The sequence below is a fragment of the Phyllobates terribilis genome, unplaced genomic scaffold, assembly GCF_046119375.1.
Source record: "Phyllobates terribilis strain yellow unplaced genomic scaffold, ASM4611937v1 Scaffold_9__5_contigs__length_417890890, whole genome shotgun sequence".
In the NCBI taxonomy this organism is placed as follows: Eukaryota; Metazoa; Chordata; class Amphibia; order Anura; family Dendrobatidae; genus Phyllobates; species Phyllobates terribilis.
In genome coordinates this window covers 333745902-333866141 of record NW_027362769.1, presented here as the reverse complement: position 1 = coordinate 333866141, position 120240 = coordinate 333745902, and the positions used below count along the sequence as shown (strand labels likewise).

General features: G+C 44.9%; 2 protein-coding genes across 3 annotated transcripts; one reads left to right on the top strand and one right to left on the bottom strand.

Moving 5' to 3' along the window:
* The first annotated feature begins 35788 nt into the window (after positions 1–35788).
* LOC141160985 (uromodulin-like) lies at positions 35789–70744 on the top strand. The gene is made up of 15 exons (XM_073645783.1): positions 35789–35936; positions 37505–37743; positions 39469–39591; positions 40946–41123; positions 44948–45079; positions 55199–55213; positions 56413–57219; positions 58074–58172; positions 60008–60216; positions 63186–63343; positions 65090–65335; positions 67034–67199; positions 68725–68800; positions 69358–69381; positions 70674–70744. The coding sequence occupies exons 1-15, from the start codon at positions 35822–35824 to the stop codon at positions 70742–70744; spliced, it is 2658 nt and encodes an 885-aa protein (XP_073501884.1). The 5' UTR covers positions 35789–35821.
* Positions 70745–78937: 8193 nt separating this feature from the next.
* Positions 78938–110077, bottom strand: USP42 (ubiquitin specific peptidase 42). 2 transcript variants are annotated; one of them, XM_073648007.1, is made up of 16 exons: positions 109952–110077; positions 99007–99235; positions 95839–96048; positions 93647–93757; positions 90525–90627; positions 87841–87908; positions 87685–87755; positions 86928–87010; positions 86697–86808; positions 86447–86587; positions 84921–85021; positions 84704–84836; positions 83373–83921; positions 83049–83128; positions 81440–82252; positions 78938–80343 (listed from the first exon to the last, which is right to left on the bottom strand). In XM_073648007.1, the coding sequence occupies exons 2-16, from the start codon at positions 99224–99226 to the stop codon at positions 80328–80330; spliced, it is 2811 nt and encodes a 936-aa protein (XP_073504108.1). In that variant the 5' UTR covers positions 99227–99235; positions 109952–110077; the 3' UTR covers positions 78938–80327. The 2 variants fall into 2 exon arrangements, with proteins under 2 accessions (XP_073504108.1, XP_073504109.1); XM_073648008.1 differs by lacking the exons at positions 95839–96048; positions 99007–99235; positions 109952–110077 and adding an exon at positions 95201–95453.
* Positions 110078–120240: the final 10163 nt, after the last annotated feature.

Below are 120240 nucleotides of genomic sequence, written 5' to 3'. Positions count from 1 at the left end.
AAGAGGAACAATCCTATGGGCTTGTTTTTTCAAGCCTCGGCCACTTAGTTCCAGTGAAGGGAAATGTTAATGACATTTTGGAAGCTGTTATAGCAGCAAACGAGAAGCCAACCCCATATTATTGCCAATGGATTTAGAGAATGGGATGAAAATCGCTCCTGTAGAAGTAAAATGAACGTGTCCCAAAACTGGGGTCCATATAGTTCGTAGAAGCTTGAGTGCCTGCAGTACAGTAGCGCTTTCCCCCTGCGCGGTTTAGTCACTGGAATGTAGGAAAGTCACCCGTAATGTTCTGCCCTTGCACTAATCTGTTAGTATAAGATAGAAGGGATGTAACCTGGGGGGTCATATCATTGTTACAACCTGTGCAGCCACCCAGGAGGTAAGGGGGCCACTACTACCTCCAAAGCAGGGGGGATTTTTGCATTATGATGAGCTATTGGGCAGCAAAGGCCTTATATATTGCTCTTGCACAGGGGCCCTCTTCTGTCTGTGACTGCCAGTGGATATAATAGAGGAATGTCGCCAGTGTCGGACTGGACTGTCAAGGGCCCACCAGTAATTAAATCCAGGGCCCCACTTTTCAGCCAAATGCAAATGTGACATTATCCTCAATCACAAATTTTTATAACAATGAACTGGGCAGATCATTAAATGAATAAGATGCTGTCATTGTCTGTACATAGTGATTCACATATATAGTGCCAAGTACTGCTCATATAAGAGGGTGGTGGCCCACCGGAGGATTCTCCTGTTCTCCTGTGGGCCAGTCCAAGCCTGAATGTGGGTGACTCCATCCCTTCTCTCTGGTGTGTAGTAATATAAACCAGCCCCAAGAAGGCAGCTCAGTCAGCAGGACCAGATTAAAGGTTCCTATTGTATGAGACATTTATTGGGGAACATGCACAGTACAAATATTAATTGCCTAAGGTTGAAAAGAAGCTGTCCATGATGATTTATACCGCCTTAACCCCTCATTCAGGCCCTGATTTAATATTGCCCGGGGCTACAGTTTGTCTATATACCAGCCCTGCCCTAACATCAAGCACATTCTTCATGTCTTCTTTCCTCGTGGCTCAGAATTAGGGCGCAGTTAGACAGCAGTATTATTCGCGTGAGGATCGCATCACAATCCTCGGACTGGCTACCTGCTCTCCTGACCTGAGCCTGACAGCTGCATAGAAATACAGGCTGTTGCGCTCAGGTCAGGATAGCCGACGGGCAGTCCGAGGATTGCGATGCGATCCTCGAGAGAGCAATACGTCCATCTGACTGAACTCTTAGTTTTTTATTATACACTTTCCATGCTTACATAATGCTTCATGGCCAGAAAATTCTGTAGACACAAGTCATGTCTGGGGGAAATCTTTATTGAAACCTAGAACACATGGGAAAGTGAAAGACTGTAATCAGAGAAGACGTTGCCTGCGAGGTGCTGGAATTTACTGAAGGTTTTTGCCACTCATTTATTTCTTTTAGTTTTTGTCGTAGCTCAGCATGTGCATTTTTTTAATACATCCTTTCCGTGCTTTCACAATATTTCTTAATGGCTCTTTGGGGACATGACATCTCCCATACATTAAAACTGTGAAGGGTTTATCTAACTCAAGACCCCCTGAAAAAGTACTCCGAACTACAGGAAAAATAGACTTTTTTTAAAGGGATTTTCCAAGCTTTTCTCAAAAGTCTGCAGTCACTCTGTGTGACTGCAAACCTGTGAATCCTCGCAGCATGTGCTGTGCAGACTGTCCGGTGCCAGCAGCGAGACTAAGCGGTCATGCGACTGCGATATGCATGCCCCGGTGATGTGAGTGACTGCAGACTTTCAGGAAAAGTCTGGACAACCCCGTTAAAGGATGTTTAAGCAGATCCATCACCTAAATAAACTGCCTTGGCAGCAGCTCACTGACACTGGTTAGTTAATAAAGTTAACTTCATAGTTTACCCAAATCCCCCTTTTTTATATAGGATTTGACTATTTAAAGTGGATCTGTCATCAGATTTCACAATACAAACTGTATAGATTACTGCATAGATCGCTTAGACCTGATGAGATTGATGTACTTAATATGAATATCTGTTCAATCCTGATATTAAAGTCAGTATTTCTTTTATGAGTCCAGCTAAAGAGTGAGAGATCATGAGTCCAAGTATACTCAGTCTTTGCCCACCTACCCAACCAGGCTGACAGCTGCAGCTTGTACTGAGCTGTGTGAGATCTCAGCAGTAGGGAGGAGGAGCACTGCTGAGCTGGCCAATCAGGCTAGGTGGTGGAGGTTGAGTTCAAAGGTTAAAACAAGATTATATGTCCACTCTGATATAATTTTTCCAACTAAGTACACAAGCCTCATCAAGTCTGAGAGGTCTATTTAAAGAGAACCTGACACCTGATGCATGCTGCCCAATCCGTGGGCAACATGTATCAAGCACTGTCTCTTTAAATAGACCTCTTAGACTTGTTGAGGCTGGTGTACTTAGTTTGAAAATTCATATCAGAATGGAAGTTTGAACTCAACCTCTATCACCTCGCCTGACTGACAGCTCAGCAGTGCTCCTCCTCCCTGCTGCTGCTGAGATCTCACACTGCTTTGAAAATCCGTGCCAGAATGGCTGTATAATTCTGTTTTAAAGTTTTAAACTCAATTTCCAACCACCTAGCAGGAAACTTCCATAGGGTACTATACAGCCATGGATTTTCACAATAAGTACAACAACCTCATCAGGTATAAGAGATATTTTTACTACTGTATATAACTGTAAAATTAGTTTTCTTATACATAACTCACCATTTATCTACATTAACGTTCATGTACCTCTCCACCCAATTCTCTGGCATCTATAATCCTTCTGTAGTATTATATTATCCTATTGCGTGATGATTGCTTTACAGAGCTTAGTATTATCTGAAATTTTACTCCGTATGCCATCATTCTGACCCGATGATATTTCACTCGTAACTGTAAACCTATATTTATACATGCACTTGGTCTTTTCAGTAAAATGATCTTCTCTGGCAGTTCTTGCCACTTTACATGATACATTTGTAGTACCCTTTCTATGAATATCCACCATTGTCTACAGCTCTACCTATGGTACTGGTCACCCACAGATGGACGTCCATGGCTAAAAGTGTTCTCGGATAATATTTTGTTGTCTTCTAATAATGGGAGCCAAAATGGACTATTAGAAAAGGGGGTCAAAAATAGGGTCTGATTTAGGCTGGGGCTAGATGGCAATTTTGGCTGCAACACTGGTTGCGCGGGCACAAATAGCTCTGTACATCTCAACATCGCAGTGGCACAGAACGATCTTTGGACTTTGACTTGAGGCCAAAGTTGCTTTCTAGTCCCAGTCTTCACATACAAAGTGTTGTGAAAAAAGTTTTGTATATTTTTTTTTTGTTGGTCACCGCTGCGGCTGGTGATTGACTGCAGTGGTTTCATACCTATTTCTGCTAGAAAAGGAAGGCATAACTTCGGAGGGACGTCATGATGATGTAAGGTGATTATACACATTTATTTTATTTTTATTTTTACCCCATACTGGAGCTTAAGATCTGAAATAAATACAAATAGACAGTACTTTTTCATTTAATTTTTGAAGGAAAAAAATTATCCAACATGCACTGTCCTTGTGTGAAAGAGTAATTGCCTTTTTAATTATTTAGTCAAACAATTAATAAAATTTCTTTACTAATTGGGGTCAGTTAGGCTGGGTTTCAATTCTATAAATCCTACTCAATGATGTGAATGGACACAGATATTTAGTAAAAGTACAAATCTTTATTAATACTTAAGGATAAAATATTTGTAAGAATAAGGGACGAGAGGGAACAAGGAATCCTACACCGGGAAATCACAGGGAAACATATAGGACGAGTGTTTAGCAACAAAATGGCATATTACCCTCAATAATTGACAGTATATATAAAGTCCATATATTATTATATAGAATATATCTAATATATAAAGCTGAATGTATGTGTGTATGTATGTATGTGTGTATGTACTGTATGTATGTATGTACTGTATGTATGTGTGTATGTACTGTATGTATGTATGTATGTACTGTGTGTATGTACTGTATGTATGTACTGTATGTATGTGTGTATGTACTGTATGTATGTATGTACTGTGTGTATGTACTGTATGTATGTGTGTATGTACTGTGTGTATGTACTGTATGTACTGTATGTATGTATGTATGTACTGTATATATGTGTGTATGTACTGTGTGTATGTACTGTATGTATGTATTGTATGTATGTCTGTATGTACTGTATGTATGTGTGTATGTACTGTGTGTATGTACTGTATGTATGTGTGTATGTATGTGTGTATGTACTGTATGTATGTATATATGTACTGTGTGTATGTACTGTATGTATGTGTGTATGTACTGTATGTATGTGTGTATGTACTGTGTGTATGTACTGTATGTACTGTATGTATGTATGTACTGTATATATGTGTGTATGTACTGTGTGTATGTACTGTATGTACTGTATGTATGTATGTATGTACTGTATGTACTGTGTGTATGTACTGTATGTACTGTATGTATGTATGTACTGTATATATGTGTGTATGTACTGTGTGTATGTACTGTATGTACTGTATGTATGTATGTATGTATGTACTGTATGTACTGTGTGTATGTACTGTATGTATGTGTATATGTACTGTGTGTATGTACTGTATGTACTGTATGTATGTATGTATGTATGTACTGTATATATGTGTGTATGTACTGTGTGTATGTACTGTATGTACTGTATGTATGTATGTATGTATGTATGTACTGTATGTACTGTGTGTATGTACTGTATGTATGTGTATATGTACTGTGTGTATGTACTGTATGTACTGTATGTATGTATGTACTGTATGTATGTGTGTATGTACTGTGTGTATGTACTGTATGTATGTATGTACTGTATATATGTGTGTATGTACTGTATGTATGTATGTATGTATGTATGTACTGTATGTACTGTGTGTATGTACTGTATGTATGTGTGTATGTACTGTGTGTATGTACTGTATGTATGTGTGTATGTACTGTGTGTATGTACTGTATGTACTGTATGTATGTATGTATGTATGTATGTACTGTATGTATGTGTGTATGTACTGTGTGTATGTACTGTATGTATGTATGTACTGTATGTATGTGTGTATGTCCGGGATTGGCATCTGCACCGTCGCTGCTACAGCCACAAAATTTTGCAGTCACACGTCTGGACCCCGAGAGCGTCATAGGCTATATTATGAGGCGAAATTTTAACCCCGCGCGTTCCAATTCACCAAACAATTTTGCCCCTATCTACATAATGGGGAAAAAGTGAAAGGAAAAGTGTTGGAGGCAAATTGACAGCTGCCACATGTGAACAAGGGAGAATTAAACAATGAGAGCGATGGCGTCAAAGAGTATATACCGTACAGTTGCTAAGGTGGGGCCCCGACATGGGATACTCATACTCACCACACACGGGGATATGAACACACACACAAAATGCGCCACACACTACCACGTGCTTGAACACATATACCACCCTCAGCACACACAAAACTCATCTCACAAAGATTTATCAGGCTGCCAATAGCAACCAATCACAGCTCAGCTTATATTTTGCTACAGTTAATTAATCTGAGCTGTGATTGGTTAATATAGGCAACAAAGGACATGCTCAGTATAACAAAGCTTGTGTAAGGTAATAAGATGTCAGTTAGGGTGTGTTGGTGGAAAGGCTGATGTCAGTCACATTACTTCTATGTGAGAGGATATAGAAACTGCCAGTTACAGACTATCAAAGCAAAGGAGGAATCACGGAGTAAATTAATAGGAGATAGTCTTTATTAAATATATAAATAGAATAAATAATCAAGCTACAGCATAGAACAATAGGGAGCCTCTTGAGAAAGCCACTAAAATCCAGGCGAAACGCGCGTTGAGGCGTCTCTTTCCATGGGTCATTTCATGCAGCAGTCTTAGCTTTCCCTTCCATCTCCTGGTAAGGTTCCTTTACTTATATATCGACTATGGGCACACTATAAAATTGTGGACGGTTCAAGTCCAGGAAATGTTTATTGCCACTGACCCTTGGTCATTGTTTACTCATTCACTTACCTTGCCTGTGCTTTCCCCACCCCACAATTTACACCTTTATGGTGTGGGTGTGGGGTTCCAAGCTATTTAGTGCTGTTATCCCCTGATCCTATGTATCCCTATTGTTCTATGCTGTAACTTGATTATTTATTCTATTTATATATTTAATAAAGACTATCTCCTATTAATTTACTCTGTGATTCCTCCTTTGCTTTGATCATGTTTTTGGAGTGGAGTTCATGCTGATTCTGGCATTGGTCAGCTTATCAGCTATGTCTGCCCTTGTATTTATTCAAGGCTGCTCTATGTATGTTAATCAGTTACAGACTATGTTTACCACAATAATGCCTCATAAGAAAAGGAATTTCATGGCACGAATGTCAGCTGATGCGAAAAGAAAAGCTGCATTACGGGCCAATGAAAAATGTGAAGACCGAGAAACAAGGCTGACACACATGAGAACAGCAGCTGCTCCCTCAAGAGCCAATGAAGGACAGGGAAGCGAGGCTTGCAGACATGAAAACAAGAGCTGCTTCCTCAAGAGACAATGAACTTTCTGAGGAGAGGGAAGCGAGGCTTGCAGACATGAAAACAAGAGCTGCTTCCTCAAGAGCCAATGAACTTTCCAAGGAGAGGGAAGCGAGGCTTGCAGACATGAAAACAAGAGCTGCTTCCTTAAGGGCCAATGAACTTTCTGAGGAGAGGAAAGCGAGGCTTGCAGACAAGAGAACAGGAAATGCTTCCTCAAGAGCCAATGAACTTTCTGAGGAGAGGGAAGCGAGGCTTGCAGATAAGAGAAGAGCTGCTTCCTCAAGGGCCAATGAGTCATCTCAGCAGAGAGAAGGCCGACTTGCCACTAAGAGAATTGCTATTTCTTCCACCAGGGCACAGGAAATGGTTGGAGATTTGTTACCAGTCAGACATAAACTATCAGGATAATCCTAAAGTTCAGTTAAAATGGATGTGGTCTGCATGTACTGCAGTGCCCTGAAATGGAAAGATGAGCCGCCAGGTTTATGCTGTGCAACTGGCAAGATAAAACTTCCACCTCTCCTGTCACCACTAGATCCCCTAAAGTCTCTGATGACAGGTACCAGTACAATATCAAAGCATTTCTTGGACAACATTAGGAAGTACAAGTCCTGCTTCCAAATGACATCATTTGGTGCAGCAAAAGAAATGTTTACAACAGGATTTATGCCAACATTTAAAGTTCAAGGACAGGTTTACCACTCAATTGGCTCACAGCTTCCATTACAAGGAGAAGAACCTCAATTTCTTCAACTCTTCTTTATGGGAAATGCAGAAGCAGAGGCTCAGCGGAGATGCTCTTTAATTCCTAACACTCGCCTTGATATTGTCACTATTTTGCAGCAGTTCCTTCACTCCAACAATCTATATGTTCAACTTTTCAAGACTGCACTTGAATGCATGCCAAATAACGATTACAAGGTTGTCATTCGAGCCGACAAAACACCACAAGGTGAACATCAGCAACGTTTCAATGCTCCCACATTTGATGAGGTAGCCATCTTGATTGCAGGTAATGATTTTCAAAGCTGTGACATTGTGCTTCAGAAAAGGAACAATAGTTTGCAACGAGTACCAGAAACTCACAGGTCCTATGATGCTCTGCAATATCCAATCATCTTTTGGCAGGGACAGGATGACTATCACTTTGGAATCCCACAGACAGATCCTACAACAGGCAACCCTTCAGGAAAAAAAGTGTCTGCCATGAACTTCTATGTGAAGCGCCCCCTGGGCCAGTGCTGTAGTGCGGCGCGCGTGCGCGCGGGGAATACCCGGAGCCGGAGCCGGATCCGATGGGGGTAGTAGTGTGGCGGTGACCCGGTCCGTGCAGAGGGTGGTCAAGCTAAGTGGCAGTTATTGGTATGATGGTATTAATGTCCGACTACGCCACCCGTTGAATGCGGCTATGAAGCCGCCGCTGCAGGGCAGTCCGCTGAGGCCGGTGGTACGGATGTGCAGCGTGGATGGTATAACCCCCAACGGGAGGGGTATGGCCTCAGGGCAGAGGATGAGGTTGATGTTGGGAGTGATGGTGTGGATGTCCCAGCACTAATGGTGCGACAAGGAAGCACGGAGACGCGAGGGTACAGTTCAGGGTCTTTACTGATGGTACAAGGCAAATTCCCCCGGGAGTACTGGCTAGTAGTTGGGGCCTGGTTAGTCTGCGAGTAAGCCGGAGTTCCCCTGGCCAGGTGGAGTTGTAGGCCTTCCCGTTAGTCTGTACCCTTCCTGGCTACCCTGCTTTCGGCGGTTACAAGTAGCCCACGTCCCTGGGTATACCGTGTGGTGCTCACCCGTATGGCTGGTGACCTGGGGCCTCCTGTTAGCCTCCGCTCCGGGATGGCGGTGCTGGTCCCTTCGTTGTGACTGAGCCTCCGGGCTTTTATGGCCAGAGGACCTGGAATCCCCTGCCGGATGGATTCTGCTGCTGGGTATATCTTAGTCCCCACAGCCTCGGACTCCTGTGTCCGGTTTTAGTACCTTCTCCCAGGGCGAGCTCTGAACAGCTCCAGCCCCTGGCGCTTCTCCTTGGCTCCTACAGAGCTCCTGAGGTCTATCTGTCCCTGTTTCTGCGTGTCCAGACCAGACTCCGTCTCTGTCTGGAACTCCTCTCTCCTAACCCTGCTTCAGCCCCAGTTTATATAGGGGAAGTTCTTCCCCTCCCAGGACTGGGCAGGAGGTGTGGCATGCTTAGGATTCCTGCCCAGGAGACCTCCCACCTGCTCACAGACGTAATACTGCTATTACTGTGGAAACCAGACCCCTGGGGTGCCACATTCCCCCCTAGTGAAATTTAGTACTCCCGGACTAAACATAACAGGGTATAAACAATAACAATTAAATACATGAGATGGTCACGGCGTGTCCGTAACCGGGAAGCAATAAGGGTGTCCATTTCACCAAAGAACAGGGAGCCGTAACCAGGTAGGGGTCTGTCCTGCCCCGAGTCTTTAACAGTCTGTAGTCCATTCCTGGGTTATGCTCCAAACATATTTACAACAGAGTTCCGGTTACTCACTGTCCATAACCTGTCAGTCCATATAAAGAAATCTGTAACTGAAAAACATAATTAGCAACGGCTACAACAAAACAGGTAAACATAAAATAGTTAAAGCAACTAGCCAACTTAGATTCTCCAACGTACGGGCATCTGGCCTCTGGTAACCCTAGTGGACCTACGGAGCTCACTAACTGGTCCTGCACTACAGGGTGTAGGAGGTGTTATGGGCAGGCTGGGCAGCTTTCTGCGCACTCTTTGGCTCACTAGGGGCACGGCAGGCTCACTACTAGCAGAGGGTTGATCCTCCTGTACTGCTGGTGTGGACTCTTCTGCCTCTTGGGCCGGCTGCTCTTCCAGCTCTACTGGTTCTTCTGTAGGCACTTGCGGGGCTGGCTGGAGAAAGGTGAGGACGGGTACCACGACAGCACCGTTTACTTGTGTCCAAGACCGGGGGAAGTCTCCGAGTACAGTCCTGATCATTTCTTCCCTTTCCTCTGCGGGTCGAGGGTTTTCTTGATCTTCTTCTTCAGGGCTTTGCAGCTGCTCGGGACACTTCTTCAGGTGGTCTCTGGAGACAACGGCTGTGGTTTCTCCTCCATCCTTACTGATCACGCAAATCTTTGGGCTCTCATGGCTTGATGGCAGTACGGTGTACGGGTCCTTCTCCCACTGGTCGTCCAACTTGTGGAGCCGTCTTTTCCTCTTCAAGACCTGCTCTCCAGGTACCAGGGGAACAGCGGGAGCATACTGATTATAAGCCCTCTCTTGCCTTTCTCTAGCTTGAGACAGACTTCGCTCCACGCTCTCCTGCACTTTCCGATACTGCTGTTGCCGCCCTGTATCCCAGTCTGCCTCTGGCGAGGTGTCCTCGGGCGTCAGGACTCCCATATCCAGGTCGATAGGCAGCTTACCAGGTCTCGCTCTCATTAGGTAAGCCGGGGTACAGTTGGTAGAACCTACAGGGATGTGGTTGTATAGGTCCACCAGATCAGGCAGCTTCTCAGGCCACATACTGCGTTCTTCCAGGGGCAATGTTTTCAGGAGGTCTATCACCACCTGGTTCATCTTCTCGCAGAGTCCATTAGTTTGTGGGTGATAGGGCGTTGTTCTTATCTTCGTGCAGCCATACAGGTTGCAGAACTCCTGGAAGACTTCCGCTTCGAAGGCTGGCCCTTGGTCTTTCAGCACTTGGTCCGGGTACCCGTGTGGACGGCAGAAGTGCTGCTGGAAGGCTCTAGCTGCTGTTTGAGCCGTTAAGTCCTTGAACGGGACCACCACCAGGAACAGGGAGTAATGATCTACGATTGTGAGGGCGTAGACATACCCAGATCTGCTTGGAGCCAGTTTCACATGGTCCAGGGCTACCAGTTCCAGTGGCTGTCGGGTGATGATGGGCTGCAAGGGAGTCTTCTGGCTGGCACGGTCCTTCCTTCTTAGGTGGCACGGTCCACAGTCTCTGCACCACCTCTCGATGGCTCCTCTCATGCCTACCCAGTAGAACCGTTCACGCAACAAGAACTCCAGCTTCTTCCACCCGAAATGTCCTGCTCCGTTGTGGTACGCCTCCAGAATCATAGCCGCGTCTCGTCTGGAGACCACTACCTGCCAGGGCAACTCATGTGTTCGAGAGTTAACCATTCTCCGGCACAACTTCTCCCTGTAGAGGAACAGCCTACTTTTCTCCTTCAACAGTTGCTTAGTCTCCTCTGGGGCGTCTGGGTCCAGACTGGCATCGGCTTGGGTCAGCATTTCCTTCACCAGACGGACTGCGGGATCACTGTCTTGCGTCTCCGCCCAGTTGTAGTGGGGCAAGGGATTGAACGTCGCGGAGCGCCTGTCCTTCACACGGCTGGAATACAGGGTAATCCCATGACGGTGGAACGCAGGGAGCTCAACTTCTTCCAGATCTTCTGGATCTTCCCCTACGTCCGGTAAGTTCGGCATTCTAGACAGGGCATCCGCGTTGGCATTTGAGCGTCCTGCCCGGTATTTGATGGTGAATTCAAAGTTGGACAGGCGAGCCATCCATCTCTGTTCCAGAGCACCGAGCCTTGCAGTGTCCAGGTGTGTCAACGGGTTGTTATCCGTGTACACGATGAATTTGGAGGAGGCAAGGTAATGCTTGAAACGTTCGGTCACTGCCCACACTACTGCCAGGAACTCCAGCTTGAATGAGCTATAATTCTCAGGGTTCCTCTCGGTGGGTCGTAGCTTTCGGCTAGCGTAAGCGATTACCCGTTCTTTTCCTTGCTGGATCTGGGACAGCACGGCTCCTAGCCCGATGTTGCTTGCGTCCGTGTGGAGGATAAAGGGCTGGCTGTAGTCTGGATATGCCAGGATTTCATCCCCCTGGAGGGCCATCTTCAGCTGGCAAAAGGACTCCTCTTCCAGCTTTTCCCACCTGAAGGGCGGCTTCTGGTTTTTGGCTTTTCGAGATTGACCTATCAGGAGGTCCTGCATAGGGGCTGCCATTTTGGTGAAACCGGGAATGAATCTTCGGTAGTAGCCTACCAACCCGAGGAACTGCCGCACTTCCTTTATGCTGGAGGGTCTTGGCCAGTCCTTAATTACGGTGATCTTATCAGGGTCGGGAGCCACTCCGTCAGCACTCACCACGTGTCCCAGGTATTGCACCTTTGGTTTCAGGAGGTGACACTTGGAGGGTTTCACCTTTAGGCCGTAGTTTGCCAGAGCTTCAAACACTTCCGCCAGATGTTTCAGGTGATCCTCGTAGGTCTTGGAATAGACGATGACATCGTCCAGGTATAACAGGACCGTCTCGAAGTTCCGGTGTCCCAGACAGCATTCCATCAACCGTTGGAAGGTTCCTGGTGCGTTGCAGAGCCCGAACGGCATGCAGTTAAATTCGCTGAGACCCATCGGGGTGGTGAATGCGGTCTTCTCCCGGTCTGCCTCTGCTACAGGAACCTGCCAGTACCCGCTAGTGAGATCCAAAGTAGAGAAGAAGTTAGCAGATTTTAATGCAGCTAAGGACTCTTCTATCCTTGGTAACGGGTACGCATCTTTGTGTGTGATACGGTTGACCTTCCTGTAGTCTACACACATTCTCATAGTGTTGTCCTTCTTTTTCACTAAGACTAGTGGAGCTGCCCAGGGGCTACAGCTGTCCCTGATTACCCCAGCCTCCTTCATGTCTCTAAGCATCCCCTTGGCGTGTTGGTAGTGTGCAGGGGGTACGGGTCGGTATCTCTCCTTTATGGGAGGATGGTCTCCCGTGGGGATGTGGTGTTCTACCCCCTTTACTCGCCCGAAGTCTAACGGGTGTTTACTAAACACTCTCTCGTACTTTTGAACCACCCGATAGACTCCTTGTTTCTGGTGTGAGGGAGTGGAGTCAGTACCCAGATGTAGTTGCTGACACCAGTCCTCCACTGGTTTCTTAGAGCCGTTACCTTCCTCTGGTTGAGATGGAGGCAAGGGTTCCACGGCCTGTACAGAATTCTGGTTTACGGTGAACAATTTAGCTAGCGTGGCATACCGGGGCAGGTGTACTTCTCTCTCACCGATATTTATGATGCGAACGGGCACCCTCCCATGGCGTACATCGACCACCCCCCGTGCTGTCAAAATGGTGGGCCTACTGTCTGAGTAGACGGGTTCTACCATTGCTTGGTAGTCTCTACCTCTTAGACCAATAGCCGCCCGGCACCAAATCATCATCTCACTTTTTGGGGGCATGGCAATAGGGAACGGGTCACACATTCTCACGCTACCTATCTCACCACCAGATAGTTCCACCTGTTGCCGCTTCATCAGTGCCCGGATCTCTTTTTGGAGCACACGCTGCTGGCCGGAACTGGCGTTCTTGGCTACCTGCTGTAAAATGAGAATCACCTCTGCAAGACAATTTTCAATTACATTAGTTCCCAAGGTTATTCTAGGGTGACTCTCATGACGGTCTATGTCCACTATTATCAGTCCTTGTGCCGCCAGTTCGACTTTACCGATCTTAATGGTCACTTCTTTGAATCCCACCTGCGGCACGGGCTGACCATTGCTGGCGATGATACTCAGGTCGTCATCTGGGTAGAGGGTTATGTCCGAGTCATTCCAGTACTGCTTGAAGAGCACGTACGGGATGGTGGTGACCTGTGACCCGGTGTCTAGTAGGGCACTCATAGGAATGCTATCCAGTACCACAGGCAAGATTGGACGTCCCCCTACGTATTTATCACGCCAGTTTGATGGGCCTGATGGTCTTATGCCTGGGGGTTGGCCCTCTACTCCAGGTTGTGCCCGTTTAAATGACAGTACCTTGCCACATGTCCGGGTTGATTGCAGCGGTGGCAAATAGGTCGTCCGTCCTCGTTGTATCGATCGCTGGGTCTTCCTCTGGCCGGTGGGGTCCTCCTCAGTCGGCGCCACGGGACGTCCTCCGGTCCGGATGCCAGCTGGATCTTTCCTGGAGAAGAGACCTGTAAAGACTGCACAGTTCTGGTTAGCGCGGCAACGCTCTTAGTCAGCTCTTGGACCTGATGGTGCAGGTGTGTAGCTGGGTCATTGTTTAAAGCCTGCGCATCAGCTCCCACAGGCCCTGCAGACAAGGGCGCCGTCTCCTGGTGATAAGTGATAGCAGGGCGCCTGTGGGTCACAGCGCCACCTGGTGCCGGTTCTCGGAGCACCCGGATGGCTCTGTCCTTGAACTGTGCAAAGTCCAGGTCAGGGTCCTGTAAGGCCATTGCCCGCAACTGGGTTCGGTGGGCATTGCACAGTAGACCCTCAATGAATTGTTCAGTTAACAGCTTATCTTCATTTCCCACGCTGTCAGGGTCTGCCTGCTTAATGGCTCTCAGGGCCTCTTGTAGGTTTAGCGCATAGTCTCTTATACTCTCATGTGCCCGTTGTTTGCACCCATAAAATCTTAGTTTTATTTCGGCTGAGGTGCGGGTGTCAAATGTGTCTTTCAGCCGGGTTAGTATGTCTCTGACAGGCCTCTTCCTCCCAGGTGGCCAGGACTTTACCTCCCTTTGGGCTGCCCCGATTAATTGGGCCACCAGGATGCTCACTTTTTGCGCCTCCGTGAGGGGATACACCTGGAAGAGGCTATCCAGCCTTTCTCTGAAGTCATTTAGGGTATGTGACTCCCCTGAGTACTGGGGTAGCCAGGCTGCCCCCGGGATATAGGGCATGGTGAAAGGCATGACCGCAGCAGCGGTGGCGCTGGCGGCGGCTGTGGCGGTGAAGCTCTCCTCCGTATCCGACATCCTCCTCCCCCCTAGTGGACCGTGGCCTACCTTGCGATGATCCTCTTCCGTAGGCCGCGGCTCCGCAGTGGATCGTCAGGGTTGAGGACCTTCCGTCGCGCTCCTGTGACGTCGGCGTCTGCTGGGCTCCTTCCAGGACCTTACGCAACGTCCGGACGTGAGGCGGGGCTTCAGTTCTCGCGGGCTTTCGGAGTCCACGCCCCTCTTCTTCCCGCGCGGTGCCCTCAAGATGGCGTCCAATGGCGGGAAAACTCCACGGATGGCGGGAAGAAGGCAGAAGATGGCGTCGGATGCGGGAATCGGCTCCAGATGGCGGGAAACGACTCCGGACGGCGGGAAACTTCACCACAGGTAAGTATAAAAGTCTCTTTTTTCAGGCACGCAGTACCCGGTGGTTGCGGGCACGTAATCCTGCCGACTACGCCAAAATTGACGCGCCCCCTGGGCCACTGCTGTAGTGCGGCGCGCGTGCGCGCGGGGAATACCCGGAGCCGGATCCGATGGGGGTAGTAGTCTTCGTGTGGCGGTGACCCGGTCCGTGCCCAGGGTGGTCAAGCTAAGTGGCAGTTATTGGTATGATGGTATTAATGTCCGACTACGCCACCCGTTGAATGCGGCTATGAAGCCGCCGCTGCAGGGCAGTCCGCTGAGGCCGGTGGTACGGATGTGCAGCGTGGATGGTATAACCCCCAACGGGAGGGGTATGGCCTCAGGGCAGAGGATGAGGTTGATGTTGGGAGTGATGGTGTGGATGTCCCAGCACTAATGGTGCGACAAGGAAGCACGGAGACGCGAGGGTACAGTTCAGGGTCTTTACTGATGGTACAAGGCAAATTCCCCCGGGAGTACTGGCTAGTAGTTGGGGCCTGGTTAGTCTGCGAGTAAGCCGGAGTTCCCCTGGCCAGGTGGAGTTGTAGGCCTTCCCGTTAGTCTGTACCCTTCCTGGCTACCCTGCTTTCGGCGGTTACAAGTAGCCCACGTCCCTGGGTATACCGTGTGGTGCTCACCCGTATGGCTGGTGACCTGGGGCCTCCTGTTAGCCTCCGCTCCGGGATGGCGGTGCTGGTCCCTTCGTTGTGACTGAGCCTCCGGGCTTTTATGGCCAGAGGACCTGGAATCCCCTGCCGGATGGATTCTGCTGCTGGGTATATATCAGTCCCCACAGCCTCGGACTCCTGTGTCCGGTTTTAGTACCTTCTCCCAGGGCGAGCTCTGCACAGCTCCAGCCCCTGGCGCTTCTCCTTGGCTCCTACAGAGCTCCTGAGGTCTATCTGTCCCTGTTTCTGCGTGTCCAGACCAGACTCCGTCTCTGTCTGGAACTCCTCTCTCCTAACCCTGCTTCAGCCCCAGTTTATATAGGGGAAGTTCTTCCCCTCCCAGGACTGGGCAGGAGGTGTGGCATGCTTAGGATTCCTGCCCAGGAGACCTCCCACCTGCTCACAGACGTAATACTGCTATTACTGTGGAAACCAGACCCCTGGGGTGCCACATATGCATATAGGATCATGACAAGATTTGCAGAGGAAAATCACATCTTGAAATGCAAACACCTCTTCCACCAATTTATTGTTGACATGGATGCAAAGATTGAGAGTGAACGTCTTTTATACACCTTGTGCAGAATTATTAGGCAAATGAGTATTTTGATCACATGATATTTTTTATACATGTTGTCCTACTCCAAGCTGCATAGGCTTGAGAGCCAACTACCAATTAAGTAAATCTGGTGATGTGCATCTCTGTAATGAGGAGGGGTGTTGACTAATGACATCAACACCCTATATAAGGTGTGCTTAATTATTAGGCAACTTCCTTTCCTTTGGCAAAATGGGTCAGAAGAGAGATTTGATGGGCTCTGAAAAGTCCAAAATTGTGAGATGTCTTGAAGAGGAATGCAGCAGTCTTGAAATTTTCAAACTTTTGAAGCGTGATCACAGAACAATCAAGCGTTTCATGGCAAATAGCCAACAGGGTCGCAAGAAGCGTGTTGGCCAAAAAAGGCGCAAAATAACTGCCCATGAATTGAGGAAAATCAAGGGTGAAGCTGCCAAGATGCCATTCGCCACCAGTTTTGCCATATTTCAGAGCTGCAACGTTACTGGAGTATCAAAAAGCACAAGGTGTGCGATACTCAGGGACATGGCCAAGGTAAGGAAGGCTGAAAAACGACCACCTTTGAATAAGAAACAAAAGATAAAACGTCAAGAATGGGACAAGAAATATCTTAAGACTGATTTTTCAAAAGTTTTATGGACTGATGAAATGAGAGTGACTCTTGATGGGCCAGATGGATGGGCCAGAGGCTGGATCAGTAAAGGGCAGAGAGCTCCACTCCGACTCAGACGCCAGCAAGGTGGAGATTGGGTACTGGTATGGACTGGTATCATCAAAGATGAACTTGTGGGACCTTTTCGGGTTGAGGATGGAGTGAAGCTCAACTCCCAGACCTACTGCCAGTTTCTGGAAGACAACTTCTTCAAGCAGTGGTACAGGAAGAAGTCGGTATCGTTCAAGAAAAACATGATTTTCATGCAGGACAATGCTCCATCACATGCATCCAACTACTCCACAGCGTGGCTGGCCAGTAAAGGTCTAAAAGAAGAAAAAATAATGACATGGCCCCCTTGTTCACCTGATCTGAACCCCATAGAGAACCTGTGGTCCATCATAAAATGTGAGATCTACAGGGAGGGAAAACAGTACACCTCTCGGAATAGTGTCTGGGAGGCTGTGGTGGCTGCTGCACGCAATGTTGATCGAAAACAGATCAGCAACTGACAGAATCTATGGATGGAAGGCTGTTGAGTGTCATCGTAAAGAAAGGTGGCTATATTGATCACTAATTTTTTTTGTTTTTGTTTTTGCATGTCAGAAATGTTTATTTCTAAATTTTGTGCACTGATATTGGTTTACCTGGTGAAAATAAACAATTGAGATGGGATTATATTTGGTTTTTATTAAGTTGCCTAATAATTCTGCACAGTAATAGTTACCTGCACAAACAGATATCCTCCTAAGATAGACAAATCTAAAAAAAAAACACTCCAACTTCCAAAAATATTAAGCTTGGATATTTATGAGTCTTTTGGGTTGATTGAGAACATAGTTGTTGATCAATAATAAAAATAATCCTCTAAAATGCAACTTGCATAATAATTCTGCACACAGTGTATAGCCTACTAAATCAAAAGAAGCTCAGGGCAGAGGAATATATTCACCTTAGAGATGCTGTTGCAAATGATGCTGAGCCAAAAGAGTTGGGGAAAATGGTTATTCTTCCATCAACTGTCACTGGAAACCCACGACACATGCATGAATACACACAGGATGCAATGACTTATGTGAGAAAGTATGGCCGTCCAGATCTTTTCATCACCTTTACTTGCAATCTTGCATGGGAGGAAATTGGAGGGCACCTGTTGCCGGGCCAAAAAACAGTGAATCGCCATGACCTTATTGCTTGAGTTTTCAAACACAAACTTTCAAAAATGACTAATCTCATCACAAAATCACGTATTTATGGTGAGACGCAGTGCTGGATGTATTCAGCTGAATGGCAAAAAAGAGGCCTTCCTCACGCCCACATCTTGATTTGGCTGAAGCAAAAAATACAGCCTACCGAAATTGACAATATCATCAGTGTCGAATTGCCAGACCCTCAGATTGACCCATTGCTGTTTGACACCATCACAAAAAACATGATCCATGGTCCGTGTGGGAATCTGAACAAAAATTCTCCCTGTATGATTAATGGCAGGTGTTCAAAGAATTACCCACGAACCCTGGTCCAAGAAACCCGAACAGGACAAGATGGATATCCAGTCTACCGAAGAAGAAAGTCAGGGGATGGTGGTTTCATAGCAAAGCTCAAAATGCGTGTTGGATCATCACTTCAAGAGATAGAAATTGACAACAGGTGGGTAGTGCCTTACAACCCTTTCCTCTCAAAAATCTTCCAGGCCCACATAAATGTCGAATCTTGCCACTCTGTGAAATCAATCAAGTATATCTGCAAATATGTCCACAAAGGAAGTGATCAAGCAGTTTTTGAACTCCAGAAAAATGGACCTATTATTGATGAAGTGGAGGCATTCCAGATTGGCAGGTACATAAGCAGCAATGAAGCTGTTTGGAGAATACTAGGATTCTCCTTTCATGAGCGCTACCCACCAGTTGTGCATCCGAGTGTGCACTTGGAAAATGGACAGAGACTTTACTTTAACCCAGCAAATTTGCAGCAGCAGCTCCTAACACCACCTAAGACCACCCTCTTAGTGAATGTGAATAGCGGTATCAGAGCGCCAATAACAGGGCAAATAGTAAATTAAAATGACTGGTTTATTAACACACAACGCGTTTCGGTGAACAAGGCCACCTTCATCAGGTGTAGAAGGTGGCCTTGTCCACCGAAACGGGTTGTGTGTGTTAATAAACCAGTCATATTAATTTACTATTTGCCCTGTTATTGGCGCTCTGATACCGCTATTCACATTCACTGATTGTCTTTTCCCCCTGTTTGGAGTGCGGTAGAGCTGCCTTCATTTACCTGTTTATCCACCTGTGGGATGAAGATAATTAATTAGTTACTACCCTGGTTTTCAAGCTGCGCTACCCTAACCCCTCCGGAACGCTGCCAGGAGTGGTGGTGAAGCTGGGCATCCATCTCGGCGGTAAGCACAACTAACCTGGTCATGTGACCCACCACCGCAAGACCATGATTTGTGAACGCCGCTGAAAACAGATAACAGCCACGAACGGATCGGAGCTTGTTTAGCTTTATACTGGGGTTGTGCAGAGGTGCACAACTCCATAAGGTTAGTAGCCATTCCCACACCCCCCTTCTAATTGTATTACTGAGTCACCCATTGCGCCCTGTTCTCTCTTTTTTTTTTTTTTTTTTTATATAAGACCACCCTCTTGGCATTTTTGAGCTGTGTCAACAAGACCCTTTTGCAAAAACAATTCTCTACTGTTATTTACCAAAGTACTACACTTGGAATGCCTCCAGAAATCACTGGAACAGAGGAAACGGGGGCTTGATATTGAAGGCTATCCAGGGGTGAAAGCAACTGATACTCTTGGTCACGTCTACACTGTTCATCCGTCAAATGCAGAGTGCTTCTACCTGCGCATGTTACTTCACGTTGTCAAAGGCCCTACATCATTTTCTGACCTGAAGACCGTCGGAGGCCATGTGTGTGAAACATTCAGGGAAGCTTGCCAAAGAAAAGGACTTTTGGAAAATGATGGACACTGGGACATGACCCTCAGTGAAGCAGCAGCCACACAAACCCCAAAGCGACTAAGACTCCTCTTTGCTATTATTCTAACAACCTGTAGCATTTCAAATCCTCTTGAGATTTGGACAAAGTACAAAACTGATCTCAGTGAGGACGTCCTCATGCAGGTTGGAAGGGAAAATCCTCAGCAACTCATCAACTTCACTGAGGAAATGTTCAATGAAACTTTAATGCTCCTTGAAGATCAGTGCATAGCAATGTCAGGAAAAGCCTTACAGTTGCTTGGCTTGCCTTCTCCAATAAGAAATCCTGAAGGCATCCAAATGTGTAGGGAGATTTTCCTAGAAACAAACTACAATATTGATGAACTGACAGCATTTGTGTCTCAGAATGAGCCAATATTGGTACCAGATCAAAGGGACTCCTGTAACTACATTTTAAGTTTCAGTGAAACCAACAAAGGTGGGATTGTCTTCCTTGATGCTCCAGGTGGAACAGGAAAGACATTTGTAATCAACTTGCTCCTGGCAAAATTTCGACAACAAAAAAAGATTGCACTTGCAGTGGCATCTTCTGGAATTGCAGCTACGCTTTTAAAAGGTGGCAGGACAGCACATTCGACATTTAAACTACCACTTAACCTGTCTCATACTGACAGCCCCGTGTGTAATATTGCCAAGGGATCAGGACTGGCCAAATTGCTTCAAAAATGCAGTGCCATCATTTGGGATGAATGCACGATGTCACACAAAAGGGCTCTAGAAGCAGTGGACAGACTGCTGCAAGACCTGCGTAGCAACAAATATATCATGGGAGGAGTAGTTGTTGTTTTGGCAGGTGACTTCCGCCAAACACTACCTGTTATTCCAAGATCAACCCCTGCAGACGAACTGAATGCCTGTCTCAAAGCATCGTACCTTTAGAGAAAAGTAAAGAAAATGTCACTGAACACAAACATGAGGGTCTACATGACAGGCGATGTTTCTGCTGGACTGTTTTCAAGCCAGCTTTTGACTATTGGAGATGGCAAGGAACCAGTAAACTCAACCACTGGACAGATCACCTTCCCAAGCAACTTTTGTTGCATTGTGACTTCCATTGAGGAGTTGAAAGCAAAGGTTTTTCCAAACATTCAACTCCACTTCAAAAATTCTGGCTGGCTGTGTGAAAGGGCTATTCTAGCTCCCAAAAATGACAGTGTCAACAAGATCAATCTTCAAATTCTAAATCTCCTTCCAGGTGTGTGCACAACCTACAAGTCAGTGGATACAGTAATAGACCCTGCTCAAGCATTATTTCATCCAACTGAGTTCCTCAATTCTTTGGAGCCACAAGGACTTCCTCCTCACAACCTCTTTCTAAAACCTGGAGCACCTATTCTGCTATTGAGAAATTTGGATCCACCAAAGCTGTGTAATGGAACAAGACTCTTGATTAAGAACCTGTTTCCACATGTAATTGAGGCAACCATTTTGACAGGATGTGCCACAGGAGAAGATGTTTTCATTCCAACAATTCCTCTCATTCCATCTGATTTGCCTTTTGATTTTAAACACCTCCAGTTTCCTGTTCGACTGGCATTTGCTATGTCCATCAACAAGGCTCAGGGACAGTCCTTGAAAGTAGTTGGAATCGATCTACAATCTCCATGCTTTTCTCATGGTCAACTTTATGTGGCCTGTTCAAGAGTTGGAACAGCCAAAAATCTGTTTGTGTTTGCACCTGAAGGAAGAACTAAGAATGTCGTTTATCAAAAGGCTCTCGAATAAGGAGTAGAAGATTACTTCACATTACTTGGCCAATTTAGTTAAATCTGTGTGGAATATCTCTGATGTTGAAATATATGTTGTGAAATGCTTCTATTTGCTTAGTTTTTGCCTTTTAATAATTACATTTCTATCTATTTGTTTTGTGTATTTTGTGTGGAGAATAAATTTTTGTTAACACTTTCTATTTTGCTAACAGCAGTTATTAACCCGGGCAAAGCCGGGTAGTACAGCTAGTTGAGTAATAAATCCAAGAGGATAAAAAAAATCAATAACCATATACAGACATCATAACAAATATAAGTAGTATAGGGAAATAAATTACCAAGTCAGAACACCCAGGGACTCCCAACGTACGTTTCGCCAGGTGGCTTTCTCAAGGAGTATAAATTATAATCTGGGTACACATGAAGATGTGTGGTATAAAAGAACAGAGAAAAACTGATTGATTGTGTCGGACCCAGGAACCAGAAGATTCTGATCCTCTGGTACACTTTGGCGGGCCATCCTGACCCTGAATTCACTGGCATAAATCTAATGTGGTAGAATCTGGACCTGATTAGGAGCACACGGATATATGTATATACATTGGTGATCTGTTTTGCGAATTCAACATTTAAAGCTTGAGAACAAAAGTAAAGAAATCCATTCAGCAGTTAAAGAACAAACAAAAAGCTCAAACATAAAAATTTAGAAAATGTGAGGCTATTGCTGTTTTCCCCTCGCTAATACACATGATAATACAGAAAATAACAAAAAAAAGACAAAACAAGGAAACGAGGGTTGTAATGTGATTCCCCATCACAGATGTGTTACATGGGTAAATTTCTGAAACTCCACTTCCTCCATTTACCTCTATATATAAGTGTTCACCAAAAGCGATGTTTCTTCATCTGACCTGAAGAGAACCAGTTCACAATTGCTTGGTGGATAGCAAAAATCATGTATCAAGTCTTCTTGCTCTTCACCCTGATGCCCATGGCATCAGCTCTTATTAATTCTACAATCAGTAAGTAGATCAAGTGATATTTTATTGTTGCATATTCTAATGGATTTATTTAGTTACTGCAATGCTTATTTTAATTTTTATTTTCCATGTATTTTACCCATGTATTTGAACTACTAAATACCTACAAGAGACTGGAAATGTATTGTTCACAGCTATGATGAGGCTATCATTTTCATTGACAAAATTCAACATGAAATGATCTCCCATACCGCTAATATCATGGATCCCCCAACCTCGCCCACATCTAGTTTACTTTCTGAGTCTGACCCTGTCACAGAAGTCTCCAGGCTCCTACTACCTGCACTAGTAACCCTATTCCCTCACAAGTCCTACAGTGTCTCTCCCAGGCCATCACCACCCACCTTACTAAAATTTAACTTCTCTCTGTCATCTGGTATCGTTATTTCCTTTGTCAAACACATCATCATAACCTCATTAATAAAAGAAAAATCTCTTTACCGATCCTGCTTTGCTATCTACAGACTTGTCTCTTATTTCCCCTTCATCTTCAATCTCCTGAAACCTTGGTCTACTCTTGCCTGATCCCCCTAACTTTCTGATAACTCTCTTCTTTACCCTATACAAACTGATTTTGGAACTCTACATTTTGTAGAAAGCTCCCGTACTAATGATTCTAACGATATACTAACAGCTAAATAAAATGGTGATTTCTCCCTGCTGATTCTCCTGGACCTCTCTGCATCGTTTCACACGGTGGACCACCTCACTATGCTCCGCTCTATTGGCCTCAAGAATTCAGCTCTCTTGGTTCTGTTACTGCCTCTCTGATTCTCTTTCACTGTATCTCTTGACCCTCCTTCTCTGCTTTTCCGAAAGTTTCGAGGTTCAGTCCTAGGTCCCACATCTTTTATCTTTACACTGACCCTATTGGCCAAATCATCATCAGGTTAGGTCTTCAGTACCATCTCCATGCCGATGAACCCAACTATACACTTCTTCTGCTGACATCACCTCCCGCACTTCTTAAAAAAAAAACATACCAGTGCTTGTCTGACTGCTGTTTCTACAATCATGTTGTCTATGAAACTAAATCTTTCCAAAATTTTACTTCTTGTAGGGATCCGAGAAAATAAGGAGGGATCTGCATGGGATTATTAGTCACCAAGTTGGATCTTTTTATCTTCTTCAGACAGTAGTCTGGTAGGAAAGTTTCTCGCCCCCCCGAAAAAACATTGGTTTTCGCTTGGTTGTGGGAAGATTAGAGTAGTGACGACCAGTAATTGGGTCATGGTCTGACCTATGATGTGGCCGTCACAAGGAGAACTTAGTTCAAGAAGCAATGGGCAGTGATTGGGTCATTGTTTGACCTATACGGCTGCTGTTGCAGGGGTGAATCCAATTGTCTGAGTCAGTAAAAGTGGGTCATTTGGTTAAGTAAATCCCATGTGACACACTTTTACTGTATAACGATATGTACTGGGGATGAGGGTTCTCTCCACATACCTGTCCTATAGATTGGATCTCTGCCTCTCCTGCCTTTTTAGAGATCTGTGTTTAAATTTGTCTTCATCACACCCTCTTTGTTGAAAGGTTGGAAAGTCATTTGCATAACGCGAGTGGACAGTGAATGGCTTAACTGGTGGTCGGTTTGTGCCTTTGGCTAAACTGGTGGTTATTGTTGGTTAATATAATTTTCTACATAAAGTATTTATTAAATTTGAAAATGTTAATCTAACCTTTCCTAAAAGATTGCTCTGGACAATTTCCTCCACTGTTAATCAGTGTCCATGTGTATTTATTATCTATATTGTAAGTTTTATAGCAGAGGATTTAGTGTGCACCATATTTCCCGCTCTACAGATCTACCTAAACCCGATATTTCCATGGGTAGTTACTAGTGTTGAGCGAACATGCTCGACACTGCTCGGTACTCGCCCGAGCATCACGCTACTCGGGATGTTCGGCGAGCACCGAGCATTTCCGGGTTACTCGGGCGGGAGCTCGGGTCTCCGCCCTGCATGTTTGGCGCTCTTTACAGAGCCAATGAACATGCAGGGATTGCCAGCCAGTCACTGTAATGCTGCAGCCATGTTGGTTGTGGGCATTATAGTGATTGGCTGGCCGCACAGCGTCACCTCGAGTATTTAAAACGGGGCGCCGCCATCTTGGACACAGTCGCTCCGGATTAGACAGTGTAGGGACAGCGCTGCTGATTTAGGGAGAGATATAAACTGCGAAATAGTTAGTGTAGGGTCTGTAAAGGCTGCCAGAACAAACAAACAGTCCTTTTCAGGACTAATATCCATCCCAGATACCAGGCAGGCAGGCTGTATAGGAGACACAGTGGTTATACCAGCAAACGCTGCATTACAGTCCTGTGTGCTCCAGTTGCTGGAATTGCTGGACTTAGCACCAAGTGTCGGGGGCCAGGAAAAATCCTTTTTTTTCATCTAAATCCTCCTTTTTTTTCCTCCTTCACACTGTACAAATACGCGTCTTATTAACCTTTTGGTGTGTCCCCCCCCCCCCCCCCAAAAAAAAGCGTGTCTCTGATTTTTCAGACACAAATATAACTGTTGAAAGTAGTCTGGTGTGGGCTAGAGAAACAGAAGTGTTGTTTTGCACTTCCACGGTTCAAACCTCTGTATTATCCATTTTGGGCCATTTGTATCTAAAAAAAAAAACAGTTTGAGTGTGTTGCTCACTGTTCAGCCGCAAATATCTATATTTAAAAAAGTGTGGTATACCCCAGTAAACAACAACTGTGGTTTTGCCATCCCACGGTAAAAAATCTCTATTATTCAAGTTTTGGTAGTTTTTTCCGTAAAGAAAAACAGTAGTGTCTCCTGACTGTTGTGACACAAAAATATATCTGTTGAAAATAGTCTTGTGTAGGCCCGACATCCCAGTGTGGTTTCGCAGTTCCACGGGTCAAATCTCTGTACTATCCAGTTTTGGGCCTTTGGTATCTAAAAAAAAAAGCAGTTTGAGTGTGTCGCTCACTGTTCAGCCGCAAATATCTCTATTTAAAAAAGTGTGGTATACCCCAGTAAACAATAACTGTGGTTTTGCCATCCCACGGTAAAAAATCTCTATGATTCAGGTTTTGGTAGTTTTTTCCATAAAGAAAAACAGTAGTGTCTCCTGACTGTTGTGACACAAAAATATATCTGTTGAAAATAGTCTTGTGTAGGCCCGACATCCCAGTGTGGTTTCGCAGTTCCACGGGTCAAATCGCTGTACTATCCAGTTTTGGGCCTTTGGTATCTAAAAAAAAAGCAGTTTGAGTGTGTCGCTCACTGTTCAGCCGCAAATATCTCTATTTAAAAAAGTGTGGTATACCCCAGTAAACAATAACTGTGGTTTTGCCATCCCACGGTAAAAAGTCTCTATTATTCAGCTTTTGGTAGTTTTTTCCGTAAAGAAAAACAGTAGTGTCTCCTGACTGTTGTGACACAAAAATATATGTGTTGAAAATAGTCTTGTGTAGGCCCGACATCCCAGTGTGGTTTCGCAGTTCCACGGGTCAAATCGCTGTACTATCCAGTTTTGGGCCTTTGGTATCTAAAAAAAAAAGCAGTTTGAGTGTGTCGCTCACTGTTCAGCCGCAAATATCTCTATTTAAAAAAGTGTGGTATACCCCAGTAAACAATAACTGTGGTTTTCCTCTTCCACGGTTCTAATCTACTCTTTATTACCCTTTTTCCATTGATAGTGCAAGTGTAAGCTATTTTACTTCATTTACAATGGGCAAGGCGCGTGGCAAGGGACGTGGAAGTGGACATTCTGGTGATGGTTCGTGCAGAGGACGGGGCCGTGGCCAAGGTGAAAATGTGCCACAACCAACAGCCACATCTTCTCGCTCCCACTTCTTGACCAAATTACTAGGGAAGCACAGAACAACACCAGTATTGAGAACTGATCAGTGTGAACAGGTTATTAATTGGATAGCAGATAATACTTCCAGTTACCTGGGCACCACCACCTCCGGTCTGTCTTCCACACGGTCAACTCTTAGTAGCCGTGAGTCTCGACCGCATACTCCTCCTCACCCTGATGCTCCTTCCTCCCACCATGCCGAGTGTCGTCAGACAGCAAGTGATCCCACACTTGGACACTCTGAAGAGCTGTTCACTGGTCCATTTCCATATTTGGGCCCCTCGCCTGCTCCGCTTGAAGTGGTGGAAGAGGAGATCCCATGTTGCGATGCCCAAATATTTGAACAGCCACGGTCACAGGAAGTCGACGTTGGCAATCTGTGACAAGAGGTGGACGATGACGAGACACAATTGCCAGGAAGTGAGGAGGAGGATCGTGGTGCGCAAGTGGAAGAGGAGGAGGTGGTGGATGATCTAGTAACTGACCCAACGTGGAAGGAGGACATGCAGAGTGAGGCCAGCAGCACACAGGGGGAGGGAGGCAGAGTACCCCAACAGGCAGGAAGAAGCAGTCTGGTGGCCGCAGACAGAAGGCAGGCAACCGTTTCCCATAACACCAACACGAGGGATGTTGCCAGTACAAGCGGTAAGTCTTCCAGAGTCTGGAATTTTTTTAAAGACTCTGCTGATAACCCCAAAAAGGCCATATGTTCCACCTGCCATGCCAGCATCAGCAGGGGTGACAAAACTACCAGCCTGACCACCACCAGCATGATCAGGCACATGGCAGCAAGGCACCCGACTTTGTGGGGCGAAACCCAGGGTCCACGACCAGTGTAAGCGGGTGTCACCACTGCTTCTTCCACTGTTGTGCGTGCAATAGAACCCCCTGTTGTGTGTGCAAGGCAATAACCTGTCCATACTGCATGTAAAGATGCCCCCTCCTCTCAGTCTTCACTTGTTATGGCAGTTTCGCAAGAAACAGCATCAACGTCCACGTCCACGTCCCACCGCAGCGTTCAATTGTCCATATCCCAGACCTTTGAACGAAAGCGGAAATTCGCAGCTAACGCCCCACAGGCCACAGTCCTAAATTTGCACATTTCACGACTGCTTGCATTGGAAATGCTGCTTTTAGGCTGGTGGAGACGGAATCCTTCCGCAATCTTATGGCGGTGGCCGTCCCTCGGTACTCGGTCCCCAGCCGACACTATTTTGCCCGGTATGCCATCCCCGCACTACACAAGCACGAGTCCCAAAGCATCTGCCGTGCCCTCAACAACGCAGTTACTGGGAGAGTCCACCTGACAACGGACACGTGGACAAGTGCTTGTGGCCAGGGACGGTACATCTCTCTGACGGCACACTGGGTAAACATAGTGGAAGCCGGGACCCAGTCGGACCTTGGGACGGAACACATCCTCCCCATACCGAGGATTGCGGGCCCTATGTCAATCAGAGTTGCCCCCACAGTGTACAGCTCCTGCGCATCCTCCTCCTCCTCCTCATGTTCAGCCTCCATCTCAGATATCACCACATCAGTTACAAGCTGGAAGCATTGCAGTACTGCCTCCGCCAAGCGGCAACAGGCTGTGCTGAAACTCATAAGCTTAGGTGATAAACCTCACACTGCTTGTGAGTTGTGGACAGCTGTGAAAGAGCAGGCAGATCTGTGGATGAGACCGCTGAACCTACATCCCGGCATGGTCGTGTGTGACAATGGCCGTAACCTGGTGGCGGCTCTGAGGCGAGGTGAGATCACACACGTACCATGCCTGGCTCATGTGCTTAACCTCGTGGTTCAGCGGTTTCTTAAATCGTACCCCGAGTTGCCAGATCTGCTCGTGAAAGTACGCCACCTGTCAGCTCATTTTCGCAAGTCGGCTACAGCTTCCGCCGCCCTTGCTGTGTTGCAGCAGCGTTTGCAGCTTCCGGCACACCGACTGGTGTGTGATGTCCCCACACGTTGGAACTCTACCCTCCACATGTTGCAAAGGATTTGTGAGCAGAAGAGAGCAGTTGTGGAGTACTAGCTGCAACAAGGCTGTCGATATTCAGGTCAGACTCCACACATAAGACCTCAGGAGTGGACCTGGATGTCTGACATATGTACCATCCTGACAAACTTTGAGGAGGCCACCAAGATGGTGAGTGGCGATGACGCCATCATTAGTGTCAGCATCCCACTTGTCTGTCTTTTGCAACGCTCTCTGCAGAGAATTAAAGAGGAGGCATTGCAGCCAGAGTATGATGAGATGGATCAAGAAGCCGTAGCGGGCGATTACACACAGCCCAGCCTCATCTCATCCCAACGTGCATTGGGGGACAATGAGGGAGAGGAGGAGGAGGAGGAGGAAGAACAGGAGCTGCTATCATGCGTTGTAGACGGTAGTACCTGTATAAGTGTCATACCGTTGGTTCAGCGTGGGTGGCCTGAGGACAGGGGGGAGGAGGAAGAGGAGGAGGAGGAGGAGAGCATGGTCAGTCGTCATCTTGGTGAGGACATGGAAATCTTGCCCGTTACCAGTCTGGAACGCATGGCTGACTTTATGTTACGCTGCCTTAACCGTGACCCTCGCGTTGTCAAAATGTTGGGTGACAGTCATTACTGGTTGGTGACACTTGTAGACCCCCGCTACAAGGAGAACTTTCACTCTCTTATTCCTGAGGTGGAGAGGTCTACAAAAATGGGGCAATACCAGAAGGCCCTTGCTGCAGAACTCTTAAAAAAATTCCCATCTGAACACGCTAGCGGCAGAGGTCACAGTTCATTGCCCAACCAAGGCGTACAGGCGAGAGAGATGCAACTCCAATCCAGCAGAGGCAGGGGAACACTGTCAACGTTCTGGGACAGTTTTCTGACACCCGCCCAGCTTACAGGCCCTGAGGCGCGGGGTACTCTCACAAGGAGTGGAAAGTTTCAAAAGATGGTGAGGGAGTACCTTGCCGATCGTACCAGCATCCTCGGTGATTCCTCTGTGCCTTTTAATTATTGGGTATCCAAGATGGACACTTGGAATGCACTCGCTCTGTACGCCTTGGAGGTCCTGGCCTGCCCTGCCGCTAGCGTGTTATCGGAACGTGTTTTTAGTGCCGCTGGGGGAATTATAACTGATAAGCGCACTCGCCTGTCAACTGACAATGCTGACAAGCTGATGCTTATCAAAATGAACAAGGGCTGGATTGGGCCAGACTTCTCATCACCACCAAATGACAGCAGAGTAACATAAAGTCAAATCCACTGTGTTATTTCGGGAGGTGTATTCCCATGCACCGCTTCACACCCACACATGGGTATACGCTTCCTCGTTTCGGCTGTTTAATCTTCTTCTCCTTATCCTCAGCTTCCACCACCACTATACCACCAGGGTGCCAGCATTGCAAGTTCCTCCGTCCTTATTTTTGGCAGCTTTTGCTTGCAAGGCATAAGCAAATACTATGGGACACCCACTCCCCAATAATGGGACTTATGTTTGTAATATGCTGTACTGCATGGCTCTTGTAAGGGGCATTGCAAGTTGTTCCGTCCTAATTTTTGGCAGCTTTTGCTTGGAAAGCATAAGTAAATACTATGGGACACCCACTCCCCAATAATGGGACTTATGTTTGTAATATGCTGTACTGCATGGCTCTTGTAAGGGGCATTGCAAGTTGCTCTGTCCTAATTTTTGGCAGCTTTTGCTGGGAAAGCATAAGCAAATACTATGGGACACCCACTCCCCAATAATGGGACTTATGTTTGTAATATGCTGTACTGCATGGCTCTTGTAAGGGGCATTGCAAGTTGCTCCGTCCTAATTTTTGGCAGCTTTTGCTTGGAAAGCATAAGCAAATACTATGGGACACCCACTTCCCAATAATGGGACTTATGTTTGTAATATGCTGTACTGCATGGCTCTTGTAAGGGGCATTGCAAATTGCTCCGTCCTAATTTTTGGCAGCTTTTGCTGGGAAAGCATAAGCAAATACTATGGGACACCCACTCCCCAATAATGGGACTTATGTTTGTAATATGCTGTACTGCATGGCTCTTGTAAGGGGCATTGCAAGTTGCTCCGTCCTAATTTTTGGCAGCTTTTGCTTGGAAAGCATAAGCAAATACTATGGGACACCCACTCCCCAATAATGGGACTTATGTTTGTAATATGCTGTACTGCATGGCTCTTGTAAGGGGCATGGCAAGTTGCTCCGTCCTAATTTTTGGCAGCTTTTGCTGGGAAAGCATAAGCAAATACTATGGGACACCCACTCCCCAATAATGGGACTTATGTTTGTAATATGCTGTACTGCATGGCTCTTGTAAGGGGCATTGCAAGTTGCTCCGTCCTAATTTTTGGCAGCTTTTGCTGGGAAAGCATAAGCAAATACTATGGGACACCCACTCCCCAATAATGGGACTTATGTTTGTAATATGCTGTACTGCATGGCTCTTGTAAGGGGCATTGCAAGTTGCTCCGTCCTAATTTTTGGCAGCTTTTGCTTGGAAAGCATAAGCAAATACCATGGGACACCCACTCCCCAATAATGGGACTTATGTTTGTAATATGCTGTACTGCATGTGACGCGCCCCCTGGGCCGTGTGTACACGTGTGTGGGATACCCGGTGCCGGGTCTCTGGGGTCTGTAGTGTCCGTGGCGGTGACCCGGTCCCGTGGCTCAGGCTGGTCAAACCAGTGGCAGTCTTTCTTAGGTTTTGAGGTTAATTGTCCGACTGCGCCACCCGTGGATTGCGGTCAGGGAGTACCACCGCTGCGAGGCAGACCGCTGAGGCTGGTGTTGTGTGCGCAGCTTAGAATGGGATAACTCCCCTCGGGAGGAGTATAGCCTCAGGGCAGTGAGTGTGGATGATGGGGGTGATGGTGCACGAGCGCAGCAGTAATGACTCAGAGTCTTTGCAGTGCAGTTCAGGGTCTTTACTGATGATTATAAGGTAGACCCTCCCGGGAGTACTGGCTAGCATAAGAGGCCTCGTCAGTCTGTGAGCAAGCAGGAGTTCCCCTGGCCAGGTGGAGTTGTAGGCCTCCCCGTCTGTCTGCACTCTTCCTGGCTACCTTGCTGTAAGCGGGTAGAAGTAGCCCACGTCCCTGAGTGTACCGTGTAGTGCTCACCCGTATGGCTGGTGACTTGGGGCCTTCTGTTAGCCTCCACTCCACGACGGCGGTGCTGGTCCCTTGCTTGTGACTGAACCTCCGGGCTTCTATGGGCAGAGGACCTGAAATCCCCTGCCGGCTGGTTTCTGCTGCTGGATATATAAGTCCTCACAGCTTCGGACTCCTGTGTCCGGTTCCTATTGTCTTCTGCCAGGGCGAGCTCTGCTCAGCTTCCAGCCCCTGGTCTTTAGCTCCTAGCTCCTACAGAGCTCCTTGCTGTTACTTTTCCTTGCTCTCACTCTGACTCTGACTGTTCTCTGACTCACTCAACCCCACCCCAGATCCAGTTTATAAGGGCAGAATTCTCCCCTCCCAGGATTGGGGCAGGAGGATGTTGCATGTTTAAGGGATCCTGACCAGGAAACCTCCCACTTGATCTCCGACGTAATATCTCTATTACTGTGGTGACCAGACTCCTGGGGTGCCATACATGGCTCTTGTAAGGGGCATTGCAGTTCCTCATAATTTTAGGAAAGCCTTCCATTCACTGCTTAGGCCAACAGTGCACGGGAGACCCAGTTGCTATAAATGGAAAAAAAGGTTTAGTTAACGCCCTCTGACCTCCATGTCATTTCCAAGGGGCATTGGAGTGGCTCAAAATTTTTGGTAGGCATTGTACTCACTGTATGCCCTATAACTGTGTAGCCGAACCGCTCCTTTTGCTACAGAAACATATCCTACAAGACATATCTGGTTGACTGGCCTGATATTGATGTGAATGGTCCCTGTTCCTCCTGCTCTTTCTCCTTTGCCACTACCTCATCCATCATTTATCACCTGAAGCTTTGCTTTAACGGGAGTCATAGAACTTGGATAGTAGCAGGAAAACATCCAGCAATCCTCGGAGGAGGTAGGATATGCGCCAAAACGCTGACCACCTCAGGCCTAGCCGCTACTACATACATGCGCTTGCATTACAACAAAACAAAGCAGATGCTAACTTCTATCATCCTCATCATGCTCCTCACCTTGGCACTCTCAACTCCCCTGATGGAGAAGCCAGGGCCCACCGGAGGAGTCTGATAGTCCGGGGGGCTCGGCCAATGCTGCCCTAAAGCAGGCCAGGCTAAGAAAAGTGTGGGAAAGGTTACCGGGACAAATAGGGGTGGCTGGGGACCGAGTATGAACACCCGGCCACCCCCTGGAGGCTGAGGAGCAAGCGGGGACACCCGGCCACCAGGCGGCTGGGGACTGAGTATGGATACTAGGCCGCCGACACAGCCATGGCGTGGTGGCCAGATTCCGCCTCCACATGCCTGAAAGGCCCAATTTAAAGTGCAAGCAAGCAGTATGGTATTGCAGCCTGGGGGTGGGTGGGTGGCAGGCTGCATACTTGCGCTTGCATTGCAAAGAATGGGAGAGGTACAATTGAACACTGCCCTGGGACAAGGACTTGAATGGGGATAGTTGCAAGTCTGCAACGACAGGTGCAAGGTGGGAGGCATCTTCGCATGTACCATGAACAGGGGTTTGGCATGCACACACTACAGCGGAATAGGCTCTCCTTCCCACTAAATGCACTGGGGAGGGCACAGGTAATGTTTTGGTATACGCGCTTAATCTTATGTATAAGGCACACCAGGACAAATATGGGCGGCTGGGGACTGAGTATGGATACCTCGCTGCCGAAGCAGCCATGAGGTAGTGGCCAGCTTCGGCCTCCTCCAAACTAAAAGGCCCCATTTCAAGTGCAAGCTAGCTGTATGGAATTGCAGTCTGGGGTGGGTGGGTGGCAGGCTGCACACTTACACTTGCATTAAAAGAAAACATAGCAGATGCTAACTTTTGTCATCATCATCATGCTCCTCACCTTGGCACTCTCAACTCCACCGATGGAGAAGTCAGGGCCCACCGGAGGAGTCTGGTTCTCTGGTGGGCTCGTCCAATGCTGCCTAAAGCAGGCCGGGCTAAGAAAAGTGTGTGGGGGGATGTTCCAAGGAGAAATAGGGGCGGCTGGGGACCGTTTATGGACACCCGGCTGCCCCCAGGCGGCTGGGGACCGTGTGTGGACACCCGGCCGCCGGGCGGCTGGGGACTGAGTATGGATTCCAGGCCGCCAACACAGAAAGGACGTGGTGGCCAGATTCCGCCTCCACATGCCTAAAAGGCCCAATTTCAAGTTCAAGCAAGCAAGCAGTATGGTATTGCAGCCTGGGGGTGGGTGGCAGGCTGCATACTTGAGCTTGTATTGCAAGGAATGGGGGAGGTACAATTGAACACTGCCCTGGGACTAGAACTTGCATGGGGATAGTTGCAAGTCTGCATCTTCTGATGCGGTAAGGATCACTTATGATGGGCACACTTTTAGACAGTGACCTGGGAGTCAGAGATGCTTCCAGGGGTCTTCCCATGCTGTTCCCTTGTCTTTTCAGCACTTTATGCATGTGTCACACAGCACATGGCCAGATAAGGTTGTAAAATGTTAAAATGACATTTCACGGTGAATGCATTTGTCATAGTTGAAAGCAATACTAAAGTGCAAAAACGCATAAAAAATGCTACTTGTGAACATAGCCGAAGGTGTGGAGGAGTATTTTTGTACTTGGTCATTTATTTTAACTTATACACAAGTCTTTACCCTGGAAAGGATGTTCCTTAACATATTTCACAGGAAAAAAGTTTCACTTTCGTTTTTGAACGTTTTATTGTGAGCCTGTAAAAGTGGCTTAATACCTCTGACCACGTTGTTGACAACAGTGACCTGGGGGTCAGAAATGCTTCCTGGGGCGATCCCCATGCTGTCCCCATGTCATTTGAGCACTGTCACTATCATTTTGGGCACTTGTTAGGATTTTATAAGACTTCCGGGGGTGCCACCGCAAAAATGCTCGAGTCTCCCATAGACTAACATTGGGCTCGTTGCTCGGGTCGAGCACCCGAGTATCACGGCGAGCTCGGCCCGAGCTTCGAGCACCCGAGCATTTTAGTGCTTGCTCAACACTAGTAGTTACACCATAATGCCCAAGCAATACGCCCACTGTTTTGGGTTTATACTTGTCTTAGATCTTTCTTTCACTCCAGATATTCAATCGCTCATGTTGCCTGCGCCTTAAAAACATCTTCATAATCCGCCCCTTTCTTGACTCTGAAACAGTAAAAAATGTGACTCTTATTCATTCTCATCTGGATTAGTGCAAAGCTTTACTAATTGATCTTCCTTTCATTAAACTCTTCCCTGTCCAATCTGTCCTGTATGCAGCAGCCAAGCTCATATTTCTGTCCAGCTGCTATAACAATACTTCCACACTGTGCCAGTCATTGCACTGGTTGCCAATCCGCTACAGAATAATAAGTTACCACTCTCACATGTAAAGTTCTCCATAATTCTGCACCATCTATCATCTCCTTCCTCATCTCTATCTACCCTGCTAATGTTCTCCATTCTGCTAACGATCTAAGACTCTATATCCTCTATAATACAAACCTTCTAATCCCGTCTACAAGACTTTTCTTGTGCTGCACGAGTTCTCTGGAATGCACTACATCCAACATTTTATTAATTCCCAGTGTCGAGAGTTTTAATGGTGCCCTAAAAACACAGCTTTTTAGGGAAGGTCTAATACATCATTTCACTAATATACAGTGGGTACGGAAAGTATTCAGACCCCTTTAAATTTTTCTCTCTTTGTTTCATTGCAGCCATTTGGTAAATTCTAAAAAGTTCATTTTTTTCTCATTAAAGTACACTCTGCACCCCATCTCGACTAAAAAAAAACAGAAATGTAGAAATTTTTCCAAATTTATTAAAAAAGAAAAACTGAAATATTGCATGGTCATAAGTATTCAGACCCTTTGCTCAGTATTCAGTAGAAGCCCCCTTTTGAGCTAGTACAGCCATGAGTCTTCTTGGGAATGATGCAACAAGTTTTTCACACCTGGATTTGGGGATCCTCTGCCATTTTTCCTTTCAGATCCTGTCCAGTTCCGTCAGGTTGGATGGTGAACGTTGGTGGACAGCCATTTCAGGTCTCTCCAGACATGCTCAATTGGGTTTAGGTCAGGGCTCTGGCTGGGCCAGTCAAGAATGGTCACAGAGTTGTTCAATTCTGTGACCATTTTTTTTATAATTTACTGTCCTATATTATTGTATTTTATACTGCTGTGTAAGTAATGTAATACTTCTGTTATACTCCTATATTGCGAAGAGTATTTATTATTACAATTGACTGACATCCTTGTAGATTGTGAGCCCTCGTGGGCAGGGTCCTCTCTCCTCCTGTACCAGTCGGTGACTTCTATTGTCTAAGATTATTGTACATGTTTTTATCATGTTATACCCCTTTTCACATGTAAAGCGCCATGGAATAAATGGCGCTATAATAATTATTAATAATAATAATAATATTTGACCTTGTCTTCTACTTGTTCACTTAATGCATTCAATTGTTTTTTTTTTTTTGCTCCACTAGCTTCCTCGTCTCTGACTTACCTGGTGGACACCACTGGTTCTATGGCTGAGTACATTAACCAGTTGAAGTTGGTAAACAATTGGGTCCTTGATCGAGTGACTGCTAAATTCCCTTCTGGTGTCCGGCAATATACCATGGTGGAGTTTAATGATCCATGTAAGTCTTTATTTTGTCCCAAGATTGGTCTGCTGACATCCCCATTCAATAGCTGTTGGCAGATACTATAAAAAATGATGTGATGTGATTTCTGCAAATTCGGTTCCTGAAACCCCCAGTGATCAGATGATACCACAGAGCAGTGGGAACTCTGCCCAAGACTTTGATATGCTTTTAAAGAACATACGGAAAAGCATTATCCTTATAGGGGTATTCTCAAGTTGTCTCTTGAGCAGTTCAGAGCTATGCACTCTCCTTAATTTACTTGCTTTTTTGGTTTCTAGCAGGGTGGCCTCTACTCCTTAACTGACAGTTCTGGTGAATAGTAGAACTCTAATGCTCTGCCCAAGTTCTCCTATAACTGATTCCACCATCAGTGGTTTGTTCTTGTGTGGACACTGTTATCCCTGTATTTATACATAGAGATAACGAGGCATTCAAACAAACTCACAATTCCAGACAGCGAGAGCAGAGAGCCATAGCTGATACTAGCAGATATGTGCTGAAAGCTGTTGAGCTGGCAATTTATAACTGCATCTCTTCAGAAGATGAGAGGGATCGAAGGGGAGCAGTCAACTGCTGTATAGAAATTAATGGGCTGGAGAGAGGCGGCTGGTATGTTAGGAGCTAACTACTCTCCTGGAATGTAACTCAGGGTCGGAAGGCCAAACTCCATGGACACCAGCTGTACATTATAAAAGATAAAAGCAGATAGAAAAAGCAGGTTAATTGCAAATGTGCTTATTTTCATGCTGTGTAACTAATTAAAGCAATTTAAGAACTTGAGAATACAACTAAGTGCTAGCACACCTTCAATAGCTGTGTTTGAAGGTTAACAGCTATTATGCCCATACACATAAACACTCTGGCCTGGTGTCCTTTATGGGGAAAAGGAAGAAAGCCGAACTCCAAACACCTTAGCCAAAAGAAAAGAGGAGCTTCATAGTGTACAGTAAAAAGAAGATAAATATGTGGAGAAAATTGCTCACCTGGATGAGTTGTGCATGGACAGGCACAACACTGTGTAGAGGGTGGATGAGAGTTGGGTAAGGGTGTTGCTCCACCTGGTGAACCTAGGGATTCTGGGTTCTGAAGGGATAAGGAGAAGGCAGGGAAAAATGCAGTTTTTTTGGGTGCAGTTGATATCCAGAGGTAAGTGAACCAGGGTAGTGAAAAATTACTTTATTCTACAATGCTTTTTGGAGTTGGTTTATCTCCTTCATGTATATCGTCAGTGCTCAAAGAAATTGCATTTTTCCTTGTCTTCTTTTCATCACTTTCAAGCACCTGGAATTGCCTTTTTTCACAGAAAACAAAAGGATAAAGTCTATATATATGCTATGCCCGATTACTTTTTACCCCAGTAGAGGAGAGTCTAGAAGCCCCCAGGACCATAAGATAGCCATGGTTTCGTCTACGTTTTCTCCACCACGTATGGCGTCCTCTAATGAGTATTATCCTTGGACATTGAGGAATGTTTACATTGAACAATCAGCCACCCCTTACAAGTGATTTTGTATAATACCACCATAACCCGGTATATATGGTAATCCTTCTTTCATCTTCAGATGTTGGACCTGTGAGATTCACACAGTCAAAACAACAGTTTGGTGACTTCTTCAACAGCCTGGTAGCGACCGGAGGAGGTGATTGTCCGGAGTTAGCACTGAGAGGGCTCGAACTGGCTTTAATGAATTCTCCATCTAAATCAGTTATCTTAGTACTAACCGATGCCTCCGCTTCGGATTATGCGAATACAACCGTAGTGAACAACATCCGCTCACTAATAAACACTACAAAGTCTCAGGTACGTTTGTGATGAATGTCACACGACATATGATCGGATCCTTTTGTACTAGCTATGCTATTGCAATAGACACAGGTAGAGGGATTCACGGGGAGCAAGAAAAAAGGCCATTGGAAGGGAATATACGAACACGGTTACAATGATGAGACCAATGATTGGCTGCAGTGGTCAACTGTAAACGGGACGTCATTGATATGGTCAAGTCGGTCAGTTCATGGATCATACTGCCATCTCTTAAGACACCTGTGGCACCCCAGGGGTCTGGTTTCCACAGTAATAGCAATATTACGTCTGAGAGCAGGTGGGAAGTCTCTTGGTCAGGAATCCTATGCATGCCACACCTCCTGCCCAGTCCTGGGAGGGGAAGAACTTCCCCTACATAAAACTGGGGCTGAGGCAGGGTTAGTGAGTAGAGAAGAAGTAGAGAAGAGAAGCAGCATAGGAAGAAACAACAGGAGCTCTGTGGGAGCAGTGCTACAAGGAGTCAGGGGCTGGCAGCTGCAGAGCTCGCCCTGACTGAGAAGTTATAACCGGACCCGGAGTCCGAGGCTGTGGGGACTAACTCCTATCCAGCAGCAGAAACCGACCGGCAGGGGATTGCAGGTCCTCTGGCCCAGAAACCCGAAGGCACGGTCACACGCGTGGGACCAGCACCGCCGTCGTGGAGCGGAAGCCACTAGAAGGCCCCGAGTCACCGGCCATACGGGTGAGCACCACACGGTACACTCAGGGACGTGGGCTACTTTTACCCGCCTCTAGCAAGGTAGCCAGAAGAGTACAATTAGTTGGGGAGGCCTACAACTCCGCCTGGCCAGGGGAAATCCCATCTGCTCAAAGACTGACCAGGCCCCGATCGCTAGCCAGTACTCCGGGAGGGTCTATCTTTATCACCAGTAAAGACCCTGAACTACACCGCATCGTCTCTGAGTGGTTCCTGCTACCCCCATCATCCACGTCGGCTGCCCTGAGGCCATACCCCTCCCGTTGGGGGTTATACCATCTACGCTGCACAATCGTACCACCGGCCTCAGCGGTCTGCCCTGCAGCGGCAGCTCCATAGCTGCATTCAACGGGTGGCGTAGTCGTCCAACATCTACTGCTAATACTCAGCCACACAGTTTGACTCCCTGGGCACGGACCGGGTCACCGCCACGAGACTACTACCCCCAACAGGCCTGGCTCCGGGTAGTCCCCGCGTGCGCAACGCTACACCAAGTAGGCCCAGGGGCGCGTCACACCCATACACATTAGACTAAAGACCCAGGTGGGAAAGACCGACAGTGTATTGTGTATGGGGGCTTCACAACTCTCCTTCGACAGATGATGACGTGGGGGAGAAAGATGCAGCATGTTGAATTTTCATCTGCTGATTATTATGTTCTTGGGGGGATAAGGCGCTGCCAGAGAAGTCTGGCAGTGGCCCTTTCACAGAGAACACATGAGCATTTCTGTCTATGGGGTAGTTAGGGAAGACAGCAGTCCGCCAACCAATCGTTTGGCAGACAGCTCTCTAATATGTATGGACGGCAGTAGAAAGACATGTTGTCAACTGGTGTCCGTTCCTCTTATCGTGAGATAGGGGAGTGTTGTGGCATGAGTTATCGGTATGAGCAGGGGCACATTTTAGATTTTATGGACCCACCCCCTTGACCTGATTTTTATTTTAATTTTCCATATGTATTTTGCATTTTTCCTAATTATCCACAATGATATTTTCCCCCTCAGGTCATCTTTGTGGTCACTGGCGTTTGCAATACTCCTAATAGTCCAGATTTCCTTATTTATCGAGATATTGCTGCACTGAGTTTTGGGCATGTTTATCTAATTGGTCTCTTAGAATTAAATAAGGTGAGCAACCAACTATCAATTTGAATCAATTTAATCCCTCATGTACATGGAGATGTGGTCAAGCATGACCCCATAAGTAAGAAATATAACAAGATTGATACCTTTTCTGGATAAAAGAGAGGGTTGGTCACAGCTGTATTAAACTATTGATAACTTGTCCTCATAATTACTATAAAAGGAAGCTGTCACCTGATTCAAAACCACGGGCAGCATGAATCAGAGCCGGTTTGACATTTCAGAGAAAATATACTTTAAAGATCTGGCTGGACACCATAGCAGGGGACAAGATTAGTCTGGCTCCGCCATTGGCCGGCTGATAAAGGTAACCATAACTGGAGAGGAGAATAGTCCAACTTTTTTCATGGGATGGCCTCTACAAGCGGTGCTAAAGGTGATTGACAGGTCTCTCCCTAGCGAGAGACCTTTAAGCAACCTGGAGCTGGGAAGATCCAGCCGGGGACCATAGCCAGAGAAGAGACTAGTCCAGCACTTTCCCAGGACGGCCTCTCCCAGTGGTGCTAAAGGTGATTGACAGGTCTCTCCATAGCGAGAGACCTGTCAATCACCTGTAGCTGGGAAGACCAGGCCAGGAGCGGTGCAAGACTAGTCTCATCACAGGCTATGGTCCCCGGCCGGATCTTTCTTAATGCAAACTGTATAAATTATTTAATGGATCTCTTAGTTCTGATGAGGCTGGGGATTAAACTTTGAAGGTCCATGGCAAAAAGTAAGTATAGTCCTGATATTAAAACTAGCATTTTAAGGCTCCAGATAAATGTAAGAGAGCTTATGATTCCAATGTTGTCTCCACCGCCCCAGCCTGATTGGCAGCTACATCTTCTACTGAGCAGTGTGAGATTTCTGCAGCAGGAGAGACAATGAGGAGCTGTTAATCAGATTAGAGAATGGAAATTCATCAGCAGGTGCTAGGACAATGAAGATCCATTAATTAGGCTAGGTGGGGGAGCTTCAGCAGCTGCAGCAGGAAGTAGGGACACTGAGAAGCTGTTAATCAGATTAGTTTAGGGGAGTTTCAGCAGCAGCAGAAAGGAGGGACTCTGAGGATCTGTTAACAAAACGGGCAGAGATTGAGTTTAAACTTTCAAACCAGAATATACAACCATTTTGACATCAATTGTCAAGATAAGTACACCAGCCCCATCAGGTCTACTTATTAATGTGTGCAGTTTGTATTGTGAAATCTGGTGACACACCCACTTCAATGGGTAATAATCACAGAATAATCTGTAGACAAGCAGGGACAACACAAAGACATTTGCGGCCCTGTTACAATAGTAGACTCTACATCTACAGAAGTCGTCATGTGGTATGATCATATTTCCCAATCTTCTAGGTGTTCAAATATTTGGATTACAGCCTGTCGATGCCCGCCAACAGCTCAAACCAACTTTTCTCTGGAGACTTCACTGCTCTTTCACACAACGAAACCTTCTCAGTCTCCAAGAACTTTTCCTCGTTTATGATCACCACAGATGGACTTATTTACAATGTGACTGTTTACGGACCTTCTTGTAAGTATCATTTAACTCCCAATGCAATAGATATACAGCAGGAGAAATAAGCATTGAACTCGTCACCAATTTTCTAAGTAAATCTATTTCTAAAGGTGCTATTGACATGAAATTCTCACCAGGTGTCGGTAACAACCCATCCAATCCACACAGGTAAAGAAATCAAACCATAGATGTCCGTAAATTAAGTTATGTGTAATAATGAGAAATGACACAGGGAAAAAGTATTGAACATGCTTACTGAAATTTGTTTAATACTTCGTATAAAAGCCTTTGTTGGTGATGACAGCTTCAAGATGTCTCCTGAATGGAGAAACTAGTTGCATACATTGCTCAGGTGTGATTTTTCCATTCTTCCACACAAATCCTAAAGGTCCCATGGGCTTCGTCTATGAACGCTGAGCTTTAGTTCCTTCCATACATTTTCTATTGGATTCAGGTCCAGTGATCGGCTCGGCCATTCTAGCAGAATTATTTTCTTTCTCTGAAACCAATTGCGAGTTTCCTTGGCTGTGTGTTTGGGATCATTGTCTTTCTGAAATGTCCACCCTCGTTTCATCTTCATCATCCTGGTACATGGCAGCCGATTTTTATCAAGAATCTCTCGGTATATTTATCCATTCATCCTTCCTTCAATCATATGAAGTTTGCCAGTGCTGTATGCTGAAAAACAGCCCCACACCCTGATGATCCCACCTCCAAACTTCACTGTTGGTATGGTGTTTTGGGGTGATATACAGTGCCCACTGGTTTTACCCATTATGAGATGTTTCTTGAGTGGCACCTTAGTAATGAGACACCTTATAGGCCATCAGTTGAATCAGCTGACATTATTTTTCACTTAGTGCAGGATTGCTTTCTAATAACTGATAGATTTCACCAGGTGTCATGACTTTCCATGACTTTTTACACCTCTCTTTCTTCATGTGTTCAATACTTTTTTCCTGCATCATTTCTCATTATTACATATAACTTAATTAATGGACATCTGCGGCTTGATTTCTTTGCCTGTGTGGATTGGATGGGTTGTTACAGACATCTGGTGAGAATTTTATGTCAATAGCACCTTTAGAAATACATTTGCTTCGAAAATTGATAACGTGTTCAATACTTATTTCACCCGCTTAATATACAGTTTATATGTATATATGCATATATACCGCCCTCATGGAACATGATCCCAAGTAATAGCATATTATCCTTGGCAGTCCTGAAATTCTAATTATCTGACACAGCATTATTATCTGTAATACCACAAACTAGAAGAAGAGAATTGAGCAAGAGTCAAGAGACACTAAGACCTCATACAGACATTCATTTTTAACGTGCGAGCGCTATCCATGGATAGCACTCGTACCTGTGATAGTCTATAGTGCCTTGCACATATCCATGTTTTTTTGTGGATCAAGTGGTCCGAGGGAAATTGCACAGACATGTCCAATTTTGATCAGAGGGTCGGATCAAAATCAGTAATGCAAGTCAATGGGTCCATGAAAAAATTGGACCGCACTTGAATGAGAACCAATTTTCACGGAAAGGAGAAGGTGGAGAAATTTTTTTTTTTCATGTACGAGAAAAACTGATGTCACCCATTCCACACTCCGATCAAACTCTAATCAAAGTCTGATCTGAATAATGGATCCATTTTTCGCGTATGTGAGAAAATCGTACGTCTGAATGAGGCCTGATATTGTAGAGTGACCCAAGTGGAGTGCCTTTAGACGCAATGGGTAGTAATAGGAATCAGGGGTCTACTGAAGGCCCTTATTGTCTCCATCTTAGTCCTCCTGTGAAAGCCAGACAGTGGCTTTTGACTATATACTGTAGTACAGAAGTATTGCATTAGGTAGAGCAAGTCCTCTAAGGGGACTAAAAAATAAAAAGTTGATAAAAATCTGAAAAAAAAGTCTAAAACTTTGAGAAACCCCTTTTAAAAATAAAGAAATAAAAACAATAAAAAAATTAAAGAAGCACTCCCATGAAGATGTTTTTTTTACTAAATTTGTGTATATGTGCATGTAATGTATGCGAGTGTGTTAATATGTTCACCAACGGCCGCCGCCTCCGGGATCCAGCTCCGTTCTCCTCTGCTTCTCCGCAACGTCACCGCTCTTCAGACTCTCCGGGTCACACTGCTGCACTCTGAAAGACTCGGAAGTGACTTTTACAATGTAAGTGTATGGAGAATCAGAACGAGGTCCCATAGGCTTTTACTGTACGAGACTTCCGGTTCAAGCACAGAACATAGAGTGAACAGGATAATGTGAAGAGCGATCACGTCACTGAGAATAAGAGCAGAAAGGCGCTGGATCCCGGAGAAGGCGGCAATAGGTGAGTATATTAATACACTCACACTATACTACATGCACATATACACACAATTACTAAAAAAATCATCCATTGGTCAACTGTTTCAGCATATTTGGTATTACCACGTGTGTCAAAGTCTTATCTTTCAAAATATATAATTAATTAGCAAACACAGTAAATGCCTTCAAGAGTAAAACAAAAATGACAATAAATGTTTTCTTTTATTTTTCTGCATCTTACAAAAAAAAAATGCAATAAAAAGCTATCAAAATATAATATGTACCCCATAACGGTATTAAAAAAACCATCAGCTTGCAACGTCAAAAAAACTCACTCTTACACAGCGCCACTGACAGAAAAAGAAAAAAGTTATGGGTTTCAGAAAACAGTGGCATACATCAATTTTTTTTTTTTTTTTTTTAATTTCCAAAGTTTTTTTCACCGCTTAGATAAATGGCAAATATAAAAGTAATCATACTGATCTGGAGTTTCAGGTTGCCAGAAAATTTTTCACACATTTTTGAACACTGTAAAAAAAAAATCCAAAAAACAATGGCGGAAATGCATTTGTTTTTTTCACCATTTCACTGCACTTGGAATTTTTTTTTCCAATTTCTAGTTCATTGTATGGTAAAATGAAAGGAGTCATTCAAAACTACAACTCATCCTACGAAAAATAAGCGTTCATGGCTTCATCGACGAAAAAAAATTAATACAGGGAGGGAAAAGTGTTGGCACCTTTGAAATTGTTCCAGAAAAAACATCTCTGTAGTTGGACTTGTAACCTTGAGATTATTGATATTGTTCAACAATTTTGATTCGCAAGTCCTCAGACAGTTCTCTTCTCCTCTTTCTGTTCTCCATCCAGACACACAATGCAAAGATTGAGTCAACTTCTCCCCTTTTTATCTGGTTTCACGTGTCATTTTCATATTACCCACACCTTTTACTTGCCACAGGTGAGTTTGAACGAGCATCACATGCTTAAAACAAAATTATATATCCTCAATTTTGGAAAGGTGCCAACAATTGTTGGGGTTTTGTGTGAAATTATGTCCAATTTGCCTTTTTTTTCTCTGTTTTTTTTGTCTTGTTCCAATACACAGAAAGGAAATTATCATGTGTATAACAAAACCTGTATAATTGCAATCATTTTCTGGGAGAAATTTTTTCATTTTCTGGAACACTTTCAAGGGTGCCAACATTTTCAGGCCATGACTATAGAATAGTCTCTTTACTACATATTTTAAGTTTTCTATATTTTATTATGTCATGATTCCAAATTAGTTGCCCATTTGTTCGCTTTAGATGTGTTGCTCCTGTGCTGAGTATGAGCCAGAAGTAGAACTTTCAGGATTCGAGACCTCAATAATATCTCAACATCAGGCCACCTTTGAAAATAAAAGTATATTGGTAGATTCTATAAAATTGTATTGCGAACAGATCTAAAGTTTTTTTGGGGTTTTTAAGTGGAGAACCAATGTAACTAAAACTTTTTTTTATTTACCTTGCAGTGTTTTCCATGGAAAAAACAGTAATAGAGATCTGGGGATATGTACTTGTGGTGAAGAAACCTGCTAAAGGGAACTGGACAATGGTCATAAATGCCGGAAGTGTCCATTCCATCCGAATAGAAGGATTCACACGTACGAGATACGTTTTAAAATAGCTGTAAATCATTATTTCTTACAGGGAGTCTGTCACCAGGCTTTGATCAGAGAGCAAACGTAACTCATGAAACAAATAGACATGATAATCCTATTAAAAAACAATCAGGATTATATAATGATTAGTGTTGAGCATTCCGATACTGAAATATCGGGTATCGGCCGATATTTGCGGTATCGGAATTCCGATACTTAATTCCGATACTTTTGCAATATCGTATACCGGAATCGGAAGTTCCCATAATGCAATGAGACATTTTCATTTTATTCAGCCAATGAGGATCCTAAGAAGTGTGGGCACATCCTGTTAGGCATGTAGGCATCTTAACTAATGGCATGGCTGTGATTGGCTGCTGAAATGATGTCATGATGCACTATAAAAGCCACCGCCGCCATTTTGAGCTCACTCTGCTGTGAATTCAGTTAGGGATAGGACGCTGTTGTTCTGAGGGACAGTTTTAGCTACCTATTTGCTCTATACTGCTTTACCCAAGCTACTTTCTAAATCGCTGTGCCTTGCAGTGCTAGTGCACAGTTCTCTGTGCTGTTCACCGCTGTCTGCAAGGTCTGGTGTGTGAGTGCAGCTCACCCTGTAGTGTGTGCTTCAGCCAAGTCTGGTTGTAGTGCACTCAGTGTGTGTCACTGCCTCATACATTGTCCTTTTTTGCCAATTCATAATTTTTCCTGATATCTCCTATTAGTGTGGTGGTTCCATCTGTATTCAGCTAAATTGGTTCCAAACACACTATATAGGAGTAGATAGAGACATTTTTTTCCGTCTTGCAGCGCTAGTGCACAGTGCTCTGCATCTGTACTGTTCACCGCTGTCTGCAAGGTCTGGTGTGTGAGTGCAGCTCACCCTGTAGTGTGTGCTTCAACCACGTCTGGTTGTAGTGCACTCAGTGTGTGTCACTGCCTCATACATTGTCCTTTTTTGCCAATTCATAATTTTTCCTGATATCTCCTATTAGTGTGGTGGTTCCATCCGTATTCAGCTAAATTGGTTCCAAACACACTATATAGGAGTAGATAGAGAAATTTTTTTGGTCTTGCAGCGCTAGTGCACAGTGCTCTGCATCTGTACTGTTCACCGCTGTCTGCAAGGTCTGGTGTGTGAGTGCAGCTCACCCTGTAGTGTGTGCTTCAACCCCGTCTGGTTGTAGTGCACTCAGTGTGTGTCACTGCCTCATACATTGTCGTTTTTTGCCAATTCATAATTTTTCCTGATATCTCCTATTAGTGTGGTGGTTCCATCTGTATTCAGCTAAATTGGTTCCAAACACACTATATAGGAGTAGATAGAGAAATTTTTTTCCGTCTTGCAGCGCTAGTGCACAGTGCTCTGCATCTGTACTGTTCACCACTGTCTGCAAGGTCTGGTGTGTGAGTGCAGCTCACCCTGTAGTGTGAGTGCAGCTCACCCTGTAGTGTGTGCTTCAGCCACGTCTGGTTGTAGTGCACTCAGTGTGTGTCACTGCCTCATACATTGTCCTTTTTTGCCAATTCATAATTTTTCCTGATATCTCCTATTAGTGTGGTGGTTCCATCCGTATTCAGCTAAATTGGTTCCAAACACACTATATAGGAGTAGATAGAGAAATTTTTTCCGTCTTGCAGCGCTAGTGCACAGTGCTCTGCATCTGTACTGTTCACCGCTGTCTACAAGGTCTGGTGTGTGAGTGCAGCTCACCCTGTAGTGTGTGCTTCAACCCCGTCTGGTTGTAGTGCACTCAGTGTGTGTCACTGCCTCATACATTGTCCTTTTTTGCCAATTCATAATTTTTCCTGATATCTCCTATTAGTGTGGTGGTTCCATCCGTATTCAGCTAAATTGATTCCAAATACACTATATAGGAGTAGATAGAGGAGCCTTTCTGCAGCCTTGGGCCCTGCAGCCCCAGCCAGATTAGTATTAGCCTATTTTTTGTAGCCTCATCTATTGCATTGTAGGTTACCTTCCTACATTGTAATAGCTACAAAAAGTTTGTGATACTATCGTTATTACATCTTTAGGCACATCCAGTGTCTTTTTGTGACAAAAAAAAACCTAAATAAAGTTCACCAAACACTCCACTTTACAGTTGTGTAGGCCACATTAGCTCATATTAAAGTCTAGTCCACACTTTATAAAATTAGTGTTTCTTATACCTGTTAGCAGCTGTTCAGGAATAAGCACGCTAAGCCCTTAGTACTTTTCTGCCTATCTTTATCAGTCTACCAAGATGAAGAAGGCAGGGAGTAAGGCATGTGGTCGTGGGCGTGGGCGTGGGCGTGGAGTTTCTGCAGGGAGAGGACGTGAGGATTCTGTGCCTGCAGGGAGAGGACGTGGGGATTCTGTGCCTGCTGTGGGCACCAGTGACTCAGCATCCCCCAGTTTTACCAGGGAACAGTCCTTTATGCGCAGCTTTGTAGGAGCTAGCCGTACCCCACTGCTGCGCGAGGACCAAATTGAAGCTGTTGTCGGATGGATGGCAGCTAACGCATCGACTTCAATTAGTTCCAGATCCTCTCAGGTCCTGAGCACTGAAGAGCACCCATCTGTCTCTTCACCACCTGCCAAATTGCCCAGGCAGTCAGAGAGCCCTGGACAGGAGCCATCTCTACTTCTGTTCTCTGAATCTCTTGGCTTGGAAAGAGGGGGCCAGCCAAGCAGAATTCGAGAATTTGAAGAAGAGGTAGTATGCAGTGATGCGCAACCGTTTTGTCTCTCTGAATCTGAAGAGGCGGGTGGGCCAGTGCCTATGGTCAGCAGCACACCTCAGTACGCATCTGATGATGGGACTCAGGTGCCACTTTCTGGTGCGTACTGTGCTGTCGAGACTACCCAGGAGAAGCAGTTGTTTGAAGAGGGTGGTGTAGATGATGAGGTCCTTGACCCATCATGGCGTGAGGGACAGGAAGGTGGTGGGAGCAGCTCTGAGGAAGAGATTCCCCGAACGGCCCAAAAAGGAGGGAGAGGGAGGGGGCAGACTTGGTTGCCTGTAGCCTCCACTTCGGCACCCATTAGGAGCATGGCTCTTCCAAAATCCAAAGCGGGCGCTCCCAAGACTTGCAGTGCCTGGTCCTTTTTTGACACAGTTGCAGATGACATTTGCTTTGTCAAATGCAAGCTGTGTAATCAGAAGGTGAAAAGAGGGAAAAGTGTCAGCAACCTCAATACCACAAATATGTGGAAACATGTGCGGACCAAGCACGTGGTGGAGTTACACAAACACACTGAAGACCTAGGCCAACCTACAGCGCCACCTACCACCTCTTCAGCTCGTGTTGTAGCCTCTTCCTCCAGCTCACACACAGCTGGTTCGGCTTCCTCACAGGATCGCCATGGAAGAATCTCTGGCACTGTTGTACAGAGACACAGTGTAATTCCACCCACAGCACCACTTTCCCAGTCATCCTCACACTCCCAGGCCAGTCTACAGCCATCGTTAGCACAGGCATGGGAGAAAAGGCGCCCATACTCGGCAAACCACCCCCGAGCACAGGCTCTGAATGCTGGCATTGCTAAACTACTGGCCCTTGAAATGCTATCATTCAGGCTGGTGGAGACTGACACATTCCGTAACTTTATGGCATTGGCAGTCCCACAATACAACGTGCCCAGCCGCTTTTATTTCAGCAGGCAAGCCGTCCCTGCCCTGCAACATCATGTGGAGGGAAAAATTAAACATGCGCTACAAAACGCCGTCAGTAGCAAGGTCCACCTGACCACTGATGCGTGGACCAGTAAGCATGGACAGGGACGATACCTTTCCCTCACTGCCCATTGGGTAAATGTTGTGGAGCCGGGTACAGATCTTGAGAGTGGCACTGTACGTGTTCTGCCAACTCCAAGGATTGCAGGAATCCAGTCTGTACACATTGACTCCTCCTCATACTCCAGTTCCTCTGAATCAGCGCTGCAGGAGCCGTCACGGTCTACCTCCACATCGACCCGTGAACGGTTACCTGTTATGATGACCGATATGAGCACAGCCGTGGCCAAACGTCAACAGGCCGTATTAAAATTAATTTCTTTGGGGAATCGAAGCCACACAGCGCAGGAGCTCTGGAATGCCATCAAGCAGCAGAGTGACGTGTGGTTTGTGCCAGCGAATCTCCAGCCAGGCATGGTAGTGTGTGACAATGGCCGAAATCTGGTGGCAGCTCTGGGCCTAGGCAACCTCACTCACATCCCATGTCTGGCACATGTGCTCAACTTGGTCGTGCAGAGTTTTTTGAGGGACTATCCGGATCTTGATGCACTGCTTCACAAGGTCCGCATAGAGTGCGCTCACTTGCGGCGTTCCAGCAATGCAAGATCACGCATTGCAGCTCTGCAGCGCCGATTATGTCTTCCGGAACATCGCATCATATGTGACCTACCCACCAGGTGAAATTCAACGTTACATATGTTGGAGAGGTTGTGTGAGCAGCAGGCAGCAGTAATGGAGTACCAGCTGCAGCAGGCGCAAACAAGTCGCAGTGCGCGCCGTTCACACTTCACCACCACTTAGTGGGCCTCTATGAAGGACATTTGCCACGTTTTGCGTGCCTTCGATTATTCCACGCGGATGGCGAGTGCAGATGATGCACTAGTCAGCATGACTATCCCCCTTATCTGCCTGCTTGAAAAAACACTGCAAGCACTAAGGGACGAGGTTTTGGAAGAGGTGGAGGATGAGGAGTCACAAATGCCATCTGCTTCTCTACAGTCTGCGCAACGTGGTTCCTCACAAAGGCCTAGGCAGGGGACACTTTGTGAGGAGGATGAGGAGGAGTCAATGGATGAGGAAGACATCTGTCCAGAGGAGGGAGGTACACAATGCTCTAGTAGTCAGTATCTAGAGCGAGGGTGGGGTGATGCAGAGCAGGCAGAGATCACGCCTCAAGCAGGGGACAGCGTTTCTTGGCCAGTTGGCAGTCTGCAGCACATCGTTGATTTCATGCTGCAGTGCCTGAGAAACGACCGCCGCATCGCCCACATTCTCAACACGGCTGATTATTGGGTGTCCACCCTCCTAGATCCTCGCTACCGGGACAACTTACAAAGCCTCATAACACCGTTGAACCGGGAGCGTAAAATGCGGGAGTACCAAGACGCACTGGTGCATTCCATCATGTTCTCCATTCCAACCGAGAGCAGTGCTGCTAGTGCTTTACAAAGCAGCTCAGTGCGTCGAGGCAGTGGAGGAAGCTCTGCACAAAGAGGGAGCAGAAGCAGCGCCTCAGCACAAGGCAAGACCAGTATGGCCGAAATGTGGCAAAGTTTTGTGTCCCCGCCGCCACAAATGTCTACACCATCACAGACGGCTCCAGTCAGCAGGAGGCAACGTTTCCGTCAGATGGTGACAGACTACATGTCTTGCCCTCTTAGTGTACTCCCAGACGGCTCTTCTCCCTTCAAGTTTTGGGTCTGTAAGCTGGATACATGGCCAGAGCTTAGTCAGTATGCACTGGAGGTGCTAGCTTGCCCTGCTGCTAGTGTATTATCGGAACGCGTCTTTACTGCCGCAGGTGGTGTACTAACAGACCGTCGCATGCGACTATCCTCCGATAACGTTGACCGGCTTACTTTTCTCAAAATGAACAAGGCCTGGATCTCTCATGAATTTGCCAGTCCTCTTCCAGAATAAATAATTGGTTGGCAACAGTATCCAGGTCTCCTGTTCTGTTCATGTTTCTACCACCTGAACTGTAATCCCTGAGCTCCAACACCGCCAGTTGGCGCTCGGAAGTGCCGTCTGCACAGTCAACACTTGCTGCCGTGTTATTGGGGTTCAGTAACGTCAGCTGTTCCCCTGCTGTGCGGACGGCAATTTCTCCTGCTCTGTCCACATCCACTGTACTACTGATTTAAAACCTCCTCCAAATACACCTCTGGCTCCTCTGTTTTCAGTATTATCCCTGAGCTCCAACACCGCCAGTTGGCGCTCGGAAGTGCCGTCTGCACAGTCAACACTTGCTACCATGTTATTGGGGTTCAGTAACGTCAGCTGTTCCCCTGCTGTGCGGACGGCAATTTCTCCTGCTCTGTCCACATTCTCACTACTACAGATTTTAAAGTTGCTCCAATTACACCTCTGGCTCCTCTGTTTTCAGTATTATCCCTGAGCTCCAACACCGCCAGTTGGCGCACGGAAGTGCCATCTGCACAGTCAACACTTGCTGCCGTGTTATTGGGGTTCAGTAACGTCAGCTGTTCCCCTGCTGTGCGGACGGCAATTTCTCCTGCTTTGTCCACATCCACTGTACTACACATTTTAAAGTTGCTCCAATTACACCTCTGGCTCCTCTGTTTTCATTCTTATCCCTGGGCTCCAACACCGCCAGTTGGCGCTCGGAAGTGCCGTCTGCACAGTCAACACTTGCTGCGGTGTTATTGGGGTTCGGTAACGTCAGCTGTTCCCCTGCTGTGTTCACGGCAATTTCTCCTGCTCTGTCCATATTCACTGTGCTACTTATTTAAAACTTGCTCCAATTACACCTCTGGCTCCTCCGTTTTTAGTATTTACCCTGGGCTCCAATACCGCTAGTTGCTGCTCAGAAGTGCCGTCTGCACAGTCAACGCTTGCTCCAGTGTTATTGGGGTTCAGTAACGTCAGCTGATCCCCAGCTGTGTGTCCGGCAAATTCTCCTGCTTTGTCCACATCCACTGTACTACGGATTTAAAACCTCCTCCAAATACACCTTTGGCTCCTCTGTTTTTAGTATTTACCCTGGGCTCCAGCACCGCCAGCTGGTTCTCGGCAGTTCCATTGGCTCTTGTACCTTCTGCTACCCATCCGGGTTCCAGTACCGTCAGCTGGTCCTCGGTAGTTCCATTTGCTCTTGTATCTTCTGCTACCCATCCGGGTTCCAGTACCGTCAGCTGGTTCTCGGCAGTGTCTTTGGCATGGGTACTCCCTCCTGCCCAGCCTGGTTCCAGCACGCCAGCTGTTTCCGGGTAGTGTCAACGTCACTTTGCCTCCAATGCGTTGTCCTGTCGTGTTGCGGTCGGGTTAGCCGACTCTATGGTGCCTGCAGTTCAGGTGACTCCTATGTGGGCTGCGGGATCTGGCAATGAAGGCTGGTTCCATAGTGCCAATAGGACAAGCACCCCCTGTAGGACTGTGGGTTTTGGTAACTGCGGCCGGCTCGCAGCCTTGAACTTTTTTTTACATGGGTACCTTCTGCTACCCATCCGGGTTCCAGTACCGTCAGCTGGTCCTCGGTAGTTCCATTGGCTCTTGTACCTTCTGCTACCCATCCGGGTTCCAGTACCGTCAGCTGGTCCTCGGTAGTTCCATTTGCTCATGTATCTTCTGCTACCCATCCGGGTTCCAGTACCGTCAGCTGGTTCTCGGCAGTGTCTTTGGCACGGGTACTCCCTCTTGCCCAGCCTGGTTCCAGCACGCCAGCTGTTTCCGGGTAGTGTCAACGTCACTTTGCCTCCAATGCGTTGTCCTGTCGTGTTGCGGTCGGGTTAGCCGACTCTATGGTGCCTGCAGTTTAGGTGACTCCTATGTGGGCTGCGGGATCTGGCAATGAAGGCTGGTTCCATAGTGCCAATAGGACAAGCACCCCCTGTAGGACTGTGGGTTTTGGTAACTGCGGCCGGCTCGCGGCCTTGAACTTTTTTTTACATGGGTACATTCTGCTACCCATCCGGGTTCCAGTACCGTCAGCTGGTTCTCGGCAGTGCCTTTGGATTAGGTGCCTCCTTCTCGGTATCCAAGTTCCACCAACGTCTGCTGGTCCTTGGTAGTGCTTTCTGGCACAGGTACCTCCTGCTTAGTAACCGAGTTCCAGTAACATCAGCTGGTCCTCGGTAGTTCCATTGGCTCTTGTACCTTCTGCTACCCATCCGGGTTCCAGTACCGTCAGCTGGTCCTCGGTAGTTCCTCAGCTTTCTTGTACCTTCTGCTACATTTCCAAGTTCAAGCTTTTTGAAATGGTTCTTGGTAATCACTCTGGATCTCCCTGACGAGGACCCTGAAGACGAGGACCCTGAAGACCAACCCTAAGAAGACGAGGACCCCGAAGACAATGACCCTGAAGACGAGGACCCTGAAGACCACCCCGAAGAAGACGAGGACCCTGAAGACCACCCCGAAGAAGATGAGGACCCTGAAGACCACCCCGAAGAAGACGAGGACCCCGAAGACGAGGACCCAGAAGACCAACCCGAAGAAGACGAGGACCCCGAAGACGAGGACCCCCGAAGACGACGACCCTGAAGACCACCCCGAAGAAGACCAAGAAGATGACCCTGAAGAAGTTGACCAAGAAGACAAAGAAGAGAAGACAAGCACCAAGATACAGAAGAACAAGAGACAGAAAACCAAGAAGCAGAAATACAAGAAGCTGCAGAACAAGAAGCTGCAGAACATTAAGCATAAGACTAAAAATCAGAGCAAAAGATAATATCTAAATTATAAGCAGAAGATGACTAAGCAGTGTATGGGGGTGAGTCCGTTCCTCCTCGTGGTGCCCCTGGAAAAGACCTGCTGCTGCAGGCCAAACTGAACGCGGACAAATCCTGTTGTAAATCTTTTGTGACGGGCAGAACGAAAGGTGTAATGTCCAACCTTTTATAGATAACAACTACAGGAATGCCTGTCACAAATAAGAATATGATGAAGAAGAAGAATATGAAGAAGATGAAGAAGTAGAATATGAAGAATGTAAAAAAAAGAATAATACGAAGAAGGTGAAGAAGAAGAAGGTGAAGAATAAGTGGATGAAAAAGATGCTGAGGATGATGAAGGAGAAAGTGTGGGAGAAGTAAAAAAGAAGGTGAAGAGCATGGAAGTAGTGAAACATAAATATCTGACAAAATATAAAAATACTTAACATAGTTAATATTTCCGTAACTCAGAACATAATAAAAAAATAGTAATTCCTGCTATTCCATTTGACTGGGCTAAACCTCTATGCCTTTATTGTCTCCCCCACCTCCCCCAATACATTCTACATTATTCTTAGTTGTTTTCCTTCATGTAGAAATAACCTACAAGGAAAGAAAGGGTTTATTTTAATTCCGATATTTATGTCCCATTGACTTGCATTGGTTTCCGGTATCGGAATCGGCGATATCCGATACTTTTTCGGTATCGGTCCGATCCGATATTTCCCGATATCGGAAGGTATCGCTCAACACTAATAATGATCTAATAAGACGTGTCACTGCAAAGGACTTAGGTGAGGACACTTGTCATAATAGCATAAACACAAACAACAGAAACAACGACGAGAAATAGCCCATATTACAATATATTATTACACTCAGTCTGTGCCCCCTGACAAAGGCTATGCGAAACGTGCGTCGGGGCGGACGCGCGTACTCTGGGAGCTCCTATATTTGACTAGGGTATTGCAATATGGCACAGACTGGGTGTAATAATATATTGTAATATGACTATACATGCCCCCTTCATTCTTTTGTACTTACTGTATTATTAATATATGACATATCTAGTTGATTTATGTATGTGATCACTCCGTTACTGCATGCCCCTGTTCTTTCACAGTCATCTTCACATGTGGATACAAGTCCCATGCCGCCCTTCCCTGTATATAATTTAATCTAAATAAATATTCCTATTTTTGCATATATCTTGGACTATTTCTCGTCGTTGTTTCTGTTTGATCTGAGAGAAGCATGATGTAGGGGCAGAGACCCTGATTCCAGCAATGTGTCACTTACTGGGCTGTTTGCTGTATCTTTGATAAAAATCCCTGTTTTCTCTGCTGCAGATCTACTAGTTCTCTGTATAGCTCTGCCCACACCACTGATTGGCCGCTTTCTGCCTATGCACAGTGTACACAGAAAGTTGCCAATCAGTGGTGGGGGTGGGGTTATACAGTACTCATGAATATGGAGGACTACATGGCAGCAAGTTTATTTGTCCTCTAGTGGTGATCTCCTGCTGATAAAACAGAGATTTTATAAAAACTACAGCAAGCAGCCCTTTTCTTTTGGTTTAAATTAATCATAAATTATATAAAAAATTATTAAAAATTAATTCACTACTAAATAACATAAACTCCTTTAGGTCAGTGAATATTGTATCTTTTAGTTGTAATAGTCAGTATACAATTTATATCTAACAAATATATTTATTTCTTTCTTTTCAGCCTTCAACACAACGTGTGAGTATATATTATATAATGTACTGATACATTCCATGACTCATGTCTTTTTTATCATACTTTGGTATGTAAATTATATATATATACAGTATGTATATAAAAATATATACAAAATTGTTGTGTGTCCATCAAATGACCAAAAAGAAAGCAACGGTTTAAAAATATAATATGTGTTACTTACTACAGAATAATCATAAATCAAACAAATGTAAATAAGCAATAAATATTTTATTGGAGTACACAGTTATACAATAAAAGTAAAAATGAAAAGTTAGTAATTAAAATCAAGAAACAATTAAAGCAAGGGGAAGTCAATGAGAGAAGCAAAATAATGAATAAGAAGACAATACAAGGGGTAGCCCCCGGGGTCCACTTCCACCTCCAAAGCAGCAAGGACCTTCAGTCATAGACAAAACTATTGGAATGCAAAGGGCCCATATACTGTTTTTGCACTGGAACCCTTTTCTTTCTGTGTCCGCCACTGATATACATGTATTTATAGGTCTAACTATGCATATACCCATATCTATATAAACAGTATATACATAACCCAGTGAGCAGGAAAAGCAGAGGCCAGCCCCACCCCGAAAGTGATCTCAGTTTCGGGGGTGGGCCTGGTCTCTGTTCTCCCTGCTAGCTGAGTTATCTCCATACAATGCGCACTGACAGTGCGCTCTCTTGGGATAGGCCATTAATATAAGATTGGGAGGGGTCCTACTCCTGGCAACTTTGACCATTAACACTGATTTAAGGGACCCAAGGGGTAATGTTTCTCCAAGCCTGACATGCCAAGGTGAGGAGACTTTTAAGCTGCAATGCTTCCCTGGAAAATCAGCAAATTGTCTCTTCAGAGAGGAAGAGGACTAGAACTCTAGTGCCATCTATAGGAAGTAGCAATCCTAAAAGTCAATATCGGCTCTCTGACGAGCCTTGTCACATCCTAAGTCATGTGACAAAGCTTGTTAGAGAGTTGATATTGACTTTTAGGATTGTTACTTCCTATAGGTGGCACTAGAGTTCTAGTCCTCTTCCTCTCTGAAGAGACAATTTGCTGGTTTAAGGGGACGCGCCACTTGCAGGAGTTTCCTACAAAAACGCCAACAATGTTGTGATCCTGGAAGACCCCTTTAATGATTGAATTAAATGAACTTTACTATTGTTAGGAAGTTTTCTTTATTTCTCTTCTTGTTAATCCACAGCGAATTGCTCCAAGTGTCACGTCAATGCTACCTGTGAAGATTATTTTGGTTCCTTGCAATGCTCATGTAAAGACGGCTTCATTGGAGATGGTTTTAACTGCACCGATACAGATGAATGTGCTTATAGCTGGTCCAATACCTGCTCTGGTGGCACATGCAATAATAAAATAGGGTCGTACACTTGTACTTGTCTAAGCGGCTACTACAGCGCTTCCCCTACTTCCTGTGTGGACATCAATGAGTGTTCCAACTCCACCTTAAACAAATGCCACTCCTTGGCCACCTGTACTAACAGCATCGGTGGCTATAGCTGTATGTGCCCCTATGGATACTTTGGGAACGGGTCTTATTGTGAAGTTAATGACTGTGCACGAGCAGTATGCCCGTCGGGCATGGACTGTGTGAAAACCACCGGCTCCTATCTCTGTATCGACCCGTGCTCCAACTATACTGCTCTCAATGAATCCTGGAGAAGCACCCTTAATTATGTCTCACCCGCCTACACTGGCTTGTATCCCTTTACCTGTGATTTTGACAAGGCTGGCTGGTATCGATTTGTGGGTAGTGGAGGAATTCGTCTCCCAGAGACTTGTATGCCCCCATTCAGCTGCGGTACACATGCCCCAATGTGGATGAATGGTGTGCACCCAACAACGAGCGATGGCATTGTAAATCGCACTGCCTGTGCCAGCTGGTCTGGAAACTGCTGCTTATGGTCATCAACTATCCGGGTTAAAGCTTGTCCAAGTGGATTCCATGTATACCAACTTTCTGGAACACCAGCTTGCAATTTGGCCTACTGTACAGGTGGGTAACAAATACTGTGAGTTGGGTGGCTTGCCCCACCGGTATTATCAATAACACATGGGTGGCTGAAGGCACTGTTACCAATTTAGCTTTTGGTCCAGGAGCCTCAAATTACATGTATGGCTACTTGGACCTTATTGTGTTATGTATAAAGTTTCTTCTGAAAGTCTAGGACACTCGTGGGGCAAGACAGTCCAAGGTGGAAGTTCTGAGGTTTTAAGCCTTTGACATTCATTTTCCAAATAACGGACCACAATGTCCGGATCAGACGCACGTCTCCTGACCCAAACTTAAAAGAAGCTTGTCAGCACCAATCCAAGTACAGGCGCTCGGTGTACCCTTTGCATCACCAAACATTTAAGTGCACCTTCCCACCTACTTGTTTTCCATCTATCTCAGCCCTTCTCTGGCTCTACAAAACCAAGGCTGTAAATCAAAGAGGAAAGAGGGGTGGAGATAGAAGGGAAAACAAGCAAGTGCGAAGGTGTAGTTAAATGTTTGGCGATGTCAAGGGTGCACCGATCACCTGTGCTTGGGTTGAACAGTCAATTTTATGCTGACAGACAAACTTTAAGAGTTTCATATATGCTGGTCCAGACATCACAGCCAATCCCTTTTTTGGTCTCATGCTATTTGGTATTGTATTGCAAGAAAGTTGATCAGCTGTGATCGCTGAATGGCTTTCCACTAAAGCTCATAGAAGGAGGACCTGTACAGAGGATTTCATAAGACAAATCCTTTAATCATTGGAGACTATTCCACTAAGCGGAGAGTTTCTCTCTATGAACTTCCCTCAGAAAGAATTGTCATGTTCGTGCTGACCCTGAGTTGCGGACATTTTGTGTCTTTCTCAGATGCCCCCACAGTTAACGTGTCTTGCGAAGCCGACGAAGATTGGAATTTGATTGGTAAAGAATATGGATGTACTTGCAAGAGTCCATATAAAGTATCTGGTAGGTTTGATGACTGTATGAATAGTTGTTTCTGGTCTCTACTTGCTGGTCCCACCTCAACACATTGGAAAAGTTTGCTTAGCCAATCACTGACCATGGCAATGATTGGCTGAGCTGACATTTCTGCCTATTTCTGATGATAAGGAACCAACAAGTGGGGATCAAGTAAAAGTCAGAATGAGAGCCACGGGGATCGGTGGAGGTGGCTGAAATATGTTATTTTTTCATATTATTCATTTTGAAAGCATTTTAGTGTGTTTTTTTAGTGTGGGCTTTAAAGGAGGTGGGATTTACATAGTTTGGTGTTTTATGTGGTAACATATGGATGCGAAACCTGGACGATAAAGAAACAAGACAGAAGAAGAATCGAGGCCTTTGAAATTTGGTGCTGGAGAATGATGTTATCAATATCATGGATGGCAAGAAGAAGAAACAAATCAATCTTGGAACAACTCAACCAGGCATGTCACTCAAAGCAAGGATCACCAAGGTACGACTTGAAGCAAGGATCACCAAGCTACTACTTGAAGCAAGGATCACCAAGGTACGACTTGAAGCAAGGATCACCAAGCTACGACTTGAAGCAAGGATCACCAAGCTACGACTTGAAGCAAGGATCACCAAGCTGCGACTTGAAGCAAGGATCACCAAGCTGCGACTTGAAGCAAGTATCACCAAGCTGCGACTTGAAGCAAGGATCACCAAGCTGCGACTTGAAGCAAGTATCACCAAGCTGCGTCTTGAAGCAAGGATCACCAAGCTGCGACTTGAAGCAAGTATCACCAAGCTACGACTTGAAGCAAGGATCACCAAGCTGCGACTTGAAGCAAGTATCACCAAGCTGCGACTTGAAGCAAGGATCACCAAGCTACGTCTTGACGCAAGGATCACCAAGCTGCGATTTGAAGCAAGGATCACCAAGCTACGACTTGCAGCAAGGATCACCAAGCTACAACTTGAAGCAAGGATCACCAAGGTACGACTTGAAGTAAGGATCACCAAGCTACGACTTGAAGCAAGGATTACCAAGCTACAACTTGAAGCAAAGATCACCAAGCTACGACTTGACGCAAGGATCACCAAGCTGCGACTTGAAGCAAGGATCACCAAGCTACAACTTGAAGGCAAGGATCACCAAGGTACGACTTGAAGCAAGGATCACCAAGGTACGACTTGAAGGCAAGGATCACCAAGCTACAACTTGACGCAAGGATCACCAAGCTACGACTTGAAGCAAGGATTACCAAACTACGACTTGACGCAAGGATCACCAAGCTACGACTTGAAGCAAGGATCACCAAGCTACGACTTGAAGCAAGGATCACCAAGCTGCGACTTGAAGCAAGTATCACCATGCTGCGACTTGAAGCAAGTATCACCAAGCTACGACTTGACGCAAGGATCCCCAAGCTCCGAGTTGAAGCAAGGATCACCAAGCTACAACTTGAAGCAAGGATCACCAAGCTACGACTTGAAGCAAGGATCACCAAGCTACGACTTGCTTACTTTGGACATATCATGCGAAGAAAGCAATCACTGGAGAAGGACATCATGGTCGGAAGAATAGAAGGAACATGGCAAAGAGGAAGACCAGCAACCCAATGGCTTGATACTATTAAAATAACGGTGGAGAAGACCCTGGTGGACCTATCTAAGCTTGCACAAGATCAATCATCCATCAAGTCGCCATAGCTTGAGATCGAGCTGAAGGCCAATAAATAAATAATAATATAAATCTTGGGCAGGCGTCACAGTATATAGGATATAATTAGTACTTGTATATAACATAACTAATGACAGCAAATTGTAATATAAAATATATGCTTTATTTAAAGCTTTGGCAGATGTGCGTCCCGAGCTGACCTGTGGGATCAATGAGATGAAAGCGTCATTTCACAAATGTCAGACGAGGGCTCTCAACTTCAATATGAGTAAAGACAGCTTCAAGAACAACAGCTGCTTTCAATTCCAGGAGGACAAATTCACAAACACGTTCGCTGTCCTGTCCGGTCTCCAGGCTGGAAACTGTGGGGTACAGTCAAGTGTAAGTGTATCTTGGTCTATCTGCAAAAAAAACCTTTGAACTTAACCCCTTCACAACATGTGCAGTATATGTATGGTGCATGGCTTGTCTGAGGCTAGTCTCATTGATGCGGGCTCCGGCGCCAGACCCCACATCTTTCCCGGCACCTGAAAGTTGATCTAATCATGTGCTGGAAGTGCGTCACAAACCACGCCCATCAGTGCGCTCATCACATGACCACGGGTCGCCGATGGTTTGGCATGACAACCTGGGATCCGCAGGAGACCATTGTGGTTGTCATAGCTGATCTGCGATCTGCCCAGCAGTCAGTATTCATAGCAGATGAGCACTTTTGCTACACATAGCAGGGATGAGACCCTGCTATGTGTAGCACAAGCGATCAGATGATCGCAGCTTCTAGTCTCCCATAGAGACTATTGCAGCAAGTGAAAAGTAGAAAAAAATTTTTTTTTTAAATATTCCAAAAATTATAAAAGATCAAATCACCCCCCTTTTGCCCCATTCAAAATAAAAAATACACATATTTGGTATTGCCGCGTTCAGAATCGCCCGATCTATCAATAAAAAAAAAGAATTAATCTGATCGGTAAACGGCGTAACGAGAAAAAAATCAAAACGGCAGAATTAGGTTATTTTGGTCTCCGCAACATTGCAATAAAATGCAATAATGGGCTATCAAAGCATTGTATCTACCCCAAAATGGTATAAATAAAAATGTAAGCTCGGCACACAAAGGATAAGCTCTGACCCGGCACCAGATCCCGAAAAATGAAGATGCTACAGATCTCGGAAAATGGCGACTTTTTTTTTTTTTTTTTTAACAAACTTTCGATTTTTTTTTTCATCACTTAAATAAAAAAGTACCTATACATGTTTGGTATCTAAGAACTTGTAATGACCTGGAGAATAATAATGGAAGGTCAGTTTTAGCATTTAGTGAACATGGTAAAAAAAAAAAAAAAAACAATTGTGGAATTGCACTTTTTTTTGCAATTTCACCACACTTGGAATTTTTTTCCCGCTTTCTAGTACATGATATGGTAAAACCAATGGTGTCGTTAAAAGTACAACTTGTTCCACAAAAAATAAGCCCTCAAATGGCCATATTGACAGAAAAATAAAGTTATGGATCTGGGAAGAAGAGGAGCAAAGAAAAAAAAGCACAAAAACGGAAAAGGGCTGCTGTGTGAAGGGGTTAACCGGCGTGAAATATTGACATACATAACCGCTACTTAAAGGGGCGCGCGACAGAGAATTATTTGTCCTTTGTAGACGACCCCTATTCATCATCTATTAAAAGGAATTTTGAAAAATATTTTCTATTTTTCAGCGGTTGCGTGAGAGTGAAAATTTTATTTTTAGGGTCAGAACTTGAGCTGAGTGCTTTTGGGATATTCTTTGTTTTTTTTTGTTTTTTTTTCTCAAATCCGATACTAGGCATAATGTGATGCATTGACCCTAAAAAGTAGTTGAAAAATCATTTGTTTCTCATAGGAAAGTAGAAAAAAAACAAATGTGGATTTGGCCCTTGTCGCAGTCATTTAGGTGCTTACACTTGCTCATTTTTTCTTATTTCCAAAACATCAAAATCAAGACCGTGCCCAAAATATTTAGGTGCCAATGTAATGTTATTCACTTCACCGCTGCGGAAACCCACTAAAGAGTCATGTAATCCTCGCATGACTTTATCGATAACGTTTTGTCAAAGCCAAATACCAGGAATTATCAAAAACAGAGCCGCGTTATTTAAAACACGACACAGCAAAAAGAGACAAAAAACACAATGTTAAAAACACAATAAAAACTCATGTAAAAAATACTCTTAAAAACTCAATGAAAATAATGCACGTAACTTAGTTTAGCCAGTAGGTGCTAGAAAATCTGCAACATGAAGAATTCAACAAATAGTCATCGTGGGAACAATGCCAGTTAAATGGATGAGATTTATATAAAGGTCATGCCCACTGTGCTTTTTTTTAATGCTGCAGAAATTGACCTGTGATGAGTTTTTGAAATCCGCAGCATGTCGTCAATTTTAGAAATCTACAGGACCCTGGCACCTCTACTAATTAGTAGACATGACGTCATGATTGAGGGACTATTTTTATATACAATTACAATGAAAAATTCCTAAGAGAAAATTTAAGTCCTATTATGATATTAAATACACTCCCTGAAGAAGCAGGATGCGAAACGCACGTTGGAGTTTGTGATGGAGGAATAATTGTAACCCCTAGTTTATTCGGTCTGTACTTTATCGGAGTCTATTTGGTCTTATGAATTATTTATTACCTTTTACTTTATATCATTTATGTGTTTGTATCCTTACTATTTGCTGTTCATGTCTTTAATATCTAAATATATTTAATAATTGGACTTAAGTTCATTCTTATGAATTATTCATTGTCATTCTATATAAATAGAGCTTTGATCGTTTAATTGGTATTAATAGTATTTCTTAGTGTTTAGTGTTAGTCTTATGCATATGTTTTGGACATCTTCATGAAATTGTGCAGACTTTCCCACTATGGGTTACACTATGTATATGGCTTGGTCCTCCAACACCTCTGTATATTTTAATGGTCTATGTGTGTTTTTTATTCTGACCTTATTTAATAAAATAAATTAATTAATATTATATATATATATATATATATATATATATATATATATAAAAGAACATTTTTTTTCTTGTCTTTCGGAATATAGTTATATTTAATACTTCACCTAGAAAAAAAGAGCAAAATAAATTTGATAAAAACACTAAAAAGGTAATTAAAAAGCCAAATAAGCTAAGAAATGCTTCTGAAAATCTGCAAAATCAAAAAGTAACCAAATCCGCACTGAGAACTTAGCCTAAAAAAAAAAAATCCGCAACCACCTGTATTCTTCTTTTCCTTTGCTCTTTAGTGTTTACGGTCATATTGTTCATTATGCTTTTTTTTTTTTCATTTTCATTTATTCAACAGCAAAATTCAACTCATGTCACATACGTGAGCAATCTTCTCATTACAACTGATATACCTGGAATAATTACGAGAAGTGATAATCTGACTGTGATCGTGACGTGCGCGTACCCGATCGACATGATGATCAGCTTGAGCCAGGTCGCGAAGCCCATCAGCAAGTATGTACATTATTATAAAAATCTTCATACTGCGTGACCATGGACCTTGATAGCTAGTGGACCCTTGTCCCATATCTCATGTCAGGGTCACTTATCTCCCCTACCTGCATAGTAATTCCCTCTACGTTAGGGGGAACCAGTAAGATGGCTGTGGCCTACTGTATACTACAATCTCCCAGTTCTAGCCCTAAGTTTATAAAGCAAGAGGAAGATTACATTTTTATATATTTAATCCGAAAAGCAGGCAGTGTTTATGAAAATATAAAAAAGATTTTACAAAGGGGATAAAATAATACAGCATGTACAATTGCATAAAATAGAAAGGAATAATCAAAGAAACTTACTAAACCTGAGTCACGGAAAAGCTCAGAGCTTAGCGGAGGGAAGAACTCCAGTGAAACGAGGATCAAACCTACACAGCAATGTTTCTTCCTGGCATTGAACAAAGATCAGAATTTGGTATTTGCCCTTTATTAACACTGAACGTTCTGTGGCCAATTGTACATTACAATCTCCCAGTTCTAGCTCTTAGGGTTTTCACCCTAAGCTTATAGAGCAAGAGGAAGAAAGCAATTACATTTTTATATATTTAATCCAAAAAGTGGGCAGTGTTTATAAAAATATAAAAAAGATTTTACAAAGGGGACAAAATAATACAACATGTACAATTACATAAAATAAAAAGGAATAATAAAGGAAACTTACTAAACCTGAGTCACGGAAATGGCTCAGAGGTTAGCGGAGGGAAGAACTCCAGTGAAACGAGGATCAAACCTACACAGCAATGTTTCTTCCTGGCATTGAACAAAGATCATAATTCAGTATTTGCCTTTTATTAACACCGAACTTTCTGTCGCCAATTGTACACTACAGTCTCCCAGTTCTAGCCCTTAGAGTTGTCACCAAGATGTCATCAGTGCCTGACCGTAAGGGATAAGCGGCACTGGATGGACTCTACTTATCTCTTGCTGCAGAAGAGTCTCTTGAAGAAACTTCTTTATAAGGGAAATTGTGCCAATTAGCAGAGCAATAGACATATACATATATTTTTTTATTACGCCCATCCGGATGAAAAGTGATCACTCAAAAAAAAAATTCTTCCCCCATAGACCACTTTCACACCCCATGCTTTCCAGGTGGTTTCAGGAGGCTTCGTTGGCACCCGGGAGACTTGTGAACTCTTCAGTGAATCTGAAGGTCTCCCCTTTTTCTGGGAGCCTCCCAGATGTCCCTCAAAAGCTGAAAAGTACAAAGGGGGAGGCAGAGGTAGTGGTCCCACCCAGGACCTAGTGTCACATAAAAACACCGTAGTATTATAAATGGCACAAAGTAGATGGGGAGCCTGAAGAATTTGCACTGGGGCTCAGAAATTCCAAGTTAATTCTCCAGTGTTGAGCACTAATGTAGTGCTCCATTTCTCTTTAAAAAAGAGGTTCTTCAGCAGCTGCAGCATTTTTTTTATAGATTTGTGCTGCAGCAGCTATATACCGTATGTCTTTTTTGTGGAACAGTATAAAGGAGTTCATAGAAATCAGACATTTATCCTATGGGATATCCAAAAGATAAAAGCCTGATAGATGCCAGTCCTCGCATCTTAGAGATATGAATCGGAATAAAAAGCTACAAAAAACATAAATATATATAAGGAGCAAAATCTGCAAAGAAAGTTAGATCTAAAACAGATATGATAAAAAGTTTCACTTGAAGGTGTATTAATAATTTATTTATATCCAATTTTTGATTCAGGTCTACAGTAATCAATGTTGGAGGGACCGGACAGTTCACGGTGACCATGGCGCTTTTCAATGACAGCAGCTATCTGTTTCCATTTGTGGGGTCACAAGTTTCACTGTCATTCAAAGATACGCTGTACATTGGTACCTACATTCAGGGTGGAGACAACTCTACATATGCCCTGCTGATGAAAAACTGTTACGCCACGCCATCGTCAAGTCCAAACGACACTGTGAAATATTATATCATCAAGGACAGGTACCGTAACTGTAATCAAACACATAAGCCTAAAACAGAGCTTGTCATGGTGCCAGGTGGCGCCGCATTATATTTGTTCAATGTCACCTGGTGTATAGAAGTGATAATGTAATTTGCACAGAATTGGAAACCTTGAGACACACACAAAAAAAAAAGTCAAATATGTTTCTAATATTTGCATCTGTAGAGATCTGAGGTTGTGGGTTGTAAGTAATCACCTAGGAAGGTTAACGATGCAACAATATTTTATTAATCACAGCCATGGTAATAAAGCAATTCCAGGTAAAGGGCCAAAATACAGTTCTCTGTCCTTAAGTTCTCAATCTGGGTTCAGTAGTTCCACTGGCTTTGTATCAGGTGATACCCACTGTCTCCCAACTTTTGGTTGGCCCAAAGATTTCGTATCTCCAGCCAGTATAGTCTGTAGCCACAGTCCATGATCCTCTAGATGGCAGATAAAACGATGAAAGCACAGATAGCCAGTAGCAGCAGTCCTTCAATAAAGTTTAAATCCAAATGACATATCCACAACTAAAGCACAACAGATCTTCAACACTGCGTAAGCCATCCACCCATCAGCTCCAGGTCCACAGCCGCAGATCCTCACCCTCCGGCATCCTTCCACCAACCCCAAAACTAAAACATCTCTCCTCTCCTTCTCTGGGGTCAGCCCCCTCCCAGCCCAGAAGTCATGAAACCCTTTCCTTTAAGCATTTACTGTTCGCTAAAACAATGAAGAATATTCTAGAAGCCTTCATCTGAGACTGCCTGTAAGACCCCCTGTGGTGATGGCTCCACTCACCTAATGAGATTATTGGCTGTTGAAACAATGGACTCCTGAGATAAAGATGAGATTAGTGGAATGATGGACATTTTACAAGTGAATCTTACATACTGACAAGTTAGCAGAACTATATAAAACATAACAAGTAAATCACTAATAAAACACAATAATAATATTGCCGAAAATGGTGGTCCGTGCTGGAAAAGTATCATAGTCTTTAGTCAGTGGGCAGCTCCTCACAGCATCTAATATATTCATGTTGAGGAGCTTCAGAACCACTAAGGCATCCTTGAGTCCCAATGAAATCGGCAGCTTGCATGAAAGTTTTAGACCATAAAAATTAGCACTAAAACAAAACAAAAAGAATATTCAGGGGAGCAGTGGGAATTAAATAAGAGCAAAAACTGGCCACTTTTTAGCTTGTGACAGGTAAAGTACAACAGCCTCATCAGGTCTATGTGATGTATTTAATAATGTATGCAGATCTGGTGAGGGATAAAAAAAGATACCTGCTGTATTGGTGCCGCTCTTCCGTGCCCGTACACAGTACTGTGTCCCTTGCCGTCTCCTTTCATCAACATAGTTACATAGTTTGAAAAAAAGGCATAGGCCAACAAGTTCAGTGGCGTAACATAAACACTGCAGTCAATCAGTGGATGCTGATCGGTTGCAGCATTCACATTCAATCCGAGAAGGAGATTACAGAAGAGCTGCATCGGTCCTGAAGGTGAGTATAATTTTTTGGATTTTTTTCCCCTTCCTGGAAGGAGGAATAAAACAAGAACGGCACAAGGCAAGAAGCTCCAGAACTGTTGTTTTTATCTTACGACAGGTCCAGAATTATTATCTTTACTTCTGATTTACATGTCTTTTATAACCTATACCAATCAAATCCTCCTTTTACTTTTTTGTAGCTGTCCTAATAAGCAAGATTCGAGTATATCGGTATCTCAGAACGGCGTATCGAGGGAAGGACGCGCGTCTGTGCAGATGTTCAAATTTGTTGGAGATAATTACGACTCCGTGTATCTTCATTGTGCTCTGGGTCTTTGCAGTACGGCTTCCGGAGGCTGCACACCCGTAAGTTGATAAGTTGACATTCATGACGATAAATTAAAAAACCATGGCACCGCACCGGTCAGCAGGATGTGTGACATTAAGGCTCCAACTCATTATAGTGGATGGGATGATCTACACAAGCTACTAACAGTCATATTTTTCACAAAGAGCAAATAAACATTTTTTTTCATAAATCAACAGTACAAAGTGAAGATAATTAATGTATCTTACTAGAGAATTTCTCTTTCCTCAATTGTCAGTCATTTCTATCTTGCACTGATAAGAACAGAATACTACTCGAATCTGTCTACAGTTCTGTCCTACAGTGAGGGATCAAATTACACCTGCTGCCTATAGAAGTCTATGGAGGGGAGAAGGGGAAAAAATCTCACTCGAGAAAGACGCAGAATGCACAAAGAGAATCTGCTGAGACTTCTAGTGAATATGACATACAGAGGGGAAAACTGCTAAATAATGCAGCATACAAGTAATATAATGGCGAGAATAAGTGTTTGTAGCTTATTCTAAAAAGTCAACTAAAAATGCAAGTATTCTGCCAGCCTGCTAATGCCTGCAAAGGGAATCTGTCACAAGCTTTTTGCTATGTAATCTGAGAGAAGAATGATGTTTAGGTTGAGATCCTGATTCCAGAGATGTATCACTTACTGGGCTGCTTGCTGTCATTTTGATATAATCACTGTTTTCTCTGCTGCAGATCTAGCATAGCTCAGAATGCTGAGGCCTGTATAACTCCGCCCCCACCACTGATTGGCAGAAAGCTGCCAATCAGTGGTGGGGGCGGGGTTGCACAGAGCAGCTGACCAGTAGGCACCAGACACCTAGTCCTGTAGTGATAATCTCCTGCTGATAAAACACTGATTTTATTGATTTAACACACACAGCCTAGTAAGTGACACATCACTGGAATCAGGGTCTCAGCCACTACATCATGCTGCTTTCAGATTACATAGCAAATCCTGTTGAGATATTCTCTTTAAGGCCATGGCCCCACTATCAGTGTTTGGTCAGTATCTTTTCTCAGGAGTGGGAACCAAAACCAAGAGTGGGTGATAAATGCAGAATTGGTGACTTGTTTCTATTATAGCTTTTCTGATTGTTCCTTGCCTGGTTTTGGCTCCCACTCCTGAGAAAAAATACAGACAGAATACTCATAGGGGGGCCGTGGCCTAAGGGTGAAACACAAACAGCAGATTGTTCCATTTTGCTTGCAGAAACCCATATGCTTGCCACAAAAGCAAGACTATTCAGAAGAATGCAACGGATTTGCACTTGCAAAAATTTATGAAACTAATCTGCCCCATGTGAATAGGGACATATTTCTTTCCCCTTCTCCCCTCCATAGATTCTATAGGGAGCAGGGTTAATTTGATCCCTCACTGTAGACAGAACTGTAGACAGATTTGAGCAGTATTCTGTTCTTATCAGTGCAAGATAGAAGTGACTGAACTTTGCATAATATAGCAGATTGAAATATGACTTAACAGTGAATTTCTCACTTTGACCGTAGTCCTCATTTCAATTTTAGTCCTGCTCTGGAGCCCGTAGTGCTGGACTGGATATGGAAACGAAAGACCTAACAATTGGGCCAATAATGAGGGCAGGTAAGGAGTCAACAATGTCATATATATTTCCCTACATGCTGAATGAAAGTAGCAGAGGGGAAGGCAGCATCGGTCATAGTTTAGGGCTGTACCCATTGTGTGATTTCATGTAAATACAATCTTATACTTTAGAGAAATCGAGCAGCTGGCAGCCACCACTAGGGGGAGCTTGCTGCATATGTACTTATGTTGCTACCGCTGACTTCAATAGGAGCTGTATAAATATATATATGCAGTGAGCTCCTCTTTGTGGCAGCCATAATTTAAAGGGGTTGACTTGGAGTTTAATTAAATGCAGTAAAATAAGAAAAATTACTCATGGGTTAAACTCCTCCCACTGTACCGCTGGCTCCCCATCACTGCAGGATCAGCAGGAACTTACAGAACATGCCATCCCTTTAATTTCTGAAATCCATGCGCTCAGCTGCAATATCACCCTCAACCCAAGGACAGTAGTGGCGCTGTTTCATGAAGAAAGAAGTCATTTTTTTTAATCCTGGACAAATCTCTTAGAGAAACATAAGCTCAACTCTAATGGAAATGTTATTCTTTTGCAGGTACTATAACAAACGTGGCCATCAGTAAGTGTATTCTATAGTTTATCAGATTATTTTATGAAGTGTAACTAATTTATATATAATATGTTGAAGCCTTTAATGTCCTGTAGATTACTGGGGGTGTCATGACCTCAAAATTTTATACTGAGTCTGTAACCGCTGGAGGCCAATGTTTTTAGCCTGGGAGGGGGGCCAATATCCATGGCCTCTCCCTGGCTATTATCATCCCATAGCTGTCTGCTTAGCCTTTGCTGGTTAGAAATTATAGGGGCACCCAATGTATTTTTTTTCTGGGGTCCCTCGTAAACTAACCAGTAAAGGTTAACCAAACAGCTGTGAGCTGTTACTAATAGCCTGGGAACCTTTAGGGATATTGGCCCCTTTCCCAGATTATTAACATCAGCCCCCAGCGGTCGACTTTCCCTTTGCCGTTTATGAAAATTACGCTGGAGCCCACGCCATTTTTTAAAATGTATTTAATACACGCTAGACACACGCCGGACGCTGACTACAACTATCAACAACGTCGCCTGCTCTCACTGATCGCAGGTGACAATGATGACAGTTGTAGTTAGCGATATACACACACGCCAGCCACTGACTACAACTACCATCAGAGTCGCCTACTCTCGCTGATCGCAGACGACAATGAAGAGAGCTGCCTTCAGTAGCACATAGGCTAACATTGTGTCCATGTGTGTGGTCCGTTCTCCACCGGGACTAAAAATATGTTTGTCTCAACGTAGTAGAAGTGGCAAAAATAGAAGAATCCAGCTTCACGGGATAAAACTTGCCATTATTAGTGAATGAACTGAAATCCAAAAGGTGAAGATTAAAAGCATGGATGACATCACATGGACTTCATAGTCAGCAAGCCAACAGACCGGCTCTCTGCCTTTCTCTCGCTCTATGACACTAGAGCTGTCATTCAAAGAAAAAGGGAGGGTGGAGATAGAGGGAAAAACAAGCAGTTAGGAAGGTGCACTTAAATATTTGCCTCCGCCCTCATGCACCGAGCGTCTGTACTTGGATTGAGCAGTTATTCTATGCGGAGATCCTTTAAAGCAGGGTTCCCCAACTCCAGTCCTCAAGGCCCACAAACAGGTCATGTTTTCAGGATTTCCTTAGTATTGCACAGGTGATGTAACTATTGCCTGTGCTGATGATGGAATTATCACCTGTGTAATACTAAGGAAATCCTGAAAACATGACCTGTTGGTGGGCCTTGAGGACTGGAGTTGGGGAACCCTGCTTTAAAGGGACACCATTTAGGCTTGTGCATTAGGCATAATAAAATGTCGAATTTTCCTCCTTAGGTGCACGTGTTTCCCCCATCCTCCTCTCTACTCTACTACTGATGATGATGATCTCCTCCATGTTCATGTGATATATGTCAGTAGATGATTGTATGACTTCTTATATGCTAATTATCTAATGTATAAAATAAATATTACACAAAAAAATTGATCGGTTCTTGTGTTGTAATCCGTTCATCACTTATGGGAATAGGAGCGGAGGAAAAAAAAAGTTGAGCTAATGAAACAACCACAGTTAAAGCCTTTATTGGCCACCCACCACCCATAAGAGGTTTGTAGTGTGGTATCTATTTATATATGTATGTATATACAGTACAGACCAAAAGTTTGGACACACCTTCTCATTTAAAGACTTTTCTGTATTTTCTTGACTATGAAAATTGTACATTCACACTGAAGGCATCAAAACTATGAATTAACACATGTGGAATTATATACTTAACAAAAAAGTGTGAAACAACTGAAACTATGTCTTATATTCTAGGTTCTTCAAAGTAGCCACCTTTTGCTTTGATGACTGGTTTGCACACTCTTGGCATTCTCTTGATGAGCTTCAAGAGGTAGTCACCGGAAATGGTCTTCCAACAATCTTGAAGGAGTTCCCAGAGATGCTTAGCACTTGTTGGCCCTTTTGCCTTCACTCTGCGGTCCAGCTCACCCCAAACCATCTCGATTGGGTTCAGGTCTGGTGACTGTGGAGGCAAGGTCATCTGGCGTAGCACCCCATCACTCTCCTACTTGGTCAAATAGCCCTTACACAGCCTGGAGGTGTGTTTGGGGTTGATGTATCGGCAGCTGAGGGGCTGCGCGATGGGGACGAGGTTTGCCCCCAGTTATGCAAATCTATATATGGGGGCATTCGAGTCTATCCACATCGCGCAATCCCTCGGCGCCGATAAATCCATCGTTATGTACCGCCGCTTTATAGACGATCTGTTTATTATATGGAGGGGAAATACTGTGGAGGCTGCCAAATTTATTGATGAATTAAACTCTAACGACTGGGGTCTTTCCTTTACCTCTACCATATCTGAGAGTAATATTCAATATCTTGACCTTCAGATAAATATAGACAATTCGGGTAAAATATCCACATCTACCCACTTTAAGGAAGTGGATGTAAATAGCTATCTTGAATTTGACAGTGGCCATCTACCCAGCTGGATTAGAAATATTCCATACGGTCAATATTGGCGTGTCAGAAAAAATTGTACACATGATTCGGATTTTTTTCTGGAATCTAAGGTTTTACAAAAACGTTTTAGAGCTAAGGGATACCCCCGGAAATTATTAGAGGATGCTTTCTCCAAAACTAGATCCCTATCACAGAACCTGTGTATCAACAAATCCAAGAATACCAGCCAAGAGCCAAACAACGATTTCAGTTTAAATCTGATTACTACCTATGGTAAACCTACGCAAGTGTTATCCAGTTTATTAAAAAAATACTGGTTCATTTTAAGTAATGATCCAATATTAACTGGTCATTTACCGGAATTTCCTCATGTCATATATCGGAGGAGTAAAAATCTAGGAAACTATATAGCCCCTAGCAATACAACAATTGGTAGAAGACCGAACCATTCAGTTCCTATTAGCAATAATGGATGTTATAAATGTAATGTCCCTAAATGCTTATGCTGTCAATCCATTGATAACGGAGCCAAAACATTCGTCTCTGCGGTCACTGGAGAGATATATCCCATTCGCTTTAGACTTACATGTCAGTCCTCATATGTGATCTATCTGCTCCAGTGCACCTGCGGCCTGCAATACATTGGCCGCACTATCCAGGAAATGCACTCCAGATTAAATAAACATCGCCAAAATATTAGAAACGGCTTTCCCCTACATAGTGTTTCTAATCATTTCTTAAAAGAACATCAAAAAAATCCTAATAACCTAAAACTAACTATCATTGATCATATAGTTGATACACACCCTGATAGACTAAATCGTCTCATTACACGTGAAAATTATTGGATTTTCAAAATGGGAACCTTGTCTCCTGAAGGTTTGAACCTTAATATAGAGAAGACAACTTTTTAAATAATTGTTTTCATATTTTAGCAAATTTATTATATATATCTTTTATATGGAGGAGGAGGGGGGAGGAGAGAGAGAAGGAGGGAAGAGGGGAAAGGAGAGAGGGAGGGGAGGAGGGAGGAGAGAGAGAGAAGGGAGAAAGAGGGGAAGAAAAGGAAAAAGAAAGAAAAAAAAAAAAATTTAAAAAAAAAAAATAAAAAATTTTTCTTTATTTTTGTTTTTTTTGAAAAATTTTTTTTTTTTTGGGGGGGATTTTTTTTTTTTTTTCTCTTTCCTTTCTTCGTCTACTTTTCCTAATTATAATGATAGAAACTGATTGTAATTTTATACTTTATATTTATGCATTGTTTTATGTTGTATGTAAAAATTATTATTTTTTTATATAATCTAAAATATAGGGTGGTAGATGACAATATATCCTATGAAGTATTAAGATTATAGGATTCACAAGTTGTTGTTTTTTTACAGCGAATCCTTTTTATAAGAACCCTATATGCTTCATTAGGCATTATTTTATAACAATCCTTTTTACTCTATTGAGCATATATGAACTCAAGGGGTTAATATAGAGGTATTACTCTGTATCTGGCCCCGCCCCTTTTAAGTAATTGTATACCTAGTCAAATGTATATAAGGATCAATTGTTTGCTGCTTGTCACACCTGATGAAGGTGGCTGTGTCCACCGAAACGCGTTGTGTGTATATTAATAAATCAGTCCTTTTAATATTTTTGCCCTGTTATTGGCGCTCTGGTACCGCTATTCATATCCATTTATTGTTTGGGGTCATTGTCCTGTTGAAAAATAAATGATGGTCCAACTAAACGCAAACCGGATGGAATAGCATGCCGCTGCTAGATGCTGTGGTAGCTATGCTGGTTCAGTATGCCTTCAATTTTGAATAAATCCCCAACAGTGTCACCAACAAAGCACCCCCACACCATCACACCTCCTCCTCCATTCTTCACGGTGGGAACCAGGCATGTACAGTCCATCCATTCACCTTTTCTGCGTCGCACAAAGACACGGTGGTTGGAACCAAAGATCTCAAATTTGGACTCATCAGACCAAAGCACAGGTTTCCACTGGTCTAATGTCCATTCCTTGTGTTCTTTAGCCCAAACAGGTCTCTTCTGCGTGTTGCCTGTCCTTAGCAGAGGTTTCCTAGCAGCTATTTTACCATGAAGGTCTGCTGCACAAAGTCTCCTCTTAACAGTTGTTGAAGAGATGTGTCTGCTGCTAGAACTCTGTGTGGCATTGACCTGGTCTCTAATCTGAGCTGCTGTTAACCTGCCATTTCTGAGGCTGGTAACTTGGATAAACTTATCCTTAGAAGCAGAGGTGACTCTTGGTCTTCCTTTCCTGGGGCGGTCCTCATGTGAGCCAGTTTCTTTGTAGCGCTTGATGGTTTTTGCAACTGCACTTGGTGACACATTCAAAGTTTGCCCAATTTTTCGCACTGAGTGACCTTCATTTCTTAAAGTAATGATGGCCACTCGTTTTTCTTTACTTAGAATTTGTATTATGGCAAGAAAAAAGCAGCTAACAGTCTATTCAGTAGGACTATCAGCTGTGTATCCACCTGACTTCTGCACAACACAACTGATGGTCTCAACCCCATTTATAAGGCAAGAAATCCCACTTATTAAACCTGACAGGGCACACCTGTGAAGTGAAAACCATTTCCGGTGACTACCTCTTGAAGCTCATCAAGAGAATGCAAAGAGTGTGCAAAGCAGTCATCAAAGCAAAAGGTGGCTACTTTGAAGAACCTAGAATATAAGACATATTTTCAGTTGTTTCACACTTTGTTGTTAACACATGTGGAATTATATACTTAATTCATAGTTTTGATGCCTTCAGTGTGAATGTACAATTTTCATAGTCATGAAGATACAGAAAAATCTTTAAATAAGGCGTGTCCAAACTTTTGGTCTGTACTGTGTATTATATACACACGCACTTTATGACACCCTCTAATGTTTCTTGTCATCCAGTAAGTATGCACCCCCTCTCCTGTGCTTTGCATCGGGAAACTTGCAATACACCATATATCTGTCTCTATATAGTGAATCAACCACTAGATTTTACAATATAAGCAGCATACATTGTAAAATAGATCTTTATTCTGTTAACCCCTTCATGACCAGAGCAATTTCAGTTTTTGAGTTTTTGTTTTTTGCTCCCCTTCTTTCCAGAGCCATAGCCTTTTATATTTTTCGGTCAATATGGCCATGAGCGGGCTTATTTCTTTGCGGGACGAGTTGTACTTTGAAACGCCATTACTAGTTTTACCATATCGTGTACTGGAAAACAGGGAAAAAATTCCAAGTGCGGTAACATTGCAAAAAAAAAAAAAAAAAAAAAAAATGCAATTCCACAGTTGTTTCCTTTTTTTACCACGTTCACTGAATGCTAAAACTGACCTGCCATTATTATTCTCCAGGTCATGACGAGTTTGTAGACACCAAACATGTATAGTTTCTTTTTTAAGTAGTGAAAAAAAAATTCCAAAGTTTGTGAAGAAAAAAAAAAAAAACGCCATTTTCCGAGACCCGTAGCGTCTCCATTTTTCGGGATCTGGGGTCGGATGAGGGCTTATTTTTTTGCGCACCGAGCTGACGTTTTTATTGATACTATTTTGGGGTAGATCCGATGTTCGCCCGTTATTGCAATGTTGCGGCGACCAAAATAAAACATAATTCTGGCATTTGGAATTTTTTTCTCGTTACGCCGTTTACCGATCGGATTATTTTTTTATATTGATCGGGCGAATGCGGCGCTACCAAATATGTGTAAGTGGGGTTTATTTTTTATTATGTTATTTTGAATGGGGCAAAAGGGGGGTGATTTAAACTTTTTTTTTTATACTTTTTGCTTGCTTCTATAGTCTCTATAGGAGACTAGAAGCAGCAACTGTCTGATCGCCTCTGCTACATAGAAGTGATCTGCTCATCACCTCTATGTAGCAGAAATGCTTCTGTGCTATGAGCACCGACCACTAGGTGGTGCTCATAGCGATCAGTACATGACAACCACTGGGGTCTGCTTCAGACCCAGGGTTGTCATGCCCACCCATCAGCGACCCACAATCATGTGACGGGGTCACCGATGGGCGGGGTAAGTGACGTACTTCCGGCGCGGCGCTGTTAAATGCCGCTGTAAGAGATTGACACAAGCATTGGATGGAGATTCCACCAGCAGCTGTTGCGGGCACATGTCAGCTGTCTAAATCAGCTGACATGTGCCCGGTTCAGTGCAGGCTCAGTGCCGGAACCCCGGCAGAACAGGCCTGTCCAGCGAGGTACTATTACTGACCACGTCGGAAAGGGGTTACAGTAAGTGTTTACTTTTAACATCCAATCAGAATGGCTGTACCTATAATCCGGATATTAAATGAGCCATTTAATAGTCCCACGATAGAACTAAATAGCACAAGTGTCTCCACCCACCCAGCCTTGCCAGATGCAGCTTGTACTGAGCAGTGTGAGATCTCAGCCACAGCAGGGAAGAGCTTTCAATTAGGTTAGGCGAGCAGTGCTTCACCAGCGGCATGAGGAGCTGTCAATTATGCTCAGTGGGGGGTGGAAATTCAGTTTGAAAATCCATTGCAGAACAGCTGCATCTTTCTTGTTGAGCCTAATGAAACTGTTGTATGTCCTTTTCATTTGCATTGTGAAATCTGACCCCCGATTCATTAACACCAATTCCTTGGCCTCAGCCAATAGCTGCCTGTTGGTGACTGAGCTGCTGAAGAAGGATCAGGAGTGGAAAATAGAAGCAAGGCACCATCATAAAAGTGTAGCATTAACATTCTCACTGATGATCATACAGTTTAGCTTAATTTTGCCTGATCTTTAGTTTTTTTTCCCCCCACTTTTTACTCCTTTCCAGATGCAGTGGTGTTATCCCATTCTTGTGTAGGCAGTTTCCTGTGCTTTACCCCTCCCCACCCAAACTAAAGATGCCTTGCCCAGTCCTCGCAGGCACCGCCCGGCCTAGCTTCCTATATACCTCACTCCACAATATACATAGAAACATTGTAAATTTCTAGACAGCAGATGACATTACAGTGGAAAGCAATGAAGGACAAATGAAGTGTGACACATAAAGGCTGAATAAGAATTTTGCACCTGTGCATGTGGAGAGGCCACTAAGAAAATCTGACTCTAAAATGGTTGTACCATGGAATCTATTCAGGGCACCAGAATCTGAGACCACGGCACACAACAGGACCTAGTAAAAATCTGGAATGAGGCTGGTAACATGACAGATGGAAGCTAGGAATTGAGCAGTATCACTTAGGATTCAGCATCAGAGATGGACACCTGGAAGTCAAGAAGATCCTAAACAACCCCTTTACTGTTTAAAATCAACTTTATTTTTTTTCATGGGGAAAACCCCTTAATCAATAGATCTTGGAATAATAATCATTTCCACAATTGGATGTGTTTAAATAAAATGTTCCTGTGCTGAGATAATCTTATAAATGTGTCCCTGCTGTGTACTGTGTAATGGCTGTGTCTGACCATACAGGAACATGGTCTGATCATACCACAGCTCCTGGGCAGAGGGGGAAGCAAAAGAAGATACAGACAGGACAGCACGGGATTGCAGTTGCTGCTTTTTGTGTGAGATAAAACATTTTTTATAAACAGGCAGGGAAATACTTTATCTCACAAAAAGCAGTAACTGCAATCCCGTGCTGTCCTGTCGGTATCTTCTTTTTGTTTCCCCCCTTGCCCAGGAGCTGTGGTATGATCAGACCATGTTCCTGTACGGTCAGACACAGCCATTACACAGTACACAGCAGGGACACATTTATAAGATTATCTCAGCACAGGAACATTTTATTTAAACACATCCAATTGTGGAAATTATTATTATTCCAAGATCTATTGATTAAAATCAACTTTAAAATTAAACTTTGTTTGTGGGGAAAACACCTTTACCGTTACCTTACACATGTGTGCTCTAAAAATTGTACAATTTGCTATAAAAAAACAGAACGGCACAAAGTACCTACATAGACATTTACAGGCACAGACAGGTCCTCTTTCAATAATTGTATTTGCCAATAATATGCCACGTCTGGAGCATCTTTTCATATAGTTGTAGTGCGCCGATCCTGGAATAGATTGGACAGTGTGATATGCCACCAACTGGTAATTTACTGCTGTCAATCAGCTGCCAGTAACAGACTGTATGAACAAGCCCCCCTCAATAAGAGACCACACCCAGTTGTCAATTCTTTCCCAAGTCTCCAGTTTGAATAATGGAGGAACGGTCCGATGCAGAAACGATTCTCCAAAATTATTTTCATGGGGCGAGAGATGGCAAAAGCGGTCCTCTAAAAAAAAAAAAGTACAGTCCCTATTGGAGTGAGGCGGGTTACCTCTTGAATACAGGGGAGAGGGAAATTGGAAATCGACCACTCTTAATATATTTGGAGAACATTGCAAAATAAAAAGTTAGTCAAAAAGTTTTTTTTACCCATTAACTCCAATTTGAGGCTACTGGCCTTACCTGTGAGTCCCCAAAGGAGAGGGAGGGATGAAATTAAAATAAAAAAAGACATTGCAGAATCATATTTTGGGAGTGACCCCTCACATTGTTTATATTGGGAAAATGATGCAAGTGTATACAAATAATAATGTATTTAAATAGAGCATCTCACAGCAAGGATACAGTTAACAATCTGATAATGTCTGGGCAAGCTGATAAATGTCTGGAAATGGATGTGTAAATGAAAGGCGTTCATTTACTCGGTAAGGGACGGCAGAAAACGTCGTCACTTAGTGAATACTATAGGAAGGGGACCAGTCTAATTCATGCTTTCACCTTCCATGTGAACGGAGACATATCTGGGTTCCTTACGGTCCATGGAAATAAATAAAACATTTCTATAAAGATGGATGAGGATGCAATTTTAGAATTTGTATCTAAAGCACAGTACATAATTCTCAAGTGAGACAAATTGCAAGGTCTTTTCATTTAAGGGTCCCCCCCCTCTTTGTTTTTTTAATTGTATATTTACACGAACAACTCCTTTAAATTCCTCAAGCTTCTGTCTCGGGGTGTCACATGTGGAGAAATACACATAATCCTGAGTCTTTAAGAAAAGCAGCATTTGAGAGCACATGTTCCAGGGCATTTCCCACTTCTGCTTGAGATCTGGTGCCACGTGATGACTGATCAGCGGTGGACAAGTTCAGTAGGATGAAAAAAAAAAAAAAAAGTGTATAAAACCAAAAAAAAAAAAAAGGATTAAAAAAAAAACAAACAACAAGTTCGAAAAATACTCGCGTGGTAAAGTTTTATACAGTATATGTCAGACAGCACCAACTCTGTTCAGATTGTTCGTTTTTCACACACCGGGAGAAGTCAAATAGTCTTGATCCAATCCGCCAGGTCAGGAGGGTCAAGTAGCACATGGACAGAAGACAAGAAGCACTTATCTTCTTCAAATATTAAAGCGCTGCATCTAAACTAGCACCAACTATATAAAAATGGCAAAAAAAAAAAATAAATAAAAACTTTTAAAATTAGACTTTTCATGCCCATAAAGCACACAAACCAAGTGCCAACTTCTAGAGGGTATATGGCTCTTTTTATAAAAAACAAACAAACAAATTATTAAAGGGGAGACTTGAACACAGACTCAATATTGCAAAAGGGGGAAAAAAAAAAAAAAAAAAAAAAAAGATTATAAAAAATTGGAACCAACCAAGCGGGCAACTTCCCCTACAGCACTACCTGTCCTGCCAAGTGCTCTACTCCGTAAACCCCACCTAGCTCAGCAGCTATGACCTCAATTGACAACCAGAGCATTTGCCAGACTTTTCACTTACCGGCTCACAACATGCCTTATAAGTAGTTCAAGGATAGTCCTGATACCGACAAGTCTGGCAGGTGTTTTGGTTATCAATTGAGGCCAGTGGGGAGGAGTTAGGGAGGTTGACTGAGAAGAGCAGTTGACAGGTTTGGGCACTGGCCATGGGACACTTGCTAATTTGCATAAGCCATACAAGTTTTGTTTAGTCTGGCTGTAGCCATAAAAAGGTATATTTGCATTTGTTTAAAAGGTTCATACTGGGCGGCGGTGCTAGCTTCTGCACCGGAAGCGAACCATGCTGAGGACATTACTGCCTCTCACACGATCAAGCACAGGACACTTGTACACGTCTTGGGTGTGTGGAGTCATAATGCCAACAGAAGAGCTCACATCCGAAGGGCAAGTGTGCAACATGACAGACCTGTGCCCCCCCCACCAATCCCCCCATAAAGCCGTGAACAGGCAGGAGTAATTGAATGAGTAGTAAGGAGGGGGGACACTAAAAAACACACACTATGGCCAAGTCTGATTTCTACATTCTGGTGACCATTTCTAGTTAAGTGATGAAATAAATCAGTAACTTTGATGTAAACTGTTTTATACAAATTAGGCTAAAAAAAAAATATATATATATAAAAAAAAAATAAAAAACATGTTCATTTCAGAAACAAAAAAAACTAAAACAAATTAAAAAAAAAAAAAAAAAGATAATTGTAGTATATTTGTGGTAGTTTAAATGCAGCATTTCAAGGCGTCTTGTCTGTGCAGGAGATGCTACGTCTTTAGAGTTCTAAGGAATAGAAAAGAAGAAACATTAAAAACACAGGTATTTACAACAAACTGAGCAACATAATCTGTTTTACGGAAAATCTAACTGGGTTATCCCATTACAGAAACTATTATTCCCCAATATTTAAGAATTAACAGTATCACTTGTCCATAGATCAGCTGCTGGGATCTCCACCGATCTGGAGAAAGGGGCTCTAAAACGCTCACAGTTTCTCTGCTGCAGATCAAGCAGAGCTCAGAATGCCGAGCTCTGTATAACTCCACCCCCAACACTGATTGGCAGAAAGCTGTCAATCAGTAGTGGGGGCATGGTAGGACTAGCAGGCACCAGACACCTAGTCCTCTAGTAATAATCTGCTGATAAAACACTGATAACACCCATGGTCCTGTGTCCCCCAATGAGGTGACAGAGTAACACTTGATTTTATGGATACAGCAAAAAACAGCCCAGTAAGTGACACATTGCTGGAATCAGGGTCTCAGCCTCAACATCATGCTGCTCTGATTACATAAGAAACACACGCACACACCATCAGGCTTTTGCCAGACAGCAGTTTGCCTAAAACACAGCAAAGCAACACACTACCCAGCTATGCCAGGCAAGTGTGCCAGGAATGCTGGGTATGTTTGAAGATCTTCACCTCCAGCAAACCTTGAATGATACGTAGAAATTATCACATGGCATCAAATTTTATATTTATATGCAAGATACAGAAAACGATATGCCGGCTGTGCATAGGCATAAAGACAGATGGGATGGGGAAGCAAAATGCAGGACCAGGATCAATTTATATGGCTTTTGTGAAACCCTCATAACAAGTCCTCACCATGCAGAATGGAGTGGGACAATGACTGAATGCCCAACCATAATGCCTATGAGGGGTTACAGTATGCCTGGGTACAACCCCCGGTCACTCCTCTGATCACTAGCTCTTGCTGCAGCCCAGGTACTCAGTGTAGTGGCCATTCTTTGGTACGGAGCAGAGTTATTCTGGCTCTGTATACAGTGTATATCCGTCTGTGACTGATCGTGGGGGTTCCGAGTGTCCACCCCCTACTGATCCAATATTGATATTTAAGAAGGATCTTAAACTTACATTTTTCTTTCTTCCACAGAGTTCACTCTTCTCTTGCAGTCCTGCTCATAATCCTCTTCCCCTGTGCCGCTATAGTACTCTGGTTTTCTTTTGCAGTTTTCGTAATGTTGGTGGTGATTAAACCGTCCGTGGTGATAATGGGAGTCAGAATGCCTTGAGAATGAAGGGTAGTGAGAGTGTTTGCCGCCATAGCCGTGATCGCGCCTGTCTCTGGGATGACAGTACCAGTCATTTCTATGGTGTTTGGAATCCCTGTAGTGATGGCTCCGGTTGTCGTACGAGACTCTGTCCCGATCTTCTCTGTAAGAGGAATGAAAGTGATCCCACCGCTGATGTCGACCGTAGTAGTTCCTCTCACGACTGTGAGAGCGTTCTCGTCTGGACTGGTAATGATACTGATCGTCCATCTTCCCTCTACTCCTCGACCGATGTCTCCCATGGTTCCTGTATCCATTATCGTTTCCTCGGAAGAAGTGATTGCGGTGTCTGTAGTCGTCGTTGTGATAGTGTTTATACCGATCGTACTTGGAGCAGTCTCTATTACGCGAATATGGTTCATTCTTAAAAGGGTCTCTCTCGTGCGCTGAGCGGGACCTCTCGCTGCGGACAGGTTTCCAGTCACCGTATCCGTTGTAGGATGTATAATCAGGTGCACTTTTCGGATCTTGCTCTGCAGGGCAGACTTCCCTTTGGTGCTCTGCAGGTAAAGAAGATGGGGACGATCCACTGTGATGTTTCTCAGAGCCTGCCGCATTGTATCCGGGAGGATCTGCGGCATCAGAAATCATCCCCATGTGTTCTGTATTCTGCAAGCTAACAAGGAATAAAAAAACAAAACCAAATAAATTAGAAATTCACAGGGAATTTTCAGGGAATTTGTCACATTGAACATGGCTTCTGTGAGCAGATTTCCTTTTTTTTTTGGAAGACATTCAGTACAACTTGTATTAAGTCTCTGCTCATTCTTTGCTTAGGAGTCCAGTGGGCGGTCCTAGTCATTGATTGACAGCCTTTAAAAGGGAAACAATAACTTTTCTTCAATGCAAGCCAAGGTAGTGCAGGATAGAGCAGCGTAAAACATAAAAAGGTACCTTTTAAGGTGCCATCCGCTGTAGAGAATTTTTTTTTTATCAATATGCGAAATTAGGCTCACAAGCGCACTGGCAGGCGCATCGGTGCACTGGCAAGTCTATGATTCCTCTGCCTCTCTCTACCTTTGCTTCTTGATTGGCAGCAGAGACCGGAGGACTCTTATGAAAATTAGGCGTGCATGTGCCTAATCTGTGCTAACAATAAAAGCCAAATTTTAATAAAACAATAGGCCTCATTCCTAAAATTTTACACAGCTCAATCCTTGCACAGGGGTAGCGTCACTGACAAGTTTCCTTAAAAGTATACATATGTATATAGACCTGTCAATCACCAAGCAGGACCGCCCAATGGACTCCTCATCCTAGAACATGTCTAGGATTTAAATAGAAATGAAACAAAAAGTTTGCTGAATATTTTCCCAGAGAACCATGTACCTCCTCAGCAGCCTGAAGAAGATCATACTCCACATTCAGTGTGACAGGTTCCCTTCAATAGTACCTTTGTGTAGTCTACTTACATTTCTTCTGTTCTTTCACTCTCCGGATGGTAAGATATTCCTGCTGCGGTTTCTTCATGGGTCACAGTTTCAAGGTCAATCTGAGAGTTAGAGAATAAAAAAAAAAAAAATACATTAAGTCCTTATAAGAAATAGGCGATATGACACAAAGAGCTCAAACCTGGGCGGGATGGAAGACAGACAAAACCCCTCTTAGATGACTTTCTGTGCTTTTCTCAGAGCCACCTAATGTCCAATCAATTTACTTAAATAAGTCGTCACCCAAAGCAAAAAATAAATAACATAACATTTGCCAATAGACTCAAGTCCAATCATAACACTTACATCAACAGATCCATTGAGTTTAGCCGGACTAGAACCATTGGTGGCCTCATAGGATTCCTGGTCAGCTGCATTAGATGCCATCTCCTCTTCATTAGTAAGCGAGTTACATTGGAAGTCAATGGCAGAATGTCCATTAGTGATTATAGATCTGTTCACCAGGTCTCCACCGTTCGATCTTTTCCGTACACCTTTACTCTCCTCCTCAGATTCCTCCGATGATTCAGCCCCATAAGGAACCAGCATGGTGGAAGATACTATAGGATTGGTGCTGGCCAAATGTCCACGGTTCAACTTATATGGGTGACTGATGGCGGGTGAGGGAGTAGGGGCGGCAGAGGTAGACTGCGCGGGGATACTTTGCTTAGTTTCAGAGGACGATACTTCTTGGGCAGGAAGCGGCTTATTGATATTTACTATGATTTTTGGCTTTTTGCCATTCATAGTTATTTGTCTGTTCATAGGCAAGGGGCCAATGCATCTCTTCATAATGCTGCTATGTATTCCTGATCCATTTAGAGATGTTTTTGGTGATCTATTCCCATTCATGGTCTTCATATGGATTAAAAAAAATAAAAATATTATAGCAACAGGTCATAATTTACTTTACAATCTACACATCCTATAATATACTGAAGGCTGCCATACACACACAAGAAAAACAAAGAATCACTGGCTGCTGCTGGAAAAGATGGCGGCTCATAGGTAGCTGTACGGTCACATGTTTCGGCGCCGACCAGGTGAAGTTAGGACCTTTTTAGTGCCTATACGTGTGGCCTTAATAAAGTGAGCTGCCATCGGTCAAGTTGATTCTTTCCGCTTACTCTCACCATTACTTAGGTTGGCCAAATCCTCTGCACTATGGAGCTTTTATTTTATGATGTGTTTTGAACACTTTTTTGGAGGTCAATTTAAAAGAAGGTTTCTAAGAATGGGACAAAATTGGCCACATTCACATATATTTCAACCTGCAACCCATCATAGTCATGTGTTAGGACGGGTTGCAGCCTAATGAAAGCTTGAGATCTGTCTCAACTGACAGAGGAGCAGCACTTTACACAAACATATGGGTCTTCATATATTGGACCTATGGTTAAGCGCAAGGTTAAAATTTGCCAGACAGTATTAAAGGGACTGTCACCCTTTTGCGTTAATATGGGCATAGAGGTTGCATACAGGTGAAATTAGTCATACCTGGATGTGGCCTTGTAAAGTAAAAATCATCTTTTATAGCCCTGACCTTCCAGGCAATGGGGCGTACGCTGCCCGGAAGATAAGACTGCCTCCGGTCTCCGCTAGACCAATTTTCCAAACAATACGGGTGACATGATTACCTTGAGGATCTGCTGGGGTCCTATGAAATCAGACTTTGCAGCTCCAACTTGATGGCTGCTACTAGGCTGAGGAGAGTTGGGGCTTGCCGACTGATGCGAATAAGGCGCGTCTCCACATTGCACATTCTGGGATCTGGAGGGAAGAAACGAGAAATTAGGCTTCTACCTAAAACATATTGCACTCGGACAACTGTAGTAAAGTAGTAAAAGGGTATACCGGATATAAAATAAAAGGTACGCCTGCTGGTTCAGCACGGTCCGGATATCTGTACTGGACACGACCGAGTCATTCATCAAGTACCACTGGTCATTGCTAGCCTGAAAGAAATAAGATTGTGTAAAAATTAATAAAAACAGAATGTAAAGACTGGATTTGCCATGACTGCCAATGCACCATGCAAAAAAAGATGGAGGGTGAGGGTTTTCTCTTCCCCGCTAGCATATCTAATATACATGGATTTAAAGCAAACTAAGCACCGTTACTGGACCAACAGGATCAAAGCTACAGCTCATACATGCAGGTTTATAACCAACTCCTTCCTGACACGCTATAGTAATTAATTACACTGGAGCCTATGTATAAACAGTCCGGGCGATTTAGCCAATCTCTCCCGATTCTCCCATAGGCAAACTTCATGTGTTTCTAATATTGGAAGGGGAGAAAGTGGAGACTAGAAACCTCTACAAGATCAAAAAGAATTAAGTGTTTAAATGCCCTCTGACATCCTCTTTTGCAGGAAGCAGTTGAGAGCCTCCCCAAGAAAACACTGAAGACAAAGTCCTAGGAAGATTTGAAACCAACAAGTGTTTTCAAGGATTTCTCACTCTGGGGTGGAAATTGCCTCTTAAGAGAGGAAGAGGACTAGAACTCTAGCGCCACCTATTGGAAACAGCGATCCTAAAAGTCAATATCAACTCTTTAACATGCCTTGCCAAATGACTTTGGATAAAAGCCAAACCAGAATCTCAAAAATGTAGACATTGTGTTTCAGGGTACTGCCCCTCATCAGTGCAATGCACGAGATCTCATTTGACTAGGTGAGAGGTTCTGGACTCGGGTCTAAGAAGTAACGTTTCTCCTTGTGGAGAATGACAAGCCAAGCCATGTAATGCTCCTCTGCGAAATTAAATATGTAAATTGCCTCTTCAGAGAGGAAGAGGATAAGAACTCTAGCGCCATCTATTGGAAGCAGCGATCCTAAAAGACTCTCTAACGAGCCTTGCAATATGACTTAGGATAAAAGCCAAACCTTGTCACTCTCCACAAGGAGAAATGTTACCGCATAGACACCAGCCCAGAGCCTCTCACCTAGCCAAATCAGATCTCATGCTTTGCACTGATGAGAGGCAACAGCCTGAAACACCGTGTTGCAAATTGTGATTCTGGTTTGGTTTTATCCCAAGTCATATTGCAAGGCTCGTTAAAGAGTCGATATTGAGTTTAAGGATCGCTGCTTCCAATAGGTGGCGCTAGAGTTCTAGTCCTCTTCCTCTCCGAAGAGAGAATTTGCATATTCAATTTTCCAGGAGCATGCATGGCATACAAGTCTCCTCACTGATACCAGGCCTTGCTTGTCTCTCCACAAGGAGAAACATTAGCCCTTAGACCTCACTCTGGGGTGGGAAAAATAATTAAAAAAAAAAAAAAAAGAGTGGGAGAGGGAAACTGGGTCTGATTTATGGTATGGGGCAGAGACTTTGACCATCACTGGACTCTTAATAGCATACAATGATTTTTCTCACCTTTATATAGCAGAAATAATGCCCGGTGTGACAGCTGAGGCCTGTATGCACGAGAACAGCGTATAGGGAGTACATTATTGGTTCGCCATGTGGGTTTGACGTGTATGGACGGATGTTAAGGTATTCTGGATACTTTATTTCCTAAAGCCGGGAGCAAAAAAAAGAATTTAAAAGCCTGTAAAATGAAACCGCGTACTGATACGGAGCAGTGAGTAATGTGCAAAGTACAAATGCAAAGACTTAGATTCACCTTTGAAAGTTTCCCACCGCTGAAGCTTGCAAACCTCTTCAAGGACAACGTCAGCACGTTCGATATCCGATGTACTGTAAATCTTTTTGTAGCCGTAACCAATTGTTTACACCTAAGAAAACGGGACATACAGTGAATTAAAAGAAAACTAAGGCGAGACGTGGCAAGTCCTAGCTGGATGCAAATCTGACTCCTATATTGAGGAAGGAAGGCTGGTGCGGTGGTACGTACTTGCTGCAGTTATAGGCATTGTCCCCATCAAGTTGTTCTGCTTTCACAAACTGTTCCAGAGCTTTATTCACACTATGGGAGGTCTAAAACAAAAAAAAGGTAGGCATACGATTGTTAGGAGATAGAAAATTCTGCCTTTGTAAGGGTATGTGCATATTGACCTTTTTGATGGCGTAAACTCATCAAATCCTTCACAAAAGCTTGGAATTTCTGTTCAGTTTTTCGCACCAAAAAGACTCAGGGGGCGATTCATTAAGACTGGCATAACTTAATGAATCAAGTACCTGTCCTTCAGGAAATTCATCATTAAGGGGCTAGCATACATTTCTGGAGTAAGTATAGCGGTACAACATATGACTTTTTTGGATTGGCGGAACCACGCTCCATCCCACCCATACTGGCATAGTGGGCCGGGACACGCCAAAAGCAGCAATATTTTTGTGCATCTTCCAAGTTGTGAAAAAATATTGTGACTAAAGGGGTTCAGAGCAGGTTTCTGGCGTAAAAAACACTCAGTGTGCACAGATCCTATACAGGAATCCCCCAACTCAAGCCCTATTGGAGAATGGCTTTAGAGTCCTGCACCTAGTATGTCTGGGTATTGCAGACGGTCCTCTGAATTTAATGGCAACTGTGAGATGCCCCTTTCCCTGGTGCTGGGTTTCTCATGGGATCACAGCAGATCATTGGGTTCCTGCAGCAGGAAACTGATGTCCTTTTAGGTTAATAATTCATTAAACGGCCATGTATGTCTTACCTTTATCTCCAGAGGGATATCAAGATATTCATCATACGTGTCCGAAACGGATTTACAATTTAGACATTTCACTGTAAGACAAAAATAAAAAGTAGCATTAGATGGAAAATCTCCATGTATTATATGAACACAAATCCTCTGAATGTCACATCTTACCTCGGGAACGTAGACAACCGCCGAATATCTGATGTATAAAAGTTGTTGTTTGTGTATGTCTGTCTAAACTGAAAAAAAGAAGGTGGTTCAGGAAAAAGGGTTAATATCCACTAAAAACTAACGTTTAGGTACACGTCATCACGAGGCTACAGAGGCCCGCGGCTACAGCGGGTTTTCCACTTTCAGCAAGGTGGACTGCAAACGCTGGAAAGCATGTAAAAAAGCCAGCTTTTAACACTCCCCCGCGCTGATTTTCACTGCTGCATCGGGCATCATCGCTGCAGCCAGTGTTTGCTGATGTAGATGGCACAAGCAGCTGAGCTCAGTGATTGGTTGCAGCGGTGATGTGCGTTGTCAAAGTGAGGTCACTGCAGCAGACAAAACACAAAGGTGGGTGAAGCGACAGAGCTGGGGAAGGGCAAGTGCCGACTTTGGTTTTACTTGCCTGCCAGAGTTTGCTGAAAATAAAAACCCTTTAAGACAACTGGACAAATACCTGGAGGACCTGCAAGCTCCAACCTTATCGTAACCTTCATTAAAGGGGTCGGCTATAGTCAAAAGACTCCCTAAACTGTTCAGTACAAAAATAAGCAGTTGCGATTTACCTCCCCCTACAATTGCATTCTCCGAGGGAGAGTTTAAAGCCCTTACTGCCAATCGGTCAGCTGTGTATACATTGGAAGATGGCAGCTGCACTGGTAGCGCTGAAGAGGAGAGCACACGGCTAATGACGTGACCACTTCCCTGCCTCTGCAAGCACCGAAATCCTCCCACTCGTGTGCAGATACAGGCAGGAGGGTCTTTATAGCCACATGTGTGACCACCGCCCTCTCCAGTGCTGGGGATGCACCCACCATTCCCCAGTGTTTACAGCACAGATCACACTGGTAATCACGACCACTTTCCTGATTGAAAGGCTACATTCCCACGGTGAACTTTTCATTTTCCAGAATTTCTGCACCTATTTAAATTCTTGTGGTTTTTTCATTGTTATACTAGGTGCGAATTACATACGTTTTTGATGCATTTCTGCAGCATAAAACGCACTTAAAAGGCGTGTGCATTTTTTTTTTTTTTTTTTTTACATCTAATGCAAGTCTGTGGGGAAAATCCGCACAGAAAACAGAGAAATTGACAAGCTGCGGATCTGAATCCCGCACCACAGGTCAGTTTATGCTTCGTAAAATAAAAGCACAGCGAGTATGAGATTTCTATAAATCCCCTCCACTTTGCTGGAACTGTAAGAAGCTGCGCTTTTTTGACCCAGCAAAAATACACACCATCAAAAACTCACCCAAACCTCATGGTGGGAACGAAGCTAAAGAGTTTAGTGCACACAGATACAGGAGATCCTCCAGGATGTATCTACACAAGCCTTCACGCAAGGGAACATGACAGCTGTCACCTTGTGTGCAGTGGACGAGGAAGGTGCAGCTGTCCAGTTTTAAAGAGCAACTGAACGATCCAAGAAGGTTTTACATATTTGGCAGGCACTTTAATTTCCTGCAGATTGATGGGGGTCCAGGTCCTGAGACCCCACCTACGAACAGTGGGCAACTCAGGAGATCGGAGGGTACAAGCCCTGACTCTGGAGTACAGCTTCAACAGAAAGCATATGCTTTGTAACCCTGCTTTCTACTGAATCTGCACAATACTGTGGGGGTCTGAATCCAGAGACCCCCACTGATCTGCAGGCAATTAGAGTGCTTGCCAAATAAAAAGCTGCCTGAAAAGGTTTAGTTACTCTTTAAAACACATCTTATCCATAAGCAGCAGGAGGCCTTGGTGCCTGTGGATGTCACCCAACACAGCAGCCCCCCAGGTTGCCATGCTCTAACGAATGCCATGTGTCAGGAGCAGCAGATAAGAGGACAGATGGGGCGACTAACACCATCAGACACCGGTGGTCACGTAGTTAACAGCGTGAATCAGTCATTGATGATCGCACCATGTGTCACCCATACAGGCACAAGAACTTCACATCTGATGACACTGCAGGCATTGTACTGAATGCATGCAGTTATTTGGTTATGTTCACACGTTGCATTTTTGCTGCGTTTTTTAATGCAAATTAAAAACTGCATTTCACAGTACCAGCAAAAGTTATGAGACTTCAGAAATCTCATGCACACGTTTTTGTTTTTTTTTTCCCCTCCCCTGACTGAATTGGAAAACTGCAGCATGTCACAGTGTTTTTGCAGCATTTTTTCCACCCATAGAAAGCAATGACTAAGTGCAAAAACGCAGCAAGAAAGCAGGCATCAGGTTTTGCTGCGTTTTAGGTGCAGAAAACTTGGGAACAGGCACTAAACTGTATAAGCATACACAAGAGAAGAATGTACCTGAAAAACGCAGCAAAATCTGCTTTTTTAAGCAGTTGCACTGCCAAGAGAGCAGGTTGTGTCTGCATAAAAAAAAAAAAAACGCAGCAAAAACGCAACGTGTGAACATAGCCCTTGGCTGTCTAGTAGCCCTGCTCTACAGTACAGATCAGTACTATATAATCGTCTGTTATATGCATGTTAATGTACCGTTACGTATTGCTGCAGTGGTTTTCAAGTAGTATGTGGAAATTAATGATATTGTAGGATACCACAAGATATTGCATGTGACTGGCTAGGAGCCACAACCCGTCAGTCCGGACTATTAGCCTGCATCGCCAGCCACGTGTGAACGTCACTTACTTAGAACAACCTCGGAGACAGGATTTCTGCATTTCTTCTACGGTGTATCTAAGAAATTCATGAGCGTCCTCTTGGCTTCCATAACGAAAGTGTTTAGCAATACCTAAAAAAAAAAAAAAAAAAAAAAAAAAAATATAAATAAATATTAATAAAGATAATCAAAAGTTACTGAACAAACACTGAAATGCTGCACAATACACAGGATACCGGCAGCAGTTCTAAAAAGGAGTCAAAATCCCTGTATGCACAGCGCCCAATCCACTAATGGCCGTTATTCATCACTGGATTGGGGGATTAGAAATGCAGCCGATTATTACAGGACCCGGCCTAGGTACGTTAACCCCTTCACAACAGGTCAATTTATCTTTATTTGCTCCTCCTCCTACAAGAGCATTATTTTTTTATTTTTCTAACATAGGCATAAGAGGGCTTGCTTTTTGCAGCATGAGCTGTAGCTTGGAGTGATATTATTTTACCATACAATGTACTGAGAAGCAGGAAATAAAGGCGAGAAAAGAAAAAAAAAAAAAAAACAAATATCTATTTGCGGTGAATACCAAATGCAATTCCACCATGGTTTTGATGGCGTACATTTTGTGGCAAGAAGGACCGTCAATCACATTTGATTCTTCAGGTCTGCACAATTATAGCAATACCAAACTTAAAAGGGAACCAGTCAGCAGGTTTTTGTACCCGAAACCAATTATCTATGTTAAGTTGCAGTAATGCTAATTAAATCCATACCGTTGATTTAGCAACGGACGTTTAAGTTTCAGAGAAATCGCTTGTCCAATTCTAACTTATGCTAAAGAGTTGTAAGTGCAGGGAAATAGGAGGGCGTCTGTAAAGCCCCCGTCTCACATAGCGAGATCGCTGCTGTGTCACGGTTTTGGTGATGCAACAGCGACCTCACCAGCGATGTCGCTATGTGTGACACTTTGCAGCGATCAGACCCCTGCTGTGAGGTCGCTGATCGCTGCAAAGTGTCCTGGACCATTTTTTGGTCGTTGCTCTCCCGCTGGTCAGCACACATCGCTGCGTGTGACCAGCGGGAGCAACGATCAGGCTGGTAACCATGATAAACAGCGGGTTACTAGGGGCACACGTGCACTTAGTAACCCGCTGTTTATCATGGTTAAGAGCCTGCTAAAGTGAGCGGTAACCATGATAAACAACAGGTTACTAGGTGCGAATGTGCCCCTAGTAACCCGATGTTTATCATGGTTACCAGCCTGCTCCTGCTTCAGCAGGCTGGTAACCAGGAGCAGGACATCGTGGAAAGATTCTTTCCACGATGTCGCTGCTCCCCTGATCGTTGGTGAGCCTGCCTGTTTGACAGCTCACCAGCGACCACATAGCGACGCAGCAACGATCCCCGACAGGCCGTATCGTTGTCGGGATCGTCGCAGCGTCGCTAAGTGTGACGGGGCCTTAAGGGAACCTGTGCCCAAACTAAAATCATCTGGGTTAAGTACTTTTTTCATTTCAGAGAAATAATGTTCAATTTCTATACCAATGAGCCATAAGTGGAGTGAAATTGGCTCGGCACTTACAGCTCTATGGCCTCTTTCACCGTCGGCCTCCTGTCACTCGCTAACCGGACGCTCTTCTGTCAGTTACCTGCTCCCCCACCCAAGATCTCACACACGTGCCATCATTCCTGGGGTGGCACTCCCTGGTAATGACAGTGCTTGGGTAGGGGAGCAGGTCACAAAGAGTGACCTATTAGGTGGGGAAAGAGGGAATAGACATTAAGTGCATGGCCAATTTCTTTGAACTTGTGGCTCATTAGCATAAAAACTGGACATGATTTCTCAGAAATGGATTGCCAATATGAAGATATGGATTTCTTCAGCATTACAACGACTTAACACATATGATTTTAATCTGGGGTACTGGATCCCTTTAAAGAAGCCCTCCTATGAACTTTTTTTCCTCCCTATAGAATTTACTACTGAAGAAAATGCAGTAAAATGATAAAATAATGCAACGCTAATCCTGAAGGGACAACCTCACATCCACCATTTATGCGATTGTTGGCAAACAGTCCAGAGTCATGGCTAAGGCCAGGGATCGGTTGCAGTGGTCACCGGAATGATGGGACAATATATCAACGCCACAGGGTAGGAGGACTGAATATATGAGGGTTGTCTTTGTTTTTTTAGTTTGGTGTGAAGAATGTTGGGGAAACTTTAATGGCAGCTTACAATCCTCCTTCAGCATGTCTAGCTGTAACAGGACACTTGGCTCAGCAGGTGGTCCAGCCACACCAGCTAATATGCAAGCGCATACAGGATGACCTGCTGCGGAGTCCACCCCCTATATCTGCTTTGTCCAGTCACATAGGATTCCATAAGGAGATTTAAAGACCATATGGAGTTATTGTACGTCCTAGCCACACGCCGGTTACATTTTTGAAATCTCTTCACTTCTAGAGTGAGGGCCACGTAGAGTAACGTGCTGTGAAGGAACAGGAACCAGCTGGCAATCCCATGTGGCCCAGCACACATGGTTGAACATCAAACCATAATTGATATGATTCATCTGCTTATACGTTTTGTACTCCTGTATGTGCATATCTGACCATTGTACAACTATAACCAATTTGTATATAGTGTTTTGTCTAGTGTGCCCTTAAGGTGATTAAATATATCATTTAACCTAGGGTTGCTTTTTAGCTCGATCCACACGTCCGTGCTCTTGGTTTCAGCTTTCCATGCTACTGGGGATGGTTTCTGGCCAGCTATAAGTCTGGTCCTTTGACATGATTGTATCTAACGAGGAACTGATGGCAGTCCTACTGGGCTGACAAGGTTCTGTTTCACTGGTGCTAGTGAAAGGCGCCTCTCAGCCTGTCAGAGTTGTGAGCGAGTGTTGTGCCATATCAGTGAATGCGTGGGCCAAATCCTCTCACTCCCCGTGCCTACCTGGGCCCGTGTGGACAGGGGGTGTCTGTGTAAAACTGTGCCAAGCTGACCTTACATGTCCCCAGGGGGTGCGAAACGTTGCGTTTGTGCAAGTGAGGAGACTGTCATATGTTCCCTCCGACATAATGGTGACATCAGGCGGGGTGGTGCGGGTTCATCACATTTGGGTTTTAGGAAATATTGGTCCAAACTTACGTCGCAGATCATTGATAACACTAGTAGGCTTGACGACTCCTCCAGAGTTACAAAGGGCCTGAGCTACATGAGCCTGCATCACACACATCATACAGAAGTCTTGTTCACGACCTGAAAGCAAATAGATGGAAGAAAAAAAAAAAAAAAAAAAAAAAAAAAAAAACATTAGCATCCGGAAAGAATAAAAAAAAAAAAGTTATATATCCAATAAAAGCATTTCAGTTTCTTACTGAGGACTACACCCTTTCACCGTGGAAAGCCATAGTCCAAGATCTGCAAGTTCTGTCTTCTATATCATCTATTTTCAGCAAACAAATATTCAAAAAGTGCTGTCTCACGACAAGTCTATTTTACGAGACATTTCTGGAGCATGGGTTGTCCATTCACTCATATTTCCAAAAGGAATAACAGAGGAACACAAGGCAGGTGCTCCAGCATTGCCAGCAAGGGATCTATCAGGAGAGCCGAGAGTGGGAACACTTTGGAGAAAGTGACTGGAGGTTACAAGCATACAGCGATATTAGATATGATGTCCAGTTGGTCTACACCCAAAAGAAGTCCAGCTATACACATTAGGACCAATTCAGGAGACCCTTTATGTCTGTCTGGTATCCTACTCTACAACTAAAGCAATCCTGTCAGCACACTGACCCCAAGTTCATGGTTCAATTTTTTACGCCCAACGACGTAAAAAATAAAAAACACAGCGTGTATTTACCAGACGCTGATTTGTGGCCATAGGAGTCAATGGAGACCAAAAATAATCACAGCCATAAAATGGACAGGAAAAACCATGAGGTTTACAAAATCGTATGAGATCTGGACAATTAAAAAGGTGTTGTCTACTACCAGAAAACCCCTTTAACAACGGCCCTGGGCGGCAGCCTTCACAATTCCATCCATGAGTAATTCCCCCCTCTCATACCGCAATGTGAATTAATCCTGTATTTCATTAATTCATTATAGCAGTCCGAGTCAATAAAGTTCATCATCTACAATTATTAACCCTTGCATAGGCCACAACATAAATGGAAAAATGAGAAAAATGGAAAGGGGCCAGGATTTATCAAACATAACGATAGCAAGATCAATACCTATAAGTTTCCTCTTAAAGAGCAAGACACAAGAACCAGGTCTGCTAAGCAGCATAAAGGGTTCCCCATACAGCTGCTATGGAGCCGTTGGCTAAGAAATCATTGGGGTATACAGGTATGGGGTCTTGTAGCCGAGAATAACTGTACAGAAAAAGGAAAAAAAGGCTGAAAGAAGTGCAAAGAGGGCAATACATTAAAATATAGGAACAGCATCTAAATAACTGATCCTATACCTGTATTTCTGTAAGAATTGGGCTTTAGGAGGTAATTGATGGGCTTCTAAGGTTACTGAACTCTGTGCACATATAATTTCTGCTATGTATACAGTATGGGCGGGTAGCCTGGGCATCTACAGGGGGTACTCAATGGGCACTGTTCCACCATAAGAAAGCTCGGCACAGAAACAAATTAATAGAGATTATTTCAGGTGGTAGTTGTTGGATGTGCAGAACATATATACCTGCCCAAAATGGTGGCTGTATCATCCAAATCCTGGGCTGCTCCTTGAGTCCAGGGCCAAAAAACTCCAAATTAGCTTGTTGGTGTTGAAGAGCAAGATAACGTGAGCGTTTGCTCTCCCGAGCCTTTGCTCAAGGAAGGACTTAATTGTCGCAGCACAGCGGGGCAAAGTTTGCTGACACTGGCAATGATTATAGTGGACAAGTTTAGCAATGGGTTGCAATCTTGCTTGAAGCCAGTGCTGCTTAGCATCAAGAACTTACAGCTAGAAACATTAAAGGAAACGGGAGATCAGAAGTAGGAATTGAATAAAAAAAAGCAACCCACTTTCCTCCACTTTCCCTCGCTGCAGGCTTTAAGGCTTCCCACTGGATCTATACAGAACTAGTGACGGAGGTGCGCCTGTAGGACGCCATTCCCCATACTATCAAGCTAAAAGCTTAAAAAAAAAAAAAGGGAGAACACAGCCACCTGATCGCTGGCCGCTATCGCATTACTACAACACCCAGCATTCTGTTGCACAAGGTATAATGAACAGCATGCTAAGTAGTCTGGCAGCCATAAAAGCTGGACAGGGGGCAGCCCGACCTCACTAACCAGCTGAGCAGAAGTGAAGCGTATAAGAGGAGTCGTACTCACACGTCTTGGAGTGCTCTCGAGTGAGCATGTAGTTCGCAAGGGGCGCAGTGTATGTTAAACACTGCAGAACAGAGTTCACAAAGCAAGTATTGCCAAGGTTCTGGAGACCAGCTCCAACCTTTTGTAGCCGCTGCCATTTCAGTCTCAGTTTTTCTGCCGGGAAAAGGATCTTTTGCGGTGGATTTATGCCATCTCCAGGAATGGCCGATTCTGAAAAAAATTAAGAAGATGGTGATATTTAATAAGGCGCATTTTAATCTTATACCGCTAACTTATAGACAAGTTTAAAGCTAAATCCAGGAGTAAGTAAAGAGCACAATGTCTCCTGACCCCAACTGTTATCAGTCACATAGGGTGAGAGCCCCTTATAAAAATAATAAACAGGTATATATTGTAATAATTTAAAAAAATACTAATGAACAAGCAATCTTTACAGTAGCCATTCCATTGTTTGGTGACCTCCTGTGGGAAGGGGTACCGCGCCTCCAGATATTTGCGATTGGTGAACTTCTCAGGCTGTGAGAACTGCTTTTTAAGGATCGCCTTAAACTCTGGGTGGTGAAAGATGACCTTAGGCGGTTTCAGAACTCCTTCAAAGGAAATCTTGTGTCCTGGTGCCTCCGGGGGCGGATCAGAGATGTCCAGCACCCGATGGATGAGATTAGATCATCAACTAGCGCTGTATTGCTAGGGGGGGGATTGGGATTAGGGACCCTTCGGTTTCCTTGTCCGAGTCGGAATCACAGATGCCTTCCGAATCCTGTGTATCGCTAAGGCGTCTCCTGCTGGGAGAACCGGAGCGGAGGCCTTCTCTGGTCAGGGATGGCTGTGGAGATCTGCATTGTCTGTCCCTGGCAGGGGACGGTCTAGATGACCTGGGACTACGGTGTCTCTCTCTAGAAGGGGATGACTGTGTGGTATGGGATGACGCAGATGAGCGTGACCTGTGGGTCCGCTTGCGTCCTGACCTAGACGTGGATGAGCCCGTGCCGTCATGTCCCTGAGTGGAACTCTCCCTTCCTGTAGCAGATGATGGCCGCCGAAGTAAAGCAAGAGGAAGAAGGGGGGCGGAGAGCTGAAAAGGGCAGCAGTTTACTGTGAAATCGTGCCCTTTCAGTCTGGATCCGCCCCTTCTATGACACTGTAGAGTGTCATATTTGTCATCTGGGGGGCGGGCCGAGGGTGGTGGCTTCGGCTAGGCCGGAGCCGCGGTCTAAATTAGATAACTGATGCCCAAAAGGGCTCCAGGCCGGCGCAGAAGTCCGGGAGGGGGCCGGATCTGAACCGGACCCCCCCCCAGATCTAAAGGCAGGATAGCGGTGGGGGTACCAGCGGAAGGGGGGGCCCTTGAAGGGTCCCCCTGAGGCACCATAGCGCTGGTGCTGCCGCAGAGACAGGCGCAGGAAGGCCTGTGTCTGTATTGTGCCATGCCTGCCTGCACTCCCCCACCCCCCCGGCCCCGACAGGAGTCCGCAGCAGGGCTGAGGTCCCTGGATTCAGTGCAGTGTGCTGGCTACTGGGAGCTGCAGAGTGCTGCCTGTACAGGCCCTACCTGAGGCGTCTCAACCTAATGCCCCCAGAGGGGGATTAGGGAAGGTGCTGCTGTCACAGTCAGGGGGCTTTATCCTCACCCCGACCTCAACCCAGAAACCAAAAGGAATTGAGGAAGGAGGGGGGGGTCTCAACTTCGAACCAGCACCCGAGGGGCTGGGGAAGGAGCGACATGGTGAATAGTCATCTCAACTTCAACTGTGCACCCCATAATAGGGGGCAGAGGAAGGAGCCATGCCGGGAGTCTCGCAGGAGAGCTGCTTTTCTTCATCTGTAATCCCGTCGGAAAAAAACGGAGTAAAAGTTTTAGGTGTGCCTCCTATGTGACACTAAGCGAAAACTGGAGAAGGCTGACGCCGTCCAGGGGTGTATACTGCAGAGGAGGAGCCACGGTTAATCTTATTCAGATTATGCATAGTGTCGCCTCCTAGTGGACAGCAGCATAAAACCCATGGTCCTGTGTCCCCCAATGAGGTGACAAGAGTAAATACTAATGAACAAGCAATCTTTACAGTAGCCATTTCATTGGTATTTATCTCTTACAAGAAAGACTATGATAATCTTTCATGCACTTTAATATTGTAGTATAATCTATCCATTTCTTGCTCCTTGGCTCCGTAAGTAGGAAACCACCATGCTGTCTAACTATCTGACCACCTAAATTTTCCATGCTATCTATAAGGGTGCATATGACAACAATATTTCTATATATTGGGCTGGCATTTTTTGCGTCCCTCACACAAGAGGCATCTCTTTTTATTTGATTGTGTGTTAGAATATTCAGATATTGCTAAGAAAAATATATTCTTGTACATACTTGCCCTAGCGTTCACTTTAGTCTACCTGGCTCACTTGATTTAAGGATTTTGCCGAGTAGCACAGTTTGATTTACATTTATCCCTGTGACACTATATTGTGATATGGATCGTTATTTTTGGATTTAAGGCATAGTATGATGACTGATCACATATGATGGCCTTTAAAAATAAAATAAATGGCCAAAAATGTGGAATAAATGCAAAACACTTTAATTCTGCTATAAAGAAGGGGTCAAAAACCTGTGACCCGTGATGTGCTGACACTTGCTGGTGATGCAAGCATTACTTTCAACTGTGTGTAAGCCGCAGATGGCTTTCAAGGTGGCGGGGGCACGCATTGCATGTCAGTGTCAAGATCCATCTGTGCTTGGATGCTAAAAAACGTCAAGTCAGCTGGGAACGGGGGGGGGCTCAGAGTTAGGGGAGTATATATATTTTCTTCTTCTGGGGCCTTGTTCCATTTAAAGTAGGCACTATAGGGGCATTACTTTTTTTTTTTTTTTTTTTTGGGAACTTGTAAAATGATTACATTTAATAAAAGGTAAACAGGGGGCTTCTAAGATTTATTTGTATCGAATGTTGGTGTCAAGATAAGAAAGGTTGGGGGACACCTTCAATAAAGCAGATCACCTAAACTATATATAGGTCTTGCTATTATCTTATACATCTGGTTGTGGAAGACCGTAAGACATGTACACACATTGACACCTTAACAGCTTCAAGTAGGTTAAGAAAAATCCATGGCTATTAAGTCTCCTTTGAAACATGAAAAGTAATCTGCACATGAGCCGGGTCTTACGTGGATCGCTCTGCTCTGAAGGCACAGGCTTTTCAGGAACATAGGAGCTCGAATAGACGGCAGCACCAGGTACTGGTCCAAGAGAGATTTTAGCTGGGGAGGATACTACGCCCCAAATTGGCGAACCTGTGTCTTTGTCTCCAGATGATGGCGCCATTGGCTTGTAAAGCTGGTTCCGGCATGTTGCAGTCACTGAAGATACTTTATCTATTATGGTCATGATTTGACACTGGGAAAAGATAGGAATAAAAGGAAAGATTAGATTTTTTGCTTTCTTTATAATTCAGCTCCATGAAATTATTCAAACTTTTGGAAGATGGTTTCTGAAGCCGGACCTAAGCTGGTTAGCACACTATACCACCTGCAGATTTATCAGTCACACACATGGCCGCTGATCCACACAAACTCCCATCCTGTATTATGGGATCTGTTGTATATACGGACAATAGTCTCCTAGAAGCAAAGCAGTTTGGGTCTGCCAGTCAAACAACGCTAGAATGCCGCAGAAAGTTAATATTCCTAAAAGTGATCCCAATCCCACTCTGTACATCTGACATTTATCATGGTCACAGTCAGGAGAAAGTGGCGGTCCAGGATACAGGTAGGAGGAGGTTTGCAGGGCTCTGGTCCAAAAGTCATGGACTACCGACATGGCCACTGGAGCAGGATCCTTCAAATCTGTTTAAAAAGTATCCATGATCATTAGTTGAGTAATCAGATTTTTTTTTTTTTTAAGCCTCTGTTCTTTAATTAGATTATCCACTACTTTTTATTAGTTTAAAAATGGGCCACATTGTGGTCTTAAAAGAAAGACTTACCTACCGGACCCCCACCATGCCTCCATATCACTGTTAAGGTTCCCTCTATTCATCCCCCCCCCCCCCCCCCATGAAGACTCAGGGGAGATGTGAGAATGAGAATAAATTGAAAAAAAAAGAAGGGCACTTTTGAACTTGGACAGGTCCTCAAGGGTTGTCCGGAGCTGTTGACTTCCACATGGGCCAGTAAAGGTGCACGATATCTGCTGACCATGCATGGATCCTGGCGGATAGGTGCGAGCGCAAGGTCATTAGTGTCGCTCACCAGCCATTACAGAAGAAGCACTGATAACCCCCTTAAAGACTCATTTATAATCATCCAGGAGCTGATATAACTTATTTAGAAGATCAGAAATAAGTTGACATGTACCGAATATCTAAGAACCGTCCCAATCCCCATTGTTTATAAACAGTTTGAACAAATCAGACTCTCAGTAATGGGCAACCTACAATATATACCCACTCAATATCAACACTTTATGCCTTGATGAAACCCAACTTGTAGAGGAGACACCATCTATAAAATACTGGAAGAAGCAGCTAGATGATGTTGATATTTCTACCAAAGTAAGAGTGGGCTTGGCTTCATTTAGGATGAGCATTATTTGCGAATCTTGGAGAGAAACACAATTTAAAGTTATGCATGGGGCGATTTATACCTTTAATAGACCCCAAAAAAGACTCTTTCCAATAGATTAACTGCATGTCCCAAGTGTCACCTGCCCAGGTCCGACTCATTCTACGGCCTGTGGCTTTGCCAGAAGATATTTCCAAAAGGAAGCTTGGTTTTTTATATTGCTGTTACACTTTGGGGCTCTAATTGCTCTTTATTTCCCTGATTAACCCCTTTACACTACTGGCACAGCTCAGATGTTGAACCCAACCAATTCAAGGGCTCTCCAAAATTAATCCACACTCTACTGCTGTTAGGGAAAAATAATAATTCTTAAACTCTGGCTGGAACCTACCACTCCCTCCATCCCAGAATCAATAGCCCAAATGAAAGATACGTAGGTTAAAAAGCGAGACATAGTAATAAAGAGTCACAAGCAGGTAAATTTCTCTTAAAGTGGAAATGGTCTCTTCAGAGAGGAAGAGGACCAGAACTCTAGGGCCACCTACAGGAAGTAGCAATCCTAAAAGTCAATAGCGACCCTTTAACGAGCCTTATCACATGACTTAGGATATAAGCCAGAATCAGAAACTCAATTTGCAGACACTGTGTTTCGGTGTACTGCCCCTCATCAGTGCAAAGTGTGAGTTCTGGTTTGGCTGGGTGAGAGGCGTCTGACCGGTGGAAAACTCTGCTCTCTAGAAGAAATAAAAGAAGTACTGTAACTCCTTTCATTAATACTGCTCGCTACATCCTGGAGGATCTCAAAGACAACTACACATTTCTAGTCAAGAAGAAAGATCAGCGATCTTATCCCTTTCTTAGATGATGGCTTTTTCTTTACGTTCCTTAGTATCATTTTACATCAAATGCTTTGGTCGTATTTATTTTAGCTTCATCATTTATCAAGTCTGTGACTTAGATCTGGGTTGTCATTCTTGCTTGTGTCGAATTATACTTTTTGGTAAAACTTTTAAAAAATTATATACATACATACACCACTTTAAGACTCGTTTATAATCATCCAGGAGCCGATAGGACTTCATTAGAGGATCAGAAATAACTTACGACTATTTTTTGGTAAATCGGCTGCTGGGTTGGGTCCAGCCTTGATAAATATATATCTTCACATAAAAGTTTCTAACAGAAACCACAACATATTGCCAAATCAAAAGACAAGGCACTGGACAGACCCTGCTTATTTGATAGGATTCACGGGGTTCTGTTATGGTGGCTGTCATTTCGCCAGGAGGAGCTGCACAACATGTAGACCTGTTCTTCCCATGTGCTGGAATTTGAAACAGACGATATGAGGCAGGTGTGAACAAAGCCCTGACATGGCACCATCCTACTGGTAAAACCAACACATACATTCAATGAGGTTTCCCATTCCTTTCTTTATTCTTACATATGACTTAATTGCAGTAAAAGAATAAATAGGGGAGTATATAATATTGATTGATCCAAAAGACATACTAATTGATAAACGCCATCCTCATCAGTACAGAAAGAGAAGAGACCATCCGGGAACACAGCCAGTAAGACGGAGGGATTATTAGAAATAATATATACCCAAAAACTAATCTACTCGTCCTGCTTTCTGTCTAGCGTGTTTGACACTTAACAGCTGCAGACACTGGCTGCAGTGGTCAAATGCTGAAGAAAATGCATCCAGTCACTGGGCTTTATAGGAAGATATCAATTTCGCAATATAGTGTAGTATAGGGTGCAGTCGCAGGTTCAAGTTCTCCAGCGAGGCTAAAATATAAGGTGAAAATGAATGCATATAACACACACCTCAAAAAACTAAAGGGAACACTCAAATAACACATCCTAGATCTGAATGACTGAAATATTCTCATTGAATACTTTGTTCTGTACAAAGTTGAATGTGATGACAACAAAATCACACAAAAGTCATCAATGGAAATCAAATTTATTAACCAATGGAGGCCTGGATTTGGAGTCACCCCCAAAATTAAAGTGGAAAAGATCCTAGTTACTTACCGGTAACGGGATTTTACAGAGCCCATGACAGCACCACCTGAGAGAGGGTATCCGCCCACCAAGGACAGGAACCTACTGAATAAAAAGGCGGTACCTCTCCTCCGCATCAGTTTTTTATTTCAGAGCATGAGAGGGCCTCCGAAGACCGGTTAATACATAACCACCACCTCAACATATGTACTAAACACCTTAAAAAAAAGTGCACACCACAGTGATAAAGGGGAGGGAATTAATAGGGTGCTGTCATGGGCTCTGTAAAATCCCGTTACCGGTAAGTAACTAGGATCTTTTCCCCTTCTCCCATGACAGCACCACCTGAGAGATTTATAGAGATTAAATACCAGAGGGAGGGATCACCGCTTGCAACACCCTTCTACCAAAGGACAGATCAGTAGAAGAGGAAAGGTCAAGACGGTAATGTTTGTAAAATGTAGCAGGGGATGACCAAGTTGCCGCCTTACATATAATGTCGATGGGCACATCCGCCTTCTCAGCCCAGGAAGCAGCTACCGCTCTGGTGGAATGGGCCTTCAGGTTCTCAGGAACCGGCAGATTGCTAGAAGAGTAGGCTAAGGTAATAGTATCCCTGACCCATCTAGCTATGGTCCCCCTTGTAACCTTAAGTCCTTTCCTAGCCCCCTGAAAGGATATAAATAAAGCGTCACTCTTTCTCCAGGCTTTTGTCACTTCCAAATACTGGACTAACACCCTCCTAACATCTAAGGTGTGAAGCTTATATTCCTCAGAATCCCTAGGATTAGGATAGAAGGAAGGGAGAGTGATTACTTGCGTCCTATGGAACTTGGAGACTACCTTTGGAAGATAGGCCGGGTCTGGTCTTAAGATTACTCTATCCATACATACTTGAGTGAATGGATGGTTAACGGATAGTGCGTGTAAGTCACTGACTTTACGAGCTGATGTCAGGGCCACCAATAGCGCAGTCTTTAAAGTTAAGATTTTTTCTGAAACCTTCTCTAAGGGCTCGAAGGGAGGTTTGGTTAATGCTTCCAGAACTAAATTAAGGTCCCAAGGAGGCATTCTTGGAACAGGAATAGGTCTGGATCTATGACAGGCTTTAATAAATCTAATGATCCATCTATTTGCTGCCAAGTCATAATTATACAGTGCCCCCAGAGCCGATACCTGTACCTTAAGAGTACTGGTGGCTAGTCCCATGTTTAACCCCTTCTGGAGGAATTCTAGTATGGCCTCAATAGGAACCCTCCCTTTGGCAGACTGACCCGAGGTAGACAAGAACTTAGCCCAGGTTCTACCATAGATTCTAGTTGTTATCGGCTTTCTACTTGCTAGAAGGGTAGTAACAAGATCTGGAGAAAACCCCCTTTGCGTCAATAGCGACCTCTCAAAATCCAAGCCGTCAAATGCAGGCCCGCTCTTTGGGGATGACAGACTGGGCCCTGCCTGAGGAGATCCGGGATGTCCGGAAGAACCCATGGATCTGCTTGGGACATTCTCTTCATCCAAGTGAACCATGGTCTCTTGGGCCAGAACGGGGCGATCAATATAACCCTCGCCCGTTCCTCTCGGATCTTCCTCAGGATAGTAGGGATCAGTACTAAAGGGGGAAAGGCATAAGCTAGAGTGAAATCCCACTGAATCTGCAGCGCGTCCACCGCAAACGCCCCCTCTTTTGGATTCAGGGAGCAAAAGGTTTCGGTCTTCCGACTGTCTGTTTGCAAACAGATCTATCTGGGGCTGTCCCCACCGATCCACAATCGGCTGAAAAACGGCTGGATTCAACTCCCACTCTCCTTGTTTCAAGATGTGATGACTCAAGAAATCGGCCTTTATGTTCTCTTCCCCTTTTATATGCAGTGCCGAGTGCGTAACCAGCCGACTCTCGGCAAACCTGAAGATCTGATCCGCTATTAACATCAGAGGGAGAGACCTGGTACCCCCCTGATGATTGATGTAGGCGACTGTTGATCTGTTGTCTGACATTATCCTGACGTGAGGACCCTGAAGAACAGAACTGAATTCTTTTAGCGCGTTTCTGGCTGCCAACAGCTCTTTCATGTTGGAAGAGAGGCTTGTCTCGCTGTCCGACCAGAGGCCTTGTACAGAACGATCCCTTAGGTGAGCTCCCCAACCTTCCGCACTTGCGTCTGTTGTAATTGTATCCGACACCTGGAAGGTCCAAGGAACCCCCAAAGATAGGTTGACCGGAGATGTCCACCAGTCCAGGGAGTTGATCACAACATCTGGAAGAGATATTTTCCCATTCAGGCGACCTTTGAGCCGCCTGTCCGCTGCCAGAATCTCCTGTTGAAGACATCTGGAATGGTGCTGGGCCCACTGAACCGCCGGAATGCAAGACGTCATTGTACCCAACAGAGACATTGCACTCCTCAGGGTGATTGTCGGATTGCTGACAATCTGAGATGTTAGGGATCTGATCTTCAGTTTCTTTTCCTCTGGCAGAAGACAGGTTTGGTTTTCTGAGTCCAGAATGAGACCCAGGAAAGACTGAACCCTCTTTGGTTCCAGCCTTGACTTCTCCAGATTTAACAGCCAACCTAGGCGTCTTAGACTGGCCATGACGTCCGCCAGGGCTAGAGAACAGAGTTGACTTGATCTGCCCACTACTAAGAAGTCGTCCAGATAAGGGATGACTAAAATATCTCTTTCCCTCAAGTGCGCTGTGACCTCCAGAATGATTTTTGTGAAGACTCTCGGCGCCATGGAAATGCCAAAGGGAAGAGCTGCGAACTGAAAATGCCTTACGTGCCTGCCGAATTGTACAGCTACTCTTAGAAACTGTTGATGATCTGGAAAAATCGGGACGTGGTAGTAGGCATCCTTCAGATCGAGGACGCACATAAAACAGTCCGGAAATAACATCTTTACGGCTGATTTTATTGTTTCCATCTTGAAAGGCCTGTAGATTAAATGGTCTTTCAGTCTCTTTAAGTTCGCAATGGTCCTGAAGGAGCCGTCCGGCTTCTTTATTAGGAAGAGGGTCGAATAGAATCCTCTTCCTTGCTCGGGTGCAGGTGTTTCCACCAGAACTCCTTTCCTGAGCAGAGAGAGAACTTCCTGCTGTAAGGCTATCTGTTCCGCTAAACCTCTGGGGGCTGATATTTTGACAGTGTTCTTGGGCCTGCTCTTGAACTGTAGTGTGAGCCCCCTCCTGATTATCCCTAAGATCCAAGAATTGGATGAAATTTTCTTCCAGGCAGGCAGGAAGTGGGACAATCTTCCTCCCACCTGGGGGGGAACTGTCACTTAAGGGCTTTCTTATTCTCGGAGGAGGGACCCCCAAACATGAAGCCTCTGCTATACGGCTTTCGGTCTTTCCAGCTACCTTGGTCTCTGGGAGCTTTACTGCGGCTGTATTTTCTCTTCCGAAAGGAACTGTTAAATCGGGAACCAGACACCGTGGGAAATCCATGTTTTTTGTCTGCGGCTTTATCTAGGATGTCATCTAGACCTTTGCCGAACAAGAAGTCCCCCTCACAAGAGATTGAGCACAGTTTAGACTTTGACTGCACATCTCCTGGCCAGCTCTTGAGCCATAGCGCCCTACGGGCTGCATTAGAGAGGTTTGCAGACCGGGCAGCCAGCCTAACTGAATCTGCCGATGCATCTGCCAGGAATGCAGCCGCTCCCTGCACAAGAGGAAGGTCTGATAGAATTTTCTCCCTGGACACATTCCCCCTGATCTGGTCTTCCAATTGTTGAAGCCAGATCATCATAGATCTAGCAGTGCAGGTCGCTGCTACTGCCGGTTTAAGGGCCCCTGCTGACGACTCCCAGGTTTGCTTAAGGAAGGACTCCGCTTTTTTATCCAGCGGGTCTTTTAAGGCTCCTAAATCCTCAAAGGGCAGAGTGGATTTTTTTGAAGATTTTGAAATGGCCACGTCAATCTTAGGGGTTTTGTCCCATTTAGCCGCATCCTCAAAGGGGTACTTCCGCTTGGAGGATGACGGCAGCTGACCCTTCCTCTCCGGTTTCTTCCATTCCCTTTCTATCAGAGATTTAATCCTGTCATTGACTGGGAATGAGCGTCTCCTCCTTTGGTCTAAGCCCCCGAACATAACATCGGTAATACCCATAGTCCCTCTGACGTCTTTAACTAGTCTCTCAGTATTATCAACCGAAAAACAAGGTCTGCCCCCCCCATTATCATCCGAAGACTCCGATGACGATGAGGAGTGATTAGAGGAGGAAGGCAGTTCTCTCGTAAAACGGGACTCCACTGATTCTGAAGAAACTAGTTTTTGCTTCTTTTTGAGTGAGGTTAAGCCTCTTAAAGACTCTCTGACCGGATTAGATCCTTTAATTCTAAAGAAGAGAGATAGAGAGATAGAGAGATAGAGAGATAGAGAGATAGAGAGATAGAGAGATAGAGAGATAGAGAGATAGAGAGATAGAGAGAGAGAATTATTCAAGGTGAGACTTTCACGAAGATCACTCACCACACTGCCGTTCAGACTAGGGTACCAGAGGCGGTGGTTGCCGTTCACATGAGGGCTCCCATCTGGCGGAGGTGGACTGACGAAGTCCTTTCTGACCAGTCTTGCCGGAACTAGTACGCCCCTCACTGCTGTGACTTTGTCGATGGGAAGATTCCCGTTCCATTTGTTTGAGCTGCTTGCGCTGCTTTGATGGCTGTGGCTGCTGCTGTACTTCCTGTGGCGGTGACAGCTGCTGCCCAGGTGACTGCGGTTCCTCATTCATCATGGCGGGGATGCAGACACTGCCATCCTGATTGCTCCCCATCCTTAAAAGCAGTAGGGCTCCACCTCCTTTAGGCTCCTCCCCTTCCGGCAGCGTGCTCATCTCTCTTTCTTTTTTAAATTTTAGCCAGCTGGCGCACTACCCGCAGATCCACCTGCCTCTGCGCGTGCGCAGCCCAGCGGCACCCGGCGCGCTTGCAGCGGGATGACAGCTTCCCACCCGCGCATGCGCAGACCCGGTTTCTGGCGCACCCCGCGCGTGCACAGCCCGGACTTCCGGCGCGCTCCGTCACAGGGTGCGACGCGACCCCCACGTGCGCAGCCCGGAAGACCTGCCGGCCAGCGCGCTCAGTTCATCTTTGCGAGGCGCAGACCCGGCCGCAGGCCCCGGCGCACGCGGGGAGGCATCCAAAGGAAAACAGCACCTCCTCCCCACACGCAGACCCGGGCAGCAGCCAGACGGGCTGGGAACAGGGACCATCTGCTGCTTCCACGGCCTCCAGGCCGCACCGTCCATAATCCAGGTACGTGAGGTACCACCTGGTGAGGCTCCCATCAGGGACAGGAACCAAAAACTGATGCGGAGGAGAGGTACCGCCTTTTTATTCAGTAGGTTCCTGTCCTTGGTGGGCGGATACCCTCTCTCAGGTGGTGCTGTCATGGGAGAAGGGGAAAAACACACTACAGGCTGATCCAACTTTGATGTAATGTCCTTAAAACAAGTCAAAATGAGTCTCAGTATTGTGTGTGGCCTCCACGTGCCTCTATGACCTCCCTACAACGCCTGGGCATGCTGCTGATGAGGTTGCGGATGGTCTCCTGTGGGATCTCTTCCCAGACCTGGACTAAAGCATCCGCCAACTCCTGGACAGTCTGTGGTACAACGTGACATTGGTGGATGGAGCGAGACATGAAGTCCCAGATGTGCTCAATCGGATTCAGGTCTAGGGAACGGGCGGGCCAGTCCATAGCTTCAATCTTGCAGGAACTGCTGACACACTCCAGCCACATGAGGTCTGGCATTGTCCTGCATTAGGAGAAACCCAGGGCCAACCGCACCAGCATATGGTCTTACAAGGGGTCTGAGGATCTCACCTCGGTACCTAATGGCAGTCAGGCTACCTCATGGAGGACTGTGCGGCCCTCCAAAGAAATGCCACCCCACACCATTACTGACCCACTGCCAAACCGGTCATGCTGAAGGATGTTGCAGGCAGCAGATCGCTCTCCACGGCGTCTCCAGACTCTGTCACGTCTGTCACATGTGCTCAGTGTGAACCTGCTTTCATCTGTGAATAGCACAGGGCGCCAGTGGTGACTTTGCCAATCCTGGTGTTCTGTGGCAAAAGCCAAGCATCCTGCACGGTGTTGGGCTGTGAGCACAACCCCCATCTGTGGACGTCGGGCCCTTATAACACCCTAATGGAGTCGGTTTCTAACCGTTTGTGCAGACACATGCACATTTGTGGCCTGCTGGAGGTCATTTTACAGGGCTTTGGCAGTGCTCCTCCTGTTCCACCTTTGTGCAAGGAGGAGGTAGCAGTCCTGCTGCTGGGTTGATGCCCTCCTACGGCCCCCTCCACGTCTCCTGGCCTATCTCCTGGTAGTGTCTCCAGCCTCTGGACACAGCAAACCTTCTTGCCACAGATCGCATTGATGTGCCATCCTGGATGAGCTGCACTACCTGAGCAACTTCTGTGGGTTGTAGAGTCCGTCTCATGCTACCACGAGTGTGAAAGCACAACCAACATTCAAAAGTGACCAAAACATCAGCCAGAAAGCATTGGTACTGAGATGTGGTCTGCTGTCCCCACCTGCAGAACCACTCCTTTATTGAGTGTGTCTTGATAATTGCCAATAATTTCCATCTATTGTCTATTCTATTTGCACAACAGCATGTGAAATTGATTGTCAATCAGTGGTGCTTCCTAAGTGGACAGTTTGATTTCACAGAAGTTTGATTTACTTGGAGTTATATTCTGTTGTTTAAGTGCTCCCTTTATTTTTTGAGTGCATGCATACATATTCTAAATCTAGATCACTCCACTTCTCTCAATTAAAGAAAAAAAAATAGTTTTGTGAAAATATAAAATCAGTACAAAAAAGTTTTTTAAAAATATTAGCTTAATGCGCAAAAAAGTACTCAGAAAAACATCACTTATCAATATTTCCATTCTTAAGGCTACGTTCACACATTGAGTTTTTTATGCAATTTTCAGCTGCGTTTTACAGTACCAGAAAAGTCTATGAGATTACAGAGATCTCATGCACACAGCTTGGTTTCTGTTTCAGTATTTTGTGCTTTGCATGTTTTTTTTTTTTGCAGAATAGAGCAAGTCAGGTGTCAGTTTTTTTGAGCCAAAACCTGGTGAAATAGAATGAGACCCCCCCCCCCCAACTGAACTTTATGTCCATGTATAAAGAAGGACAGTGAAAAAAAAAACACAATTACACAAACAATCATACCGATGACAAAGAATAAATCATGGATGAAGAGAGGAAAATGTAAAAAAAAATAAGGCTTAATGTCTTTGTCAAGAAGTGCGGTTTATCGGTCCCCTTGCATACAGCCACATTCACACAGCGCGGCAGGCAGCCATGCAGAGCCCTCCCCCATGTGTCACGGTCACACAGTGCGGCGCTGACAGCTCCAGCAGCGAGGAGCCGGCACAATAGGCAGAGCAGCCGGCGGCCTACACCCCAGCCCAGGCCTCACCATTGAGACCGGCCCCTTTCACGCGCTCCGGCCCCGCTCTCACGTACGCGCCGGTCACCCCGCCCCCCTCACACTGTATCCACGTTACCTGGGATTGGGGTAACCGTCCTAAATCCGCCGCCCGGCCCCGGCCTCCTCCATAGCCGCCTCTATCTGCCGGGGGAAGTGTCCGAACAATGACGTTTTTCTTACACCGCCTATATCCGGGTAACCACGGAAACGAGGCGGGAATACTGCTAGGGGGCGGAGCCTTAGTGAAAAGCCTGTTCCGAGAGCCAATGAGAGTCGTTCACTTCCTATTCGCCCGTGTGTAAAACAAAAGGCGTCGGAGCCGGCCAATCTGAGAAGGGACTGTTGGTGACGTCAGAGTCATGTGACCAGGCTGGTCCCAGGTAGTCGGAGAAGCACGTGACTTCCCTTTAGCTCGTAGCTGCGGGGTTATTAGAACAGGCGGGAGAATGCAGCAGAGCCGGATGTGTGTGCACAGAGGCGCACATTCCGGGCAATTACAGGGTGTAGTGTCCTCTGCTGCACCGCTCTTTATACACTAATGGAACATTTTAAAATTCATTCATTCATGCATCACCGACTGCTGCTAATTAAGGCATTATTAATAGTCAGTGGTTAGGGTTCACAGACTAATGCACAGAGGATTTTCCCGTGCAGATTACATACTTGCCCACCTTAGGGATCAGGGCGCGCCCCACCCAAAAATTTTAGGTCCTAATTCTGCCCCCTTTTAACACGACCCTCATTATTTGCCCTTCCTGTTTTACATCTTCCCCAGACACCAGGGTACAAGAAACCTCCCAGAATTGCCGGATGACAGAATTTCAGCTCAAATCCGCAGAGTACAGTGATCTGCTCCACAGACGATCAAATCCGCAGAGTACAGTGATCTGCTCCACAGACGATCAAATCCGCAGAGTACAGTAATCTACTCCACAGACGATCAAATCCGCAGAGTACAGTGATCTACTCCACAGACGATCAAATCCGCAGAGTACAGTGATCTGCTCCACAGACGATCAAATCAGCAGAGTACAGTGATCTGCTCCACAGACGATCAAATCTGCAGAGTACAGTGATCTGCTCCACAGACGATCAGATCCGCAGAGTACAGTGATCTGCTCCACAGACCATCAGATCTGCAGAGTACAGTGATCTGCTCCACAGACGATCAGATCTGCAGAGTACAGTGATCTGCTCCACAGACGATCAGATCCGCAGAGTACAGTGATCTGCTCCACAGACGATCAAATCCGCAGAGTACAGTGATCTGCTCCACAGACGATCAAATCCGCAGAGTACAGTGATCTGCTCCACAGACGATCAAATTCGCAGAGTACAGTAATCTACTCCACAGACGATCAAATCAGCAGAGTACAGTGATCTACTCCACAGACGATCAAATCAGCAGAGTACAGTGATCTGCTCCACAGACGATCAAGTCCGCAGAGTACAGTGATCTGCTCCACAGACGATCAGATCTGCAGAGTACAGTGATCTGCTCCACAGACGATCAGATCTGCAGAGTACAGTGATCTGCTCAGCAGACGATCAGATCTGCAGAGTACAGTGATCTACTCCACAGACGATCAAATCAGCAGAGTACAGTGATCTGCTCCACAGACGATCAGATCCGCAGAGTACAGTGATCTGCTCCACAGACGATCAGATCTGCAGAGTACAGTGATCTGCTCCACAGACGATCAGATCTGCAGAGTACAGTGATCTGCTCAGCAGACGATCAGATCTGCAGAGTACAGTGATCTGCTCCACAGACGATCAGATCCGCAGAGTACAGTGATCTGCTCCACAGACGATCAAATCCGCAGAGTACAGTGATCTGCTCCACAGACGATCAAATCTGCAGAGTACAGTGATCTGCTCCACAGACGATCAAATCTGCAGAGTACAGTGATCTGCTCCACAGACGATCAAATCCACTGTACTCTGCGATCTGCTCCACAGACTATCAAATCCGCAGAGTACAGTAATCTACTCCACAGACGATCAAATCCGCAGAGTACAGTGATCTACTCCACAGACGATAAAATCAGCAGAGTACAGTGATCTGCTCCACAGACGATCAAATCCGCAGAGTACAGTGATCTGCTCCACAGACGATCAGATCTGCAGAGTACAGTGATCTGCTCCACAGACCATCAGATCTGCAGAGTACAGTGATCTGCTCCACAGACGATCAGATCTGCAGAGTACAGTGATCTGCTCCACAGACGATCAGATCCGCAGAGTACAGTGATCTGCTCCACAGACGATCAAATCCGCAGAGTACAGTGATCTGCTCCACAGACGATCAGATCTGCAGAGTACAGTGATCTGCTCCACAGACGATCAGATCTGCAGAGTACAGTGATCTGCTCAGCAGACGATCAGATCTGCAGAGTACAGTGATCTGCTCCACAGACGATCAGATCCGCAGAGTACAGTGATCTGCTCCACAGACGATCAAATCCGCAGAGTACAGTGATCTGCTCCACAGACGATCAAATCTGCAGAGTACAGTGATCTGCTCCACAGACGATCAAATCTGCAGAGTACAGTGATCTGCTCCACAGACGATCAAATCCACTGTACTCTGCGATCTGCTCCACAGACTATCAAATCCGCAGAGTACAGTAATCTACTCCACAGACGATCAAATCCGCAGAGTACAGTGATCTACTCCACAGACGATAAAATCAGCAGAGTACAGTGATCTGCTCCACAGACGATCAAATCCGCAGAGTACAGTGATCTGCTCCACAGACGATCAGATCTGCAGAGTACAGTGATCTGCTCCACAGACCATCAGATCTGCAGAGTACAGTGATCTGCTCCACAGACGATCAGATCTGCAGAGTACAGTGATCTGCTCCACAGACGATCAGATCCGCAGAGTACAGTGATCTGCTCCACAGACGATCAAATCCGCAGAGTACAGTGATCTGCTCCACAGACGATCAAATCCGCAGAGTACAGTGATCTGCTCCACAGACGATCAAATCCGCAGAGTACAGTAATCTACTCCACAGACGATCAAATCAGCAGAGTACAGTGATCTACTCCACAGACGATCAAATCAGCAGAGTACAGTGATCTGCTCCACAGACGATCAAATCCGCAGAGTACATTGATCTGCTCCACAGACGATCAGATCTGCAGAGTACAGTGATCTGCTCCACAGACGATCAGATCTGCAGAGTACAGTGATCTGCTCAGCAGACGATCAGATCTGCAGAGTACAGTGATCTACTCCACAGACGATCAAATCAGCAGAGTACAGTGATCTGCTCCACAGACGATCAGATCCGCAGAGTACAGTGATCTGCTCCACAGACGATCAGATCTGCAGAGTACAGTGATCTGCTCCACAGACGATCAGATCTGCAGAGTACAGTGATCTGCTCAGCAGACGATCAGATCTGCAGAGTACAGTGATCTGCTCCACAGACGATCAGATCCGCAGAGTACAGTGATCTGCTCCACAGACGATCAAATCCGCAGAGTACAGTGATCTGCTCCACAGACGATCAAATCTGCAGAGTACAGTGATCTGCTCCACAGACGATCAAATCTGCAGAGTACAGTGATCTGCTCCACAGACGATCAAATCCGCAGAGTACAGTGATCTGCTCCACAGACTATCAAATCCGCAGAGTACAGTAATCTACTCCACAGACGATCAAATCCGCAGAGTACAGTGATCTACTCCACAGACGATCAAATCCGCAGAGTACAGTGATCTACTCCACAGACGATCAAATCAGCAGAGTACAGTGATCTGCTCCACAGACGATCAAATCAGCAGAGTACAGTGATCTGCTCCACAGACGATCAAATCCGCAGAGTACAGTGATCTGCTCCACAGACGATCAGATCCGCAGAGTACAGTGATCTGCTCCACAGACCATCAGATCTGCAGAGTACAGTGATCTGCTCCACAGACGATCAGATCCGCAGAGTACAGTGATCTGCTCCACAGACGATCAAATCCGCAGAGTACAGTAATCTACTCCACAGACGATCAAATCCGCAGAGTACAGTGATCTACTCCACAGACGATCAAATCAGCAGAGTACAGTGATCTGCTCCACAGACGATCAAATCAGCAGAGTACAGTGATCTGCTCCACAGACGATCAAATCCGCAGAGTACAGTGATCTGCTCCACAGACGATCAAATCCGCAGAGTACAGTAATCTACTCCACAGACGATCAAATCCGCAGAGTACAGTAATCTACTCCACAGACGATCAAATCCGCAGAGTACAGTGATCTACTCCACAGACGATCAAATCAGCAGAGTACAGTGATCTGCTCCACAGACGATCAAATCAGCAGAGTACAGTGATCTGCTCCACAGACGATCAAATCCGCAGAGTACAGTGATCTGCTCCACAGACGATCAGATCCGCAGAGTACAGTGATCTGCTCCACAGACCATCAGATCTGCAGAGTACAGTGATCTGCTCCACAGACGATCAGATCCGCAGAGTACAGTGATCTGCTCCACAGACGATCAAATCCGCAGAGTACAGTAATCTACTCCACAGACGATCAAATCCGCAGAGTACAGTGATCTACTCCACAGACGATCAAATCAGCAGAGTACAGTGATCTGCTCCACAGACGATCAAATCAGCAGAGTACAGTGATCTGCTCCACAGACGATCAAATCCGCAGAGTACAGTGATCTGCTCCACAGACGATCAGATCCGCAGAGTACAGTGATCTGCTCCACAGACGATCAGATCTGCAGAGTACAGTGATCTGCTCCACAGACGATCAGATCTGCAGAGTACAGTGATCTGCTCCACAGACGATCAGATCCGCAGAGTACAGTGATCTGCTCCACAGACGATCAAATCCGCAGAGTACAGTGATCTGCTCCACAGACGATCAAATCCGCAGAGTACAGTGATCTGCTCCACAGACGATCAAATCCGCAGAGTACAGTAATCTACTCCACAGACGATCAAATCAGCAGAGTACAGTGATCTACTCCACAGACGATCAAATCAGCAGAGTACAGTGATCTGCTCCACAGACGATCAAATCCGCAGAGTACAGTGATCTGCTCCACAGACGATCAGATCCGCAGAGTACAGTAATCTGCTCCACAGACGATCAAATCAGCAGAGTACAGTGATCTACTCCACAGACGATCAAATCAGCAGAGTACAGTGATCTGCTCCACAGACGATCAAATCAGCAGAGTACAGTGATCTGCTCCACAGACGATCAAATCCGCAGAGTACAGTGATCTGCTCCACAGACGATCAGATCTGCAGAGTACAGTGATCTGCTCCACAGACGATCAGATCTGCAGAGTACAGTGATCTGCTCAGCAGACGATCAGATCTGCAGAGTACAGTGATCTACTCCACAGACGATCAAATCAGCAGAGTACAGTGATCTGCTCCACAGACGATCAGATCCGCAGAGTACAGTGATCTGCTCCACAGACGATCAGATCCGCAGAGTACAGTGATCTGCTCCACAGACGATCAGATCTGCAGAGTACAGTGATCTGCTCAGCAGACGATCAGATCCGCAGAGTACAGTGATCTGCTCCACAGACGATCAGATCCGCAGAGTACAGTGATCTGCTCCACAGACGATCAAATCCGCAGAGTACAGTGATCTGCTCCACAGACGATCAAATCCGCAGAGTACAGTGATCTGCTCCACGGACGATCAAATCCGCAGAGTACAGTGATCTGCTCCACAGACGATCAAATCCGCAGAGTACAGTGATCTGCTCCACAGACGATCAAATCCGCAGAGTACAGTAATCTACTCCACAGACGATCAAATCCGCAGAGTACAGTGATCTGCTCCACAGACGATCAAATCCGCAGAGTACAGTGATCTGCTCCACAGACGATCAAATCCGCAGAGTACAGTAATCTGCTCCACAGACGATCAAATCCGCAGAGTACAGTGATCTGCTCCACAGACGATCAAATCCGCAGAGTACAGTGATCTGCTCCACAGACGATCAAATCCGCAGAGTACAGTAATCTACTCCACAGACGATCAAATCCGCAGAGTACAGTGATCTACTCCACAGACGATCAAATCAGCAGAGTACAGTGATCTGCTCCACAGACGATCAAATCCGCAGAGTACAGTGATCTGCTCCACAGACGATCAAATCCGCAGAGTACAGTGATCTGCTCCACAGACGATCAAATCCGCAGAGTACAGTAATCTGCTCCACAGACGATCAAATCCGCAGAGTACAGTGATCTGCTCCACAGACGATCAAATCCGCAGAGTACAGTGATCTGCTCCACAGACGATCAAATCCGCAGAGTACAGTAATCTGCTCCACAGACGATCAAATCCGCAGAGTACAGTGATCTGCTCCACAGACGATCAAATCCGCAGAGTACAGTGATCTGCTCCACAGACGATCAAATCCGCAGAGTACAGTAATCTACTCCACAGACGATCAAATCCGCAGAGTACAGTGATCTACTCCACAGACGATCAAATCAGCAGAGTACAGTGATCTGCTCCACAGACGATCAAATCCGCAGAGTACAGTGATCTGCTCCACAGACGATCAAATCCGCAGAGTACAGTAATCTACTCCACAGACGATCAAATCCGCAGAGTACAGTGATCTACTCCACAGACGATCAAATCAGCAGAGTACAGTGATCTGCTCCACAGACGATCAAATCAGCAGAGTACAGTGATCTGCTCCACAGACGATCAAATCAGCAGAGTACAGTGATCTGCTCCACAGACGATCAAATCAGCAGAGTACAGTGATCTGCTCCACAGACGATCAAATCCGCAGAGTACAGTGATCTGCTCCACAGACGATCAGATCCGCAGAGTACAGTGATCTGCTCCACAGACCATCAGATCTGCAGAGTACAGTGATCTGCTCCACAGACGATCAGATCCGCAGAGTACAGTGATCTGCTCCACAGACGATCAAATCCGCAGAGTACAGTAATCTACTCCACAGACGATCAAATCCGCAGAGTACAGTGATCTACTCCACAGACGATCAAATCAGCAGAGTACAGTGATCTGCTCCACAGACGATCAAATCAGCAGAGTACAGTGATCTGCTCCACAGACGATCAAATCCGCAGAGTACAGTGATCTGCTCCACAGACGATCAGATCTGCAGAGTACAGTGATCTGCTCCACAGACCATCAGATCTGCAGAGTACAGTGATCTGCTCCACAGACGATCAGATCCGCAGAGTACAGTGATCTGCTCCACAGACGATCAAATCCGCAGAGTACAGTGATCTGCTCCACAGACGATCAAATCCGCAGAGTACAGTGATCTGCTCCACAGACGATCAAATCCGCAGAGTACAGTAATCTACTCCACAGACGATCAAATCAGCAGAGTACAGTGATCTACTCCACAGACGATCAAATCAGCAGAGTACAGTGATCTGCTCCACAGACGATCAAATCAGCAGAGTACAGTGATCTGCTCCACAGACGATCAGATCTGCAGAGTACAGTGATCTGCTCCACAGACGATCAGATCTGCAGAGTACAGTGATCTGCTCCACAGACGATCAGATCTGCAGAGTACAGTGATCTACTCCACAGACGATCAAATCAGCAGAGTACAGTGATCTGCTCCACAGACGATCAGATCCGCAGAGTACAGTGATCTGCTCCACAGACGATCAGATCTGCAGAGTACAGTGATCTGCTCCACAGACGATCAGATCTGCAGAGTACAGTGATCTGCTCAGCAGACGATCAGATCTGCAGAGTACAGTGATCTGCTCCACAGACGATCAGATCCGCAGAGTACAGTGATCTGCTCCACAGACGATCAAATCCGCAGAGTACAGTGATCTGCTCCACAGACGATCAAATCCGCAGAGTACAGTGATCTGCTCCACAGACGATCAAATCCGCAGAGTACAGTGATCTGCTCCACAGACGATCAAATCCGCAGAGTACAGTAATCTACTCCACAGACGATCAAATCAGCAGAGTACAGTGATCTACTCCACAGACGATCAAATCAGCAGAGTACAGTGATCTACTCCACAGACGATCAAATCAGCAGAGTACAGTGATCTGCTCCACAGACGATCAAATCCGCAGAGTACAGTGATCTGCTCCACAGACGATCAGATCTGCAGAGTACAGTGATCTGCTCCACAGACGATCAGATCTGCAGAGTACAGTGATCTGCTCAGCAGACGATCAGATCTGCAGAGTACAGTGATCTACTCCACAGACGATCAAATCAGCAGAGTACAGTGATCTGCTCCACAGACGATCAGATCCGCAGAGTACAGTGATCTGCTCCACAGACGATCAGATCTGCAGAGTACAGTGATCTGCTCCACAGACGATCAGATCTGCAGAGTACAGTGATCTGCTCAGCAGACGATCAGATCTGCAGAGTACAGTGATCTGCTCCACAGACGATCAGATCCGCAGAGTACAGTGATCTGCTCCACAGACGATCAAATCCGCAGAGTACAGTGATCTGCTCCACAGACGATCAAATCTGCAGAGTACAGTGATCTGCTCCACAGACGATCAAATCTGCAGAGTACAGTGATCTGCTCCACAGACGATCAAATCCGCAGAGTACAGTGATCTGCTCCACAGACTATCAAATCCGCAGAGTACAGTAATCTACTCCACAGACGATCAAATCCGCAGAGTACAGTGATCTACTCCACAGACGATCAAATCCGCAGAGTACAGTGATCTACTCCACAGACGATCAAATCAGCAGAGTACAGTGATCTGCTCCACAGACGATCAAATCAGCAGAGTACAGTGATCTGCTCCACAGACGATCAAATCCGCAGAGTACAGTGATCTGCTCCACAGACGATCAGATCCGCAGAGTACAGTGATCTGCTCCACAGACCATCAGATCTGCAGAGTACAGTGATCTGCTCCACAGACGATCAGATCCGCAGAGTACAGTGATCTGCTCCACAGACGATCAAATCCGCAGAGTACAGTAATCTACTCCACAGACGATCAAATCCGCAGAGTACAGTGATCTACTCCACAGACGATCAAATCAGCAGAGTACAGTGATCTGCTCCACAGACGATCAAATCAGCAGAGTACAGTGATCTGCTCCACAGACGATCAAATCCGCAGAGTACAGTGATCTGCTCCACAGACGATCAAATCCGCAGAGTACAGTAATCTACTCCACAGACGATCAAATCCGCAGAGTACAGTAATCTACTCCACAGACGATCAAATCCGCAGAGTACAGTGATCTACTCCACAGACGATCAAATCAGCAGAGTACAGTGATCTGCTCCACAGACGATCAAATCAGCAGAGTACAGTGATCTGCTCCACAGACGATCAAATCCGCAGAGTACAGTGATCTGCTCCACAGACGATCAGATCCGCAGAGTACAGTGATCTGCTCCACAGACCATCAGATCTGCAGAGTACAGTGATCTGCTCCACAGACGATCAGATCCGCAGAGTACAGTGATCTGCTCCACAGACGATCAAATCCGCAGAGTACAGTAATCTACTCCACAGACGATCAAATCCGCAGAGTACAGTGATCTACTCCACAGACGATCAAATCAGCAGAGTACAGTGATCTGCTCCACAGACGATCAAATCAGCAGAGTACAGTGATCTGCTCCACAGACGATCAAATCCGCAGAGTACAGTGATCTGCTCCACAGACGATCAGATCCGCAGAGTACAGTGATCTGCTCCACAGACGATCAGATCTGCAGAGTACAGTGATCTGCTCCACAGACGATCAGATCTGCAGAGTACAGTGATCTGCTCCACAGACGATCAGATCCGCAGAGTACAGTGATCTGCTCCACAGACGATCAAATCCGCAGAGTACAGTGATCTGCTCCACAGACGATCAAATCCGCAGAGTACAGTGATCTGCTCCACAGACGATCAAATCCGCAGAGTACAGTAATCTACTCCACAGACGATCAAATCAGCAGAGTACAGTGATCTACTCCACAGACGATCAAATCAGCAGAGTACAGTGATCTGCTCCACAGACGATCAAATCCGCAGAGTACAGTGATCTGCTCCACAGACGATCAGATCCGCAGAGTACAGTAATCTGCTCCACAGACGATCAAATCAGCAGAGTACAGTGATCTACTCCACAGACGATCAAATCAGCAGAGTACAGTGATCTGCTCCACAGACGATCAAATCAGCAGAGTACAGTGATCTGCTCCACAGACGATCAAATCCGCAGAGTACAGTGATCTGCTCCACAGACGATCAGATCTGCAGAGTACAGTGATCTGCTCCACAGACGATCAGATCTGCAGAGTACAGTGATCTGCTCAGCAGACGATCAGATCTGCAGAGTACAGTGATCTACTCCACAGACGAT

What these genes read in the sequence shown, in the direction of transcription:
- LOC141160985 (XM_073645783.1), top strand. Translation starts at nt 35,822, where the DNA reads ATGGCTGAGTACATTAACCAGTTGAAGTTGGTAAACAATTGGGTCCTT. An exon ending in GTCGCGAAGCCCATCAGCAA is followed by an intron (nt 63,344 to 65,089) that starts GTATGTACATTA and finishes TTTTTGATTCAG; the next exon opens with GTCTACAGTAATCAATGTTG. An exon ending in TATAACAAACGTGGCCATCA is followed by an intron (nt 69,382 to 70,673) that starts GTAAGTGTATTC and finishes TTTCCTCCTTAG; the next exon opens with GTGCACGTGTTTCCCCCATC.
- USP42 (XM_073648007.1), bottom strand. Translation starts at nt 99,226, where the DNA reads ATGACCATAATAGATAAAGTATCTTCAGTGACTGCAACATGCCGGAAC. An exon ending in TTCAGAGCAGAGCGATCCAC is followed by an intron (nt 96,049 to 99,006) that starts GTAAGACCCGGC and finishes AATTTTTTTCAG; the next exon opens with AATCGGCCATTCCTGGAGAT. An exon ending in TCGAGAGCACTCCAAGACGT is followed by an intron (nt 93,758 to 95,838) that starts GTGAGTACGACT and finishes ATTTGCTTTCAG; the next exon opens with GTCGTGAACAAGACTTCTGT.